The sequence below is a fragment of the Bos javanicus genome, chromosome 5 (assembly GCF_032452875.1).
Source record: "Bos javanicus breed banteng chromosome 5, ARS-OSU_banteng_1.0, whole genome shotgun sequence".
Lineage (NCBI taxonomy): Eukaryota > Metazoa > Chordata > Mammalia > Artiodactyla > Bovidae > Bos > Bos javanicus.
In genome coordinates this window covers 99,335,850-99,445,385 of record NC_083872.1, presented here as the reverse complement: position 1 = coordinate 99,445,385, position 109,536 = coordinate 99,335,850, and the positions used below count along the sequence as shown (strand labels likewise).

Sequence of the window (109,536 nt, the reverse complement as noted above, 5' to 3'; positions counted from 1 at the left end):
TTAGAAATCAGTGAACTAAAATGGACTGGAATGGGTGAATTTAACTCAGATGACCAGTGTATGTACTACTGAAGGCAAGAATCGCTCAGAAGAAATGGAGTAGCCCTCATAGTCAACAAAACAGTCCAAAATGCAGTACTTGGGTGCAATCTCAAAAATGACAGAATGATTTCTGTTTGTTTCCAGGCAAACCATTCATTATCACAGCAATCCAAGTCTATGCCCCAACCACTAATGCTGAAGAACTTGAAGTTGAATGGTTCTATGAAGACCTACAAGGCCTTCTACTAGAACTAACACCCAAAAAAGATGTCCCTTTCATCATAAGGGACTAGAATGCAAAAGTAGGAAGTCAAGAGACACCTGGAGTAACAGGCAAGTTTGGCCTTGGAGTACAAAACGAAGCAGGGCAAAGGCTAACAGAGTTCTGCCCAAAGAACACACTGGAAGAGGCAAACACCCTCTTCCAACAACACAAGAGAAGACTCTATACATGGACATCACCAGATGGTCAACACGGATATCGGATTGATTATATTCTTTGCAGTCAAAGAAGAGAAGCTCTATACAGTCAGCAAAAACAAGACTGGGAGCTGACTTAAATTGAAGAAAGTAGGGAAAACTACTAGACCATTCAGGTATGACCTAAATCGAATCTCTTACGATTATACAGTAAGAGTAAGAAATAGATTCAAGGGATTAGATCTGATAGACAGAGTGCCTGAAGAACTATAGACACAGGTTTGTGACACTGTACAGGAGGCAGTGATCAAGATCATCCCCAAGAAAAAGAAATGCAAAAAGGCAAAATGACTGTCTGAGGAGGCCTTACAAATAGCTGAGAAAAGAAGAGACGCTAAAGGCAGAGGAAAAAAGGAAAGATATACCCATTTGAATGCCGACTTCTTCCATAGCAAGAAGAGATAAGAAAGCCTTCTTCAGTGATCAATGCAAGGAAATAGAGGAAAATAATAGAACGGGAAACACTAGAGATCTCTTCAAGAAAATTAGAGATACTAAGGGAACATTTCATGCAAAGATGGGCACAATAGAGGACAGAAATGGTATGGACCTAACAGAAGCAGAAGATATTAAGAAGAGGTGGCAAGAATACACAGAAGAACTATATAAAAAAGTTCTTCATGACCCAGATAACCACAATGGTGTGATCACTCACCTAGAGCCAGACATCCTGGAATGCAAAGTCAAGTGGGCCTTAGGAAGCATCACTATGAACAAAGCTAGTGGAGGTGATGGAATTCCGGCTGAGCTACTTCAAATCCTAAAAGATGATGCTGTGAAAGTGCTGCACTCAATATGCCAGTAAATTTGGAAAACTCAGCAGTGGCCACAGGACTGGAAAAGGTCAGCTTTCATTCCAATCCCGAAGAAAAGCAATGCCAAAGAATGTTCAAACTACTGCACAATTGCACTCATCTCACACGCTAGCAAAGTAATGCTCAAAATTCTCTAAGCTAGGCTTCAACAGTACGTGAACATCTACTTCTGCTTTATTGACTACGCCAAAGCCTTTGATGGTGTGGATCACAACAAACTGTGGAAAATTCCTCAAAAGATGGGGATACCAGACCACCTTACCTGCCTTCTGAGAAATCTATATGCAGGTCAAGAAGCAATAGTTAGAACAAGACATGGAACAACAGACTGGTTCCAAATTGGGAAAGGAGTACATCAAGGCTGTATATCGTCACCCTGCTTATTTAACTTCTATGTAGAGTATATCATGCAAAATGCCAGGCTGGATAAAGCACAAACTGGAATCAAGGTTGCCGAAAGAAATATCAATAACCTTAGATATGCAGATGATGCCACCCTTAGGGCAGAAAAACAAAGAACTAAAGAGCCTTTTGATGAAAGTGTAAGAAGAGAGTGACAAAGTTGGCTTAAAATTCAACATTCAAAAACTAAGATCATGGCACCTGGTCCCACCACTTCATGGAAAATAGATGGGGAAACAGTGTAAGACTTTATTTTCTTGGGCTCCAAAATCACTGCAGATGGTGACTGCAGCCATGAAATTAAAAGATGCTTACTCCTTGGAAGAAAAGTCATGACCAACCTAGACAGCACCAGAGACATTAAAAACCAGAGACATTACTTTGCTGACAAAGGTTCCTCTAGTCAAAGCTATGGTTTTTCCAGTCGTCATGTATGGATGTGAGAGTTGCACTATAAAGTAAGTTGAGTGTGGAAGAACTGATGCTTTTGAATTGTGGTGTTGGGAGAAGACTCTTGAGAGTACCTTGGACTGCAAGAGATCCAACCAGTCCATCCTAAAGGAAATCAGTCCTGAATATTCACTGGCAGAGACCCTGATGCTGGGACAGACTGAAGGCAGGAGAAGGGGACAACAGAGGATGAGATGGTTGGATGGCATCACTGTCTCGATGGACATGAGTTTGAACTTAGCTTCCAGGAGTTGGTGATGGACAGGGAAGCCTGGTCTGCTGCAGTCCATGGGGTCACCAAGAGTTGGAGAGACTGAACTGAACTGAAGATTAAGAAAAGACTGCTTAATCCATGTGACTGGCTAAAATTGACACGGACCAGCTAAAAGCTGTTCACGAGCCAAGACCCTGAAGACAGTATAAACCCAGGGATTGAACCCAGGCCTCCCACATTGTAGGCAGATGCTTTACCATCTGAGCCACCAAGGAAGTCCGAAGAAAGAAAAGTTAAAGAGAATTCAAGTAAATTTGGCTCCTGAGCTAAATTTAGAAATTACCTGAGGGGAACCAGGAAGATTAGGGATGATTAAGGTCCCCAAATAATTGCAGAATGTAGTTACCCTGACTTCTACCTGACATGTCTGATATTCTTCCCTTTTCCTAGTATGTGATCCTCCCCTAATTTTTCTTGCATACTCTCCCAGAACTTTGTCCAAAGCATGAACACAGCACCTAATATGCATATAGCTTTACACTTAGTTTTATGTTTATGTTATCCACCAAGATATAACTCCTTGAGGGGAATGAAAACGTCTTATGCACTACTGTACCCTCAATTTTTGTTTTTACGTGTTGCCCAGCACATACTATGCATTCAAAAACACAGTCTATGCAGTTGGATTACTGTTATTACAATAACAGTTCAATATACAGTACAACTATCTAAAGAGAATTAGTTTTAAAAATGTAGAATTTGCTGCATACTTCTTGGGGAACTGGCAGTTTCACCTCCCCTCCCCCCTCCTTCCCCGCTCATAGGGCGCTCAGGAGTCTGACTCCTTTTTTCCCTGAGACCAAGAAAATATGTCCTCTCATTCCAATACTCATCTCAACTGTCGCTGTCGCCTTCTCGAAAGATTTCCGACTCTTTTTTGCAGAACTAACCACGCCCCCTTTTATAGTCTTAATGCATCCAATAGAGAACAACTGTATTTAAGCACCCGAAAGACATCATTACACTCGTTTTTCTACACGTTGGGCTTCCCGCCTTCAGAGCAGGACTCATTTGCTTTTTTCGACTTGTTGCCTTCCATACAGTGCCTGAATGAGTAAATTCATTCAGGATGAATGGGCCATCTGAAAATTACTATTTACAGGAAGATTTTAAGCGTCCAAGGGTCCACCGTGTGGTGGGGATGTTTTCAAAAAATGTCCAAGTATTAGGTTGATCAACTAGAAGGCCTTTAAGGTCCCTTCCGGTGAAATGATTCTAGAATTCTGATTACTATAGTTTGAACTTTAGGATCAAAGGCAGCATAGGCTTTTCTGAAATAATTGACGCCGATTAATTCTCTTTTATTCCCCTAAACCAATCCACGCTTCCTACATTTTTAAGCTCCTGGACCGAACCATACATTCGCGAGCCTGAGCAAGCTCACCCACCCACCCTGCCTCCTTCGCGGCCTCTCCGCCTCTCTTCTCCCCTGCTCAGCATCACTCCCAGTAGGGGCAGTCGCCGCTCCTCCGCTCACCGTCCGGCCGAAACTCAAACTCCAGAAACTCGTGTCCAAACTTGCCCTTATGCCCTACGTAGTAGCGCAGGTAGAAATCGCTGGCCATAGCCATCTTTGTCCCCGAAAAGCCCGCCGAAGGACCGGCCGACGTGACTCCCGGCGCCTGGTAGTGACGTCAGTCGCCCAAGAATGAGTACACGTCACAGCGGGCGCGCCGCTTCAGCCTCCCTCGGCCCGAGAGAAAAGCGGGTGGGAGACGGGTGCGGTGGGGCAGCGTTGCACCGACCTGAACTTTGCTTTACTAAGGTCATATTATTTTCAAAATTAGTTAGATCATATTATATTGGGAAAGCACAAGTGATAAAATATGAAAATATTTGCCATGGCCTTCGGAGTTGCTCTAAGTTGTAAATTAAAAGTCGCTCTGACTTTTGGGTCTCACGGCATCCCGTGAGTTGGGTGTGGCCTTATTCCCCAGGTTAGTGGGATGAGTCAAGATAAAAGCCCAGAATTAGAATGCAGATCTGCAGTACAGCCATTTCTCTTGCTAGACTTCTAACACAGGCCTCTCCCATTTGGACAATGATCGCTCGTTTTCAATGATGGCTCCTTTTCTGGCATCTAGAAGCCAGACGAGATAAAGTAGAATCCATTCAGACAGGGGTCTGAAAATTTGAAGAGCACATTGAAGCAAAATCTCTTGACAGTCATGATACGAAAAAATTTTTTATCAATAATAAAACTTGTTCGGTTACTGGAGTTTCGGCAATTTGATCACAGATCAAGTGGTTTAGCCCAGATTTCTTACGCTATAGAGTTATACTGGGGAAATAGCGCTCATCTGGGGTGGGTTTTGAAGGATGGGGAAAGACAAGCTGAGCTTTACGCAAAGCCTGTTTTTTTTTTTTTTTTCCTCTCTTCGAATATATTGATTACCTTTCTTTTATCGACACACAGAATAATCGTGCTTGTTGGATACCCTTTAACCTTCAGTGGGACTTGATAAAGAGAGTGGCAGTCAGAAGACTGGGATTTGTGCCCATTACTTATCTCTACCTAACTTTGTCTAAGACCCTATCTTTAAGCCGTTTTATTGGTCAACCAAATGAATAGACTACAATCAACTTTGTCAAGCTCAAAGAATTGTTGAAAGGACCAGATGAGATTATGTGAAATAAGATTTAAAATTTATGAAACATATGATGAGTTACAATGGGCATTTCCTATGTGCCAGAAATGGTTGGGCACTGGTAATAAAAATAGTCCTTTGTGCTTGTGGTCTAGAAAATGAACATGTAGATACATATTAGTCCATGAAAGCAAATGCTATAAGAAAATTTTGTTTGTTTAATGCTGGTAATATTGCAGAGGACTCAAGTCACTTTATTGGGGAAGAGGGGAAGTGGAAGAAAGGGGAAATATCAGGGAAGATTTGTGACAAGATGCTATTTGAATTGGACCTTGTTGGATAAATTCATTATATGTTTGGAGGGATGGAAAAGCAAACAGCCTGAGCAAAGGCACAGCAGTGTTAAAATGCATGACTTGGGAAAGCCAAGAAATTCGGTATCATTAGAATACAAAGTTCATGAAGTGGAATAACCAGAAAAACAGACTGAGCAGGTTTTGTGAAGTATTAGCAATTGTATAACTGTCAATATGGAAACCCATATTAACCACTATATAAATGTTAATATAGAAAAATTATTTGATTCCAATATAGGCTTCTATTTAGCAAATATACAAGAAACATAGCACCATCCCTCACCTCTTGGGTGACTGACCTCTCCAGTTTTGTCCAGACCAAGGCGTTTCCTGGGATGTGGGACTTTCAGTCTTAAAACGTGGAACTTCCCAGGCAAACTGGGATGAGTCAGTCACTGTGTTTATCACAAAAATGATCTACAGAAACTTGACCACAATATTCTATAGTATCTCTGGAAATATAGGCAGTAATCCATTTGGTCTGTTTTTTGTAGGAAGCCCCATGCAATCTTTGGATTCCCTAATGCTTTTCCTTCCAGTTGTTGGCACATGTGCCAGAGTTCATGCTTACCTAGAGACAGCTACAGATGCCAGATCTGTGACTGTGTAAACAGAGCTTATGGAATGCAGGGTGTTAAGATTTTTATTTGTAACCCTTGACTGACTTTATCTCCTAAACAGAAATCTGAGTTTAAGACTAATCCTCTCTAACTCTATCTGTTATTAAGATGAAGTGTGAAAATATACTTAATTAAATCCTTCTTATAATTAGCCGCAACAACCACCACAAAAAAAGTTGAATTGTGTATCTCTTGTATCATGATAAAAATTGGAACGTGATAAAGCATTTGTGTATTGTGGTCTTGGATGTTATACTGCAGAGTAAAAATGTTCTGAATGTCTATTGAGCACTTGAAATGTAGCTAGTGAGACTGAGGAACTGAATTTTTTTTTTATTTTTAGATCTTATTTTAGTTGTGTGAACTTAATATTAAATAGCCAGACATGTCTAGTGGCTACCTGGGACAATAAATAAGAGCCAGTTCATAGGCTTCTGCATGGGCTGGAAATAGTGAAAATATTTTTGGAACACAGAAATTTCAATTTCAGTGGCTATAGGCTTCAAACTAGAGCATACTTACTAGTATTAGTTTATGAAAATAAATGTTTGGGCTCCTGAAATTAAGTCAAATAAAGAACTGTTTCCTCCTTTGCTAATGCAATCTATCTGTGATCAGCTTCAAAAACCTATGTGAAGTAATTAAGAAATAAACATTTAATTTTCCAACTCCAGCTGAAATTAAGGCTTAATTATTTAATCAAATACACAATATACATTTATAAAATAATGATTTCCCACTAGAGTTTTTAAGTTTTTTATTTTCAGCTTCATGGTGACAAGTCAGAGGGCTATGGTCAGAGATGATTATTTCTTTTAAGTGTTAATTTAGTCTTTTAAAATGTTCCACTTTTTCCAGTGTCTAAAATTCTCTCTTCCTTTGATCTCTTGGGTCTTCTCTGTCCTCATACCTTTTTTGCCTTTTGCCCCAGTATTTAAAATTATCAAATCATTCCTACTTACAATCTCCAGAAATATGTTCTGACTTTCCTGTGATAAATACTGGAAAGGGTAGTTTTTTGTCCTCATTCCCTTATCAGTAGTTTTTGAATAGTTTTGGTTTTGTATTTATAAAAAAAAAAAAAAAAGCTTTTAAGGCTAACTCATCCCATTAAAAGGATCAAAGTAGTAAATTCAGAATATTATATGGTCTAAAACAGTACTCTAAGGTGATTGAAATGTTTTTAAATGTAAGAATGACCACAGTCTATTTCAGTCTTTATTCCATCCACCACCTTTCTCTCTTCTCTTCGGAAGTAACTTCTCTTTTTCAACCATATATGTCTTTTAGAGCACTCAGTGGTGTTATTTTAAAATAAGAGAACCATCATTGTGCAGAAACACCACAACTTCCACACCATTGTTTTTCAAACATGTTCATATATAGTGAGCACTTGAAGGTATTGCTGATTATTAAGACATGGTGATATACTCAATTCCATTATTCAAACTAATGATTTTTCATGCATATGACAGTATTATATGCTTCTAACACATAGCATAACCACTGACTCTTATATCCAAAACAAGTAAAGCCAGTCTGCTAAATTAAGCATAATGGCTTATTTTCTCAGTCTTCTGTTGTATTTAACACATATTTATTTTTTATGAGTCATGGTAGAGCAAAAGTTTAGTAACAGCTGTTGTTCAGTTGCCCCATCATGTCTGACTCTTCAAGTCCCCATGGACTCATGCCAGGTTTCCCTGTCCCTCACCATTTCTGAAGTTTGCCAAGTTCATGTCCATTGCATCGGTGATGCCATTTAGCCATCTCATCTTCTGTTGCCCTCTTTTCCTTCTGCCTTCAATCTTTCCCAGCATCAGGGTCTTTTCCAATGAGTTGGCTGGTTAAGGTTAAGATTTAGAAGATTCTATTTACTTTTTTCCATTTACCGAGCAGTCAATCCTAAAGGAAATCAGTCCTGAATAATTTGGAAGGACTGATGTTGAAGCTGAAACTCCAATACTTTGGCTACCTGATGCAAAGAACTGACTCATTTGAAAACACCCTGATGCTGGGAAAGATTGAAGGCAGGAGAAGGGGACTACAGAGGATGAGATGGTTGGATGGCATCACAGACTCAATGGACATGAGTTTGAGTAGACTGCGGGAGTTGGTGATGGACAGCGAGACCTGGCGTGCTGCAGTCCATAGGGTTGCAAAGAGTAGGACACGACTGAGCGACTGAACTGAACTGATTTACTTTTTATTTAAAATGGTGAAAAATATTATTCAAATTTAATCTAAGTGCTCAGTCATGTCCAACTCTTTGCGACCTCCGTGGACTCCAGGCTCCTCTGTCCATGGGATTCTTCAGGCACAAAATACCTAAAGTGTTGTGCACGAACATGATTTGAAAACTCTGGTTCAGATTATTCTAAGTTAAGTTACATTGTCAAGTTTCAATAGGACATGATTTCCAGGTCGGCATTCGCTCAGTTCCTAGCTATGTTAGAATTGTTTTTTAACCATAAAGGATAAATTGGAAAAGAAAGACTGGGAGATGAGGAAATCAAAACAATAAAACAAATCCTAACACGGATTCAACTTGATTAAATGGTAGACATTATAATTCTCTTTTCTATTCATTACCTTGGAAATACCTGATTTGAATGATAAGTGAAATATGCCAGAAATATAACTGTACTTTTGGGAAAAGCCTGGCCAATTGAGGGGAAAATCCAGTTTTCTTTGAATAAACAATTACTATATCCAGTTTTCCAGATCTATATGTAGAAAAACAAATCAAGTTGAAAATAGCAATCGTCTGTTTCTTTGTCTTCTATCAAAACAAACATTAACATACAATGTGAAATAAGTTAGCAAAATATTTTTAAAATAAATTTATTTCACCTTTATCTTACCCCTTTAAATTTATATTGCATTTATTTTATACCGTGTATATTTTACATCTCTATATAAATTACTATATTTTATTAGGATCAAGTGTTCAAAATATTGTTCCTAATAAAGATATGTAATAAAAAAAAATGGAGGCACCAGTTTACTACTAAATAAGTGACTTGAGTCATTCAGGTTTGTCTTTATTTTCTCCAGGGAGACTAACTTTGAGCTTTGTATGTGGTATAAAATGAACAACTATTTGCAGAATTAATATTTTGTTCCTCTTACATATTTTTAAAACTGTACTTTTCCATTGAGTCTATTTTTGTACATGGTGGGTATTTTGTGAAGTATTCTCTCCTGGATCATCTAACTTATTCCCAGAATTTTGATAGAGTTGATTTTTATTATTTCTAAATTACCCGTGATGGATGAGTATCAAGTACTACTTTGAATATTGTTGCTAAAGGCGAATTCATTATTTCCCTTGGGGAAAAAAAATACAGTGTGAAAGAGCACCGCTCCGTTTCATCGGCACCACTCCCCTCCTGCCTCACTGTGCCTCCCTGCAGTTCCTCAAACTGCTCTTTTTCTTGCCTCAGTGTTTTCATGTAAATAATCTTTCTCCTGGAAAGCTCTTCTCTTCACTGTCAGGCTTACTCACCCCCTTTCTAAGGTCTCATTTCAAATGCCACTTTTTTCAGCCAGGTTCCCTCTTTTTACTCCCTTCCATTTACCCTGTACTTTTTCTTCATAGCACTTACAACGGTTTGTAATTCACAAATACACATTCTTGTTGTTCAGTCGCCAGGTCGGGTCCGACTGTTTGCGATCCCAAGGACTGCAGCACACTGGGGCCTCCCTGACCTTCACCATCTCCACACCACACGTTATGCATACAAACATGTCTATAACGTCCCTTGCTTTCTAGACTCTAATCCAACACTGTTTCTTTTATCCAGCATCTAGCACAGTGTCTGGCACAGATGCCCTTAACACTCAATTCTTTGAAAATATTGAATAAATATTTTGTAAATTAGACATAAGGGAACAGCTGAGAACAATGACAATCCATAGGATTTCATTGTTTTGTGCTGAGCCATTCTACCTCCCTTCTCCCTATTGCTACTTAGCACATATTAAAATTCTGACTAGTCACTATAGTATTCCTACAGGTGCAAGAATTGTTATGCAGTTGGGTGACTCCATCAGGATTATGCAAACTTTTTAAACTGCCAGTCAGCTTTCCTATAGTAGCCTTGAATGTCTCTTCAAGAGTAACTGATGTATTCTTTAAAATCAGACCATGTGTTCAACTGAATTGTGATAGTCATGATACTTCTAGTATGTTGAAATAGTAGGAGGTGACTGCCATCATCCAGACACTCACACAAAAATAATGACTTCCTCATTTCAGTCATGTGGTATTTGTACTATAGGCTTCCCCGGGTGGTTCAGTGATAAAGAATTCGCCTGCTAATGCAGGAGGATGTGGGTTTGCCCCTGGGTCAAGAAGATCCCCTGGGGAAGGAACCCATTCCAGTATTCTTGCCTGGGAAATCCATTGGACAGAGGAGCCTGGGGGGCTACAGTCCATGGAGTCACAAAAGAGTCAGACGCAACTAAACAACAACAACAATTTGTACTATACCATCATCTTTAAGTATGTCCTGCCTTGCAATGTGACTGGCAGACCAAGGTTCTCTTCTTGGTCACCACAGATGTTAAATGAAAAATATATGAAGGAGGACCTAGGATAGTAAAGGGGTGGGTAAGGAAATTAATATTTATTGTCATATAGTACATGCCACATGTGGTACAAATAACACCCTTTCATTCCATTCTCACAACCCTGTGAAGTGGGTATTATCCCCTTTTTACACATGAGGAATCTTTTTTGACAATGTAGATTGTCTCTTGAATTTTCCTGTTGACATTAATTCACATTTATTTATTTTCGTCCTCCTTATTGTCAAGATTTTGGCAACTGTATAACCCAAAATGTATACTTTCACTCAATAAATATTGATTTAATGAAATAAGTTTCACAGTACATCATTGAATGATTGAAAATCAGAACCTACCATCCTTCTATCTCAGGTTACATCTTTTTCTAGCACTCCTTGAAGGCATCCTGACCTAGTGAGCACCCTTGCTGGTTTCCATATTTCCCACTTATTAAATACATACACAGTCTATTCATCATCAACCCTATTGGACTCTCTGAGCTCAGTCTCCATAGTCTCATTTGTCATTGTGCAGTCACTCAGTCATGCCCAACTCTTTGTGATCCCATGAACTGCAGCACACCAGGCTTCCCTGTCCTTCACTATCTCTCGGACTTTGCTCATTCATGGCCGTTGAGTCAGCGATACCAACCAACTATCTCATCCTCTGTCACCCCCTTCTCCTCCTGCTCTCAACCTTTCCCAGCATCAGGGTCTTTTCCAATGAGTCGGCTCTTCACATCAAGTGGGCAAAGTACTGGGGCTTCAGCTTCAGCATCAGTCTTTCCAATAAATATTCAGGGTTGATTTCCCTATTCTAACAGGGACCAGAATGCCAGCCTGATGGATGATACATAAACAATGCTCTTAATCATGGAATCACCCCTCCAGCTTCTAGTTAGAATAGTACCAACAGGATTTACCTATCTCAGAATTAGATAAAAGGGGGCTGCATTTCTCCATATAGGGTGAGCTTATACCTTAGGGTGAGCTCAGAAATCTTCCTTAATGGTTCTCCTTCATCCCTGCAAGAATGGACCAGAAGTGAAGAACTATATGACCTTCCTCTCCTTTCTCTGTGAAGGATGGACCTTGGTCTTCATCTATACTCCTGAGAAAACAGAACCTTTCATTTTCTTTTCATAAATTTCTTTATCAACTTTCTCTTCCCTCATTTGATTCCAATTTTCTGGACCTTACTATAGTCAGAGTTTGGAAACAAAGGAAACAAGCCTGTGGTAGAAGGGACCAACTTATCCATGCCATGTTGCAACAAAGATTGCAAATTTGTAAAACCTCCCTTGAATGGACACTGTCCAACCCATCTACCCTGTGTCTTCAGAATTGGGACAGCAGAAATGAACTGCACTTCTCCGTCTCAAGGGTACATGGTGAGGGCAGTCTCATCCAGCATCATTTCAGGTTTCTAGTGAAATGTGTAGGGGAAGATTCAAGATTCATGTCCCATTTCTCCTTTTAACTCCCACTAGAAAAGTCTTTGTTCTTGGAGAAACTGCTTTCAAGAGTATACGATCTCCCCAAAGTGGGTGTTGTCCCAGGACCTTCAGAAGATGCTGTAGCAGTAGGAGACACTCTCCACGCTGACACCTGCCACAGCTGCGTACAGTTCAGGTACCACCAACTCCGGTACTTGCAACACAGCCTTGTCATTTGCACTTTGAGCAGCAGTTTCAAGACACGAGTGTAGCTTTCTAAGTGAGGGGCGGCTGTCCTCACTCCAACGCCAGCAGGACTTCATGAGACCATACCTGAAAGGGGAGCAAGAGAAACTGACTTCCTTGACAAGGCAAATGTTTGAAAAACATGCTTCTTCGCTTACAAATCTTAACAAAAGAACCCTACAATTCTGTAATCTATTCATCACCCTGTCCCACACTCTTCCCAGAGAATACTATTCCTTCTCACCTTCCTAAATACTAAATCTCTTAATATCTTAATCTTTTTTATAATAAGAATGACTGATGATTTTTTTCTACTGTAACTTTTATTATGGAAAACATTGAACACACATAAGTGTAGAGAATAGTTATACTAGTCACACGAATAGTATACTAGTTAATACTAGTCAATAGTTATACTATGGGCTTCCCTAGTGGCTCAGTCAACAAAGAATCATTTTTTTTTACATGAATGCAAACTTTTTTTACATGAATGTGAATTCACATGAGTTCCTTTATTCAGCATAATACTAAAATCTTCTAATCCTATTTCATCTATTTATCACCTTATTCTTTTTCTTTTCCTTTTTTAAAAAAATTGGGATATAGTTGCTTTATGGGCTTCCCTCAGGGCACAGATGGTAAAGAATCCAATACAGGAGACCTGGATTTGATCTCTGGGTGGGGAAGATCCCCTGGAGAAGGGCATGGCTAGCCACTTCAGTATTCTTGCCTGAAGAATTCCATGGTCACAAGAGTCTGTCAGGCTACAGTCCATGGGGTCAATGTCATGTTGGTTTCTGCTGTACTACAATCAGTATGACAGAACAGTTTTGTTGTTTTTTCTATTACCAAAAACTCTTTCAGAAGTTAAGTGTTTTCATCCTACATATTATGAACTTGCATCATTCCAGACCACTGCTATAACTTACCTACTAGTATGAGCTACATTACAACAGGGGAAAATAAGAAGATATGGAATAACATGATTCATAGTAATTTCAGATACTATAATCAGATGGTTCTTTCCATTAATCCAGGTCATTTTCTCCCTTTATTATTTAGCTTCCCCAGGAAATGGCCTTAGATAATGTGTTTACCACCTTCAATCTGTCTTTGTTTCAATCCAGTTTCTAGAGAATGTGTAACACAGTCTGTTATCAAACGCTCTTTGTCAAGTCTCATTCCCGCCCAAGAACTTACAGCAGCTTCCTATTGTTCATCTTATAAAGTCGGCATCCTACCCCCAGCTTCTTACCACATAGGCCTTGCTTAGCGGGAGCCCTCTCCTCCTCCTAAGACAACATCTAGCTATGCCCCAGACATGGTTAATAACACCCAGCTTTTTCTTTGCTTATGCTCTGCCCAAGGCATTAATATCCTCTCCCTGGTTATTCTTTCCTATTGGTATAAGTAGGAATTTTCAATTCCTTCCCTTATAACCTGTGTTATATGGGAAACACACTGTGTTTCCCATACTCTTTAATGTTGTACCATTAGACTTTGTATAAGATGTTATGTTACTCTACTAATACTGATACCATTTACCAAGAACATACTTATTATAAAAGGCATGGTGTGCCTAGTCGACTATTCAGTCATGTCTGACTTTGCAACCCCACAGATTGTAGCCCACCAAGCTCCTCTGTCCATGGGATTTTCTAGGCAAGAATGCTAGAGTGGGTTGCCATTGCCTCCTCCAGGGGATCTTTTCAACCCAAGGACCCAACCTGAAGTCCTGTGTCTCCTGCATTGCAGGCAGATTCTTTACCCACTGAGCCATCAGAGAAGCCCAAAAGGCATGGAAAGGAAACTTAACATACATTATTTCATTGCAGCCTCACAATTACTTTGAGGCAGGACTATCATTTTACCTATTTTAAGTTAAGTAAACAATGTAACATATAGGACTAAGACTGAACATGTGTCTTTTTGACTATGACATGAATCTGAGCTTTTAACCAGTCTACTCATTGCTTCACACTTTCTGTTGATTTTCATGTTCTGTCAGGTATTCCTCATCCAAATATTACATGGTTCAAGATCAGGTACTTTTTCAGTTAAATGTCTCTACCTATCCCCAGTATCAAGGACAGCCATATATATACATATATATATATATATATATATATGGCCTTCAAGAAATATTTGTCAATAATTTCATTCTAGTATACCCAGCAGTATCATCACTATACTATGTGTGTATAAGTATATACAATTATTATTTTTAGCATTTTTAATATGCTTGATACAATTACTGTTTGTATTTGTGGGAAACTCAGGTGCTAGAAAGTTACTTTTTCAGTACTGAAGAATTTACAAAATAACAGCAATTTAAACAGAAACGTATATCAATATATTATCTCCTGCTTTCTTAAAAATAATTGAAGCCTTTCTTATAGTCTATCATAACCTGCTTTGTACTTTATTGTTTATGAAATTCTGCATGTAATTTTTACTTTTCTGCTTCTATGTTAGTTCACCAACTGTCCCTTTCTGCTGGCAATTTGATATCTTCCTTCTGCTGTCTAATTTCTTCTCACTGTCTTTCTTCTGATGGGCTTCCAACATGCTTAGAACCAGGAAAAAATTTTTTAAGTTAAATATCAAATAAGAACCAGTGAATAACTGTGGATTTTATGACAACTATATTAGAACTGAAGCTGGTAGTCTCTGAGACTGACATTTATATAACTAAAACAGTGCTGTACCTGCATTGGATTTCATCTGTTTTAAAAGATTCCAGAGGAACTAAGCTTTAACAATGTTAGCAAATCTAAATTTCTAATATAGCATTCAGTGGCTGCCTCCATATTGTGTATGTGTGTGTTTGTGTCGCACACATACACACACAAATGTAAAGACACATATACACATATATATGAGCAGATGTATTTTCTGCATAGGTTTGGTTTAAGGTTGTACCTTAGCACATAGAGGACAGCTGAGGATCATCTGAGCCACTTTACAAACAGCATGACTGATAAAGAGCAAAAAAGATTTTAAAAGCCACTTACATGGTGTGTGTGCAACTACTGGGTCTCTCCATGACTTGCCCTCTTTGGAGATGCTGTAGGATATTGGTAGGAGGGACTTCAGGATATGGAGGTGCCCCTGTTGGTATGGAAAGAGTGAGACGAGTAATACAACTTTAGGGTCTTCTAGAACATAAACGACTAAGCGACTTCACTTTCACTTTTCACTTTCATGCATTGGAGAAGGAAATGGCAACCCACTCCAGTGTTCTTGCCTGGAGAATCCCAGAGTCAGGGGAGCCTGGTGGGCTGCCGTCTATGGGGTTGCACAGAGTCGGACACGACTGAAGTGACTTAGCAGCAGCAGCAGCAGAATATAAACTGTAACTAACACTATTTTCCATCCACCTGGGCTAATCACCTACAAAAGTAGGAAACCTAATAGGTATAATGTAGTTGATCCCTGGTGATCAGATAAGGGTATCACTTGGAGAACTTTGGAGAAAGGAGATGTTGGGGGAAGGAGACCTGATAATTTAGGAAAATGTCAAGTCTTTAGGAATGTAACAAAATAAAGCTAAGCGAGAAATAAGATCTGCCCTCTACTTCTCAAACAAGAGAAAGTGCTGCAGTTTCTCAAATGGATTAATAAATCTAAAGACAACATTTTTATATTTATGCAAGATCAGCCTAGGGGCTTCCCAGGTGGCGCTAGTGGTAAAGAATCTGCCTTCCATTGCAGGAAACTCAAGAGATGTGGTTTCGATCTCTGGGTGGGGAAGATCCCCTGGAGAAGGAAATGGCAACTCCCTCCAACAAGAATTTGCCTGAAAAATTCCATGGACAGAGGAACCTGGCGGATAACAGTCCATGGGGTTGCAAAGAGTTGGACACGACTGAGCACCTGAGCACACACAAGATCATCCTTGGACTACTCCTTGGATTTTAAAATATGCCATGGAATTGGTAAAGCCTTGGGGGAAAGAAAGAGGAAGGAGGGAGACAGATAGGGAGGGAACTATGACTTTATAAGACTATCTCAAAAATCAAGCTTGGATTCTGAAAATGTGTCAGCTCAGTTCGATCTTCAGCAATTGTGCTGAAACCCCTTCTCACAGCAAATGCCATCTACCACACAAATAAACATCCTCGCGTATTTCTATAGGGGGTGCCACTACTTTGGGGATTTTCCTTACCTAGAGTCACCATCTCGTACAGCAGGATCCCAAAAGACCAGCTGTAAAAGAAACAAAGCTGTTTACTTCACTTTTATTTCTGCCTTTCATAAAGATGGCTCACTTAAATACCAGAGACCTTCAGTAAGAAACCCATGACAATGGCAGTGAATGGGAATCAAGGCTGATTGGTACAATAAGCAATGTAGTTATGCCATTAGAAAATATTTCTGTCCAGTCCCCTTCGAATCTAATTTCCTTGAGAGCTCGATTTATGTCTCCTTTCTTCACATTAATAGATATTTACTATTATTTGTTAAATATTATATATGAATAGATATTATACATTAATAGGTATTTACACACTAATAGATATTTATTCTTATTTGTTAAATGCTATGAGCGCTTATGCAAATGCAAACATTCACTCAAACATATAAAAATTCTCATGTATCTTTTTCATCTTTTCCATTCCTTCCTGCTGAAATTCCAGCTTTTATTCTTCAGTTCAGTTCAGTCGCTCAGTCCTGTCCGACTCTTTGCGACCCTATAAATTGCAGCACGCCAGGCCTCCCTGTCCATCACCAACTCCCGGAGCTCACTCAAACTCATGTCCATCGAGTCAGTGATGCTATCCAGCCATCTGCCTCCAATCCCTCCCAGCATCAGAGTCTTTTCCAATGAGTCAACTCTTCGCATGAAATGGCCAAAGTATTGGAGTTTCAGCTTTAGCATCAGTCCTTCCAATGAACACCCAGGGCTGATCTCCTTCAGAATGGACTGGTTGGATCTCCTTACAGTCCAAGGGACTCTCCAGAGTCTTCTCCCAACACCACAGTTCAAAAGCATCAATTCTTCTGCACTCAGCTTTCTTCACAGTCCAACTCTCACATCCATACATGACCACTGGAAAAACCATAGCCTTGATTAGATGGACCTTTGTTGGCAAAGTAATGTCTCTGCTTTTGAATATGCTGTCTAGGTTGGTCATAACTTTTCTTCCAAGGAGTAAGTGTCTTTTAATTTCATGACTGCAATCACCATCTGCAGTGATTTTGGAGCCCAAAAACATAAAGTCTGACACTGTTTCCACAGTTTCCCCATCTATTTGCCATGAAGTGATGGGACCAGATGCCATGATCTTAGTTTTCTGAATATTGAGCTTTAAACCAACTTTTTCACTCTCCTCTTTCACTTTCATCAAGAAGCTTTTTAGTTCCTCTTCACTTTCTGCCATAAGGGTGGTGTCATCTGCATATCTGAGGTTATTGATATTTTTCCCGGCAATCTTGATTCCAGCTTGTGTTTCTTCCAGCCCAGCGTTTCTCATGATGTACTCTGCATAGAAGTTAAATAAGCAGGGTGACCATATACAGCCTTGACATACTCCTTTTCCTATTTGGAACCAGTCTGTTGTTCCATGTCTTAGTTCAAGGCCAAGCAGGGTTTATCTTTTATCTACTATATCCTCAGTAGATCTAACTGCCCAAACCTAGGTAAAACATTAACAGAGCAAGTTTTGTACATAAATGGACTAAGTAGTTGCCTAAAAAATATGATTTGAGAGACATATGTTTCATTATTCTACAGCATCATTGTGAAATGAGCAGTATCTCCCAAGGAAGTTTATTACTTCCAGACCTCTGTTGAAAAGCAGATATCAGGGAAACAGCAATGAAATGAAAAATCAGTGTCTTAATTGATTCACCACATTAACTGATGTTCTAAATTTCCCCTGAAGCTCCTAACATTCATGGCTGGTAAGATATCCTGTATTATACCTACCTGCTCCTCCAAGCAGATGAGTCATATGGTTACCAAAGTCAATTGTTATTCTTTGCAATCCTGTTTATGCCAATCATACATGTAACTATAACTACGTTATCAATTAAATACTATGTAGATTGATTAAATATACATGCCAAAAGCCTTAGCTCCCTGAAAACTAGGTTGAATGCTTTCAAAACATTCTCTAAAATCAAGCCGCTAAAAAGAGAGTGTTGTCGAACTGTGTGAGTGAGACAACTGTAGAAAACTGGGGGAAATTTAACAATAAATGCCTGCAGTCAAACTTCATCACAATTGTTTTATACAAGAAATACAACATGTAACTTCATTTAGCACAGCACGTGTAGCCTCTTGGCCTTCCTCTGAAAGACTGATAAATATCCATTTATATGTTTTAAGTTAAAATAAATTGAGTATATAAATACACATATACATGGGCTTCCCTGGTGGCACAGTGATAAAGAACCTCCCCACCAATGCAGGAGAGGTAAGAGATAAGGTTTGATCCCTGGGTCAGGAGGATCCCCTGGAGGAGGTATAGGCTACCCAACTCCAGTATTCTGGAAACTTTCATGGACAGAAGAGCCTGTCAAAGTCAGATACAACTGAAGCGACTTAGCACAGCACATACATATATACATGTAAATATATATATTTTTTCTTTTTAATAGCTCCTAGTTTAAACTTTTGATTAAGTGGATCTGCCTCTTTCAGATAAAACTAGATAAAGAGATAGAACTATACCAAATCAAGTCCTCAGATATTGGTGTGAATAATCTATTCATTTTTCATTTTTTCTCTCCTAATCAAGGCTTCTAATCTGACACAGAGGGAATACTTCAGGAGGCACTAAAAAGGATTGCAGACAGCTGCCAACTATGAGCTCTGCCACATAACACACATTTTTGCTTGAGAGTCTGTCTGACTTCAAAGCAGAGACTTCATGCATAGACTTAATTGACAACAGACCCAGTCATGTTCACAGGCAGGAGGACACTGAAGTCAAGAAAGGAGGAACTCCACGGGGCAGGAACAAACCGTACATGTCTCCTTTGATGCCAGCTGGTTTCAGCAGAAGCCGTTCTGGGGCAAGCCACTTGAGGGGTACCACGCGAGTGGAGGAGATGGCCCCTCGGGAATGAACTTCATAAGCCAGGCCCAGCCCGCAGAGCTTAGCAGTGAGGTCACACTGGATTAGAACATTCCTGGCTGCCACATCGCCATGGAACAGACGCTTCTCCTGGAGAAATTCCTGTCAGAGTGATGTCAAAATGGATCAGCTCTCCGAGGTCATGGCTTGGGTCCCAGATAAAGTGAAGCAGATCCTCGAAAAGACATTTTCTACCCTGAACAAGCCGCATTAATAATGACATATCCATTCTCCCCCAAACTCCCTCCCATCCAGGCTGCCACATAACACTGAGCAGAGTTCCCTGTGCTCTACAGTAGGTCCTTGTTGGTTATCCATTTTAAATATAGCAATATGTATTTATATGGCTGAGTCCCTCTGTTGTCCACCTGAAACTATCACAACATTGTTTATCGGTTATACTGCAATACAAAATAAAAAGTTTAATATAAAAAAAAAAAAAAAACATGTCACGTCCACACAGCTACTAAGTGGCAGTGACCAGAACCAAATATTCTAATTCATAAAAAGCACAGTACTTATAATGAATCAGACATGTTTGCATTGTGTTTAAGATCAACAGTTTCCAGAAATTCATTCTTTAAAAAAATTAATAAAAACTTTATTATGTTTTTTTATGAGTTGTTTTAGGGTGAAAACAAAGTTGAGTGGAAAAGCCAGAGCACTCAGGCCTCCTGCCCCTTAGTTTCCTCTATTAACAGCTTGCACTACTGTGATACATTTGTTACAACTGATGAACCTATGTGCTCAGTTGCTCAGTTGTGACTCTGCAACCCCATGGACTGTAGCCCACCAGGCTCCTCTGTCCATGGGATTTCCCAGACAAGAATACTGGAGTGGTTTGCCATTTCCTCCTCCAGATCTTCCCGATACAGGGATCAAACCCGTGCCCCTTGCATTAGAAGTGCAGAGTCAACCACCAGACCACTAGGGAAGTCCCTATTTAGGTTAGTCTAAAATAAAGACATGATCTCATTTTCACCCCCTTCTTATTCCTCCTCTTCCACTTGTTCTTTGTTCCTTTTCAAGTATATGCAATTCCTGTCACATTCAGTATTACAGCAAGTCTCCTGCCTAACACATTCTGAGCTAGTATTTCTTGTTCTTTAGGTATAAATTATAAACATTCTTCTGGCTCTGTAGCCTTTCACCCATTCGTTTTCTCTTCCCAAATCTTCTACCAACTTATCTTTTCCTCTTTTACATCTGCTAACAGTATATATAGGGAAGTATGAGAAGGGGCCAGCAGAGGATGAGGTGACTAGATAGCATCACCAACTCAATAGACATGAATCTGAGCAAACTCTGGGAGATAGTGGAAGACAGAGGAGCCTGGCTGGCTACAGTCCATACAGCTGCAAACAGTCAGACACGACTGAGTGAACAACATGTGGGCATATAGCTCTTGGCCCTGGTGCCTTTACCTTTAAGACTGAGAAACCTTTTAAAACCCTTCTTGGGACTTCCCTGGTGGTCCAGTAGTTAAGATTCTGTGCTTCCCGGGGCACAGGTTTGATCCCTGGTCGGGGAACTAAGATCCTGCATACCTCATGGTGTGGCCAAAAAAAAAAAATTATTTTTAATAAGCAATAAAAGAAATAAAACCTTTCCTGTTTCTTCTAGAAGCCCTAAAGTGACCACTTTCTACCTAGAATTACCAATCCTGAATTATATTATCTAAATAATTTCATAAAGAGAAAATTGAAAACAATTAATCGATGCTTGAGTTTCTGCCCCCTAACTTCCACCAGATTTCATTTATAATATATACCCCATTTGAGAACATAAATATAAGAAATATGACATTAAATACCAGGCTAACAAAAAAGATCACTGCCATCTGTTGTCACTTCTCCAAGCCTTACCAAAGCCAAAAGGACCTGCTTCCCAATGTGATATATTTGTTTCTCTGTGAGGTCATAGGGAAGACCATCCATGGTCATCACATCCTAAAGAGATAAAGAAAAAGGCATTACATCAAAATGACATGAACAGATCTAAAGGGAAAAATAAGGAAAGAAATATTCTTAAATGCAGTTACTTAAGCTAGGGCAAAGACACAAAAATATAAGGACTTGGGAATTCCCTTGGCAGTCCAGTGGTTAGGAACCCACACTTTTACTGCAAAGGGCCTGGGTTCAATCACTTGTCGGGGAAGTTAGTTCCCATTAACCACATGACATGGCCAAAAACAAATAAATAAGAATTTAAAAACTAAAAAATGTACAAAAGCTAAAAGATTCAAGGAGAGATGGTATGAGAGATTCCCAGGTATGCAGAGAAGTGCCATGATTTACTGGACCAGGAAGACAATAAAGAATGTAGGTGAAGAGCAGAATGAAGGAAGAACAGAATTTGTCAGGCTAATTGGTATGTGCATAGCTAATCAACCAGGTCAAGCCTTTCTTCCTAGTCAGGCTAATTGGTATGTGCACAGCTAATTAACCAGGTCAAACCTTTCTTCCTAACACCTCTGCCCCACCACTCACCCGGCGACAGGTCCAGAGAAAGCTGAGCAGGTCTCCGTGGGCCACATCCTCCAGAACCATGTAGAGCGGCAGCCTGTCTGTGCAGCAACCTTCCAGCTGTACCAAGTTTTTGTGCTTCCCCAAGTATAGATAGAATTGGATTCGCCCTAAGAAATCCTGCACCTCTTGGAGCCCAGTTGGTTCTGTGGAGGACAGAAGAACCATGGGGAATGAGCAGTCACAGTGCCAATAAAGTGGGGAGTATGAGGCAGGAAGCAACCTCAGATGTAAATTTCAAAGCTTCAAAGGGGAATGAGCGTAGACCAAAAGTAAACAGAAAGGGGATCAATTAGATGATCTTCGATGTCACTGTTCTTTTATCAAAGGTAACATAGACCCACAGTTCTTCACAACTAGTTAGACTTTCCTCTGCCTAATAAAATTGTTCTGTTTACATTAAAATATTATCACACATGCTATTTTCTTGTTGTTACATGCTATGAGGTCCCAAAAGAATCAGACATAACACAGTGACTAATGTCTGATTCTTTTGGGACCTCATAGACTGTAGTCCACCAGCCTCCTCTGTCTATGGGATTCTGCAGGCAAGAATACTGGAATGGGTTGCCATTTCCTTCTCCAGGGGATCTTCCTGACCTAGGGATTGAACCTGTTTCTTCTGCATTGCAGATGGATTCTTTACTGCTGAGCTACATGGAAGCCCCTGACTATAACATCAGCTCAGTCGCTCAGTCATGTCCGACTCTTTGCGACCCCATGAATTGCAGCACGCCAGGCCTCCCTGTTCATCACCAACTCTCGCAGTTCACTCAGACTCATATCCATTGAGTCCGTGATGCCATCCAGCCATCTCATCCTCTGTCGTCCCCTTCTCCTATTGCCCCTAATCCCTCCCAGCATCAGGCTCTTTTCCAATGAGTCAACTCTTTGCATGAGGTAGCCAAAGTATTGGATTTCAGCTTCAACATCAGTCCTTCCAAAGAACACCTAGGACTGATCTCCTTTAGGATGGACTGGGTGGATCTCCTTGCAGTCCAAGGGACTCTCAAGAGTCTTCTCCAACACCACAGTTCAAAAGCATCAATTCTTCTGCACTCAGCTTTCTTCACAGTCCAACTCTCACATCCATACATGACCACAGGAAAAACCGTAGCCTTGACTAGATGGACCTTTGTTGGCAAAGTAATATCTCTGCTTTTCAATATGCTATCTAGGTTGGTCATAACTTTCCTTCCAAGGAGTAAGCGTCTTTTAATTTCATGGCTGCAGTCACCATCTGCAGTGATTTTGGAGCCCAAAAAAATAAAGTCTGACACTGTTTCCACTGTTTCCCCATCTATTTCCCATGAAGTGATGGGACCAGATGCCATGATCTTAGTTTTCTGAATGTTGAGCTTTAAGCCAACTTTTTCACTCTCCTCTTTCACTTTCATCAAGAGGCTTTTAGTTCCTCTTCACTTTCTGCCATAAGGGTTGTGTCATCTGCATATCTGAGGTTATTGATATTTCTCCTGACAATCTTGATTCCAGCTTGTGTTTCTTCCAGTCCAGCGTTTCTTATGATGTACTCTGCATGTAAGTTAAATAAGCATGGTGACAATATACAGCCTTGACGTACTCCTTTTCCTATTTGGAACCAGTCTGTTGTTCCATATCCAGTTCTAACTGTTGCTTCCTGACCTGCATATAGGTTTCTCAAGAGGCAGGTCAGGTGGTCTGGTATTCCCATCTCTTCAGAATTTTCCACAGTTTATTGTGATCCACACAGTCAAAGGCTTTGGCATAGTCAATAAAGCAGAAATAGATGTTCTTCTGGAACTCTCTTGATTTTTCCATGATCCAGCGGATGTTGGCAATTTGATCTCTGGTTCCTCTGCCTTTTCTAAAACCAGCTTGAACATCTGGAAGTTCACAGTTCAGGTACTGCTTAAGCCTGGCTTGGAGAATTTTGAGCATTACTTTACTAGCATGTGAAATGAGTGCAATTGTGTGGTAGTTTGAGCATTCTTTGGCATTGCCTTTCTTTGGGATTGGAATGAAAACTGACCTTTTCCAGTCCTGTGTCCACTACTGAGTTTTCCAAATTTGCTGGCATATTGAGTGCAGCACTTTCACAGCATCATCTTTCAGGATTTGAAATAGCTCAACTGGAATTCCATCACCTCCACTAGCTTTGTTCGTAGTGATGCTTTCTAAGATTCGTAGTGATGCTTTCTAAGGTTTCTACTTGACTTCACATTCCAGGATTTCTGGCTCTAGGTGAGTGATCACACCATCGTGATTATCTGGGTCATGAAGATCTTTTTTGTACAGTTCTTCTGGGTATTCTTGCCACCTCTTCTTAATATCTTCTGCTTCTGTTAGGTCCATACCATTTCTGTCCTTTATCGAGCCCATCTTTGCATGAAATGTCCCCTTGGTATCTCTAACTTTCTTGAAGAGAACTCTAGTCTTTCCCATTCTGTTGTTTTCCTCTATTTCTTTGCACTGATCGCAGAGGAAGGCTTTCTTATCTCTTCTTGCTATTCTTTGGAACTCTGCATTCAGATGCTTGTATCTTTCCTTTTCTCCTTTGCTTTTCGCTTCTCTTCTTTTCACAGCTATTTGTAAGGCCTCGCCAGACAGCCATTTTGCTTTTTTGCATTTCTTTTCCATGGGGATGGTCTTGATCCCTGTCTCCTGTACAATGTCATGAACCTCTGTCCACAGTTCATCAGGCACTCTATCTATCAGATCTAGTTTCTAAATATATTTCTCACTTCCACTGTATAATCATAAGGGATTTGATTTAGGTCATACCTGAATGGTCTAGTGGTTTTCCCCACTTTCTTCAATTTAAGTCTGAATTTGGCAATAAGAAGTTCATGATCTGAGCCACAGTCAGCTCCCAGTCTTGTTTTTGCTGACTGTATGGAGCTTCTCCATCTTTGGCTACAAAGAATATAATCAATTTGATTTTGATGTTTACCATCTGGTGATGTCCATGTGTAGAGTCTTCTCTTGTGTTGTTGGAAGAGGGTGTTTGCTATGACCAGTGCGTTCTCTTGGCAAAACTATAGTCTTTGCCCTGCTTCGTTTTGTACTCCAAGGCCAAACTTCCCAGGTGTCTCTTGACTTCCTACTTTTGCATTCCAGTCCCGTATGATGAAAGGGACATCTTTTTTGGGTGTTAGTTCTAAAAGGTCTTGTAGGTCTTCATAGAACCGTTCAACTTCAGCTTCTTCAGTGTTACTGGTTGGGGCATAGGCTTGGATTACCGTGATATTGAATGGTTTGCCTTGGAAACGAACAGAGATCATTCTGTCATTTTTGAGATTGCATCCAAGTACTGCATTTCGGACTCTTTTGTTGACCATGATAGCTACTCCATTTCTTCTAAGGGATTCCTGCCCACAGTAGTAGATATAATGGTCATCTGAGTTAAATTCACCCATTCCAGTCCATCTAGTTTATGACTATAACATAGATATTAATATTTTGTTGAAGGAATAGAAAACTAATGGTTGATATGTATATAGGTTCAAATTTCATAATTCTCATTTGATGCATAAAGAATGACTTTCCGACAGAGCTTTATAGATTTGAGAATAAGGAATCCAGGATGGTGTGCAGGTTACAAATATGTGTGACTATTACACAGATTAAGCTGAGGTGACAATCTTCTCCCAAACCTCAATATTCTAAACCAAGAAAAGATCTGTATTCTGCTGCTTTCTTAAAGAACTTTGCTTCTGTTTTGTTTACTTGTTTTCTTTTGTTTGCTGGACAAATTGTTTATTGTTCCTTCTGCTTTTAATTACATTCAATAAAAATAGCAATGATAAAAAATGTTATCACACATTAAAATATTATTATTTCTAGACCTTTTGATTATGATTCTTGGTAATCCTATCTCTGTTCCATTTTATGTATCCATCATTACTGGTCCACATCATGAGTATCAGTCAAAAAGAAAATGAAGTATCTGGAAAAGGAATCAAATAGGCAAGAAAAATGAAGAAACAACCTCAAAATCCTCATCCAAGAAATATTCAATAGGCAAAAAGTTAATTTTAACAGCCTTAATAGGCAAGGTTGAGCTAGGGAAAGACCCAAAGAAGAACTTTTCTGTTCTTGAATTTTTACTTTCTATTTCCTTCTTATTGTGGGCCAGCTGTGGTCACAACTATCTACTGATTAACATCCTAATGTCTGAAAATCCTGTTAGCATTCCCTGTTGAGGGTTCACAGTAAAAATGTTAAAAGAGGAAAAGAAGTGCAGTACTCCTCCTTTTACCTTTTAAAGTCTTGAGGACCACACTCCTGGGCTTCGCAGGGTTCCCAGTGTGTATTGTGGTGCGATAGATGGCCCCATAGCTACCACTGTGGATTTGCTCCAGAACTTCAGAGAGTTGTTCCCGGGGCACCTGCAGCTTAGCCAGGACTTGTGCAGAAGTTCGCAGAAGGCTTTCCACCGAGGTCTCCTCAAGTGGTACAAACACAGTTCCCCCAGGTCCTGCTGCTTCCTGGCTTAGGTTCCCAGATGGAGGCACGTGGGCAACACCTAAAACAAAGAGGTGACACCAACCAGCTTTTTTCTGGCCCCATGGACTCCAGGAAATCAGAACCTCAAACAAACCAGCAAGAAGTCCCTTCAGAAATTTTCTCTCTTGGGTCAATGTGAGGTACCTTCAGGTGCTTCTCAATGAACCAGCATCAACACAAACCTTGTAGAATATATGTCATAATCCCATTACTTCTAAGGCAACTTAAGATGGACCTCTGAAAACTGGTAAAGACATTTCTGTTCAGTCTTTCTCAGAATTCCAGTTCAGTATGAGTAGAGTCTAGAGACAATTCAAAAAGCTACTGAATATATCTTCAAACCACAGACACCTAAAGTGGTGGTAACTGTGAGGGGAGCTATCATTTGAGTCAATAAAGTGACTTTCAAGGGCGAAACAGAGGTATGGATAAGTACTCGACTCTAAGCTAAAGTTATTCTTCTTCCCTCAAGTTGTCCCCAAAATCAAATTATTCCATATTTCCCAGAGTCTCAATCAAGAAAGTCTTGGATTTCCCTGGCAGGCCAGTGGTTATGGGCTTCCCTCGTAGCTCAGTCGGTAGAGAATCTGCCTGCAATGCAGAGGACCTGGGTTAGATTCCTGGGTGGGGAAGATCCCCTGGTGAAGGAAATGGCAACACACTCCAGTATTCTTGCCTGGAAAATCCCATGGACAGAGGAGCTTGACGGGCTACACACAGTCCATGGAGTCGCAAAGAGTCGGACATGAGTTAGCGTGTAAACAACAACGTTGAAATCAGTGAGCCTGGAACCAAGTGAGATAATAAAAGAGTTACAGGAGATGAGGCCAGCAGAGAGGCCTCTGATCATGTTAGGCCACTGAAAGAATTTAATCTATTTTTCATTCTAAGATGACAAGCTACTGGAGGTTTCACGCAGAGAATTAACAGGGCTCACTTAGGCCTTAAAAGAATCATTCCACTGCTCTGAGGAGTACAGACAGTGAAAGGATACAGGTAGAAGCAGGGAAACTAGGTAACGGTGTATTACAATTTTCTATGAGAGGTGAGGGTGACTTGAGTCTCTTTTGAAGGTACAGTTAAACAGGATTTGCTAATAGATTGGATACAGAATGTGAGAGAAAGAGGAGGCAAGGACATCTTCAGATTTCATTTAGACTTCATTTTAGATTGAACACATAGTGAGCTGGGCTTGCCATTTATTATGACAGGGAAGACTATGAAGAGGAAATTGTGAGGGGAATTTCAGGACTTTTGTTTTACACATGCTATATATTTTAACTGTGGTGCTGGAGAAGGCTCTTGAGAGTCCCTTGGACTGCAAGGAGATCAAACCAATTAATCCTAAAGGAAACCAGTCCTGAATATTCATTGGAAGGACCGTTGCTGAAGCTGAAGCTCCAATTCTTTGGCCACATGATACGAACAGCCAACTCATTGGAAAAGACCCTGATGCTGGGAAAGATTGAATGCAAAAGGAGAAGGGGTTGACAGAGGATGAAATGGTTAGATAGCATCACCAACTTAATGGACATAAACTTGAGCAGACCTGGGGAGAGAGTAGAGGACAGGGAAGCCTGGTGTGCTGCAGTCCATGGGGTCACAGAAAGTTGGACACGACTTAGTGACTCAACAACAACAACAACAAATAAGAAAATCAGGATACAATTTAGAGAAGGAGAAGGGATCCACCACTCTAGAGATTCATATCGCTGTCAGGATTTTTTTCCCTTCTTTTTTCCTCTGAGTTTTCCATTCAAGCTGGCTCTCTTTCATCATATGCTCAGTGGTACTTCAGAATAGCATGCTATCATCTCCTACCTAGTGCTTCAAAGACTATTATGGGACTTCCCTGGTGGTCCAGTTTTTAAGAATTTGCCTACCAATGGAGGGGATATGGGTTCAATCCCTGATCCAGGAAGATTCCACATGTCACAGGGCAACTAAACCCATGCGCCACAACTTCTGAGCTTGAGTGCTCCACAGCCCATGTTCCGCAACAAGAGAAGCCACCAGAGTAAGTCCGTGTACCACGACGAAGAGTAATCCTTGCTGGCCAAAACTAGAGAAAGCCAGGAGCAGCAGTGAAGACCAGAACAACCATAAATAAATAAATTTTTTAAAATCATTAAGAAAAAAAAAAAACTATTATTAAGGCTACTCCTTTACATCAGAAATTCCAGAAGCACAAAGTAGAGGTGGAATGTATTATAGAGTAAAGTGTCATCCTTCGAAACTCATTACAAAGCCTTTGGCTTTATCCCCAGGCTTCCTCCCCAGTCCTTAGACACTCACATGGCCAAAGATTTGATGGTGCAATAGGACAAAGAAAACAGAAAGAGGTTACATGAGGCCTCTCTTGCCTTCTCTTCTTTCAGCTAACAAGAAATTCTGAAATTTCTTGTTATATAAATATACGAAATTCATATATTGAATTTCAACTCATGACATTCCTAAGAAAGGCTCACCTGTTGCTCTCAACTCCACAGGAGGGGACCCATACCATCTATCTCATCAGAGTCCTTGAGATTTGAGCTCACTGAAGGTTGGGTCTTCTTTCCTACCATCTCCATCTTTCCCAAGTCACTGCCCAGCCTGTTTGAGTCTTACCTCGAGGTCCTGGAGACTGCCGTTGGGCTCTCTGTCCTCTGATAAAAAGCCACAGGATGACACCAAGGAGGATGAGGAAGGTACCAACTAGGAGGGTTGGGATGATGATGATTTCATACTGCTGTTCCCGGATAACTAGGTAGGAGATCAAGCAAGAAGAGATTGAAGAAGCCCCCGAACCGGACTCCCCCTCCCCTGAGTCTTCAGCTCACTGTATGTGACATGATTATCTCTTCCTTCTGATCAGCTCCCTGATCTGAATCCCTATGCCCCTGTTTCTCAGCCCAGCCCTGTGCCTCCTCTCTCATTTTTCCTGCTGCGATGAAAGTGCAGTACATCTTTATCTCCCATTGCCACTCTCCCCTACCCTGCCCCCCTCCTTCAAAGAAAATGGTCCCTAACACCAATTCCTTTCTCACCACTCTCTTCATTTTATTAGAAATCAAATGATCTTTCTTCCAGAATCTCTTCAGATCTTGTGCGTGCATGCTAAGTCACTTTAGTTGTGTCTGACTCTGTGCGACCCTATGGACTGTAGCCTGCCAGGCTCCTCTGTCCATGGGATTCTCCAGGCAAGAATACTGGAGTGAGTTTGTCATGCCCTTCTCAAGGGAATCTTCCCAACCCGGGGATCAAACCTGTGTCTCTTACGTCTCCTGCTGTGGCAGGTGGATTGTTTACCTCTAGCGCCACCTGGGAAGCCTTATTCTGAAGCCCTCTTCAGATGTTAATCTCCATCAAAAATCAGAGGACGGATCTCTGTATCACCTGTACTTACTACACAGCTTGTCACTGAGACTGCATTCCAACAGCATCCGCATCACGCCCCTCTCATTTCCCATCACAACGCAGTGGTCCACTCCAGCGCTTGACCCCTTGAGGACGCACAGAGCACCACTGAAAATGATTCCCAAGGCTTGAGTTGTTTTGACAAAAATAAAATGGAGCACACACAGAACTTTAAAACACCTCTCCAGATCACTGGTTATTAAGTATCTGGCTAGCTGGAACTCTCTGAGCCACCAATTCATCTCTATCTATCTATCTGATATTCGAACGGGAAGAAATTGTTTCTTCCTGCCATTTTCATTTTATACAGCTAATCCAGCCTTGATCTGGTCTGATCCTTTCATGCCATTGTTTCTAAAATTATTTTAAAGGCTCCTCTCCTGCCCTAGACTCCTGCTCTGATGGTCAAGTTCACAAATGATATAAAATTGTGGTTCATGGGAACAGATGTGGGAAAGATTTATCTCCCTAGCAGTCCTTAAGCAGGTCTAATTTTCTTTTCTGTGTATCTCCTAATTTTTTAAACAAAACACTTAATTTCATTTTTATACAAACCTAATTCAGACCATGAACAAATAGTTGGTGGATTTCAAGAGAGATGAGTTATACACTTGCTTTCCTTCTCTGACATACCCACCCCACCCCACCCCCCACCCCCACCCCGCACTGCATTCACACTACTAATGAACAGACAGCAGCTATGAATAAAACTATTTAGTTTTGCAGCTCTCGAAGCTTCCTCTGTTCTTCATATAAAGATAGATACAGACACTCATTCTTACCAGGGTATGGGTTAAAGAAAGTGTCAGTGCTAAGCTCTCTTCATTTTTTTTTTAAACAAAAAGTAAATATATTCATGATTCAAAAATAAAACTACAAAATGGTATACCATGAAAATATTTTTTCTACCCCGTCCTTCTCCATCTATCCAGTTCCCAATTCCCCTTCAAGTAGTATATAGTTACCGGTGTCTTGTTAACCTGGCCAGAGATTCTTTTTATTGTTATACTCTACACCATCAGCATATGCTGCATTTAGTCGCTTAGTCATTTCCAACTCTTGGTGACTCCATGGATTATAGCCTGCCAGACTCCTCTGTTCAAGAAGATTCTCCGGGCAAAGAATACTGGAGTGGGTTGCCATGCCCTCCTCCAGATCTAATTCCATATTATCAGCACATATTTCCAAAAACCCAGTTCTTTCTTTCTGAAGAGAACTGGTGGTTACCACTCTTCCATATATGTAAAAACTTAATTTTGCCCTTGGTTAACATAATTCTGTGGCCAGCAAAGCCAAAGTCTTTAATTCTGATTGGTCTGAAACAAATATGGTGATTTCCCACTCTAAACAGGTGACCTAGTTCTGTAAAGATCTAATCACAAGGTAAAATTTAGAAAATCAGAATTGTAGCTTATATGATATTATACTATATTATACAGTATGACATTAGTCATCTTATGCTCCCTTCTGTTACATCACATGTTTTGCTTTATTATTGATACTGCTTGCATATGTGCTAATTCACTTCAGTTGCGTCTGACTCTGTGGCACCCTATGGACTGAAGCCCTGCAGGCTCTCTTCTGTCCATGGGATTCTCCAGGCAAGAATACTGGAGTGGGTTGCCATGCCCTCCTCCAGGGGATCTTCCCGACCCAGGGATTGAACCCACTTCTCTTACATCTCCTGCATTAGCAGGTGGGTTCTTTACCTCTAGTGCCACCTAGGAAGCCCTATTATTGATACTAATAACCACTAATATCCTATCGAGGCAGAGTGTCTCAATTCTGGAAACAAATATGCAAAGAAACCTCCCAGCCAGTTGAATCTTCTTTTCACTCTTCCTGGAGCTCCATGAGTTTGTCTGAGGGAATGAAAATTAAACAATTTCCTTACAACTCAGACGACAGACAGGTGTGTGACTGGTTGACAGAAGCCTAAGTCAACAGAGGAGTAGCTAGGAGGAACATCCCAGAGAGAAAAGGAAAGTTTGATCGTCTTATCTGTGGGTTTGCACATAGTGAGGGATCTATGAAGTTAATGAATTGTAAGATAGCAAAGTCCCTCTGATCTAGTTTGTGAGGCAAAAAGGCAAGGTGAGAGTTCCCACAATTCCACAAGACCACATGAAAGGGAAAACACTCTGTAAGAAACAGCAAGCCTTGAAAAAGGGTGGAGAGAACAAGGTCCTAAAAATAAAACGTTAGCTCAGCCAGGACAATCAAACATAATTTGAAAACGTCATTCTGATTCTTATTTTCCTTTCCACTTACTTCCTTTTCGGTGCATTATCAGAGGTAATTATTTTTATTCAGGGAGCAGCCAGTTAAACGAGTTTGACTCTGGGAAGTCAGTCCTGTGAGTACCTCTCTTACCACACACAGGAGAAAGAAAGGGGAAGGTGGCAGCTCCAGCTCGTGAGCTCTGCCCAGAAACCAAACTACACACCCACTGACACATACTTGAGCACAAAACATAAAGTCCTGTGTATGTGTCCCCACATAGAGTTGCTCAGGGTGGAAACCCCTAATGACAACACATAGCCACGCACACCTATGTCCAAAGACCCAAGTCCACGCTCATACCCTTTCACTTAGACGTCACACTTACACAGAGCATTCACCTTTGGATGCAACGTGACCTTCTATGTCATTTCCAGAGCAAGGTTCTCACAATCAGTTTTATTTGACCAGCCCTTTGTGAGCTTCCCTGGTAGCTCAGAGGTTAAAGCGTCTGCCTGCAATGTGGGAGACCTGGGTTCATTCCCTGGGTCAGGAAGATCCCCTGGAGAAGGAAATGGCAACCCACTCCAGTATTCTTGCCTGGAGAATCCCTTGGACAGAGAAGCCTGGAAGGCTATCGTTGATGGGGTCGCAAGGAGTTGGACACAACTGAGTGACTTAGTCCAGCACACACAGCACAGAATTTAAAGACACAGCTTAATAACAAGTAGCAATCCGATGAAACTGGACACTGGAGCAAGGAGATAAACCTATATTCTGTTGTTGTTTAGTCACTAAGTCATGTCCAACTCTTTGAGACCCCATGGACTATAGCCCGCCAGGCTCCTCTTTCCATGGGAATTTCCCAGGCAAGAATACAGGAGTGGTTTGCCATTGCCTTCTCCAGAGGATCATCCTCACCCAGAGATTGAACCTGCCTCTCCTTCACTGGCAGGCAGATACTTTACCACTGAGCCATCATGGAAGTCCAATAGGATATATAAAGAAAGATATATATACATATATATATATATGTATATATATTAGATCATAGGAAAGAGCACCTGCTTGGACTCCCTTCAGTGACTCTCTTCAGTTACCTTCTACTTAAAGGACTATACATTTGGTTGCAACTGGTGGAATTTCATTCTTTTTAATGGCTGAGTAATTATTTTATTGAAGATATATAAGCATGCGTTTCTGCAAATAAAGTACTCTTGTTTCACTCGAGACTTGGGTCCCCCGCGTCCTTCTTTTCATTGACTCCAGTCCCCAGGTCCCAGTCTGTAAAGACCATAACAAAATAGGAATTTGCTCACAAGGCTATGGAGGCTGATAAGTCCTACAATCTTCCACCTGCAAGTTGAAAACCAGGAAATCTGAGACCGTAATTCAACCTGAAGCTGGAGGCCAGAAAACAGGGGTTATAGCGTCGGAACTCCAGATTTTCCTTATGCCAACATCGCATGGTCTTAATCACTGAAGCTTTGTAGTATGTTTTAAAATAATTAAGTTATGGGGATTCCCTGGTGGTCCAGTAGTTAAGACTCAGCATTTCACTGCCAAGGGTCTGGATTCAATCCCTAGTCGGGGAACTAAGACCCTATAAGCTGCTCAGTGTGGCCTCCCCTCAAAAAAAATTCAAAAAAATGCAAATTATTAACTGAGTCCTACAGCTTTGTTCTCTTTTTGAAGATTGTTCTGGATACTTTCAATCCCTTGTGTTCCTTTTTAAATGAATTTTAGAATCAACCTGTTGCTGCTGCTGCTGCTAAGTCGCTTCAGTCGTGTCTGACTCTGTGTGACCCCATAGACGGCAGCCCACCAGGCTCCACCATCCCTGGGATTCTTCAGGTAAGAATACTGGAGTGGGTTGCCATTTCCTTCTCCAATGCAGGAAAGTGAAAAGTGAAAGGGAAGTCGCTCAGTCGTGTCTGACTCTCTGCAACCCCATGGACTGCAGCCCACCAGGCTCCTCCGTCCATGGGACTCTCCAGGCAAGAGTGCTGGAGTGGGGTGCCAACCTGGCCATCCCTAAAAAAAAGGCCATCTGGAATTTTGGCAAAGACTACATTGACTGTATCTATCAACTTGGGAATATTGTCGTCTTAACAATATTAAGTCTTTCTACTTCCTATGGGATGTCTTTCCATTTATTGTGTTCTTGCTTCATTCCTTTCAATGATATTTTGGAATTTTCAGTATACCAGTCTCATTTGCTATCAATAGCATTTACAGTTCCGTGGCCTTGAGAGGATAATTAGAATCTGTGTATGATTGGGAGATACCACTGAATGTTGTGTCTCTAAGAAAATCAGTTCTAGAACAGGTTGGACAATACATGCTTCCTAGAGGCTGGCCAGACATGCCATATATAAGATAATAGAAGCCCACTACTGATCTTTCTCATATCTGGATAATTACACAGACTGTAGAGCACCACTTTTTTTTTCCTGTGGCTCTCAAAGTTAGAACCCAGTGTCTTTTTTTTTTTTTTTTACTGTCCTGAGTTGGTGTAAATTTCTTAGGATGCCATGAATTGGTGGGACTAGAGAGGGTATCCAAAGAATCACAGCTCTAAATTCCTACCTAAAGGGACTTAAGACCACATTCCAATGCAGGGGGTGCAGGTTCATTCCCTGGTCAGAGAGCTAGATCCCATATGCCACAACTAAGTTTGCTTGCCACAACTAAAGGTTCCATGTGCCACAACTTGGTGACATTGGTGAAGACCTGGTGAAGCCAAATAAACAAATATTTTTAAATGAATAAATAAATTGTTTTCCAGGTGTTTGTACAGTAAGCTCTTTCCAATGATTACACTTTGGCCAGAGAAATCTATACTATACCAAATAAATGTATATAATTTTTAAAGAATGCACACCTGGCATACTCATATATCCATGAAAGCCTACAGGAAACCTTACCACATAGAGCCTACCAAAGCATTCAGATCATAAAATTCTTATATTCACTTGTAACAATAATATTTCTCTCTACATCATTTTTGTCTCCGCCATTCTCTCTGAATACTAATATATAAATTCCTTGGTGGTTCAGTGGTAAAGAATCTGCTTGCCAGTGCAAGAGATGCAGGTTTGATCCCAGGGTTGGGAAGATCCCATGAAGCAAAAAATGGCAACACATTCCAGTATTCTTGCCTGGAGAATCCCATGGACAGAGGAGCCTGGTGGGCTACAGTCCATGGGGCCACAAAGAGTGAGACACGACTTAGCGACTAAACAATATTCAATGATCACCTGACCGCTTGCCCATTCTGTGTCAAGCTAAGAAGAGGTATAGCTGGATGCCAAAACCTCCTGGGATGACCCTTCCTATGAGTCAATTCTAACTGACCTGACTATTAGAAGAATGTTCTAAATCTGTGACCAACTCTGTCTCCTTCAACTATATCTCACTATGTTAAAAGAAAAAATGTTGGCTAATGCTTCATCTCTTAATCAGACTGTAAAATCCTTAGGGATATAAAACACTCCTATATGCCTTATGCTTTCATGCCATTGCCTCTTAAATTATTTTTAAAGGCTCCCCTCCCATCCACGACTCCAGCTCCAGGGCTCTAGTAAATGTTGACAGCACCCGTCTGAACAACAGTGGTCAGTGGTTTATGGGGGAAAACTTTACCTTCCCCACAGTCGTTGAAAATGAAAGTGTTAGTTGCTCAGTCGTGTCCGACTCTTTGTGACCCCATGGACTATAGCCTGCCACCCTCCACTGTCCATGGAATTCTCCAGGCACGAATACTGTAGTAGGTTAAGCTGGTCTAGTTTTCTTTGACTGTTTCTCATTTCTTTTCTAAACAAAACATTTAATTTCATTTTTTAATATTTATTTGGCTGCTCCAGGTCTTAGTTGTGGCACTCAGGATCTTTGGTTGTGGCATGTGGGATCTAGTTCCCTGACCAGGGATCAAACCTGGACCCCCTGCACTGGAATGCTGAGTCTTAGCCACTGGACCACCAGGGAAATCCCTAACTTCACTTTTATACAAAGTAATTCAGACAATGAATAAAGAACTGGAAGACTTCAAGCTCTCTCTTCAGTGCCATGTATTGCTAAATGCAGGAATCAAGGGTCCAGTGAGGCTGTGAAACTGTTAATTCTGATAACTGTATTTGATGATTGGAAAATATGTACATAGCCTGCCTACAGTTTATACATACCTATGGTGTCAAATCTCCCAGGCAGGACTCTAATCAAAACAACATTATTGCATTTGTGGTTATCCTTCTTTGTTTTTTCTCTTTTCATTTACTTCTGACCTTCTATTAGCATATTAAAAAGTGTAGTTTGGGACTTCCCTGGGGGTCCAGTGGTTAAGAATCCACCTTCCACCATGGGGGGTGGGAAGCAGGGTAGGGAGGGAGCTGCCCTCATGGCTCAGTGATAAAGCACCTGCCTGCCAATGCAGGAGACACTGGTTTGATCCTATAGGCCTCGGAGCCACTAAGCCTGTGCGCACAACGATGGAGCCTGTCCTCTACAGCCAGGAGCTACAACTACTGAGCCCGCACACCTAAAGCCTGTGCTCTGCAACAAGAGAAGCCACCACAGTGGGAAAGAAGCCCACACACCACAACCAAGGAGTAGCCCCTACTTGCTGCAACTGGAGAAAAGCCTGCATAGCACAAAGACCCAACACAGTCAAAAATACATAAATTACCTTAATTACTTTTTTTTAAAATCTATCTTCTAACGCAGAGGACACGAATTCGATCCCTGGTCTGGGAACTAAGATCTCATATGCTGTGTGAAATGGCCAAAAAAAAAAAAATTTCCCCCCTTGAAGGGAAAAACTTTCCCTCCTCTAAAGGGAAGAATAGAGCTATGAAGGAGATACAAATAGAAAGAGAGTGAGAGTAAAATGGGAAATGAAATCCACCCCAAATGTTTGCAAGACTATAGTCTAGAGACCATAAAAGTTAATAATCACAAGTGATATTGAACTAAACATTCATATTAATTCTCCCAACGCATACATACTTAACAATCCAAGTGCAATGCATATCTGTTTTATTACATGCAGAGACAGTTTATTTTCAACAATAACACAACTCTCACTGGGGACATTTCTGTTCAGTTCGTACAGTAATGTCACAGATACAATCAGCAATTCACTCATGAATGTCCAGAAGAAACTCTTCTTACCAAAATATATGTACGAATAGAACTTTAAAAATTCAACACATGCTCCTGTACTCTGTCTGCCTACATGTTGTGAGAAATTCCTTAACAGACTGTATGACACCTGGTTCCACCTCATAAGGGGTTAAATCTGTTATGCCAGCCTCGCCCTCAAGCTTACCACCCACATTTCAACACAAGTGGTTCTGCCAAACACATTCTTTCCATACAGACAAATGACCTGTGGCCTATAGACAAGTGACCGCACTGAGTTAAGGATGTTATTAACAGCTGTGGGCTATGGGGCAGAAGATGTGTGTGCAGGCTAAGTTACTTCAGTTGTATCAGACTCTTTGTGAGCCTATGGACTATAGCCCACCCGGCTCCTCTATCCATGGGATTTCCTTGGCAAGAATACTGGAGCGGGTTGCCCTGCCCTCCTCCAGACGATCTTCCCAACCCAGAGATAGAACTCAATCTCTTTTGTCTCTTGCACTGGCAGATGAGTTCTTTACCAATAGTGCCACCTGTGAAGGCAAGGGGCAGAAGACAAAAAGATCCAAAGTGAGGAAGATAAAATATATGGAGATGACACCCTGAGATGGGGACCATCTGCCTTCTGGTTTAGTCGTTCAGCCTTCCCGTCTCTTCCGCATCACCCTCACCCCAAGCTTTCTAGCCAAAAATAATTCACTTAATAAATAGAGTGACCATATTAAGTTGAAATCAAGACAGAAGAGAACTGCTCAAATCTAGAGGATTCCAGAGTTACTTTATCTTACTGCTTACTTTAACTGAGCAGTCCTTCCTGTTTTCAGGGCCAGCATACTGATGAAGTACAAAGTGCATGTATCATGCTGGGCACTTTCACACTAGGAGGAAACTGAGGTTCAGAGAGATTAAGTTCTGAATTAGCCTGGGTTGAAAACAAAAACAGCAAGTAAGTAAACTTCCAAGAAAGGTTTCATATGTAGTTTTTTTGTTTTGTTTTGTTTTCCTTTTGGCCATCCTGCTCGCAGGATCTTAGTTCCCAGACCCTCAGCAGTGAAAGTACAGAGTCCTAGCCACTGGACCACCAGGGAATTCCCCAGGCCTCAACCCTTTACTACAAACCCAGTGTTCTTTAACCTGCTTCGTGACATGTATGTCCTTGTAACTCAAATGGACAAGACACATAGTATCACGAAGGAGTTATGTCAAAATCCAAAGCAATCACGGAAACCACAATGCTGAAACTAAACTTCAACAAATACACCATAAGTTGGAAAGAATGTGTGAGCAGAATCTGCCTCGGTGTTCTTCCCTGTTACCTAGGAGCATGTGTGCATGTCTGTCTTCAGAATGCATTTGGAAAATAAGTATAAATCAGAATTTGCTTCCTCGGTCCAAGCAATTTCCCAGGCAAGAGTACTGGAGTGGGTTGCCATTTCCTTCTCTAGGAGATCTTCCCAACCCAGGGATCAAACCCAGGTCTCTTGCATTGCAGGCAGATTCTTTGCCATCTGAGTCACCAGGGAAGCCCAAATTTGCTTCCAGTACTCACCAAATGATGGAATCCGGGATCACTTGTTTTGTTTGTTCATTTTCCTGGATCTGAGCCCAAGCCTATTTCTATCTTCCGTTTTAGGAAGAAGGACCTGAATTCAGACTTCCACTGTGAGCTCCGGAGGGGTTGGGGTAAGGAGTCAGGAAGGGGCCAGAACCCCGAGGGGACAGAGCATACAAATCATTCAAGACTTCAAGACGCCCTGCCAGGTATCAGAGAGCCTCAGGCTCCATCACTCTCCTGACGCCTGCTCCGGAGAGGACAAACGGACAGAAGAGCTCACTGAGTGGCGGCTCTCTTTAAGCCCAGAGACCTGCACAGATAACCCGCCCCTCTGCCCAGTGATATCTCCTGGTGATGAGGTGGAGAGCAGAGGAGTTACCAGCACATCATTCACCCTCCGGTTCTTCTCAGATAGGAAGGATTGTGACTCTTCTGATCTTCACCCTCCTCCTAGAGACCTGGGGCTTGAAATGCCCTTTGAACCGTAAAAAAAGAAAAAAAAAAAAAAGAGGCTCCGTCATGCTGCCTGAAAGTCCTGACCACATTCAAACAAATTCTTTTGACAGTAAGAGCGTTATCAGCTTTTCTTGCTTCCTTTAAGTCAGGACTTTTCATCTCTTTGGGAATTCCTGAAATACATGTGATAGACAGTAGAGATGAGAAGTTCTAAACTTTATCTTGGCTCCTCCTGAAACCTCGCTCCATAAGGGAAGAAATGGAACCCAAGATAGGGAGCCCTGGGACACCTAGGGAAATCAAATGGCATCAGATTTAAAATATCATTACCAACATGAACACATTTTATGTCCCTTCAAGTGTTATATAAATTCAAGAGGTTTTTATTATAATTATCATTTTACTTATGACATTCCTGATTTCATAACCCTCCATCTACTATATGCAAACCTCAAAAGTCCAAAAATAATATATCTTAAAATATATGCTGGCTATTTTCTCTTCCTGGGATTACTGTTGTTGTTCGGATGCTAAATCATGCCCTGCTCTTTGAGATCCCATGGACTATAGCCCGCCAGGTTCCTCTATCTATGGGATTCCCCAGGCAAGAACACTGGAGTGAGTTGCCTTCTCCAGGGGATCTTCCCAAGCCAGGGGTTGAACCAGCATTTTCTGCACTGCAGGCAGATTCTTTAATGCTGCACCCCAAGCACAGAATAAGGGTTACTGATAAGAAAGAAAAGCCAAGAACACACAACCACCATCTGCTCTCAGCACAGAGCTGCTTCTGACCCATCTGTGTTCACTTTTTCCTACCTGATGGACACACCAAAGAAGCCCGTACCTGCTGCTGGAGGCTTGTTTCACACGCCTGGCTTCCACCGCTATCAGTCACACTACATTTCCAAGGACCAGTCCCCACTTAGCTGTTCACCCTGCTTGGTTTTTTCTTTTAAAAAAGGGGCTTCCGGGTGTCAACTACAAATTGGCACTTACCAAGAGCACTGCCAACGACTGAACAACAAAGGCATTTGCCATCTGCCTCTATGGAGATTGAAGCCCATGCTGCTCTAAGTGTTGACCTTCAACAACCCCTGAGGGAGTTCAGGGTGGAGGGAGGCACTCTGTGCTCCAGGGAATCTGGTGTGACAGGTCTTTAGATAGTTGGATGCTTTTAGGAACAGATTTTATGATCTCAATCCTTGTATCTCCTCATATCTAGAAGTGAAGTGAAGTGAAGTGAAGTCGCTCAGTCATGTCCAACTCTTTGTGACCCCATGGACTGTAGCCTACCGGGCTCTTCCGTCCATGGGATTTTCCAGGCAAGAATACTGGAGTGGGTTGCCATTTCCTTCTCCAGGGGAACTTCCCGACCCAGGGATTGAACCCAGGTCTCCCACATTGTGGGCAGATGCTTTACCGTCTGAGCCACAAGGGAAGCCCTCATATCTAGAGAAGCACTAAATTCCTTCAGGGAGACATCAGATCCTCACAACTAACAAAAAACCTTTTGTAAAATGAGTGCTTCATGGTATTGAACTCCCCCTTCACCAAAACCTTATATATTTACTTTCTCCCACTGCCGCTTTGGAGCAGTCTCTCAGAGCTATCTGAGATGCTGCCTCCCAGGCTGCAGTCCTCATTTTGCCCCAATAAAACTTAACTCAAAGCTCTCAAGTTGTGTATCTTTTTTTTTAGTTCACATGGAACTTTAAACATCTTTTGGCAGTTTCCCCCTCCTAAGCAAGGAGATCTGTTTTGTTGTCCTGTCTTTCTAGCCCACAGCCCTCTGCAGAGAAAAAGGCAGAAAAAAATGCAGTCTGCAAAAGATTGCAGGAACACACACACACACACACACACGTACAGTTTCTCATTCTCTAATAAATGAGTCCCAGACCCAGGCAGGCACAATCAGGGAGTCAGCTCAGCTGCGTTGTAACCTAAATGCTGTGTCACACAGGGTGTGTCCTCCTAAGGACTCTAGATATAGAAGGGAATTTCAGGGAAACAATAATAAAGGCCTGGCAAGATGAAATAGGCACCTGTGGGAAAACATCACTGTCTCATTGTGCAAGGAAATCCAACCAGTCTATCCTAAAGGAAATCAGTCCTGAATATTCATTGGAAGGACTGATGCTGAAGCTGAAACTCCAATACTTCGGCCACCTGATGCAAAGAACTGACTCATTGGAAAAGACCCTGATGCTGGGAAAGATTGAAGGTGGCAGGAGAAGGGAATGACAGAGGATGAGATGCTTGGATGGGGAGCGTCAGCACTGACCCTGGTGCAATGATTACAGAGGCAGAGGTTTCAATTTCTAGTTCTGTGTTGGTAGGTGATTCACTGAGCATATCACCTGACCTTGTCATTCCTTCTCATCCTAATTTTGGGGCCAGGACACCTGCTTCTCTCCTGTGGGAAGTAAAGAATTACAGACAGCAGGAGGAAGTGAATGACACCAGAAAAGGGGCAGGCCAGCTAAGTCCACATACCTAGTCTCTCCCCCTCAACTCTCTAATTCTGAAGTCTCGCTTGCAACTGCATCTTGTGACCCACATCATGGTAGCCCCACCAGTTTTCATTCCTGTCACTACCTCTGCCTGTAATTTCCTATGGGGTAATCAGAAGAGCTTCCCCGGGTGGCTCCATGGTAAAGAATCCATCTGCTAATGCAGGAGACTTGAGTTCCATCCCTGGGTCAGGAAGATCCCCTGGAGACAGGAATGGCAACCCACTCCAGTATTCTTGCCTAAGAAATCCCATAGGTTGAGGAACCTAGTGGGCCACAGTCCGAATTGCTTGCTGATGGCATTATGTTTTCTACCTGGGAGAAAGCTAAGTTGGAACTTTTGGAAACAAAGTTAATATATCGTCTCCATCCAACTGTGGCAAGTAGAAGGAACACAGGGACCAAGGTCAGGGACGCAGGATAGATTTATCTCAATCTTCTAACGTCTTGGTTTTCTAATCTTTAATCTGAGATTATCATGAGCACTTACCTCAGAGGATTCTAGTGAGAATTAATGAGAATGTGAAAATGTTCTTCAAAGGAACAAACTGTGCCATTTGAAGAGACTAATATGGACCTAGAGACCGTCACACAAAGCCAAGTCAGAAAGAGAAAAATGCATTGTTTATTAAAGCATATATGTGGAATCTAGAAAAATAGTACAGATGAACATATCTGCAAAGCAGAAATAGAGACATGGACATAGAGAACAAACAGACACCGGGTTGGGGTCGGGGGGAAGGGCTGGGATGAAATTGGGAAATTGAGACTGACTTCTATAAACCATTATGTATAAAATATACAACTAACATTAACTTATTGTACAGCACAGGGAATTCTACTCAGTGCTCTGTGGTGACCTAAATGGGAAGACAATCCAAAAAAAGGGGGGATATATGTATACCTCTAGCTGATTCACTTGGCTGTGCAGCAGAAAATAACACATTGTAAAGCAACTATACTCCAGTAAATATTATGGCAAAAACCACCACAATACTGTAAAGTAATTCTCCTCCAATTAAAATTTAAAAAAAAAAAAAAAAAACCTGATGCTAAAAAGGCAAGTAATAAAGCTTCTAAAGTTAAAAAAAAAAAAAAAAAAGGTAATGTAATAGTTACACCTTCCTCTGTGTGTTTACTTTGTATACATAATTACTTTTGGATACATAATTACTTTTATATAATTATGTAGACATAATTACTTTTCAGACCAAAGGTTTCAACTCAGCGTTCCTAAATAACACATTCTACCTGACAGTCTCTAACTCTAATTTCTACTGCCCCATCAGGATGATCTCAAGACAGTGTGGCTTTCCTTCAAAGCAGTGGCATAAATGTGGATATATTCCATTTCCTCTAACACAGGCACCATATAATGAAAGTGCCAAATGACTTCCTTAGTATTGCTCTTTCCTTCTCCAGGGGATCTTCCCAAACCAGGGATCTTCCCAACCGAGGAATCAAACTCAGGTCTCCTACATTTAGCTTAGTCGTGTCCGACTTTTTGCAACCCCATGGTCCACAGCACACCAGGCCTCCCGGTCCATCACCAACTTCCGGAGTTTACTCAAACTCATCTCCATTGAGTCAGTGATGCCATCCAACCATCTCTTCCTCTGTCATCCCCTTCTCCTCCTGCCTTCAATCTGTCCCAGCATTGGTGTCTTCCAATGAGTCAATTTTTCACATCAGGTGGCCAAATTATTGGAGTTTCAGCTTCAGCATCAGTCCTTCCAATGAACATTCAGGATTGATTTTCTTTAGGATGGACTGTTTGGATCTCCTTGCAGTCCAAGGGACTCTCAAGAGTCTTGTTCAACATCACAGTTCAAAAGCATCAATTCTTCAGCGCTCAGTTTTCTTTATAGTCCAACTCTCACATCCATACATGACTACTGGAAAAAACATAGTTTTGACTAGACAGACCTTTCTTGGCAGGATAATGGAGGATAGTTGGAAAATAAATTCAGTGAGCAAAAAATGCAGAACCACTGTGTGTGTTCATGAATGTGGGTGTGGATGATGAAAGTCCGTAGGTGTGTATTTTATTAAACAGCAGTGAACAACTCTACTGGCTTGTTATCTTAATATAGCCTCAGTGCAGCCCCACAGTGGCCCCACCTCAGCTGTGCTTCCCGCTCTGAACTTACATGCATGAGAAAGGTGCTTTGTTTACAGATGTGTCTTTGCTTGAAGTCATTTATATCGTCCACAATAAAGACCCAAAAGGCGTACCCCTAGGCTTTGGCTACCTTTCAGTATTTTTATGACAAGTCTCAGAAGTATAGCCCAATGAATTTTGAAACCCAATATACCCATATTGTTGTTCGTTAATTGCTCAGTCATGTCTGACTCTGCAACTCCATGAACTGTAGCCCACCAGACTCCTCTGTCTGTGGGATTTCTCAGGCAGGAATACTGGAATGGGTTGCCAGTCCATACTCCAGGGGATCTTCCCAACCCAGGGATCGAACCTGCGTCTCCTGCATCGGCAGGAGTATTCTTCACTGTTGAGCCACCAGGAGAACTCCAATATACCCGTTTCTGCCATTAATGAGCTGTGTTCTCTTGAGCAATCTCATTTTTTTCATCTGTTAAACTGAGTTTATAGTATTATCTATCTCCACTAGTCACTGTAAGAATTAAATGATACTTAGAACAATACCTAGCACATAACAAATAATAGTTATTACTAATTACGCCTATAATAATTATAGAAATAAAATACTCCCATAATAATTACTACTATTATTCTTCAAATTATGATATCTACAAATGATTTCTCCTTTTGGATAAGATTTTCATCATAGGCAGTATTACTATAATGACATAATACCACAATTAGAATACTTAAATGTCTATGGATCAAGGGAATAAGAAAATTGCTTCCTGAAATTTAAATTTAATATGGGCTTCCCTGGTTTGCAGAAGGGACTTCCCTGGTGGTCCAGTGGCTGAGACTCTGCACTTCCAATGCAGGGTGTCTGGGTTCAGTCTCTATTGAGGAACTAGATCCACATGCCACAGCTAAGAGTTCACATGCTGCACCAGAGACCTGACACAGCCAAATAAATTAAAAATATCCTTACAGTAAATATTACCTAGGCTTCTACTATAATTTTCTCACCTTCCTTCTGAGAAGTACCTGGTTTTTATAAATGTTAAATTTTCAACTCTCCTGCTCTCTTTTATAAATTACTTCATGGTTTTAAGTTTATATACCATATACTCAGAATAAAAGTAAATAAAACAGATTTCAGATTTCCTTTTCTACACTCTAACCCCCCAAATTTAAAACCAGTGAGGTCTCCATCAGCAGATTAATGGATAAGAAAGCTGTAGTACAAATACACAATGGAGTATTACTCAGCCATTAAAAGAATACATTTGAATCAGTTCTAATGAGGTGGATGAAACTGGAGCCTATTATACAGAGTGAAGTAAGCCAGAAAGAAAAATGCCAATACAGCATACTAACACATATATTAGGAGAAGGCAATGGCACCCCATTCCAGTACTCTTGCCTGGAAAATCCCATGGATGGAGTAACCTGGTAGGCTGCAGTCCATGGGGTCGCTAAGAGTCAGGCATGACTGAGCGACTTCACTTTCACTTTCACTTTCATGCATTGGAGAAGGAAATGGCAACCCACTCCAGTGTTCTTGCCTGGAGAATCCCAGGGGCAGGGGAGCCTGGTGGGCTGCCGTCTATGGGGTCGCACAGAGTTGGACACGACTGAAGTGACTCAGCAGCAGTAGCAGCAGCAACGCATATATATGGAATTTAGAAAGATGGTAACGATAACCCTGTATGTGAGACAGCAAAAGAGACACAGATGTATAGAACAGTCTTTTGGACTCTGTGGGAGAGTTGGGGTGGGGTATGATTTGGGAGAATGGCATTAAAACATGTATAATATCATATAAGAAATGAATCACCAGTCCAGGTTCAATGCAGGATACAGGAACCTTGGGGCTGGTGTGCTGGGATGAACCAGAGGGATGGTATGGGGAGGGAGGTGGGATGGGGGTTCAGGATGGGGAACACATGTACACCTGTGGCGGATGCATGTTGATGTATGGCAAAACCAATACAATATTGTAAAGTAAAAATAAATAAATAAATAAAATAATAATAATTTAAAATAATAAATATAAATAAAACCAGTGAGGTCAAAGAAACTTTGTAAAAGTTTCAAAGCCCAAGATGATGCATCAATTAAGTCATTATCAAGAAATAGTCTTGGAAATGGGAGCCGAGTCCTGGGATCTGTTAAAGCTCCAAAAGTTAATTCCAACATGGAGCCAATTTCAGGAACTTTGCCTTAAACCCTCATCACCTTCCTTTCTTATTTCAGTTCAGTTCAGTCCCTCAGTCATGTCTGACTCTTTGCAACCCATTGAATTGCAGCACACCAGGCCTCCCTGATCTGCCTCTTGAGAAATTTGTATGCAGGTCAGGAAGCAACAGTTAGAACTGGACATGGAACAACAGACTGGTTCCAAATAGGAAAAGGAGTTCGTCAAGGCTGTATATTGTCATCCTGTTTATTTAACTTATATGCAAAGTACATCATGAGAAACGCTGGACTGGAAGAAACACAAACTGGAATCAAGATTGCCGGGAGAAATATCAATAACCTCAGATATGCAGATGACACCACCCTTATGGCAGAAAGTGAAGAGGAACTAAAAAGCCTCTTGATGAAAGTGAAAGTGGAGAGTGAAAAAGTTGGCTTAAAGCTTAACATTCAGAAAACGAAGATCATGGCATCTTGTCCCACCACTTCATGGGAAATAGATGGGGAAACAGTGGAAACAGTGTCAGACTTTATTTTTTGGGGCTCCAAAATCACTGCAGATGGTGACTGCAGCCATGAAATTAAAAGATGCTTACTCCTTGGAAGGCAAGTTATGACCAACCTAGATAGCATGTTCAAAAGCAGAGAGATTACTTTGCCAACAAAGGTTCGTCTAGTCAAGGCTATGGTTTTTCCTGTGGTCATGTATGGATATGAGAGTTGGACTGTGAAGAAGGCTGAGCGCCAAAGAATTGATGCTTTTGAACTGTGGTGTTGGAGAAGACTCTTGAGATTCCCTTGGACTGCAAGGAGATCCAACCAGTCCATTCTGAAGGAGATCAGCCCCGGGATTTCTTTGGAAGGAATGATGCTGAAGCTGAAACTCCAGTACTTTGGCCACCTCATGTGAAGAGTTGACTCATTGGAAAAGACTCTGATGCTGGGAGGGATTGGGGGCAGGAGAAGGGGACGACAGAGGACGAAATGGCTGGATGGCATCACTGACTTGATGGACGTGAGTCTGAGTGAACTCTGGGAGTTGGTGATGGACAGGGAGGCCTGGCATGCTGCGATTCATGGGGTCGCAAAGAGTCAGACACGACTGAGCGACTGATCTGATCTGAGGCTTCCCAGGACTGATCTCTTTTAGAATGGACTGATTGGATCTCCTTGCAGTACAAGAGACTCTCAAGAGTCTTCTCCAACATCACAGTTCAAAAGCATCAATTCTTCAGCACTCAGCTTTCTTCACAGTACAACTCTCACATCCATACATGACCACTGGAAAAACCATAGCCTTGACTAGAGGGACCTTGTTTGGCAAAGTAATGCCTCTGCTTTTGAATATGCTATCTAGGTTGGTCATAACTTTCCTTCCAAGGAGTAAGCATCTTTTAATTTCATGGCTGCAGTCACCATCTGCAGTGATTTTGGAGCCCCAAAAAATAAAGTCTGACACTGTTTCCCCATCTATTTCCCATGAAGTGATGGGACAAGATGCCATGATCTTCCTTTTCTGAATGTTGAGCTTTAAGCCAACTTTTTCATTCTCCTCTTTCACTTTCATCAAGAGGCTTTTGAGTTCCTCTTCACTTTCTGCCATAAGGGTGGTGTCATCTGCATATCTGAGGTTTTTGATATTTCTCCCGGCAATCTTGATTCCAGCTTGTGTTTCTTCCAGTTCAGCATTTCTCATGATGTACTCTGCATAGAAGTTAAATAAACAGGGTGACAATATACAGCCTTGACGTACTCCTTTTCCTATTTGGAACCAGTCTGTTGTTCCATGTCCAGTTCTAACTCTTGCTTCCTGACCTGCATATAGGTTTCTCAGGAGGCAGGTCAGGTGGTCTGGTATTCCCATCTCTTGAAGAATTTTCACAGTTTATTGTGAGCCACACAGTGAAAGGCTTTGGAATAGTCAATAAAGCAGAAATAGATGTTTTTCTGGAACTTTCTTGATTTTTCCATTATCCAGCGGATGTTGGCAATTTGATCTCTGGTTCCTCTGCCTTTTCTAAAACCAGCTTGAACATCTGGAAGTTCATGGTTCATGTACTGCTGAAGCTGGCTTGGAGAATTTTGAGCATTACTTTACTAGCTTGTGAGATGAGTGCAATTGTGTGGTAGTTTGAGCATTCTTCAGCATTGCCTTTCTTTGGGATTGGAATGAAAACTGACTTTTTCCTGTGGCCACTGCTGAGTTTTCCAAATTTGCTGGCATATTGAGTGCAGCACTTTCACAGCATCATCTTTCAGGATTTGAAATAGCTCAACTGGAATTCCATCACCTCCATTAGCTTTGTTCGTAGTGATGCTTTCTAAGGCCCACTTGACTTCAAATTCCAGGATGTCTGGCTCTAGATGAGTGATCACACCATCGTGATTATCTTGGTCATGGAGATCTTTTTTGTACAGTTCTTCTGTGTATTCTTGCCACCTCTTCTTAATATCTTCTGCTTCTGTTAGGTCCATACCATTTCTGTCCTTTATCGAGCCCATCTTTGCATGAAATATTCCCTTGGTATCTCTAATTTTCTTGAAGAGATCTCTAGTCTTTCCCATTTTGTTGTTTTCCTCTGTTTCTTTGCATTGATTATTTAATAATAATAATCAAAAACCTTTCTTATTTAATACAGAGGAAATCCACCAGGCTCTAATTTAATAATAAAGTTCTAGATTGGCTGCTATGTTTATTATCCTCTCTCTCTCTCTTGCTGTCTCTCTCTCTTTGACCAAATTTTATCACTTCCCTGTGTTTTAATTCCTAATCTATAACATCATGGATTATCATTATCCTTGTAGTATCTAATCAGAGACATTCTGATAAATGAGATAAAACATGTGAAAGGACTTTTAAAGTTTTAGAATAAAAGGATTTCAGAAACCCAAGGTAGAATTATTCTGCTCCAAACACACACACACACATATACATATACACACATGCACAGACATATACACATACATACACATATATACACACACATACATATACAAACTCATATATACACACATGTACACATGCATACATACACATACACATATATACACACATACACACATGCCCACTGCCATCTCTTTTGAAGAATCCTGGCTTCCCACAGGTAAAGCTTTTCTATAGTAAGAACTGGGAATCTGTTAAGCCCTGTCTATATATTTCAGAGAACTTCAAGACAACTCTGCTCACTGCCCCATCATTTACTAGTCATACTTTTTCTCCTTTCATATATCACTGGGGCTTCTCAGATGGCATGGTGGTGAAAATTCTGCCTGGGGCAATGCAGGGACCGTAAGAGACCATGGTTTGATCCCTAGGTCAGGAAGATCCCCTGGCATAGGAAGCTCCTTCCAGTATTTTGCCTGGAGGAGTCCATGGACAGAAGGGCCTGGTGGGCTACAGTCCTTGTAGTCGCAGAGTTGGACACAACCAAGCAGGTACTCATGCATCTTTCCCTCAAAATGGCTATGTAAACCAGTCCTTCTATTAGAATCTCTATTTGCTGTAAGTAAATTGAGATCCACAGGAAAATCAAGAAATTTAAGTGTACCTTCACAAAGATGCAGAAAGCAGTTTAAAGCAAAGTGATGCAAATATTTCTTGAAACACCTGCTACCCTCCTGGGTTGTTGATGCATCCTGGGAATAAAAATGTGGCAGTGACATGAACTTTACTTGATCTTATTTTGCTTAATCTTGATTTTTGAAATGAAAGAGCAAAAGATGGGACTTCCCTGGTGGTCCAGTGGCTAAGACTCCAAGCTCCGAATGTAGGGGGCCCAGGTTTGAGCCCACATGCCACAACTAAAAATCCTGCATGCCTCGACTATAACCTGATGCAGGCAAATAAATATATAAAAATAAATATTTTTAAAAAGAGCAAAAAAGATTAAAACAAAGACAGGACAAGAGAACAAAAATCATGAGGTTTGTGTCTACGCTCAAGAGGAAAACCCTCAGAATTTTTGCCTAACATTTATTTAACTGAACAACAAAAATACATTAAGTACTGTTCACCATCCCTTGCTCTGGTTTCCTCCATTTGAGCTTCCCAGGCGGCACTGTGGTAAAGAATCTGCCTGCAATGTGGGAGACCTGGGTTCGATCCCTGGGTCAGGAAGATCCCCTGGAGGAGGAAATGGCAACCCACTCCAGTAGTCTTGCTTGGAAAATTCCACAGACAGAGGAATTTTGTAGCGGGCTACAGTCCATGGGGTAGCAAAGAGTCAGACATGACTGAGCACACAATGTATTTTTGGACCTTTTTCCAGAACCCAGGTAAGAGGATTCAGTTTAGGCATTCCACATTATCTCCCTCCTTTCCGGATAAGCCCAGGCTCTTTCCCTGAGTGAGCATAGAGCGGAGTTCAGACAATAAACCAAGTGAAGCAATCCACTTTGGACTCCACCCTTAACTGATACAAATCAGCACAGCTTTCTTGACACTGGTTTCTGCTTCCCACCACTGCCTGGTACGTTTTATGGCATATAGTTAAAACGACAAACACTTATACATTGCTCACCACCTGTCAGGCACTGTTCTAAACACTCTACATATAGATGAAGGAACTGTGTCACAGAGAAGTTCAGTAACTTGCTCTAGATCACACAGCTAGTAAGCAGGGATTTGGAACTTCAGCCCAGGTTGTGTGGTTTTAGAATCAGGGCTTTTACATTACACGGTACACTGCTCCCCTAACAGATTCTCAAAAATAATTTTTAAAAAAATTAAAATTGCCTTTAATATTGCTTTTGTGGGTTTTTTGGGAAATAAAGTTTAGAAAGCATAAAATGCACCCTTTTAATGTGTACAATTTAGTGGTTTTTTTGTATATTCACAAAGTTGTACAACCATCACTGCTATCTAGTTTTAGACTATTTTCATCACATCCTTTAAAAAAAAACCCTGTCCTAGAGGCCTCCCTGGTGGCACAGTGGTAAAGAATCTGCCTGCCAATGCAGGAGACACCAGTTTGATTCCTGTTCCAGGAAGATCCCACGTGCCGAGGAACAACTAAGCCCACACACTACAACTATTGAGCCTGTGCTGTAGAGCCTGGGAGCCGCAACTACTGAGCCTACGCACTCTAACTACTGAAGCTGGAGCACCCTAGAGCCGATGCTCCACAAGAGAAGTCACTGCAGTTAGAAGCCCGTGCACTGCAATGAAGAGTAGCCCCCCGATTGCCACAACTAGAGAAAAGCCCGTGTAGCAATGAAGACCCAGTGCAGCCAAAAATAAATAAATAAATAGATAAAAACCTGTACCAAGAGCAGCCACTTCCCAGTGCCCACCTCCCCACCACAAGCTCCTGAGCAATCACTAATCTATCTCTCATCTTTATGGATTTGCCTATTTTGGATATCTTATATAAATTGAATCATATAATCTGTGACCTTCTGTGTTTGGCTTTAGCAAGTTTCCAAGTTTCATCCATTGTATTAATGAGGGTTCTCCGGAGAAACAACCAATAGGAGATATATATATATATATATATATATATATGGAAATTTATCCTATATATAATAGGATATATATATATATATATATATATATATATATATATATGGAAATTTATTATAGGAATTGGCTTGCAAGGCTATGGAGGCTGAGAAGCCCCACAGTCTGCCATCTGCAAGTTGGAAGGTCAGGAAATCTGGGACTATAATTCAACCTGAGGCTGGAGGCCTGAAAACAGGGATCCCAGGGTCTGAAGTCCAGATTCTCCTTATGCCTATAGTGCATGGCCTTAATCACTGCAGCTTTGTAGTACGTTTTAAAATAATTAATTCTGGGGACTTCCCTGGAGGTTCAGTGGCTAGGACTCAGTGCTTTCACTGCCAAGGGCTGAGGTTCAATCCCTGGTCAGGGAACTAAGATCCTGCAAGTTTTTATATACCTTACCTACAGAAATCACCGCTCCCCAGACAGCCAAAATTTATTTAGTTAATGTTGAAATAAAAATCAAAAGGTGCAGCACCTAATATCACTGTGAAACCATACAACTCAGAGTCCTCTCCCAGGGTTCAGTGAACTTTGTCTGAAGGATTTATCTCACACACTATCTGAATTTATATAAACCCACAACCCGTGGCCTGCTGATAGTATCAAAGCTTTACTGCTCTTCTGTTTGTAGATAATCTAAGCTCATACCTTTAAATCAGCTTGCCTCTATTTCCCAGCCCATGTTAAGTCAGTCAATTAAAAACAATTTTGATAGTAACTCAAAGGGATGGATGGGAGGGGGTTCAAGAATGAGAGGATATATGTATACTTATGGCTGATTCATGCTGTTGTATGGCAGAAACCAACAAAACATTGTAAAGCAATGATCCTCCAATTAAAAATATTTTTTTTAAAAAAAGAAAAAAATAGCAGCCCAAGATGAGATCTAGAAAGATCAAGGTAGTGGTGGTGAAGAGGAGGTGCTTTACAGATAATGATAAAATCACATTTCATTTATCTGCATTTTTTTCCAATCCTGAAAACTTGGAGTGTTCTTCAAAGTTATCTTCAGTCTTAGGAAAGAAAGCCACTTCAGGACAACCCATGACCATTTTAACAACTTCATAGTGCATGTGGAAAATAAGGTCTAAGTACAAAGGTGACTCATCTAGGGTCAGAAAATAAATCCGAGATCTGATCGGATGTGGGACTTTCTGATCATGAATCCATTATTACTCTTAATGAACATGGGTGAGGACAAGAAAAACAGGGTGAGACTTTGAGGTCATTTAGTGATAAGGGAACTATTTGGGCCTCAAGAAGGAATATAGGTTTATGTACGGCTGATTCATCTTGCTATGCAGTAGAAGCTAACACAAAACTGTGAAGCAATTCTACTGCAATAAAAATTAATTAATAAAAATAAAAGAAGGGATGCAAACATGCCAAGTTAAATTCTCAGTGTCAAAAAATCATTCTGTTTCCACACTGTAATTGAAGAAACCAGCACTGTGTCTCCTGGGCCACTTCAGACACACCCCCCTGCTAAAGAAACTCTAAAAAGAGCAACCCTGCATTCCATTTCTTATTCCATTTCTTATTCTTATGAGATGCAACATGAATTCCACAAATGAATTCTAAACATGTACAATCAGAAGAGCCTTTTGAAAGCAATTAAGCAAACCTAGCCTCCGTAACACCCACTCCAGTGTTCTTGCCTGGAGAATCCCAGGGACAGAGGAGCCTTGTGGGAGGCTGTCTATGGGGTCGCACAGAGTTGGACACGACTGAAGCGACTTAGCAGCAGCAGCAGCAGCCTCCGTAACTAGCTGATGAGGAAACAGGCGCAGGGTTCAGGTTTTTTCCAATAACTAATTAGCACTTGAGCTAAGACTAGCCTTGTGTGCCTTGAATGTCCATCTGGTCCTCTTTCATTATAATTTTCCACCCTTCAAAAGGCTGACTGGGTATTGGTTCTCTTTTTATCCAGTTTTGTACGGATGAGGATAAGGAAGATGAGCATAGTTGTTAGAATTCACCATGTGCCTACAGTTTCATAGTTTCTTCTGCCTGTCATGCCTTTGGGTTGTATATGTGTCTGAATTAACCTCAGAAAATCTACCGCATACATTTCTGAGGTTGAAGAGACTTTACATTCCAGTTGTATTTTCATTGCTGGCACTGCAGGGCTTTAAGAATGTTCCAGTGAATATTCTGCTTATTTATTCCTCCACCAAAACTCATTTTGATTCATACTAAGAGGTGAGCCCCAAAGAACACTAAAGGGGTCAGGAATTGGGACCCATGGGGAAAGACCACGGAGGTAGCAGAGCAGCTTCAAACCAGACTAGTTGGATCTGTGGTGTTTGCTTATAAATCTGATGGAAAGCAAGGCAGTCAAGACAGATTTTCAGCATTCCCTTAGCTCCCCGCCCCCTTCCTTGAACCACAAGCCTAGCCTGTCACTTCTACTCAGATAAACAAGCCCTTCCCCGCTGCTGTAGCCTTTAACTAGTCTGAGGCAGCACTGACTTTGGGCTCTGGCTGGTGGGGCATCACACAGCACTTAAGCAAGGGGCAGTGGACACTTGCTCTGTCTGGGCTAAGCCGACCCCATCCAACTTAAAAGCGACTTTGGAGAAGCGGATCCTAAGGACATAAACTCAGGGTAGTTTGGTCTACAATGGGTCTTGAAATCTGATTACTATCAGAAAAAAAAAAGAGAAATTGCTTAGGGTCATCTTCTCTAAACTCCAAATTATCATCTTTGGCAAATATTTTTCATCATTCAGGTGACAGCATAATATGAATATAACATCTATGGTGTCTCCCAGAGTTGTTCAACACAACAGCCCATGTGTACCCAACAAGACAGGCCATTTGGTTAAATCATTCAAAACTGATGCTCTGGTGAAACCTAATAATTTTGAAGTTTTCTCCAGGAAGCTAACAGACTTCAAATATGAGTATTATATATGTATTATTGAGATTTTTCTATGGCCACAGTGTATGTGGTTCAGTGTAAAGAATCCACCTACCAAGCAGGAGACATGGATTCGATCCCTGGGTCAGGAAGATTCCCTGCAGAAGGAAATGGCAATTTGCTCCAGTATTCATACCAGACCCCATGGACAGAGGAGCTTGGTGGGCTATAGTCCATGGGATCTCAGAGTTGGATACAAATGAGCAGCTAAACAACAACAATTGACCTTTGAAGCACTTTTTTTCCTCAAACTTTAGCATCCCCTACAATTTCTTAGTAGAATTCTAACATAACCCAGAATTACATACATACAATAACTGTAATTTAGATCAATGCTCTGAAAACAGCACTGTATTTCTACGTATTTTGTTAACTGACAAAATACATATTATGCATATACACACTGTTATGTGTGTGAAAATAGGGTAGTTTACTATGACTGAAGGTGTAAGATGTTAACAGCTGTATAAGAAAAAACTTAAAGCAGGATTTCTTCTCATTTATCATTCTTACCAGTAATTTAGTCCATAAAAGTATAAAACTGTAGGTATAAAACATTCAGTCACTGTCTTCAAGTTGCTATGATCACTCAGTTGCTAAGAATTGGCTTTATTGAGGGATTTCTGTAGCAATTTTGTGGCTAAGATCCCACACTTACAGTGTACGTGGGGATGGGTTTGACTCCTAGTTGGGGACTGAAGATCCCACATGTTGCATGGTATGGCCAAAAAAACACCAAACAAACCAGGAACTGCTTTTATTGAGGTGGTGAGGCCCAGAGGGTGGAGTAAAAGAACCTGAACTCACCTCCTATCACCAGGACACCAAAATTACAACTATTTACAGAGCAACTATAGATAAAAGACCTGAGAAAGAGCAGGAAAGGTTTTTGACAACTACACCTATAAGAAGGACAATGAGTAGGAGAAGCAGAGTAGGAGAAGTCAAGACCCACGCCTGCAGCTGGGTACCCCACAAACTGGAGGATAGGAACTATTACAGAAGTTCTTGCCAAGTAGTGGGGTTCCGAGTCCCACACTAGGCTCCCAAGCGTAGGGTTCCTGAACCACTGGAAAGATGAGTGAAGGTCAGTAGGGCTTCCCTGGTAGCTCAGCTGGTAAAGAATAGGCCTGCAAGGCAGGAGACCCTGGTTTGATTTCTGGGTTGGGAAGATCCACTGGAGAATGGATAGGCTACCCACTTCAGTATTCTTGGGCTTCCCTGGTATCTCAGCTGGTAAAGAATCTGCCTGTAATGCGGGAGACCTGGGTTCAGTCCCTGGGTTGGGAAGATCCCCTGGAGAAGGGAAAGGCTACCCATTCCATATTCTGGCCTGAAGAATTCCATGGACTGTATAGTCCACGGGGTCGCAAAGAGTAGGACACTAACTGAGCGACTTTTACTTCACTTTCACGGCTTTCCTGGTGGCTCAGATGGTAAAGAATCAGTCTGCAATGCAGAAGACCCAGGTTCAACTCCTGGGTTGCAAAGATCCCCTGGAGAATAGAAGGGCTACCCACTGTAATATTCTTGCCTGTAGAATTCCATGGACAGAGGAACCTGGCTGGCTACAGTCCATGGGGTCAAAAAGAGTTGGACATGACTAAGTGACTAACACACAAATGCTGTGTTAGTTTATATAAATAAACACAGAGAATTAGACAAAATGAGGTTACAGAGGAATACACTCCAAATAAAGAAACAAAATAAAACACCAGAAAAAGAACAAAACTAAATGGAGATAAGCAACATATACCCAACAGTTTAGGGTAATGATCATCAACAATAATAGGAGAACTTTAACACCCTGCTTACATCAATGGACAGATCATCTAGGCAGAGAATCAATAAGGAGGGAGTGTGCAAAAAAGGAAACCCTTCTACATGGTTGATGGGAATGTAAACTAGTACAAATACTATGGAGAATAGTATGGAGTTTCCTCAAAAAATAAAAATAGAATTACCATATGATCCAGCAATTCCCCTCCAGGGTGTTTTTCTGAAGAAAAAAATACTAATTCAAAAAGATACACACACCCCATATTAATTACAATATTGTTCATAGTAGCCAAGGTATGGAAATAGCCTAAGTGTCCATAAATAGTGTATGGAAGTGAAAGTGAAAGTTATTCAGTCGTGTCTGACCCTTTGTGACCCCATGGACTATACAGTTCATGGATTTTTCCAGGCCAGAGTACTGGAGTGGGTAGCTTTTCATTTCTCCAGGGGATCTTCCCAATCCAGGGATTGAACCCAGGTCTCCTGCATTGCAAGTGGATTCTTTACCAGCTGAGCTACAAGGAAAGCCCAAGAATACTTGAGTGGGTAGCCTATCCCTTCTCCAGTGGATCTTCTCGATCCAGGAATCAAACTGGGGTCTCTTGCATTGCAGGCGGATTCTTTACCAACTGAGCTATCAGGGAAGGCCTAAATAGGTGGATGGGTAAAGAATATGTGAGATAGATACACAGACAGACATAGAGAATGGAAAATTACTCTGTCATGAAAAGAATGAAATCTTACCATTTATGACAACATTAATGGATATAGAAGGTATGGTAGGTGAAACAAATCATACAGAGAAAGACAGAAAAATACCATATGATTTCACTTATATGTGAAATCTGAAAAAGAAAGCAAATGACTAAACCTAGCAAAACAGAAATAGACTCACAGATACAGACAAAAACAGGTAGTGGCCAAAGGGGAAGAGGGTGAGGTGATGGGTGAAACAGGTGAGACTTCCAGTTATAAAATAAACGAGTCATGTGGATGAAATATATAACATGGGGAATATAGTCAATAATATTGTAATAACCGTGTATGATAACTATACTTATTGTATTGATCCTTTTGAAATGCATAGAATTATCAAATTACTATTTTGTCCACCTGGAACTAACATATGTTGTAGGTCAATTATACTTTAATTAAAAAGAAAAAGAATTAGCTATGTTGGCAACTGGCTACCTCAATGCCAAAAAAGGTTATTAGTATAAATTAGAAAACAAATTAAGTGCAGATTAGGTGTGGCAGCCAAGAAGGCAATGGCAACCCACTCCAGTATGCGTGCCTGGAAAATCCCATGGACGGAGGAGCCTGGTGGGCTGCAGTCCATGGGGTCGATAAGGATCACACACGACTGAGCGACTTCACTTTCACTTTTCACTTTCATGCACTGGAGAAGGAAATGGCAACCCATTCCAGTGTTTTTGCCTGGAGAATCCCAGGGACTGGTGAGCCTGGTGGGCTGCCGTCTATGGGGTCGCACAGAGTCGGACACGACTGAAGAGACTTAGCAGCAGCAGCAGGTGTGGAAGGGGCAAACCTAATGCTTAAAATCTGAGATAGAACTTAGACTGATGAGGGTTAAATAAACCATGAGCATCAAGGAAACCCTTGTTCCCTGGAATCTCACTTTTTAGAAGTGACTTTCACAGCATGGTATAGCTGGAGTATACATTGCCCAGTTCACCTGGAGTTGTAGGCAGGGGAAAGTTGTGGAGAAGGCTCCCTGAGCTTAGGAGTGTAAGAGTAACTTTAGGAAATTGAGCTGAAGTCAAGGCATGGATAGGAACCCCTTCACTTTATCCCCACTTCCTTTTCCTTATCCAGAGCTGACAGTCTCTGCAGCTAAATTCTAACCTATTCTCCTCATGATCATTCTGGTTAGGAAACTCAGAGAAGTTACAAGAAATTCAAAAATAAAAGACTCATTTTTTTAATCAAAGAATCTCCCAAGATTTGCCAGTCTATCTCAACTCTTCATTTTCTAAGACAGAAAGATAATAATAACAATAAAACAATAAAGTACATTGACGTAAGTACCTTGTTCTTGGCTAACAAAAAGAGTGCCAGTACTTAAACCAGATTTCAGGTCCCTGGACTCCTTCCATTCTACACAAGACTCTTTCCACACTACACAGGTATCTGTGTCATATCTCCTTTTCCTTTGTATACACTTATTCCCTTCTACTTTTATTTTCCGCAGATGATAGGCTAATATAAAGACTGAATACCTCACCTACTTATTCAGTACTTAATCAGTTTGCCTACAGTCATCAGTTTCTTTCCAACCAGACAGTAATTTCCCTGATGGCATACTCAGCTTCTTTATGCCCTTTTATTGCATGCGTGCATGCATGCTAAGTCGCTTCAGTCGTGTCTGACTCTTTTCGACCCTATGGACTGTAGCCTGCCAGGCTTTTCTGTCCATGGGGATTCTCCAGGCAAGAATACTGGAGGGGGTTGCCATGCCCTCCTGACCCAGGGATCAGACCCACATCTCCTGTGGCTCCTGCATTGCAGGCAGATTCTTTACCACTGAGCCACCAGAGAAGCCCATGCACGTTTATTAGCACAGCCCAGAAGCAGACATAGAGCAGTAGCCTGGTGGGGAGCTAGAAGAGAAGCATGAAAGTCTTCATGAGAACAAGAATTTGGGGACTTTGGCTATTTTCCTCCTAGCTGTATCCCTAACACTTGGGAACAGGGCTTTTTCCAGGTGAATTTCAGTGTGGGTGTGTTACACATTACAGTAGTTTAATGCCTTTATCACCACAACTACCAATAGCTGTCAGTAACTAGGGGGAAGAAAGCTTGGTCTCAAATGTGTGAACCGCTCAGATGAGGAGAGGATTCATAACAGGAATCCACAAACACAGAAATAAAAGGGTAAGAAAGGAGACAAAATGGGAATGAGGCTGAGAGACTGATGAAAAGGACCAACAAATTAAGAAAAAGAGGAACTTCCCTGGTGGTCCAGTGGTTAAGAATCCACCTTCCAATGCACGGGGTGTGTGTTCAATCCCTGGTCAGGGAACTAAGCTCCCACATGCCTTGAGGCCAAAAAGTCAAAACATAAAGCAGAAGCAATATTATCACAAATTCAATAAAGACTTAAACATATGGCCCACATTTTAAAAAATCTTTAAAAAAAAAGAAAAAGGAAAGACAAAGATGGCATCAAGATGGTGGAATAGGAGGAGGTGGAGAGCACCTCCCCCCATGAACACGTCTAAAATTCATCTACATATGGAACAATTCTCACTGAAAACTAGAGACTGACAGAAACCAAGTTCCTGCACAACCAAGGCTGTAAGAAAGATGAACACTTAATCCAGTAAGAAGAGAATTAAGTGATCAGGTCAGGACTTGGGAGGAAAAGGAAGATCACACGGGTAGAGAGCCATGCTGGGGAGTGGGCAGTTCAAGCCACATATTGGGCACCCCAGTCCTGGGGTCCTCTGTTGGGGAGATGGGTCCCCTTGGCAGGTGGGAAGACCACCAGGACTCACAGGAGAGCTGTGGGGAACCTGGACTTACTCAGGAGGAGTGCACATGCACTGGCCTGCCCCCACAGGTGGAGTGGAGGTGCTGTGGCCCCAATTTTCCCGAGACAGCCTGGGCGCACGCCCCAGCTGACGCAGGGGGAATGAGCCAGCCCCCATTTACCCTGGGTCACAGCGTGACACTGGATCTGGGTGGCCATGACCAGGAAGAAAGCTCAGCTGTGGGAAACGCAGGGGTGATCTGGGTGGGGCAGAGCCTGGGTGAGGCAGCAGGAGCCATTGTCAGAGCTTATTCAACAGTACCTCAGAAGCAGCCCAGATCTTTGAGGTGGCTGACCCACCATAGCTCCTGCCTGCCCACCAAGTCATTTCAGTCATGTCCAACTCTTCGTGACCCCAGGGACTGAGCCCACCAGGTTCCTCTGTCCATGGGATTCTCCAGGCAAGAATACTGGAGTGGGTTGCTATGCCCTCCTCCAGTGGATCTTTCCAACTTAGGGATGGAGCCTGAGGCTCCTGCACTGCAGGTGGATTCTTTACCACTGAGCCACCAGGGAAGCCCCCACCCCAGCTCACTCAGCCTGCCCTGAGGTTGTGCTCCACAACAGGGATGGACAGTGATCAGCCATGAGGGACAAAGGGACTTGAACCCAAAGCTACATCTGAGCAGAGTGAGAGAAACGACTGCAGGCATTGGCACAGGTAGCCCATCAGAGACAATTCAGATCTCTGTCTGTGACTGGAATGAGTGGACAGACCCTGTGGACCCCCTTGCTTCAACACTACTCCCTGTAGGACAAGGGTCCCAGAAAAAAGAGAGGGGAAAACACACTTAGAGGAAACAGAGGGGCTTCCCTAGTGGCTCAGCGATAAAGAATCCACCTACCAATGCAGGAGACACAGGTTCAATCCCTGGTCCAGGAAGATCCCACATGTTGTGGAGCAATTAAGCCCATGTGCCACCTCTACGGAGCCTGTGATTAGAACCCAGGAGCCCCAGTGACTGAGCTCCCATGCAGCAACTACTGAAGCCCATGCTCCCTAGAGCCCTTGCTGTGTAATGAGAGAAGCACCGCAATGAGAAGCCCAAGCACCACAGCAAAGACTAGCCCTGCTCGCTGCAACCAGAGAAAAGCCAGTGGCAACAGAGAGACAGCACAGCCAAAATACATAAATAAATAACCTTTAAAAAATAAACACAAGGAAACCAAGCCAGCTTGGCCCAGCCCTCAGGAATTCTGCTTCAACAACTTGGAATTAGCCCTTATCCACAATAGAGCAGTCATGGCCACTGGGAAGAGGGGAAGTTCCTGCTCACACCAGCTTCGGCTCTTGCCCCTACATGTCCAGCCTGACCTCCTATTAAGATGGCAGCTTCCAGCACTGCTGCTAAGTCACTTCAGTCGTGTCCGACTCTGTGCGACCCCAAAGACGGCAGCCCACCAGGCTCCCCTGTCCCTGGGATTCTCCAGGCAAGAACCCTGGAGTGGGTTGCCATTTCTTTCTCCAATGCATGAGAGTGAAAAGTGAAAGTGAAGTCGCTCAGTCATGCCTGACTCTTAGAGACCCCATGGACTGTAGCCCACCAGGCTCCTCCATCCATAGGATTTTCCAGGCAAGAGTACTGGAGTGGGGTGCCATTGCCTTCTCCAAGCTTCCAGCACACCCTGAGGAAAGATGTGATTACATCCACATTAAATCCAGCTCTCCCACCAAAGGCACAGGGCACACCGAGTCTACACAGAGATGCTCCCGCCCAAGAACACCCCCTTAAGACTGCAAGAGGTAACTATTTCACCTGAATTTAGGTCAGAGAAAGTTAAACAAAACAAAACAAACAAACAAACAAAAAAAGGCAGAGGAACTGCTCTCAATTGAAACAGCAAGAAAAATATCCTGAAAAAAATATAATAAAACAGAAATAAACAATTACCAGAGAAAGAATTCAAAGCATTAGTAATAAGAACGTTAACTAAATTAGAGAAGAGAATAAATGAACACAGTGAGAATTTTAACTAGAAAATATTTCTAAAAACTCTAAAAAATGGAGAATTCAATAACAAAAAGCACACTAGAAAGAATAAATAGCAGATTAAGTGATATGGTAGAATGCATAAGTGATCTGTAAGATAGAGTAATGGAAATCACTTGATCATAAAAGCAAAACGAGAAGCAAATTTTAAAAAATAAAATCAACCTAAGAGATCTCTTGGATAAGATTAAATGCACCAATATTTTCATTAAAGGGTTTCCAGGGAGAGAAGAGAGAGGGAAGGGGATCAAAACTCATTTATAATCATTTCAAAAAGAATAAAACACCGAGGAATAAACCTGCCTAAGGAGACAAAAGAAATATACTCCAAAAACTATAAGATGCTGATGAAGAAAACTGGAGATAACACAAACAGATGAAAAGCTATATCATGTTCCTGAATTGGAAGAATCTATGTTGTTAAAATTACCATACTAACTAAGGCAATTTACAGATTCAATGCAATCTCTGCCAAAATATCAATGGCATTTTTTATAGTTGTTGTTCACCAAGTCATGTCCAACTCTTTGTGACCCCATGGACTGCAGCACACCAGGCCTCCTTGTCCCTCACCATCTCCTGGAGTTTGCCCAGGTTCATGTCCATTAATCGGTGATGCCATCAAACCATTTTTCATAGAAGTAGAACAAATAGTTAAGAAATTGTTATAGAAACACAAAAGAGCCAAATAACCAATCTTGAGAAAGAAGAGACGTGGAGAAATCACTCTCCCTGACTTTAGACTAGACAACAAATCTATAGTAATCAAAATAGTATGGTATCATTGACTCAGTGGACATGAACTTGGGCAAACTTTGGGAGATAGTGAGGGACAAGGAGGCCTGGCCTGCTGCAGTCCATGGGGGTCAGAAAGAATCAGACACTGAACAACAACAACAACAACATAAAGTGACTGAATAACAATAACAACATAAAGCAGTGAGATCAGAACATTTCTTTACACAAGAAATTCAAAGTGGTTTAAAGACCAAAATGTAAGACCTGAAATCATAAAATTTCTAAAAGAAAACATAGGTAGAACACTCTTTGACACAAATTATAAAGATATTCTCTTGGATCATTCTCCTAAGACAAAAGAAATAAAAGCAAAAAAAGAAAAAGAAATAAAGAAATAAAAGCAAAAAGCCCAAATGGAATCTAATTGAACTTAGAGGCTTTTGCACAGCAAAGGAAGCACCAAAAAACAAAAAGACAATGTATGGAATGGAAGAAAATGTCTAAAAATGATACAACTAACAAAGGCTTAATATCCAAAATATACAAACAGTTCACACAATTCAATATTAAAAAATAACCCAATCAAAAAATGGTCAGAAGACCTACATAGACATTTTCCCAAAGACATACAGATTGCTAAGAGGCACATGAAAAGATGCCCAACAACACTAATCAGCAGGACAATGCAAATCAAAATCACTGTCACCTCACACCTGTCAGAATGGCTGTAAATAACAAATGTTGGAAAGGAGGTAGAAAAAAGGGAACTCTTGTACACTCTTGGTGGAAACAAAAATTGGTGTAGCTGCTATGGAAACAATATGGATGTTCCTCAAAAAACTAAACACAGAACGACCCTCTTGTTGTTTAGTCACTGAGTCGTGTCTGACTATCTTGTGACTCCATGGACTGCAGCCCGCCAGGCTCCTCTGTCCATGGGATTTCCCAGGCAAGAATACTGAAGTGGATTTTCATTTCTTTCTCCAGGGGATCTTCCCAATCCAGGGATCAAACCTGCCTCTCCATTTGCAGGTGGATTCTTTACCACTGAGCAAACTGGCAAGCCCAAACCCACCATAATACCCAGCAAGTCCACTCCTGGGTGTCTATCTGGAAACACAAAAACACTAATTTGAAAAGATTCATGTGACCCAATGTTCAAGGCAACATTATATATGATATACAAAGTATATTGCAATAGAAGCAACCCAAGTGGCAATCAACAGATAAGTGGATAAAAAAAGACATGGTATAAATATATATATATATATATATATATATATATATATATATATATATAGCTGAGTAATTTTACTCAGCATTACTCAGCCATAAAAAAGAATGAAATTCTGCTATTTGCAGCAACATAGATGAACCTAGAGAATATTATGCATAGTGAAATAAGTCAGACAAAGACAAATACTGTATTCACACTTACTTGTGGAATATAAAAAATAAAGCAAATGAATGTACATAGCAAAACAAAACAGACCCACAGATATGAAAACAAACTAGTAGTTACTGGTGGGGAAAGAGAAGGGAGAAAGGGCAAGACAGGAGTAGAGGATTAAGAGACACAAACTACTCAATATAAAATAGATAAGCATATTGTACAGCACAGGGAATTATAGCCATTATTTTGTACTAACTTTTAATGGAGTGAATGAAACCTATAATAATACTATAAAAAATCAATCACTATGCTGCACATCTGATACTAATATAGTATTTTAAATCAACTACACTTCAATACAAAGAAAAAGAGAAAACAAGAAGAAAACTGAAATTCCGGTAAACAAAGAATAGCATATCACACTACAATTTTTAAGCGTGATTACAGATATTATCTCACTTAAATATCACAACAACTACAAGAGATAATTACCATTCTTAATTATGCTTAGCAGATGAGAAGCTGAGCTGAGCCCAAAGGCGGACTGAACGACCTTACTGTCCTGTGACAAGTAATTCCTGTACTAGACTGTTTCTATCTCCCTTCTCACGATGGCCTCCTCTCCAGGAATACACAGAGACCCCTCATCCCTTCGCTTTCTGGCTGCCTCTCTCCTTGCCCAAATGGCTGAAAATTGCCAAAATTCTGTCTTAAAAAAAGACAGAAGCCCAAACTCGCAAGATGCCTGTTCGGAAGAAATACAGATTCATTCACCTGGTGATTGCTGTTTGTTCACATAAATACAGACAGCCACCCACAGCCATCCCCCTTTCGGCCGCATCACTACCATCCTCCTCTCATCCTTCATACCCCCAAACCATTTCCAGTACCTTGTCCCTCCTCCGGTTCCTCCTCCGGTCACTCTGTATTTCAGATGAAACTGGCTCAGCCAGGGAAGGGGGAAAAAAAAAAAAAAACTCGTTTTGCGTAGGGCAAGTTGTGCCGGCCTCAAGGAAATGCTTTTCAGTCCCTCCTTCCCACTGTGGGGCGTGGCCGCGGGCAAAGGATGGAGTTTGGGCGGGCTCCCCACAAAAGGAAAAGTCTGCGGGCACTGAGGTTTCCGGGCCTCACCACACCGGAACCAGAAGGAAACCTCTGCCGAAATTGTAAAAGCTGGACTTGTTGCTGATCAACTTATTCATTTCCTTCTCAAGCGATTGCTAGACAGTCAGGTATAAGAGACCTGCCTGTCCAGGTGATAATGCAATCACGATGAGGCGCAACAGCGCCACCTTCTGTGCAACTCAGTAACAGTTGCCTTCTTTGGTGCTCAAAATGGCCAGGATTTGACCTTGGGCACAGGGACAATCGCAACCCCAAACCTTTACTGAGTGCCCCAGTTAATACTGACCATGAGGCAATAGGTAGGGAATAATTGAACATAAAAATCTCCGGAGTAAGTAATCAATCATTCACAAATGCTTTTAAAATAATCTATGTGCTGGGTTTTCCCCTAGGGATACAGTAATGAGCCACCTACTTTGGTTACTGGCCCACAAGGAATTTACATAGAAGACCCTGAAGAAAACACTCGGCTGGGAGAACTCCAAACTTGATACTAGCACCGAATACACGTTCTACTCAAGAAATATAGGCCACATAGTGTATAGATCGAAGAAGGCAATGGCACCCCACTCCAGTACTCTTGCCTGGAAAATCCCATGGGCGGAGCAGCCGGGTAGGCTGCAGTCCATGGGGTCGCTAAGAGTCGGACACGACTGAGCGACTTCACTTTCACTTTTCACTTTCATGCATTGGAGAAGGAAATGGCAACCCACTCCAGTGTTCTTGCCTGGAGAATCCCAGGGACGGGGGAGCCTGGTGGGCTGCCGTCTTTGGGGTCGCACAGAGTCGGACACGACTGAAGTGACTTAGCAGTAGCAGCAGTAGTGTATAGATGGCTTGCTTGCTCAGCATTGTTAGCAAACCAAGGAGAAATTGGGCATCCTTAGAACAGAAAGAATTTGGGTACCATGTGATGTCGAGCATTTGAAGACTGGGGCACTTCAGTTCTCTGGAGTCTTTGCTATTGATAGTTTTATTTCCTTCAGAGCTCTTTTAAAATAGGAAGAACTGTACTGCATGCCACTGAATTGTACATTTAAGAATGGTTGGTGGTTAATTTATGTTATGTGAATTTTACCTCAATTTAAAAAAATGAAAGAATGAAGGCTCATCAGTCAAATTTTCTGCCCATCCTTTACGTCATAACTGATGAATAAAAGCCAAATAAACAAATCTGAGCTTTGTATTATGGTTTCTTCTACTCTGCTTCCCCATGGACCCTGATTTCCTCAAAGTAGAGACTGTGGCATACTCATTTTTGTAATTCCTGCAACACCTGAGTATCTTGCTGAATACCCATTCTGATACACAGAATTCTGTTTAAAATCTTCTTTTTGTAAAGGAGTCACCATAGTCACAAAAGTTATAACCTTTAAGACCTAGAAAAAAATTTAAATATATATAGACAGGACAAGTTCAGTTCAGTTCAGTTCAGTCACTCAGTCATGTCTGACTCTTTGCGACCCCATGAATCGCAGCACACCAGGCCTCCCTGTCAATCACCAACTCCCGGAGTTTACTCAGACTCACGTCCATCGAGTCAGTGATGCCATCCAGCCATCTCATCCTGTCGTCCCCTTCTCCTCCTGCCCCCAATCCCTCCCAGCATCAGAGACTTTTCCAATGAGTCAACTCTTCACATGAGGTGGTTAAAGTACTGGAGTTTCAGCTTTATCATCATTCCTTCCAAAGAAATCCCAGGACTGATCTCCTTCAGAATGGACTGATTGGATCTCCCTGCAGACCAAGGGACTCTCAAGAGTTTTCTCCAACACCACAGTTCAAAAGCATCAATTCTTCCGTGCTCAGCTTTCTTCACAGTCCAACTCTCACATCCATACATGACCACAGGAAAAACCATAGCCTTGACTAGACGAACCTTTGTTGGCAAAGTAATATCTCTGCTTTTCAATATGTTATCTAGGTTGGTCATAACTTTCCTTCCAAGGAGTAAGCGTCTTTTAATTTCATGGCTGCAGTCACCATCTGCAGTGATTTTGGAGCCCCCAAAAATCAAGTCTAACACTGTTTCCACTGTTTCCCCATCTATTTCCCATGAAGTGATGGGACCAGGTGCCATGATCTTTGTTTTCTGAATGTTGAGCTTTAAGCCAACTTTTTCACTCTCCTCTTTCACTTTCATCAGGAGGCTTTTTAGTTCCTCTTCACTTTCTGCCATAAGGGTGGTATCATCTGCATATCTGAGGTTATTGATATTTCTCCCGGCAATCTTGATTCCAGCTTGTGCTTCTTCCAGCCCAGAGTTTCTCATGATGTACTCTGCATAGAAGTTAAATAAGCAGGGTGACAATATACAGCCTTGACGTACTCCTTTTCCTATTTGGAACCAGTTCCATGTCCAGTTCTAACTGTTGATTCCTCACCTGCATATAGGTTTCTCAAAAGGCAGGTCAGGTGATCTGGTATTTCCATCTCTTTCAGAATCTTCCACAGTTTCCTGTGATCCACACAGTCAAAGGCTTTGGCATAGTCAATAAAGCAGAAATAGATGTTTTTCTGGAACTCTCTTGCTTTTTCCATGATCCAGTGGATGTTGGCAATTTGATCTCTGGTTCCTCTGCCTTTTCTAAAACCACCTTGAACATCTGGAAGTTCACGGTTCACGTATTGCTGAAGCCTGGCTTGGAGAATTTTGAGCATTACTTTACTAGTATGTGAGATGAGTACCATTGTGCGGTAGTTTGAGCATTCTTTGGCATTGCCTTTCTTTTGGGATTGGAATGAAAACTGACCTTTTCTAGTCCTGTGGCCACTGCTGAGTTTTCCCAATTTGGTGGCATATTGAGTGCAGCACTTTCACAGCATCATCTTTCAGGATTTGGAATAGCTCAACTGGAATTCCATCACCTCAACTAGCTTTGTTCATAGTCATGCTTTCTAAGGCCCACTTGACTTCACATTCCAGGATGTCTGGCTCTAGGTCAGTGATCACACCATCGTGATTATCTTGGTCATGAAGATCTTTTTTGTACAGTTCTTCTGTGTATTCTTGCCACCTCTTCTTAATATCTTCTGCTTCTGTTAGGTCCATACCATTTCTGTCCTTTATCGAGCCCATCTTTGCATGAAATACTCCCTTGGTATCTCTAATTTTCTTAAAGAGATCTCTAGTCTTTCCCATTCTGTTGTTTTCCTCTATATCTTTGCATTGATTGCTGAGGAAGGCTTTCTTATCTTTCCTCGCTATTCTTTGGAACTCTGCATTCAGATGCTTATATCTTTCCTTTTCTCTTTTGCTTTTTGCTTCTCTTCTTTTCATAGCTATTTGTAAGGCCTCCTCAGACAGCCATTTTGCTTTTTTGCATTTTTTTTCCATGGGGATGGTCTTGACCCCTGTCTCCTGTACAATGTCAAGAACCTCCGTCCAGAACAAAGGGGGATTCAAAAATGTATACTCTAATCTTAATGAACAATTCAATAAATGGTGAGTTTTTAAATTTTCTGAGATAGAGAAAACTCTGGAAATCATGCTCAGACATGGAAACACCAACATACATACTAAATAGAAAATCCTCATTAAACAAAAGATATAAGCAGGAGGTATACATGTGTGATTGGCTCCACTCATTTACATGTGAATAAGGTGACTGGATCATTCTTATTTTGCTCTTCTCTCCAAGTGTCCATTTTCTTATAATTTCCATTATTACCTCTGTCTCACAGTTCTGGCCCTCTTACTCATTTTCAGCAATCTTCAGTTCATCCATCCTTACCAGATGGCTATTTATACCTCACCATTAATTCAGTCAGCATTTTAAAATACATTTATTTATTTATTTTTGGCTGCACTGGGTCTTTGTTGCTGCATGCAGACTTTCTCTAGTTGTGGTGAGCGGGGGCCACTCTTTTGTTGGGGTGTTGGGCTTCTCATGGCAGTGGCTTGTCCTGTGGCAAAGCACAGACTCTAGGCATGCAGGCCTCAGTAGCCGTGGCCCACTGACTCTGTTGCTCTGAGGCACGTGGGATCGTCCCAGACCAGGGACTGAACAGTCCCCTGCTCTGGCAGGCAGATTCTTATCCACTATACCACCAGGGAAATTCCAATCAGCATTTACTGAATGCCCATTTTCTGCTCTGCCAGCGTTTATTGAGTGTTAAGTATTGAACAGGCTTCCCTGGTAGCTCAGCTGGTAAAGAATCTCCCTGCAATGAAGGAGACCTCAGTTCGATTCCTGGGTCAGCAAGATCTGCTGGAGAAGGATAGGTCTACCCACTCCAGTATTCTTGGGCTTCCCTGGTGGCTCAGCTGGCAAAGAATCCACCTGTAATGCAGGAGACTTGGGTTTGACTTGAAGTTAAATTCTATCTTAATGGATAAAAATGTAGTCATATTGAAGAAAAGAAGGACGTGCACTCATCTTCTCCTGAGAGAACTCCAAAGTTGCAACTCGCTGCTGAGCAAGCATCGACAGGAAAATGTTGGATCCCACTAAAAAGAGATACCCCATGTCCAAGGATAAAGGAGATGCACACCAAGAGGGTAGAAGGGATGAAATCACATTTAGAATCAAACCCCATACCTACCAAAGATGCTCAGGGGGCTCAAACAAAATCTTGTGCACACCAGGACCCAGGGATCCCACAGAGACTGAGCCAGACCTGCCTTTGAGTGTTTGTCTCAATCTGCCTTTGTGTGTTTGTCCCTGCGGAGACATGGGTCAGCAGTGGCCTGCTGTGGAGACAGGGGCTCTGGCTGCAGCAGACTTGGGTCATACAGTGTGTGGCATCAGCCCTCTTAGAGGAGGTCACCATTAGCTCCAACATAGAGCCACCGAGCAGATGACCCACAAACTGCAGAACAATTATACCAAATAAGTTCTCACACTGTTGAGAAAATTCTAGGACCAACAACAGATTTCCCAACCTGGGGATCTGGCAAAGGGGCTGAGAACCCCCAGGGAATATGATTTTGGAGGCCAGTGGTATTTGATTACAGAACTTCCACAGGACTGGGGACACAGACTCTTGGAGGGCATAAACAAAACCTTGTGCACACCAGGAGCCAGGAGAAAAGAACAGTGTCTACACAAGAGACTGAGCCAGACTTGCCTGTGAGTGTACAGGAGTCTCTGGCACAGGTGTGAGTCAACAGTGACCTGCTGCAGGGTCAGAGGCACTGAATACGATAGTGCGTGGAAAGTTCTTTTGAAGAAGGTCACCATTATCTTCATTACCGCTACCATAGTTTGGCCTCAGGCCAAACAACAGAGGGGGAACATAGCCCGTCCCATCAAGAGAAAATAATATTAAATATTTACTGAACATGACCCTGCTCTTCAGAACAAGACCCAGTTTCCCCCAAAGTTAGTCTTCCCATCAGGAAGCTTCCATAAGTCTCTTATCCTTCTCCATCAGAGGGCAGACAGAATGAAAACCACAATCACAGAAAACTAATCAAACTGATCACATGGACCAAAGCCTTGTCTATCTCAGTGAAACTATGAGCTATGCCATGTAGGGCCACCCAAGACGAATGGGTCATGATGGAGAGTTCTGACAAAACATGGTCCACTGGAGAAAGGAATGGAAAACCACTTCAGTATTCTTGCCCTGAGAACCCCATGAACAGTATAAAAAGGCAAAAAGTTATGACACCGAAAGATGAATTCCCCAGGTCAGTAGGTGCCCAATATGCTAATGGACAAGAGTGGAGAAATAACTCCAGAAAGAATGAAGAGACAAAGCCAAAGAGACAACAATGCACAGTTGTGGATGTGACTGGTGATGGAAATAAAGTTTGATGCTGTACAGAACAACATTGCATAGGAACCTGGAATGTTAGGTCCACAAATCATGGTAAATTGAAAGTGGTCAAACAGGAGATGGCAAGAGTGAACATTGACATTTTAGAAATCACTGAACTAAAATGGACTGGAATGGATTTAATTCCGATGACCATTGTATGTACTACTGTAGGCAAGAATTGCTTAGAGGAAATGAAGTACCTCTCATCGTCAACAAAATAGTCCAAAATGCAGTACCTGGGTACAATCTCAAAAATGACAGAATTATTTCTGTTCATTTCCAAGACAAACTATTCAATATCACAGTAATCCAAGTCTATGCCCCAAACACTAATGCTGAAGAAGCTGAAGTTGAACGATTCTGTGAAGTACCTAGAAGACTTTTTAGAACTAACACCAAAAAAAGATGTCCTTTTCAGCATAGGGGACTGGAATGCAAAAGTAGAAAGTCAAGATATACCTAGAGTAACAGGTAAGTTTGGCCTTGGAGTACAGAATGAAGCAGGGCAAAGACTAACAGTTTTACCAAGAGAATGTCATAGCAAACACCCTCTTCCAACAACACAAGAGACGACTCTACACATGGACATCACCAGATGGTCAATACTGAAATCAGATTGCTTATATTCCTTGCAGTCGAAGATGGAGAAGCTCTATGCAGTCAGCAAAAACAACACCGAGAGCTGCCTGTGGCTCTGATCATGAACTCCTTATTGCTAAATTCAGACTTAAATTGAAGAAAGTAGGGAAAATCACTAGACTACTCAGTTCAGTTCAGTTCAGTTCAGTCGCTCAGTCGTGTCCGATTTTTTGCGACCCCATGAATTGCAGCACGCCAGGCCTCCCTGTCCATCACCAACTCCTGGAGTTCACTCAAACTCACATCCATCAAGTCGGTGATGCCATCCAGCCATCTCATCCTCTGTCATCCCCTTCTCCTCCTGCTCCCAATCCCTCCCAGCATCAGAGTCTTTTCCAATGAGTCAACTCTTTGCATGAGATGGCCAAATACTGGAGTTTCAGCTTTAGCATCATTCCTTTCAAAGAACATCCAGGACTCATCTCCTTTAGGATGGACTGGTTGGATCTCCTTGCAGTCCAAGGGACTCTCAAGAGTCTTCTCCAACACCACAGCTCAAAAGCATCAATTCTTCAGTGCTCAGCTTTCTTCACAGTCCAACTCCCCAACTACTCAGGTATGACCTAAATCAAATCACTTATGATTATACAATGGAAGTGAGAAATAAATTCAAGGGATTAGATCTGATAGACAGAGTGCCTTGAAGATCTATGGATGGAGGTTTGTGACATTTGTGACAGGAGGCAGTGATCAAGACCATCCCCAATAAAAAGAAATGCAAAAAGGCAAAATGGTTGTCTGAGGACGCCTTACAAGGAGCTGAGAAAAGAAGAGAAGCAACAGGCAAAGGAGAAAAGAAAAGAAATACCCATCTGAATGCAGAGTTCCAAAGAATAGCAAGGAGAGATAAGAAGGCCTTCCTCAGTGCTCAATGCAAAGAAATTGAGGAAAATAATAGAACGAGAAAGATTAGAGATCTCTTCAAGAAAATTATTGATACCAAGGGAACATTTCATGCAAAGATGGGCACAATAAAGGACAGAAATGGTATGGACCTAACAGAAGCAGAAGATAGAAGAGGTGGCAAGAATATACAGAAGAACTATACAAAAAAGATCTGCATGACCCAGATAACCATGACGGTGTGATCACTCACCTAGAACTAGACATCCTGGAATGTGAAGTCCAGTGGGCCTTAAGAAGCATCACTACGAACAAAGTGGAAGTAATGGAATTCCAGTTGAGCTATTTCAAATCCTAAAAGATGATGCTGTGAAAGTGCTGCAATCAATATGCCAGCAAATTTGGAAAATTCAGCAGTGGCCACAGGACTGGAAAAGGTCAGTTTTCATTCCAACCCCAAAGAAAGGCAATGCCAAAGAACGTTCAAACTACTTCACAATTGCACTCATCTCACACGCTAGCAAGGTAATGCTCAAAATTCTCCAAGCCAGGCTTCAGCAGTATGTGAACTGAGGACTTCCAGATGTTCAAGCTGGATTTAGAAAAGGCAGAGGAATCGGAGATCAAATTGCCAACATCCACTGGATCATGGAAAAAGCAAGAGAGTTCCAGAAAAACATCTACTTCTGCTTTATTGACTACACCAAAGCCTTTGACTGTGTGGATCACATCAAACTGTGGAAAATTCTTCAAGAGATGGGAATACCAGGCCACCTTACCTGCCTCCTGAGTAATCTGTATGCAGATCAAGAAGCAACAGTTATAACCAGACATGGAAAAACAGACTGGTTCCAAACTGGAAAAGGAGTACGTCACGACTGTATATTCCCACTCTACTTATTTAGCTTGTGTGCAAAGTACATCATGTGAAATGTGGGGCTGGATGAACCATAAGCTGGAATCAGGATTGCTGGGAGAAATATCAATAACCTCAGATATGCACATAATACCACCCTTATGGCAGAAAGTGAAGAGGAACTAAAGAGCGTCTTGATGAAAGTGAAAGAGGAGAGTGAAAAAGCTGGCTTAAAACTCAGTATTCAAAATACCAAGATCATTGCATCTGGTCCTATCACTTCATGGCAAATAGATGGGGAAACAATGAAAACAGTGACAGACTTTATTTTCTTGGGCTCCAGAATCACTGAAGATGGTGATTGCAGCCATAAAATTGAGACGCTTGCTCCTTAGAAGAAAAGCTGTGACCAATCTAGACAGCTTATTAACAAACAGAGACATTACTTTGCTGACAAAGATCTGTCTAGTCAAACCTATAGTTTTTCCAGTAGTCATATATGGATGTGAGAGTTGGACCATAAAGAAAGCTGAGGGCTGAAGAATTGATGCTTTTGAACAGTGGTGTTGGAAAAGACTCTTGAAAGTCCCTTCAACTTCAAGGAGATCCAACCAGTCAATCCTAAAGGAAATCAGTCCTGAATATTCATTGGAAAGACTGATGCTGAAGTTGAAGCTCCAATACTTTGGCCACTTGACGTGAATAACTGATTCATTGGAGAAGATCCTGATGCTGGGCAAGACTGAAGGCAGGAACAAAAGGGGACGACCAAGGATGAGGTGGTTGTATGGCATCATTGACTCAATCTACATGCGTTTGAGCAAGCTCCGGGAATTGGTGATGGACAGGGAAGCCTGGCATGCTGCAGTCCATGGGGTTGCAAAGAGTCAGACACTACTGAATGGCTGAACTGAACTGAAGTATTGAACAATGGGAAGTCACACTGAAATATACACCAGGGGCTTCTTCATTCTTCAGTTTAGTCCATACACATCTCTACAAGATCCTCTAAATTCCTATAACAGCACTCATGCACATGTTATTTAGTGTATTCTGTCTGATTCTATGACTGAGAAATTCCAGTTGGAAGACTGGTGGGATGGACCTCCTGAAATCTATTTACATGAGACAGGGAGAAAGCCCTAGAAAATTATAAGGAAAGAGAGCAAGAAGGCTTTATCCAATGAAAATAGATCGATATTCAGTCCTGTGTCTGTGTCCTTTGGCCAAGACCTCATAACTTAGCCAAAGCAAAGACAACTGTGAATACGACTGTAGAGAGTCATTTTACAAAACAGGAAAGAAAAAAAAAAAAAAGTAAAAATGCTCTCATAGACCTTGGGTCTATCTCTAGACATTGCTAGACATTGCTCCAAACACTGCTTTAGAGCTGTTTCAGGGAAAGTTAACAGAAAAGTGAGGCAAACGGTTTCTTCCAACTTTATCTGAAAACAATCCATCTTCACCATAGGAGGGCAGCAGGGGACAGTATACAGTCTCACAGGCCCTGAGGCTTATGGAGAAAATTTGCATGGCACGTGGAAGCAGAACAATGTCGATGGAAGCTATAAACAGAGTTGGCAAGAGACTCGCTGTGGCGATGCTTCACACCTAAGTGAAGTGTCTTGGGGATTGGAAGAAGGGCTTCCCTAGTAGTTCAGTTGGTAAAGGATCCACCTGCAATGCAGAAGACCTGAGTTCAATTCCTGGATCAAGAAGATCCCCTGGAGGGGGAAATGGCAACCCACTCCTGTATCCTTGCCTGGAAAATTCCATGGACAGAGGAGCCTGGCAGGCTATATAGTCCATGGGGTCACAGAGAGTCAGATGCGAGTAATACACACAGGCATTGAAAGAACGGCGGGTGCACGCTCAGTTGCTGTCATGTCCAACTCCTTGTGACCCCATGGACTGTAGCCCACCAGGCTTCTCTGTCCATGGGACTTTCCAGGCAAAAACACTCGAATGGGTTGCCGTTTCATCCTCCAGGGGATCTTCCCGACCCAGGGATCAAATCTGCATCCCCTATACCGGCAGACAGATTCTTTACCACTGAGCCACCTGGGAAGCCCTGAAAGAACAGTAGATGTTGCCAATCAAAAACTGTCACTCACCATCTGGCTCTACAAGGATGAAGCCCCTGACCACAGCAGTCCGCTGACCTTCCACACACCTGAAAGGAGTCCAGGGTGGAGACCAGGAATGAGGCTCTCCATGCTCTGGAAAAAACTAGCAAACAGGACTCACATAGATATTTTCAAATGATTTTATGAGCCCAGTTTCTTGCATCTTCTGTTATCTAGAGAAGCGCTAAAATCATTGAGACATTTGCTGCTCGTGATTAGCAGCAACCCTCTGCCAAATTTGTGCTTGATTGCGTGGAACCCCCGCCCCTTCACTAGTATCTTATTTGTACTGACCTTCCTTTCTAATTCTTCGGAACAGTGAAGACTGCAGCCCAGGAGACAGCTCCTTCTACTGGCTGGCTGATAGCAGGACAAGTTGAAACTAGGTATTAAGGACAGCAGACCCACAGCCCAGGAAGAGATGTTATTCCTTTAAGAAGCCACTGGGAAGGGCTTCCCTTGTGGCTCAGCTGGTAAAAAAGCCACTGGGAGGAAAACTGTCCAGGGGAGCCACCCACCCAAACTCGTCCTTAAGAAGAAAATGTGTTATAGTAAGCCACTGAAATGTAAGATGGTGTGTTACAGTGGCTAGAATTAACTACCCTGAGGAATGCAGACATGTTAATACCATTTTTCATCTCAGGCTTCCACATCATTACATGTTTCCACGCCATACCCTTCTTAAAGGAATACTGCCCACACTACAGGAACAGGGGGAGAGCTCATGTCACCCACGTGGGTTTCAGTTCCCTTAGAGGTTCCCATCCCCCATCCCGAAAATCAGGATGATTCTGGATCTAGCTTATCAGCTAAAATGAAATGCTTTCACCCTGAGGAAATCACAAAGGTGATAAAGTCTTTACCACTTCCTCTGGCAAGATCACCTGGTTTTCAGAGACTTCTATCAGCACCTGCTTCCTTTCTAGACTTTTCCTACTAAGTAACACATTGATGCCTATATATACATATATATTATGTATTATATATATATATATATATATATATATATGACGCTTGTATAAAATGATTTTATATATATAAACTCATTCCTGTAGAGTTAAGAGATATTTTCCTCTTTTCAACCACAACCAAGTACTACTCTGGGATTTAGTGTGTTAATTCTAAGATTGGTAGCTCAGATGGTAAAGCATCTGCCTACAATGCAGGAGACGTGGGTTTGATCCCTGGGGCGGGAAGATCCCCTGGAGAAGGAAATGGCAGCCCACTCCAGTATTCTTGCCTGGAGAATCCTGTAGACAGAAGAACCTGGTGGGCTACAGTCCATGGGGTCACAGAGTCAGACAAGACTGAGCGACTAACACACAAAGTTAAGAGATGTTTTCCTCTTCAACCACAACCGAGTACTACTCTGGGATTTAATGTGTGAAATTCTAAGATTCAGAGAACGTAATTACTTCAAAATCTCTAAGTATAAGTCTTTATAAATACATCTCTTCACTCCCCTAAGGGCAAAAGTACTTTTGAAAACTGCATCTGTGCAATAAGCCCGGGAACCTCAATGATGTGGATGCAGTTCATTCGTGATGTGAAGAAACCTGGCATCACTCGGCACAGAGTGGGTACTCAAATACTTTGAGTTGGGTAGGCTACTTTCCCAGTAGGTGCTGTTTCAAACCGGCAAAACGCTGGAGCTTCAAGTTAATAACAATCATAGCTAATTTGTTAATTGCGGTATGACAGCCTCTGATTTAGTATCTCTAGCTGTGCTTCCACCCAGGCACTACGTTAACTCTTGGCAAAGAAATTCAACTCCCTGATTTTGTGCTGTAAAACAATGTAGGCCCATCCTTATATCACATCCAGTTTTTCTTGTCTTCTGTACCTCCAACCAGTGTCTTTTAGGGTTGTAGTTATACACACTACTGAAGTTTAGACTTTTTCCTCCAATTCTTTGCATTTCTTGTTACTTTTTTTTTTTTTTTTCTCTAGAAAGCGATAACCCTGATGGATGGTGTTTGGAGGTAAGGGTGTTAAAATGATAAAGTATTTATAACTGCAGTTTTTAGGAACCTTCAGTACCCAATAACAGAAGACTTCACTAACACACAAACTCAGTGGGTCTTTTGTGGGTGTGTGCCTGTAGAACAGTGCATGACTCAAACCTGGACTCAGGAGGTACCTGATTTAAGGAATAAATCATTTGATAGGTACAGCGGATCTGAGACGTGACTACATAGAGTTGACACAGACTGCAGTGCTGCAGTGTTTCTCCACTTGGGGGCGCCATCTACTCCCTGGGGGAAGAAATTTGTCTTGTGGCTGCAAAGAGGCCCCCTTCCTCTTTTTCAAAAGACACAGGTAGACAACTAGGACACAGCAGTTGGTGTGGAAAGCCGTCACAGTTAGAAATTCAAAGATGTTAGGACTACTAACCTCTTCAATAATTTAAAGGAAGTTGTTAACTGAAATGTCATCAACCACCTCACAAGGATGACTCAGGAGCCGAGAGCACCAAACATGCCTAGAGCGGAGCTCACACGTGAGCCTGTTCATTCCCCAAAGAATCCCATTTCCTCTGCTCTCAGCTCAGGCCCCTACATTTATTAAATAGCACAAATCCACCTGTACACTTGGCTTTGAGCTTACTATTCAGTGAATGAAGTAAGGAAAAAAGACAAAAACATGTGCTCAGATAGAAAAACATACTCCAGTTATACATCTTTCCTTTCAAGGGTAAAAATTTTATTTTTGCGGAACTTGGTACTGCACATTTTCGAAGAGAGTTACATAAGAAAGCAAAATGTTACCCTCCCCTTATCCTAGAAATAAATAAGAAGGGAATAAAATTTCTTTTTTAAATCATGACACTTGGAAGTTTAGCACCAGCATCCAAAATGAACAGAAAAGGAAAAAAAAAGCATTTACTATATATTTCAGATTTCTTTGGTTGGGAGGGGTCTCCCCATGTGGTATTAATAATTCTTCTTTCAATTCATATTACCAAAACAGTAAAAACCAGGAAAAAAATATAAACCTAGTGGTTGCTGAAACTGGGGAGGTCGCTCTCTCGTTAATGTGCAGGCATTCCCAGGATCTCAGCTGCTGGACAAAACGGCTGACGTTTTCCTCGTGCAGTTCTCTGTTTTGTAAGGAAGTGTAGTAAACATTCTAATGTCCACATCTTGGTTATTAATCTTCCACTTTATTGCTTGGACGTTTCTTTGGTGTTCGTAAGGTCGTGGTCTGCTTTTTGCTTTATTTTTTGAATGGTCATTAAGTCACCTGGAAAACGTTCACACCAGATTTATTAAAGAGTGACAAGATGACCAAGGGTTAAAGAATAAAAAGGCAAAACTTACCTGTTTTTTATGTAGTTCAAATAGTTTTAAGATTTTAGAATTAACTTATAGAAACCTTAAAATAACCCAGAACTTGAAATGTTTTAGAAGGACTGCATCCTTTTTATTAGTAAAATTTTAATCATAAGTTTAGATTTTAATGCAAGTAAAACTGTAACATTATGAAACTATAATAATTACAATCCAATAGGTTAGAATTTTGCTACAAGTCTGAATGGAATTCAGTATACAACAGTCTTGGGTTGGGTAATGTCAATGAAATTCCTCATAACAATGCAGTTTCATTTAAGACATTTTCATATAATGTAAATTTCTTTAGTTCTGTTTATGCTAAAATTTTTTTAAATTAAAAAAAATAATTTTCAAAAGCTCAAAATAAAATCTTACATGTGTACCTTTTAGAGATTTGTAAGCTGAAACATGAATTTAATGGAAACTTTCTAATAAAACATTTTTATAAACAAGAACACTCAGCGCATAATGGTAAAAATTCTGTAGAATTATAAAAAAAAGTTATCATTATGAAGCCTTTTCAAATAAATGATACTATAACATTGATAATTCTTCATAATCATTTTAGTGGTTATACAGTATCTCCTAATATGGATATATCTCAATATTTAACCACTTCTCCAATACTAGATTATAATAGAAACTTTCCTCCTATATTTTGGATTATTTCCTTAGGAACAATACCTAGAAATAATGTTACTAAAAGGTTATGGCCAAATGATTAATATATAATCCTGTGAGTTATTTCAAGCAACTCTGAATACGGAATTTATTTCTGTGATAAATTGCCCATGCTACCCAGAGATAAAACAGAATATCTTCAGCATAGCACTTGTCTACCTTGTGAAAGGCTAATTTAAATCCAAACCTCTGCATATAAAAGCAGATGGCATTTAAAATGTAGAAACTTAAAATGATCTTAAAATTTTATGAAATATTAATTTTTTGAAAAAACAACACTACTACTATAAGCTTAAAACCCTTTTAACTAAAAGCTACTTCCTTATTTATTTCATGAAAAGGGCAACAACCAAGAAATACTAAAAAATCAAATTCTCAGGACTTATTAGATGAAAAGCCCAGAATGAAACCAACTATGGCTTATATAGTCTTTTAAGACTTGCTGAATCAGTCTTTCCAGTATATTTCTACCTATACAATTTCCAAGATTTTTAGCAAGAATACAGAAAAAAAAGCAGGAAGCAATAATGAAGAAAAACAAGCTAACTTTATGGAGAGGTTATTCTTCACCACACCTTGCTTCGGTAGTTCATACGTGTGATATCACTACGTCTGTCTTTGTAATACCCAGACCAGTCAATATCCCTATTTTACCCGCAGCAAACAGAACTGTAGCAGAGGATAAATAAACTGCTCAAGAGTATTCAAGCGAATGACGAGTAGATCCTGCACTGGACATGTAAACCCAAGGGCTCTCAAGCACAACACATAAATAACGCTGGCTATCAAAGGGAAATGGGAAGGAAAAAATAACTCCTGTTTGTTCCACAGATCACAGTCCTCTGTTATTAAAAGGAAGCCTTGTCAGGCGCATTGGGCTTCCCTGGTGGCTCAGTGGTAAAGAATCCACCTGTCAAGCAGGAGATGCAGGTTCGATCCAGGGGTTGGGAAGATCCCCTGGAGAACAAAATGGCAACCCACTCCAGTTTCTTGCCTGGGAAACTGCAGAGACAGAAGAGCCCGGCAGGCTAGTCCAAAGAGTCTGAAGCCACAAAGCAAGCACGCAGGCACTTTAAAATTATCAAACTGGCCACTAGGTGTCACAAAAGTAAAACTTTCAAAAAATCTTTCGCCGGTGTAAATAGTTGACAACTGTCTATCTAGAAAAATGACTGACACTCATTAACTCTGTCTGCATGTTTATGTCTCCAAAACCAAGCAAAATAAGATCAGCTTCAGAGATATTTCACCACCGAAACAACTCTTTCTCAGAATCCTGATGGAGATAAGAAGCTGGCCCAGATGAACTGCAGGATTAGTTTAGACTGCTCTGTGCTACTGCTGAGAAATCAGCGCTGTTTAAAGAGAACATCAGTTCCGCGTGGGCCGCCTACCTGCGGATGGTGAAGGTGCCTGGGGAGCTGGCTGTTACTCTGCACTGCTCTGCTCGGGAGCTGGAGCAGGGTTCTCAGATGGTGCTTCACCTGCCTTGGTCTGAAACACACGATAAAACCACAAACCAGAAATGAACCAATTTCTGCAGCAGTGGAGAGTCCAAGACTGAAAGGTCTCACAAGTAGGGATCTTCCTGCCTGCGGAGGTAAACCACTGTGCAAAATCTTAAACACTCTTGAAGTTGGAGTCAAAAATTAGAACCACCGAAGAATGGCCTCCAAACGGCAACTAAACACCATCATTCTTCACAGTTGAGAGTCATAAAAAATATACAGTCACTTTCAACACATGCTGAAAGGCAGGTTCCTCTCTATAAATGCTGTCCTTTGTTTGGAGAGCTCTAACCATTCTGACTAGAGTGTTAATTGGTTGAATGCAAATATTTGGTTTGCGATATGGGCAAGGCATTCTCTCTCTCACCCTGTGTATATACATACCTTCATGAAAATGTTATTATATATACAGATGCATATATGATACATATTTTTGGCCTCAGTTTTCAGACTATGAAACCACTCTTAGAAAGGAATACTAAAGGCTGACATGCTCCAGGATGGTCTGGCAGCATCTCCTCTGACTAGCTGGCCTCACCTCTTTGCCATCCTGTGAAGGAGCGTTAGGGGGACGGGGGCGACGCCGATAGTTATAGGGGCGCTGGTATCCACGGCGAGCAGGTGGCTGGTTTGGACCATTGGCCGCTTGTTGATTCTCCTTATCTTCAGCCTCTCCGACAGCTGGGGCAGGTCGTGGGCGAGGAGGGCCCCTGGAGCAGAGAAAAGAGAACATGTGCAATTGGAAAGGGCCGTCAAGAACAGTAGGTTTTGTCTTTAAAGGTTTAAAAAGTCAAGGGATCAAGACTTACTCCTAGAATTATGCAAGGCTAGAGTGAAAAAGTTGGGCTAAAGCTCAACATTCAGAAAACTAAGATCATGGCATCTGGTCCCATCACTTCATGGGAAATAGATGGGGAAACAGTGGAAACAGTGTTAGACTTGATTTTTGGGGGGGCTCCAAAATCACTGCAGATGGTGACTGTAGCTATGAAATTAAAAGACGCTTACTCCTTGGAAGGAAAGTTGTGACCAACCTAGATAGCATATTAAAAAGCAGAGAGATTACTTTGCCAACAAAGGTCCGTCTAGTCAAGGCTATGGTTTTTCCAATGGTCATGTATGGATGTGACAGTTGGACTGTAAAGAAAGCTGAGCACCAAAGAATTGATGCTTTTGAACTATGGTGTTGGAGAAGACTCTTGAGAGTCCCTTGGACTGTAAGGAGATCCAACCAGCCCATCCTAAAGGAGATCAGTCATGGGTGTTTGTTGGAAGGACTGATGCTAAAGCTGAAACTCCAATACTTTTGGCCACCTCATGCAAAGAGTTGACTCATTGGAAAAGATCCTGATGCTGGGAAGGACTGGAGGCAGGAGGAGAAGGGGACGAAAGAGGATGAGATGGTTAGATGGCATCACCGACTCGATGGACATGAGTTTGAGTGAACTCCGGGAGTTGTTGATGGACAGGGAGGCCTGGCATGCTGCGATTCTTGGGGTCACAAAGAGTCCAACACGACTGAGCAAGTGAACTGAACTGAACTGAATGTGGCAAATGGAACAAAAGGATAATGAGATTAAAAAAATTCAATCATTTTCCTCCTTTATCTGAACACTATTTGCAGTGAACAAACACCTACAGAACATAGGCTCTGGTCCTACCAGGCACTGTGGGTGCAAAAATTAAGAGAAGTGCCTGGTATCCGCCCTCTGTGGACAGCCTGCCTTGAAGACGGGGAGACTAAGGGGATTTGACACAGCAAGGAAACTAACATTAGTCGTTGTGTGCCAAGGCTTGTGCTCTATGCTTTCATGTTAATTATCTCATTTAATTTCAAGGCTAATTCTGTGAGTTTAAGATTTAGAGTGAGAAAACCAAGAGGCTTAAAGGTGAGTATTTGGTTGAACCACATAGGATTGCTGCTTTTATAGGTCAAAAAGGAAGAATATAACCTTCCCAAGGTCACACACAGCTAGAGATTGACAAAATTGGGATCCGCAGGATCTTTTCCCTGTTTTCCTTAAGACATTTTTACGAAGCTTTTATTTCCAAAGTCATTAGTAGTCAATCATTAGAATGACACCATCTAAAATTACAAGGAATCTTGTGAGAAAAAAGAATGTAGAATGCTGCCAATCAGGAGAGCTCAAGTAATATCCTTACTCTCCTGTCAATAATCCCATTTTGCCAAACTTCAAGGGGGTATGGACGTCATTCGTGAATGAAGCTCTTCAATGACAGGGCAAAGGAATAGGAAGCTTACAATATAAAAAGCTTATACTGAATCTTGGGGAGTCTAGCCAATTCGGTTTTCACAAGGGATAAAGCAGAAATAAAACAACATTCCTTTCACTACTCTTAAAATCCTTGGTAGTAGTAATAATCAATTTATCGAGGGCTTACTATATATCAGGCAACATTCTGATTATCTTAAATGCCTTAGAGTACATCTAACCTTACTGACAACTGTGGAATATTCCTTATTGTCCATTTTATAAATCTGGTGACTCCGTCTAAGAGGAGTCCTGAAACTTATGAGAAGGAGATACAGCTACAGATGAGCTGCTAGTCGTAGGGTGGGAATTTAAACACAGACAACTGGATCTGTGGTTAGCTGATTCAACCCCTGCATTAGACTGCTTCATTATCAGAACATTCAGTATGGCAAGTCCCCTATGAGCTGCAAACTTTCAAAGATGCGAATGTGCTTGCCCCCCATCTCCTACTGCTGACGGTCCTTAAGTTCCACCATCTCCCACCTCCTCTCCCTCCTCCAGTCAGTAACTCTTCTTGCCTGGTCACTGGTCACTTCTTGCCAGCCCCTGTATGCCAGCTGTTGTACTGACTGGACTACTGTACTTTCAAGGTACTGTACTATAAGATTAAAAATGTTTTTTGTTTGTTTTTTAATTAATTTTTTTGTTGAAGGATAATTGCTTTACAGAATTTTGTTGTTTTCTGTCAAACCTCAACATGAATCACCCATAGGTATACATATATCCCCTCCCTTTTGAACCTCCCTCCCGTCTCCCTCCCCATCCCACCCTTCTAGGTTGATAAAGAACCCCTGTTTGAGTTTCCTGAGCCATACAGCTAATTCCTGTTGGCTATCTATTTTACATATGGTAATGTAAGTTTCCAGGTCACTCTTTTCATACATCTCACCCTCTTCTCCTCTCTTCCCATGTCCATATGTCTGTTTCTCCACTGCTGCCCTATAAATAAATTGTTTTTTATGTACACGTTATTTGCATGAAAACTATTATAAACCTGTTATAGTATAGTACTGTCTAGCCGATTGTATTAGGTGGGTACCTAGGCTAACTTTTTAGACTTATGAATGAAGCATGCTGGACTTACAAGCATGCTCTTGGAACAGAACTCATTGGCATGTAGGGGACATACTGTATCACAAATATGTGCTGGCAGCCAATTCTTCCTCCATTTGTAGAGCTACCACTGAATAACATATCAGTTAATTTATGTTGCTCTCATCTCATTAAATATAATGAAATAAAAATTAAGTATGAATTTACATCATGTGAAAGTTATCTGAAACAAAGAATGCTTTGGTAAAGGGATAACTAGAAATTTCAGTTGTTAGGGAACAGGGGAAATGTCACATAGCCATCTAAAAATACGTATATCGCAGAGCCCCACCAAACCTTGGACATATGGTCAAAGCAGTCACATCTTCTCATTACATATGGTCAAAGCAGTCACATCTTCTCATCACATAATAAATCCAAAACTAACAGAGCTGCAACAACCCCAACCACCCTACCATCACTGGCAAGTTCTTCAGTTGGTCATTAGTCAGCAGGCAACGTCACCTACCTCCGGTACCTTGCGCGGTAAGTCGGATTCCGATGGACTGGTCCCTGAAGTTGCGCTCCTTCTGGGACCCCATCCTTCATCTCACCAATCTCACCGGCCTGGAGGGAGGCAAGGAGAGCTGAAGTGAGTGTCAGAATGCAGGATATGAGAGACACAGCACAAAGTTGCATTGAAAAAAATTTTTAAAGGAAAAAATAAAAGGCTTCATTTCAAAGCTGGGGACTCTCCTATCAGTGAACCATGTACTGATTAAATGTGTGTGAATGATAGGAAAGAAAGACAGACTCAGTCCCACTAGACAGTCTTTTCCTGATCCCAGTGCAACTAAGTTTATTTTACAACATTAAACATGTTAAAATGTCCCATTTGTCTCCTGAAAGAAAACCTTTATTGCAAAAGGAAATGAAATGCTATACTATAATAAAGCAATGAGAATCTTCAGTGGGTCTGAGAATTTCAAACTCAGACCCACTCATTCTACAAACGGGGTACCCCTTTGATACAGTAATGGTTTCTACATTCAAACATCACCCCACGCCTCTTAACCACACCTTTACCTCTGATTCCTTCTTTTTACAATTTTTTCCTTTTATCTGTTGGCATATTTATTGAAGTATAACAATAAATAATAAAAAATACTTCCTTGAGAAATTTATTTGAAGCTGGGGGATTTAATTTATTATAGAACTTCCAGGGAAAGAAAGAACAAAAAACTAACAAACAAACCAACCCACCCAAAATCTCTGAATTTCTTCATAATACAGACACATCTCAATCTACTTTTTCCTACTCAAAAGTAATATCCCTTCCTTCTCCATATTTCACTAAGAAAAGAGAACCAATCAAAAAAGAATCTCTATATTCTTTCACCATCAAATCTACCACCCTACACCTACATTTGCTTTTTCTTCTCTCACTCAACTGATTAAGTGGTCCATGCCCACAGACAAAGCAAACCCTCTCTCTGGCCCTAGGAGGGCACTTGAACTCTCAGTCCTCCTCTCCTCCATCAGCCCCATCCAGGCATATAAACATGCTGAAATAACATCCATCTTTTCCAACTGTGTTCTTTAAATTATCACAAAACAAGAGGGCGGTTGAAAGTATAGACCTGAAACCTCAGACTCCATTAGATTTTGTCAGTTGTCCCAATAATGTCATTTACAATAAAAAGACTCACTTAGAACCATGCCCTGAATTTAGTTGTCTCTTTAACTGGAACAGTTCTCCAATCTTTACTTGGCTTTCATGATCTTGACACTTTCAAATTATACAAGTCAGTTATTTTGCAAAATACTCCTCATTTGGGGTTGTTTAGGGTCTCCACATGATTGAACTTACACATCCTTGGAAGGGAAGCCACAACAGTGCTCTGGATTTTTCTCACTGCATCCTGTTGGCCGGCATATGGTGTCAATTCCTACTTAATTCCTACTGTTACTGACAGTGTTCACTCTGAGAAGAACGCTGGGGGAAGTTTACGCTTTTCCCCTGTGCAATGTATGAGGATTTTGTGAAAAAAGTACTTTCAAAAGCCAGTAAATGTTTCATTCTTCATCAAATTCAATATATTGGTTTACATCTGTAAACTTTTATATTTGTTAATGTCTTATATAGAAAACTCCTGGTTTTCTACTTTATTCAATGAGCTGTAGTCTGTAACTATCATTACTGGCCAATGGGAGCCCTGTCCAGCTGGCTTGTGTCCTCTGGATGTGACTCCAGCATTCTTTGAGCACTTCCTTGTTTTCTGGCACAACAAGATGTTCTAGGCTCATATTGTACTTTCTCTGGCCTGGCTCTGAAATTGGCTGGTTCTCCAAAAGGGCTTCTATTTTTTATTGGAGAATGGTATTCACAAATGAAAAACTGGGGGCCAGACATCCTCAGTGCCTATTAAGGTGTCACTGATTTCAGGCCATTTCAGTAGGCAGAAATAATACACAAACACAAATACATACCACACTTACATACACCGTAAGTTACATGAGTGTGATGTGTGTATATGTATGGCATAGTTGATCTGCCCACCAAATGAATTTAGGTTGTTGGTGAAGGAAGGGAGGCCAGGAGAGAATTCAATGTAAAAACATAATCAAATCAAACAAAAACCTTGCCCTGACCCTACATCTTCCACCAGCCATGGCCCCATTTCTCTGAGCTCCTCTACAACATACATACAGAGGTGGAAGATCCCCTCTGCCAGCACAGACACCTCCTCAAAGGGGACTATAATACCTCCTCTTTGCTCTTTCTTGAATTCAGAGACTTTTGTCCTCACATACCACTAACCTCCAAGTTACCAAACCTAACCTAGCCTCAGTCTCCCTTTCTCCCTTCCTCAATAGCACTTAACACAGCACTTCCTTCCAGGACATTCTCTCCCCATCTGCTCCTTCCCATTGTCCTCTACCAGACTCCCTATCTCCCTAATCCTTAACCGCTTAATCCGAAACTCAGTCCTTGGCTCAGTTTTCTACCTATACTCATTTTATCAGTCCCTCTCTCCCTGGCCCAGGCCTTCACCTATGTTTTGATGTCTCCACAGGCGCACCTATAGTCTCGTCTACTCTCCAGGCTCCCTTCGGCCTTTGTATTGTACTTGCCATTCCCTCCACCCTTCGTGCCTTTCCTGGTGTGTGAATGCCTTGTTCCCTTACCTCTTTTAGGTCACTTTTGAAACATCCCCAAAGACTCTGTCTCCCACCTCATCTAAAATGACACCTTCTTAACTCAAGCCACTCTCTACCTCTTGCCTCTTTTATTTTTCTGCCAAGTTGACTTCTCTCCCCTTGGAGGTGATATTTAATGTGTCCAGAAGATCTCCAAATGCCTTCTGTCTCTCTGCCCAAACCTGGTCTTCCTTCGCAAGGTATCCTTTACTCCTAACACCACACGCTCACTCCATCACCAGACGCTGTCACTTCCTAAACGTGACCACCCCTCACACCTCCACTGACAGCACTCTTAACTCCTGCCCTGACTGCCCCTCCACAGGGCAAATGAGGGAGCTGGTCTCCCTAACTCTGCTGCTGCCTCCTGTGGTCCAGCCTCCTTAAACTGTCTGGTGATTTCTCAAATACGTTTCCTCCCCTGTTTAGACCCCTCAACTAGTTTTTCATCACACTGAGGATAGGTCAACAATTCTTATTATGGTCTATAGTAGGCATGCCTAATCTGCCCCGATGCTACCTTAATCTAACCTCTTACCCCTCTATTCACCCATAACATCCCAACCACAAGAGCCTCCCTTACTTCTCTGAACAAGCAAAGCTGCTGCTTCTTCAGGAACTTCGATTCAAACACACACACGCAGAAACAGAAAGGAGCGTGTATAAAGGATGAATGTTTACTAGAATGACAGAACAGGAGGAGACTGCACAGACCGAGTTTAAACCAAAGTCTACCACCCATGTAACCTTAGGTAAAAGCTGCTGATTTCTTAAACTACTCAAATCCCTTCACTTGCAACAACAACAACAAAAATATGGACACCACTGCCAATTTCATAAAGCTGTAGGGAAAACTAAGAACTAATTTCAAACATCTGTCTCTTAGTGGAGGCCAAACAATGCTGCTCCTTTTCCTCTGTCATATAATTCTCTTCTCAGAGATGACACACAGTTGATATCAGCTCAGTAACCACCGTGACTTATTTGCCAAATATCGAGAATTACTATCTTTGAAAAAGGGAAGTCATTTGGACACGGCTATATCATGCTATATGACATCCTCAGTACACAGTTCAGTTCAGTTCAGTCGCTCAGTTGTGTCGGACTCTCTGTAACCCCATGAACTGCAGCACGCCAGGCCTCCCTGTCCATCACCAACTCCGAGAGTTCACCCAAACTCATGTCTATTGAGTCAGTGATGCCATCCAGCCATCTCATCCTCTGTCGTCCCCTTCTCCTCCTGCCCCCAATCCCTCCTAGCATCAGAGTCTTTTCCAATGAGTCAGCTCTTCGCATCAGGTGGCCAAAGTATTGGAGTTTCAGCTTCAGCATCAGTCCTTCCAAGACAACTAAAATGCAGTTACCGGAATATGCACACATTTTCAAAATTAGTTTTCAGCCTGCTTTTCTGCGAGGCACACAAGAATCCCTTTGCTCTGAACCTCCTATTCCTAAGGTGAAATATACTTTTCTTTCAACCAATATTGAAGATACTCTTCATATTCTCAAAATAATATGCTACATATATATATGCTAAACATAAGGATTATTTTAGGAAGGCACTACTGACTCCCTAAAAATAAATGTGTCGTAGTCTCCCGGACTCTTCCTGTCCTCATTTCCTAGAGGCCCAGGGTGCTGCCCTAAAGAAACCTACTATGCCTCATGTACCCAATCTCTCCATATACGTAAGGCTACTTGCTATTTTTAGCACATTTGTCAGGGACAGCTGTTAAAGAGTAGAAGGGGAAAAAAAAAAAAACCAAGAAGCAATGTAGGAAGAACACAGTCATGCATGATAGGATAGGAAAAGGGCAGCAAAGAACAGACTGAACACAATGTTCAGTCAAAACACTCAGTGGACAAACAAAAACCAAGGACACTAAGAGGAAGAGGGTGTAAGCTAGTGGTACCAAAAATGAGGTCCTCTCCCAAGATTTCCAAGTTTCCTGGGAACTGCAAAGTTGGTGAAAGGCTTATTAACTACAGGTCAAGTTCACAATAGTTGTATCAGTATTTTGCAGTAAAAAAAGAAAAAAAGAGATAGTCATCTCCACTTTCATATGAGGTTTTCTTAATCATCAACATTATCTCATCTAAATTAAGAACTTTATAGACACCCTCCATCCTGAGCTGTCACACACTACAGTCTTTATCTTGGATTTTATCATCACAGCCCCAAGGTGGAGGCAACTATCCCCATTTAACGGATGGACAAGTTAATCTCACAAGCTCACAGTAAGTAGGAGAGATAAGACTCAAGCCCAGGCCTGACTGACTTCAGAGTTCAGCTCTCAGACACCCTCACCTGTCCCTACTTTATGTCTTTCATTTTTTCTATAAACGTGAGACTGTACCTTGTCCACCAGGGTCCCTGGGTATAGGCAAGGCTCAAGGCTCATGTGGTCGTGCTTTGAGAAATGAGACTACAAGGACCGGAGTCGGAAAGCAGACTAGTCTGCTTGGATTAAGTAGCGTCAGCATCGGGAAGCCAAAAGCAAGGTTTGATTTCCGGCCGCTGGTATCGGAAGAGGAGGAGGAAGAGGAGGCAGAGGAAGGACGGAGGGGTGAGGACTGCCGGAGAGAAGTCCCAGGTGCCGGTTTACCTGCATTCTGCTGGGATGGGGGAAGACCCGGGAGCGGCGGTCAAAGGTCTGTCCCACGTGGTAAGGCGGGAAGCGCCGCCGGTACTGGGGGCGGAACTGGGGGCGGCGCGGCTGACTCCGGGCCGCAGAGAACTGCCCGGCAGCGGCGGGGGCCTCCAGTCCTTCACTGCTGCCGCTCCCTTCCTCCTCCTCCTCCCCAGCGTACTAGCGAAGCAAAGAAACAGAGGTTCAGAGGAGGTGTCGGCAGGGAGAGAAGCAAAGAATACCATTTAGACTGAGTATCAACGAAAGAAAAAAAAAATTCTCCCCCAAAGGAACGATCCCTTCTAGTATATAGACAAAAATGCATATACCCCAGATCATCAGGTGATGACCTGAGATAAGCTACATTAAGATTAAAGCAGATCCATGCAGATAAAATACCAAGCAGAAAAGCAAGTGCAATTAATCGCTAAAGAATTTAGTTCGCATCTAGTTAGAACTGGTCAGTATCAGTTGACTAACCACCCAAAAAACATTTACACAGTTTAGAATATTTGGCTCCACCAAATGTGTCTCCCCAACACTGGCCATCCACTGGGGAAAAGTAAAGAAAAATATATTTTGTATATTTAGTGGTTGGTCCTAAGTGGTTTGCTTCCTTGACTGGTTGGGTTCTGAAAGTGTGGAAGGGGGTCTCTGAAATCCTTCCTACGGGGTCATCAAGATCAAACTAGTCTCATAAGGCTGGCAGGATGCTGTCTTTTTCCATCTCATTCTCTCCTGAGTTGGGGGCAGGAGAGGGGTTGGATGTGTTACAGAAGCTACAGTGACACATGGTCCCTCACAGCCCCAGGGCAGAAGGAGCTGTAAGAATCCAGCTGTCTTTTATTAAACCGACATCAGTGATTGGTAAAAACCTAAAGCGACACCACTCTTTTCACTCAATTAAAAAATAGCTTTCATTTAAAAAAAAAAGTTATTTGTATTTACAAGTAATAGCTTATTTTAAAATAAATTAAATCTTTTAAATTCTGCTTTACTTTCTAATACAATAAATATTAATAGATATAAACATACATAAAAACTCTGGGATCCCATAATGAAGCATATAAATGGGTCCAAAAACCAGAAGGTTTGAGAACCACTGACTTATGGCATATCTCTCTTTATTTGTTTAGCAATAAAGTTTTAATTGCACTTTAATACATAGTAGCAAGTAATAAATACAGTTTCTGAATATAATAAACTTTGTTAACACAAGGAACTATTGAATCATTTTATCTTTTTCCTGTATTTAAACTACCATTTCACATACTAACATTTTATATCAAAAAAATATAAGCAAACAGCTAAACATCCCTTAAAGAATTTTTTATTTCAAATCTTAAAGGGGGATTGCAATGCCAAAGGTAGTCTTAAGTAAAGTAACTATAGTTTTTAAAAAATGAACAAATTTAGAATGAAGAAAATTAAATGACTGATGTTGGGGGTGAGAGTATTTAAAATTTAGAACTCTCCAGAAAACCAAGCCCACATGAGCAACGAAATTCTCAGAGGAAAAGCTTCAAGTATAGCCTCAACTAGTATAATTTCAGAAAATCCAAGTAACTCTATACTTTATAAAATCTGTATCAGATACAATCTCCAATGATTTAAAGGCATATTAGCATAGAAAATGTTCCTCCAAATAGTGTGACTGAATAAACTGTAACTTTTCTCTTTAGGTTTCTCTGTATCTGAGTTTTCAAATCTTTCATTAAGATTAGTTTTACAAAATAAGAACAATGGCACCACCATTGCCAAACACACTCAGGAAGCTGTCAGGACCTAAAAGACATCACAACAGAAAACCTTCATTTATGTTTATTTTCAGAATTTGGATAATTTTGCTTCTAAACATCACATACATGACTTCAGAATTTCGAGCTGAGGAGAAACGTCTTTGAAGGAAAATTTTTCACTCAAGGCTTTTTACCACTTGTACTTCTGAGTTAAGCTAGAAATCAAAACAATTACCACCAGTGTTCCAAGAATCTGGTGAACATGAAAGAGTTAACACCATGTAGTAAACGCTCTGGTAGCCTGTTCCGACTGTCTCGGACACAGTTTATTATTAAAAATCAAACAGGATAAGCAAAACATGGGTAAGAGAAATACAGGAAGAAAAACAAGATCCAATATGGAATCTGATAAAAAGCAATTTGGGCTGCATGTTTAAGACGACACAATGAAGAGAGGAAACATTTAGGTAAGCAGAAAAATACTATTCTATCAAAGTGTAGAGATATAAACCATTCTCAATCTGCAAATACTTCATTCTGGTGAGATTATTTTCAAAAGTTTTCCCTGGATGATGCACATAGCCACAATCCTGTGTTCACAAAGCATCTTGAGTTTTATTCCAGGGTACCAATCCCTGGTACTAATTCTAGAAACATCAAAAATGACTCATATCTAAGAGGTTCCTCATGACCACAAGTTGGATGCCTCGAGAATACTTTAAACTGAGCCTCCTAAGAAAGCTCCAGCCAGACTTGGTTGTAAACTCTTTCACTTAGATTGGTACCAATCTACGGGACTAAAAATCCAGACTTAATTATTGCTTAACTTTGAAATAATGGGAAATGCTATCTTAAATAAAGCAGCTACATAATTGAGGCAAATCACTTAATATTTCTATGGCTAGCATTGTCCATCACTTACTCCAGAGCTGTTCCTCACTCTTCCTTGCCAAGGAAAGGCTGACTTTCTTAGAAAGAAACAGGGTCAGTGCCAAGGGATGAACACCAGATGTAAGCCAATCACAGAAATCCCAGGCCCCTTCCCCCTACCCCACCAAGTGGATGTCACATGGTTCAGTTCTGGCCCATAAAGGAGCCAAAAGAAGAGAAAACCTTTTTGACAACCTTGGCATGGCCCAAGTTAAGCCTTCTTGTTACAAGATAATTAAATGGCTGTTACTTGCAGCCAAATACAAACAAACTGATACAACTGCTGAATGGCAAAAATGTCCCATAAGCCCAGTGGGGATGAATTCTGAACACAAAAGATTTCCCATACAAAAAAAATCACTGTGTTTCCAGGAGAAGATACAGCTTTTATGTGCTCCAAATATACACACTTAATTTTAGATGTGCACATTTCTTGGGTCACTGATGATGAAAGAGACAACGTACGTTGCGGGGCGGTCCACGGCGCCGGCCGTAGTAGCCGCGTCTGTAGCGGCGCCGGTCAGCAGCATATCGGCTCCCTTCCACTGGAACGCCATCCGGGCCGGTCACGTTGGCTGCTTCTGCACCCTGAGAAAGGAAGAAACCAAAGACGGCCTTCGAGTCAGAAAGAAGCCAAAGACCAAAAGCACCGCCTTAGACAGCCAGAGGGTTTAAGGCTGGCAGGAGGTACTAGAAGTTCCTACGGGTGACCTCGTTTTAATAAGGTGAGCAAGATGCTTGATGTCCTGATTTAAATGTATACAGCATGACACCTGACACTGACACAACACTGTTTATCAACTAGGCTGCAATATAAAATAAAAAGTTAAAAAAAAATAGATGTATATACAGCTCACATGCTTCCACAACCTCTGCTCTCTTGATTCAAGAGCAATAGGTATATATATTTATCTTTAGGTAACATAAAACTGGTAAATATAAAGCAACTGGAGCAAAGGAATGCTAGACCAGGACGAATATTCTTCACTGGAAATAACTGAGATAACGTTCTCTTCCTAGAAAATACTGAAACCTGTTATTCTGTGAGGTACCAAGAGAATCCACTCGTGGGCTCACATGGTCCGTCCATCACTGAGCTAGTGAGAGAGAAATTCCTCCCAGCATGGCAGTGGCTGGAATGAAGGGCTGTTGACTCAGCTCCTGCTTTCACATACAGTGTCCACAAAAGTAGTCCCTTTTTAAATCTTATTGTCGAAACAGACATAGCCTGCAGATTCTCTGTGGACAAGTGAATAAAGTAATGCTTCAGAAATAGAAAAAGTTCGGGCAAAGGAGATTCAAAAGAGTGAAACCCCACTCTATGTCCATTTGTATAACCTCACATGCTGAAAATACACAGAGGTAAAATTAACCTGGCTAGACAAAATTTTAATAGTTGGATGGGACATTAGGGATTGTTACATGTCTGCATTTGCTGGTAGGTAACTTGGAACTCTGAAAGATCTGCAAGATACTCTGGGATCACATTGGTAAAGATCACTTAAATTTTTATATGAGATGAAATAAAGTGTTTCTCTTTTAAAACAGGAAAGTTTGAGAGTTGCTAAGAATAAGAACTATAGAATGAATGGTGTGTATATCAGACGAGCAATCATCTGGGAGTCAACTAGTCAGCTTACAATTAATAAATAAAGCATAAAAGACATTACTAATATTAGAATTAAACATTATCACAGCATTAAAAACCTGTCGATGCACATCAAAATGATCCTTTTAGCTTCCTGGGTTAGTCTTCATGTGAAGATAGCGGTTATACAGTCTGTCAAGATGCCTCTGGCTTTTCAAAACCCAAGCCAAAGAGAAAACATAATGATTATATTTGATTTTATTCTTAAAACAAAAGTATCTTTCACCCCAAAACAGCTTTTATCAATTTTTAATACTATAAAACTACCTTAATTCTTAAAATTTTATTTATGTATTTATTTTTGGCTGCCTTGGATCTTCATCACTGTGCATGAGCTTTCTCTAGTTGCAGCAAGCAGCGGCTAAGCTCTAGTTGTACACGGGCTTCTTACTGCTGTGGCTTCTCTTGCTGCAGGGCATGGGCTCTAGGAGGGTGTGCAGCTTCAGTAGTTTCGGCTCCAGGGCTCTAGAGCACAGGCTCAATAGCTGTGGTGCACAGGTTCAGTTTCTCTGCGGCATATGTGATCTTCCCAGATCAGAGATTGAACCCATGTCTCCTGCACTGGCAGGTGGATTCTTTAGCACCAAGCCACCAGGAAAGCCCTGTTTTAATTTTAAATTTCACTTAAAAATACATTTGGTACCAAAATAAGATTTGTCATTTTAAATCTTCAGAAATTAGCTTTTCCTTCCATGATTAAATAGTGTTCATCATTTATTAAAATGGAAATTAAAATACCCTTTTATACTGCATCAAACAATGCATATGATAGTCAATAATCAGAAACACTTTTACTTAAAGAATTGCTTCTTTCTGTCATAGTAAAAATCCAAAGTACTGTTAACTCATAAAGGACAGAGAGACCATTTACTAAGCAAGAAAATATTGCCAGCACCCTGGATACCCAACCACAATCTCCTCTCACCTTCTCTCCTTCAACCACATCAAACTCTACGGTTTCTCCATCTCCTACACTGCGCAGGTATTTCCGTGGGTTATTTTTCTTGATGGCAGTCTGTCAAGATTAAAAAAAAAAATTCCGAATGAAGTATAGGTCAAAGTTGGCCACAGAGTTCATCCCTTTCAAGTTTACTGGCTCTACTGAAGAAATCGTTGATCTAACGTTGTTGTTTAGTCACTAAATCGTGTCCGACTCTTTGCAATCTCATGAACTGCAGCGCACAACACTCCTCTGTCCATGGTGTTTCCCAGGAAAGAATACTGGAGTGGGTAGTGGTTTCCTCCTCTAGGCACCTTCCTGACCCAGGGATGGAACCTGTGTCTCCTGCATGGGCAGGCGGGTTCTTTACCACTATTCTATTCTATTCTCCCAACTACCCTGCATCTCCAAAACAAGAACAATGAAACAAAAAAAACACTATACAACTATGTTCCACATACTTTCTTGATTTCATGTTATCCTTCAAAATTCATCTTGGTAGGTGGGTTAAATAGAAAGTGCAGTTATACTGATGAACTAATCGTGATACTGGATAGAACTAATCGTGATACTGGATAGATGCGTGTCCTCACACTATGAAGTGTCTTGGGTCAGACTCTTTTTCCATCATTGTGGTGGCTGCGGGATGGGGGACGCCTCCATAAAATCTTACACATGCACATAAACACAGAAATATGGGGATAGAGATTTCAGTGGACAAGAGAAACCTCTAACCTCAAAAGAAATTTTAAAAATCCAAGGGGGGATAAATACTTCTGACAATATATGAAAATACCTCAAGAACAAAACATTGCTGACAACCTTCTCTTCACTTTACAGATGAGGAAACCAACTGGAGGCTGATAAGGGATTTATCTGAGTTTATAAAAATACAGCCTGGGGGAAGGAGGCAGGTGGGTGGGGGAAGTGTATACCCCTGTACTATAACTGTGTGATATTTATTCAAATTTTTCTCATCACATCATTCACATGTCAGCTCATCCCTACACGCTCCCTGATAAATAACATTGAAAGGTTAATGACATTATCCTGCAGTGAACATGGGCACCTAAATACCTGCTTATGAACAGGCTTCTCTTTTTCAGTCAATGGAGGGAAGAAAATAATTCCTGCAATGAATTCCATTTTGTTGGCTGGTATCTCTAAACAGTTAAAGGGGCTCTGGGTTTCTGTGGAACTAGGTCAGCCTTATTTTATAAAGCGATTAGGCATGTGTAATCTAGCCCTTCCCTTACTCTGAGTAGGAGGGAGGGAAAAAAAAAAAAGAATGAGCCAGTAGCGCAGAGACCTCACCCACAGAGGAAAAAGGCAGTTCAGGACAGGATATACACGCAGGCCGCCTGAACATTCAGCCAGTCCAAAAACAGCCCCTCCCTACCGGCTCGTTCCCTTTTTCCTGTTAAACTGGGCAAGCCTCAGCACACCGAGGTGACTCACCGCCCAGCCTCACGGGGGGCTGGAATCAGGTCACACACTCACAGGCCAGTGAGGCTGGCCGCTGGCACAGAAACTTGTGAGGTCCCTTTACGCCATCAGTCACCAGAAGGCAGAGTTCTTACCCCCAAAATCTCTATTACCCGCTAGGTGTTATAAGCAGCACTCCCTTCTAGTCTGTTCTGACTTTAAAAGTCACTGTGTCTGAACAAAGTAATCCACTCCAGTTACCCAGGCACAACTGGAATATAACTGATAGAAACCACAACAGGATTGCTCCTTCTGAGATAGCACTCTCTCCAGTCACCAAACTCTACCCCATGGTGCAGAGGATCCTAAACAGCAGGAAAACACAGAAAACCAGATGCTTGACAGAGCCCTGGAGGTGAACGTGCTGGTATTGGTACCTGTCTCTGTACTTCTCTGTTGTGATGCACTAAGAACCACACATATATGAGACAATTCACTGAAAACCAACCATACGAAAAGAAAACTAAGTGCACGTAATGCTTTTAATCTCTTTTGCCAAGAACGTCCAGGATACAGAATAATATCCTAGGTCAATAATGTATGTGAGACAATTCACTGAAAACTAACCATACAAAAAGAAAAAACTAAGTGCACGTAATGCTTTTAATCTCTTTTGCCAAGAACGTCCAGGATACAGAATAATATCCTAGGTCAATAATGTAGAAAAAGACTGAGCTTCCTATACAGAGAAGTCCATGTTTTCCGTATTTTACACTTTTTCTACATCTCCTTGACTACAGGGGACTACAGGCCTATTTGATCTGGACATGTGCTAAGCAGGACAGAGGAGGGGACTAGCCTGGGAGCTGGAGTCTCCGTATGTCTTGGATCTTGCTTGTGCTCAGTCACTAAGTCGTGTTCAACTCTTCTGTACCCCACGGACCGTAGCCCACCAGGTTCCTCTGCTCATGGGATTTCCCAGGCAAGAATATTGAAGTGGGTTGCCATTTCCTTCTCCAACAGATTGTCCCCACCCAGGGATTGAACCCGAGTCTCTTGCATTGGCAGGTGGATTCTTTACCCCTGAGCCTCCCGGAAAGCCCCCATGTCTTGGATACACACACTCCAGCCATCTGCTTCGCTGTGCTATTTACCCAAGTTCAAGTTGCTCTGATGGAGGGGGATTTAACCAGTACCCATCCAGGCGAAGGTAAGGTGGGGCCCAGCCAAACACAAGGAGGAAACACAGTCAGGAGCACAGGCTGCTAAGATGGAAATAGAAGTACTTTAGCTGAAGACTTGAAGGCTCTAAAAATTAGCACGTGGTCTGATTATTACTTCATTAAGCTCAAAAAATAAAACTGTCTGAAAACAGTTAATGTGATGGATGAGAAGAGCTTAAGTGCTAATCTTAAAATGTGGAACTGGGCCCTCTTGCCAAAATAAAACCCCAGAAGGAGTTTCGAGCAGAACAGCAACGTGCAGGGCTTCACTTTGGGAAAGGGATAATAATAGCATATTACAGACTCCCCTCTCCTCAGAGAGCAAACATCACAGTTATTGTCCCTCTTACCTGATGTACAAATACATCTTCTTTGGTGTCATTTCTGTTGGAAGACAAAAAGCTCACAGTTAGAAGAACTAGGTAAGTGGGAAAACTTAAAACAGTTTAGAGCCTAGGACTTGAAAACACAACATAGATGTCTGTCTGGCCTCGAAACTCAGATGCCTCAAGTCAGTCCTCCTTAAAAACTTCTAAACCCAAAAGGGACCCACCTTACTCCTCCACATGACAATGGTGCCTGGCTTCATGCACACAGAGTCAACCTACCAAAACACCCGTTTCCTCTCATCTCTCTCTAAATCACATGGTGTGTAACCAGAGCCCGAGGTTTCCCTCCCAGCAAAAGCAAAGCAAGACAGTTAAAAGGACAGGGCACAGCTGTGAACTAGGCTCCCCTTACACTGAAACCTAAAACAACCCCCCCTCCACCACCACCCTACCCTAAACCCCCACCCCACCCCCACTGCCCACCAAAACATACAAGGAAGAAATTAGAGGAATTTTTTCTTAAGAAGGCGGGGTCCTAGCTAGGAGGGCTAGAGAAAATGATGGTATCATATAAAAACCTCAGAACACCCTCACCATTTGCAGCTGTGTTCTCATTCCTATATGGTTAGAAGTTACCATGGTTTAAAGAAAACACTGTGGTTTCTACACAGAACTTGGACCAGACCTGGGTTACAGATCCAGCTCAATTACTCACTAGTTGTGTGACCTGAGGAAAGTTGCTTAACCAGTCTAGGATTCCACTGCTCCATCTGTGAAATTGTGGATACCCACTCAATTATCTTAAGGCCCTTCCCCTTTCTCTGTTGTCCCCACTGCCACGGCTTTTTCTTTTAATGACTAGATTATATAAAATAAGTTATTTATCCATGTTTTAGAAATGCATTGCAATTAATGTTTAATGATCAGCAGTTTAGAAATGAGAGTATTTACATGACTCGGAAATCTGAAAACTTACATGAGCCATTAATAAAGTATGGGAAAAGACACCAACAGCAGGTGCCATAGCATGAGGACATATTTAAATAAAACATGCAGAGATACACACACATACCGATTTATAAATCCATATCCATTTCTGACGTTGAACCATTTGACAGTGCCAAGGACTTTGGTGGCTAAAATAGGATTAAGCAGATAAATTAGTATCTGACCTACAAAGAGATAAAGCTCATACCACTAAGGTCTTGATAGCATTATTTAAAGCCTAAATATACCTGAGGAAACCATTAAAAGCTTAACTTTAGAGTTTATCTAGAGAAGAAAATGGAGGAAGTGAAGTTGTCACAGGTTGTCACAGGGAACTACTCTTCAGAAGACTAAACCTTTCTTCCTTGGGAAATGTCTCAGTGAAACCCTGAGATAAGGTATTGTCGTAAGTCTATTTGATTCTGCAGTGATTAAAATTGAGAAACACTGTTTAAGGGGAGAAAAATGAAAACACGCTCTTCAAAGTTTTACAGCAGAAAAGTGTTCTAAGTGCTGAATGCAGCTCTTGATGAAAGTGACTATAGACACATGAGCAAGGTGAGCCCTGAGACCTGACACATCGCTTTCACACTTTGAAACAGTCGGCAAACTCCACATAGTGAAAGAGTAGCTCCTTGTTAATAGCTGATCTACAGGGACCTGAAGAAACTTGTCTTGATGCCAGATGGGGGCCCATCAGAGGAGTCCAGAGTAATAATAGAAGTGAGGCGGGCTCAGGCCAGTTCTGTTCTTACCACCCCGAGACATGATGCAACAGGCCTTTTCAAACCTGCGATGAATTTGGGATTCTGTTTCATTGTTTATCCTGCTCTCTTCATTTGGTGGGAATCAAACCAAACTGATTTTGGTTTCTCCTATAAACCAAACTCTTATCAGCATTTTCTTATAACCCTCCCAATGTGATTGCTGACTCTACTTGCCCTTGTGACAGGAGCATTTCTGTACAATGTAAGATCTTAACAGAACTCAGGAGAAGAAATCTAAACCAGTAGTATGGTCATGGAACTTGTACTTCACAGATTTATGTTTATGTTAGCCATTTATGATTTTAGATGACTCCTCTGAATCAACTGTGAATACCAAATCCAGTACTTCTATGAAATGCCCAGGTCTAAATTCAGGAAAAGCATAAAGCAATTATCAAAACTCAGTGAGACAAGAAATGTGGCAATAGAGTATCTTTAAAAAAGAAAAAAGCTTAGGAGAGAATAAAAGTAACAACTAACCATGAGATACAACATTTTTAATTTCCAAGGAAAAATAATAAAGATCCAGCTTTTAAATTCAAGAAGAAAACAGTAATTAGGGCTTACTTTGCTGTGGGCAGGGTTAGTTCTGAGTTTTGCTAAATGTATATGCTTGGGGAAGTAGTTTATTTAGCTCTCTTTGTAAAAAGAAAACACAAACAAAAAACTCTTTCTGCCTTCAAAGTCATTTGGCCCACCATTTACTGAGCAATCTCCAGTTCTTATGCCAACTAAGATCTTTCTCCAATAAAGAGATCTTTCTCCAATAAAGAGACTAAATTATTAATACCTTCAGTTTTAGGGCATTTTAATTAGAGCAACAGGGCAAAGAGGAAAAAAAATATTTTAGATCTAAATGTACACAGAAGACTGGTTTTGATCAATCATATGCTTTTAAATCTCACATTATTTCAAATTATATGCTTTTTGTCTCATTTGACCCAAAATTAATGAACTAGAAAAACATTAGGAAAATATAAAGGTAGGAACTCTTTTTGGTTCATTTTCATATAGTTAATGTCTACAGGCACTGTCAAAGGCATAATTGTGATTAGAAAAGCAACACTAATAAAGAGAAAGATGAAAGTGATTTTCAAGGATAACTTCAATCCAGGTGGAAGGTTATTTTTATTCCCACTTTAGTTTTTTAAAAATTTCCTAATTTCACCAATGTTTCCAGTGACCTCACAAGGCCAAACACAGTCATCCATTCTTCTTGGTTTAAGCCCATAAACTCACTTCACATACACAGAGCTGGATGGGGAAAGGAGGAAGACCAACAAGCTTCCATGAGGTTCATTAAGAGTGAAGTTTTCCTTCAGTCATGTCAACTACTTCCCCTGGCCTGTGGCTGGCTATACGCTGAAGTTTAGAACCATTTCTAAGAACCAGAATGTGAGAATCCCAAACCAGAATTCCATTTCAGTCAGCACTGCACCTGGCACATTGTAGGCACCATGTGTCCATTTGGCTAAGGACAGGAGATGGCAGAACATACTGGACAGAGAGTGTTGAAATGTCAGGCAGAAGGCTGTCCTTGTTGTTGCGATTTGGGAGTGACAGTGAAAAGACCCAAGACCTACAACCTCACCACCAGGGATGTGCTGGGACTGTCAGAGCAGTTGGTGGCTGAGTAATTTATCTAGTTCCTTCATCTTTAAAGATATCTACTGCAGTTTAAAATTCAGTTTAGATTCAAGAAAGATACAGGGATCCAGTGAAAAACTGAGAAATTTCCTTTATAAGAAGATAAATTAAGAACATATCCTAACACTGCTTCAGATAAACCAAGGTTGTCTCTCGACATTTGGCATGGGAAGTGTTCCAAGAAACACTTGTTGAAAACAATATCACAGTACAACCCGGACTAGACTGGAGCAACTTTTAGCCTAGAGAAATGAAGGCTATTTTGTTTCTTAACCTGCACATGTTACATTTAGCAGCTCGTTTGACAGTAACTGAGTAAAATCTAAAAAAAAAAAAAAAAAAAATGAACACAGGCCTCTCAAGGCAGGAAAAATGGGATCCTATTAAACTTTCTTCACATGATTCCTCCAAGTTTCTGCCTATAAAATTTTCTTCCTAGAAACTTGGGCAGGCAAGGCTCACAGAAACCAAACATGCCCCATGCAAAATACTGAAAATTTCTCAGAAGCATCTTACACCATCTCTTAACTTTCCCTGGTTTAAAAAAAAAAAAAGAGAGAGAGAGAGAGAATGAGATATACAGCACACACCCTTTAGAGACCTTATTCCCCACCCACTGCCTAGGCCTCACACAGGGCGTTAACGTTACTGAATGAGAGGACACTGAGATCCGTGACAAAACCAACAATGACTACAGACATCCTTTGTAACGTTCTGCCCCCGGGACCTGAACATCTCCTCTTCCGATTCCCCTTCCTAAGTTACAAGTCCCCAAGATAACGAGGCTGCGAACTAACGTCATCCCCTCACTTCCGACCAAGTTTTTTCAGCTGCTGCACCAAGCGCTTTCCCACAATCCGGGAAGACAAGAGTGATTGGTAAACACCAAGTAGTTCTTGCAGCAGCGGGCAGAGCGAGGGAGGAGGACGCGGGACCAAGACCCAAGTTTCCCCGGAGAGGGATTGCAACACCCCTCCGCCAGCATGTGGCCGACAGAAGCCTGGCCGCGTTCCCGCGCCCCCGTGAGAAGGGCGTCTGGGACGGACACCTGAGCCTTCCCAGCAAGAAGCCTTTCCACCACCATCAACTCCCCCACCCCTGCCCTGTCTCCTCCGAGCGCCTTCCTCTTCCCTCCAAGGAAATGCTCTCCTCGCCCAGATCCTAAGCGAGGACTCCAAAGTTCCCGTGCCACGTGGGTGCCTGTCCCATCCCTACATCCACTTCCATCCCACCCTGGATCCTCTCTCCCGACTGCTGCTTCTTTCCCCTCCGCACCCGGGGATGCGTCGCCACGGGACTGAGCGACAGCGCCCTCCTAGGGTACCCCCAGTTAAGACCCCCAACTTGCGAACCCAGGGGCGCTCCGGCGGCCGGGAGCGCCGCGCCCTGGTCCGGCAGCTCCTGCGGGATGGGCGGCCGCCCGTCCCGGGGTGGGGGAGAACCCCACGTCCCCGGGGACCTCGCTCCAACCCGCCCAGACAGGCGGCTGGAGTTGCCCACACGTGCTCGGCGGCCCCGGCCCCAGCCCGGAGCGGCACCCCCATCCTCCCCGCCTGACTCACCGAGAACTTTCTTCTCCGCGTCCTCGCTGCCCACGGCGGCCAAAGAGGCGGGGGCCGCGGTGCCCGGGGCCGCGTCCCCACCGGGGTTGCCCGAGACCAGGGCGGCCGGGGCAGGGGCCGGGGGAGCGCCGCCGCCCGCCGGGCTCTTGGGCGCAGGATCCTGAGGGGCCGCCTCCGCCGGAGCCTGCGGGAGGGCGGCGGCGGTGGTGATGGGGGCGCTGCTGCTGGGAGCGGCGGCGGCGGTGCTGGTGGTGCTGGTGGCCTCGCCCGCCTCGCTCATGCCGCCTCCTCCGCTGTCCCTCGGGCACCTCGGTGGCGGTTGGTCGGCGGTTGGCGCGGCTGGAGGGCGCGGCGGCCGGGGGCTCGCTCTCCCGGAGGCCGGGCTGGGTGGGGGTGTCTCGCGGCGGGAGGCGGCTCGCGCTCTTGGGCTGCGCGCTCGCTCCGGGGCTCCGCGCTCGGTCTTACTGCCCCAAAAATGGCCCCGCACGAGTTCTTCTAGGCGGCGCGCGGGCCCGGGGAGGGGAAGGGGTGGGGAGGGTTGGCTCCGGAGTTGGGGCATCGACTTCATTAGCATTTAAAGGCGCCCGCTGCCCTTTTTCCCACCTCCTCGCCACTCGGACCGGGATGGGGAGCAGGGAAGGAAAGCAAGGGTGCGCCGGGGCTTGGCCGGCTGCTCCGGAGTTTTCCGCGCAGCGCGCGCTGCCGCCCCGCTTGGTTGGAGCAGGGGCCGCAGGGCTCCCCTGCCTCTCCACGTCTTCCAGGAGGGGCACACTGGGGCATCCAGGAGACGCGGCGCTTCTCTCTCCCCAAATGCACGCTTTTAAGTCTTTTCTAGTGAAACCGTTCAGCATTTCTGAAGCACCATAAACTGTTTCTGATACAGCAATGAAGAACTGGAATAATACCGTCTTCAGGCTATTTGGCTACTTCTTCCTGAAAGAGAAGTTATGGATGACTTGTCTATGAGCCTCAGGTGAGGAAATTGAAGTCCAGCCCTCGGCGAATTCATGTAAACGTCAGTTTACAGCAATGTAAGGTCTTACCTGGTGGCTCAGGCGGTAAAGAATCTACCAGCAGTGCGGGAGACCTGGGTTCTCTCCCTGGGTTGGGAAGATAACTCTGGAGGAGGGCATGGTAACCTACTCCAGTATTCTTGCCTGGAGAATCCCCATGGACAGAGGAGCCTGGTCTCAAAGAGTCGGACACGACTGAGAGACTAAGCACACACAGGGCAACACACAGCGAGCTGTTAATATGCATAGAATAATAAACTTGGAGGAAGAAGACTAAATTCACACCCCACTTTCTGCTCGAATTCCCTCTGCCAGCCAGTGAAAACTTAAGCAGTCGAGCCCTCTTAGCCTCGAGGGCTAAGAGGAGGGTCACAGAGAAGCAGATCACTCAATAAACGGTATTTTCAGTTTAAGGAGTCCACCTGATTTTAAGAGAATGGAACTGGATTATGCGAAACACAGGCCAAAGGGCCTCTACTCAAGAACCGTGGGAATACAGGGCTGTTAGGTGTTCTTTGCCTCCAGGGTCTAGACAGCCCTAGGTATACACTCGAGTGCTGCCCTTAATTAATGGAGTCAACTTGGACTAGACATTCAATGTTCCAGAGTCAATTTCCTCCTTTACGAGGGTTTCTCCAAGGTACCCTGGAAAGTAGATGGGATTATCATATGTAACTCCAGTGTCTGGTCCAACAAAATCTCCTTTTCGTTCTCCATTCTCCTAAACTATTTCCCTTCCCCCTTCCCCTGGGAATTGTGTATCATGTGGCTACATAAGGAGGGTAGCAACCAAGTGTAATTCCTTATTGCAATTTCCACTGGTTAGCAGAGTACCTAGCAGCGAAGTAGAACACAGGAAATGTTTACTAAATGAAAACAAAAGACCACACTTTCCAAACTCAGTTGCTTATCAGCACATTCATTGTCAATAATTATAAAACTATCCTGCCTTATTACTTTCTTACTCCATCCATGAAAAAACATAAAAAGCTAAACTTGACAGGGAAAAAAAGCAAAATATGGAATATTTGACTTTTCGATGTAACTCACCTGTATTTTTAAAATTATAAAGATGTAAATTCTAGATTCATATTTTAGTTGGACTACAATATGGACTATACAGTGATGTTATCTATATGCAGGTGTGTTTAAAAAATTTCTGATCCAATTCTAAGTGTGATTAAATTATTTCTTAATTTTAAAGAGTGAGTCTTAATTACAATTAGATAATATGTATGATTTTATTCTGGTGAGGACTGGCCATTGACTTTTTTAACAAGACGATTATAACTGGTATGCAGAACTGAATTGCAAGGGGGGGAATGATCTAATAGCCAAATCCTTAAAATATTTTATATATATATATATATATATATATATATATTTATGTATACATATATATCTACCCTTGGAAAATAATTCATAACTAACAGGTGTGGTCTCCAACCTCTGGAAGACCCTAAAATAATTACAGATGCATCCTGGGATTTCCTAGAATTTTGTGCTGGAATGGCTCCCAAAACTACTCATCATTTTCATCCAAAAAAAGCAGTGAGCAGCTGGGAGTTCTTGGTACTGTGCTAAATAAATCTAGAGAGAATTAATTAGAGCAAATATGATCTGTGTTGTTTTAATAATCATAACAAGAGAGCAACTTTGATGTAGACGCACACGGAGTCTTCCATTTCTTCATTTACTCATGAACTCATGCGCTTGCTCATTAGCACATAATTACTGAACTGCACACTATGTGTCAAAGTGCTACACTATGAGTATCTGATGTTGATCAATATGAAGCTTACACTGTGTTTTTTTTCATGTGAGATCATTTTTTTTCACTGTCATTTACACTGAAAGAAAACATCATGTCTGAAATTTGAGATTAAGTGGAACAATGAAAAAGAATCATAATCTATTTGTTTGACAGCAATCATTTTTAAGCTATGACTGGTTTGGTCATGAAGACAAAAGGCACTCTGTTTTAGTATGAAAGGAGTTAGCACGTCCACAACTGCTGGAAGGGCTGTGGGAGAGAAAGTCGGAGGGTTCCATGGCAGATCTCAAGACTCCAGCCCCACCAATGCGGTGCTTCTCAAAAGGTTTCCTGAGACCACCAGAGTCACAGGATCTCTGGGAGGCCCCCAACCTCTCTGGACTAGAGCCAGGTTTCATGAGACTTAAAGTTTACATGATTTAGAGAGCTATCTCTGAGACTAAATAAACGAAAGTATGAACACAAAATTGCCAGCCACTTCCAGAGTCTTAGAAAGAGCCCATGCAAGAAAAGAGCCCTGAAGTTTAAACTTCATTAGCTTCATCATGAGTCCACCTGCACCAGTAATCTTAGTCGGCAAAGGAGATGCTGGGATTCCTCAAGATGTTTAAGCGGCTTTGAACCTCCACCTGCCCATAAGTCTTTCTGTAACTGACTGGGAAAAAAAAAAAAAAAAAGATATCTTATTCTTCCCTCTAAATATTAAATGAGTGCCTCTCATGGACAGTTTCCAGAGATTCTGGGAAATGTAGTCCTGCCTTTCAGGGGGCTTGAGGATGATGGTGAGTTGACAGGAGACCACCCAGCACATCACCCTAAGGAAGACAGTGCAGTTAATTGACTAAAGAGATGAAGGAGAGTTTAAACCTCTTCTTGGGCTCTAAAATCACGGCGGATGGTGACTGCAGCCATGAAATCAGAAGACATTTGCTTCTTGGCCGGAAAGTTATGACAAATCTAGACAATGTTGAAAAGCAGAGACTTTATTCTGCTGACAAAGGTCCACATAGTCAAGCAATGGTCTTCTCCAGTTGTCACATAAGAGCTAGACCATAAAGAAGGCTGACTGCTTAAGAATTGATGCCTTTGAGTTGTGGTGCTGGAGAAGACTCCTAAGAGTCCCTTGGACAGCAAGGAGATTAAATCGGTCAATCTTAAGGGAAATCAACCCTGAATACTCGTTGGAAGGACTGATGCTGAAGCTGAAACTCCAGTATTTTGGTCATCTGATGTGAACAACTGACTCATCGGAAAAGTCTGTGATGCTGGGAAAGATTGAGGGCAAAAAGAGAAGAGGGTGTCAGAGGATGGGATGACTGGATGGCATCACTGAAACAACCGACATGAACTTGGACAAGCTTTGGGAGATGGTGAGGAACAGAGAGGCCTGGCTTGCTGCAGTCCATGGGATTGCAGAGTTGGACATGACTAGGTGATTGAACAACAACAACAAACCCTTCAAGAGACTAAAGCTTAGATATGGAAGCATTGCTATATGAGCATATCTAAAACTGGAAAGTGTGAAGTATTAATCAATCAACACCCATTGATTAATAAATCAACACAGAATTTGACATAAAAATGTAGAGGACACTTTGCTGTGAAAGTGAAATTATTACACGTGAAATTATCACATTGTTAATTAACTATACTCCAATATAAAATAAAAAGTTAAAAATGGTTTTTAGAAGTAGAGGAATAAGAGAGCAAATGTTTTCATTTTCTCAAGCAATGTTCATGGGAATTGGTGCCCTGATTATAAGTCTGTCATCCACCAATAATGCATTCAATGCATGTATTGATTAGTCGCATTAGGTGCCAAGGATACCATGCAAATTAAAACCATATTGGCCCTGTAGTCAAGGAGCTTATGGTCTGGACCAGTACTGTCCAACTGAAATATAATTTGAGCCCCAAATTTGAGCCACATATGTAATTTGAAGATTTCTGGCAGCCACAACACATAAAAACAAACAGATGAAATTAATTTTAATACATTTCACTTAACCCAATATATCCAAAATCATATTATTGTTCCAATATTTAATCCACATAATGATATATTTTCTTTTTATCTTGTGGTACTATCTTCAAACTCTGGTGTGTATTTTAAACTTACAGCATGTCTCAATTTGTACTTGGCACATCTAAAGTGTTCAACATGGCTAGTGGCTGCTCTATTGCCTCTAGAAGAGTTACACAAGTCCTCTAGACAGCTAGAAGTTTAGCCTGCTAATTCTCCAGCAGCCCATCATGGAAAATGTCCTGGTCCTACAGCATCAGTCTGTGGTAAGCCATTAAGATGCTGCTACCTATAACACTCACTTGAGCTTCCTTATGATGTATCCCAAAGGACTTACATGAAGCATAATTCTGCATGGTAGTCATAAGTTCTGAAGTGTGTAAATAACATTATAGTATCCATTCCATGTCACCACGCCTCTACAAAATACACTCTTCTTCTTTAACTTTAATGTATATGGGTATAACAAAGTAAAGATATATTGTGGGCTTTCTTAATTTTCTTTACAAGAACTAAGAGTAGATGTGAGAATGATAGTGGCTTAACTCTCTCCTAGGGCTTCCATGGTGGCCCAGACGGTAAAGCATCTGCCTGCAATGCGGGAGACCCGGGTTTGATTCCTGGGTCGGGAAGATCCCCTGGAGAAGGAAATGGCAATCCACTCCAGCACTCTTGCCTGGAAAATCCCATGGACGGAGGAGCCTGATAGGCTACAGTCCATGGGGTCACAAAGAGTCGGACATGACTGAGCGACTTCACTTCACTTAACTCTCTCCTATGGGAAACTGGATTTAGGATTTGGGAAGTGTTGCACTTCTAGATCTAAGATTATTAAGAGGGGAGAAGCAATTCCTGATAACTTTAAATAAAAAGCAGGTTTTAAAACATCTGATTAGTTTAGCATCTCTTGATTTTGTATAAATTTCCAGTTTCTAAAAGACTTCATTGTGTTGGTTTTGTTTCCATTGTTTTTTTCTACACTATTTAGCTGTTCCTAGTGTTTCTCTAAAGACTAGCAAACTGGTATACTTTTGGTTGAAGAACTTGAAAAGATCATCTGATAGAAATAAGAACTGCAGAGAAATCTTACCAGTTACCGAACTCCATCCATTTTACAAGTGAGACTCAGAGAGATTAACCAGCTTTCTCAAACTCATTTAATGGCAAAGCTAGAACCCAAACCTGAGTCTCCTTATACTCCATCCAGTGCTCTTTCTACAGCATATATAATTCTGGTTGAAAAAAATCCCCTGGTCTGGTAAGAGTAAAGGTATTTCAACTCTCCTCTTTGATTAAGTACACAGTGATTAGAATCTGGCAAAATGTAAGAAAAATGCAGAGAAACCTGTAACCACTCCAATCTCACCTCAGCAACAGAAAACTGAGCAGGGCTCTCTGGACACTGGAAGATGTTCATGTCTTCTCACTTAGGACTCCTGGATAGGAAACCAAGCAGCTGTGTGCAATTTTATTTTCTAGTATTTTGGAACTAACTCTCTGAAACGATTAATACAACATATTCTCCTTTTCCTTAAAAAGTTTCCTTTTGTCTTTTTCTGCATACTACTTCTCTCTCTCTTTTTTCCTGTTTTAATCTTTCTCTGTTTATTTTCATCTTTTCATTACTTCCCTTTATGTCCTCACTTGTTCAAGAATTAAATCTCATGGGATATCTAG

General features: G+C 41.7%; 3 protein-coding genes across 7 annotated transcripts in view; all 3 read right to left on the bottom strand.

Moving 5' to 3' along the window:
• MAGOHB (mago homolog B, exon junction complex subunit) overlaps positions 1 to 4,109 on the bottom strand; it is a 10,502-nt gene extending 6,393 nt beyond the window's left edge. Inside the window, exon 1 of the mRNA XM_061417855.1 lies at positions 3,941 to 4,109. Within this exon, the coding sequence (XP_061273839.1) occupies positions 3,941 to 4,034 (94 nt within the window). The 5' untranslated portion in view covers positions 4,035 to 4,109. The remainder of the gene's footprint in view (positions 1 to 3,940) is intronic.
• A 6,522-nt stretch (positions 4,110 to 10,631) lies between these two features.
• STYK1 (serine/threonine/tyrosine kinase 1) lies at positions 10,632 to 65,006 on the bottom strand. 3 transcript variants are annotated; one of them, XM_061417853.1, is made up of 10 exons: positions 64,728 to 65,006; positions 29,767 to 29,863; positions 28,989 to 29,123; positions 26,131 to 26,397; positions 21,855 to 22,036; positions 21,231 to 21,314; positions 19,259 to 19,467; positions 16,449 to 16,489; positions 15,295 to 15,391; positions 10,632 to 12,367 (listed from the first exon to the last, which is right to left on the bottom strand). In XM_061417853.1, the coding sequence occupies exons 2-10, from the start codon at positions 29,828 to 29,830 to the stop codon at positions 12,163 to 12,165; spliced, it is 1,284 nt and encodes a 427-aa protein (XP_061273837.1). In that variant the 5' UTR covers positions 29,831 to 29,863; positions 64,728 to 65,006; the 3' UTR covers positions 10,632 to 12,162. The 3 variants fall into 3 exon arrangements, with proteins under 3 accessions (XP_061273837.1, XP_061273838.1, XP_061273836.1); XM_061417854.1 differs by lacking the exon at positions 64,728 to 65,006 and adding an exon at positions 38,686 to 45,743; XM_061417852.1 differs by lacking the exon at positions 64,728 to 65,006 and having other exon boundaries at positions 29,767 to 30,407.
• A 12,867-nt stretch (positions 65,007 to 77,873) lies between these two features.
• On the bottom strand, positions 77,874 to 103,623 carry YBX3 (Y-box binding protein 3). 3 transcript variants are annotated; one of them, XM_061417849.1, is made up of 10 exons: positions 103,050 to 103,623; positions 99,159 to 99,222; positions 98,108 to 98,141; positions 95,095 to 95,184; positions 92,987 to 93,109; positions 89,829 to 90,032; positions 84,551 to 84,648; positions 81,252 to 81,423; positions 80,600 to 80,699; positions 77,874 to 78,435 (listed from the first exon to the last, which is right to left on the bottom strand). In XM_061417849.1, the coding sequence occupies exons 1-9, from the start codon at positions 103,621 to 103,623 to the stop codon at positions 80,634 to 80,636; spliced, it is 1,425 nt and encodes a 474-aa protein (XP_061273833.1). In that variant the 3' UTR covers positions 77,874 to 78,435; positions 80,600 to 80,633. The 3 variants fall into 3 exon arrangements, with proteins under 3 accessions (XP_061273833.1, XP_061273834.1, XP_061273835.1); XM_061417850.1 differs by lacking the exon at positions 80,600 to 80,699; XM_061417851.1 differs by lacking the exon at positions 89,829 to 90,032.
• Between the last annotated feature and the right edge of the window lie 5,913 nt (positions 103,624 to 109,536).

Coding starts and splice junctions, on each gene's coding strand:
- YBX3 (XM_061417849.1), bottom strand. CDS start 103,623: ATGCTAATGAAGTCGATGCCCCAACTCCGGAGCCAACCCTCCCCACCC. Junction 93,110..95,094: donor ATGTGGTTGAAGGAGAGAAG/GTGAGAGGAGAT, acceptor TTCCTTTCTCAG/GGTGCAGAAGCAGCCAACGT. Junction 84,649..89,828: donor CCCATCCCAGCAGAATGCAG/GTAAACCGGCAC, acceptor GCCTCCCTCCAG/GCCGGTGAGATTGGTGAGAT.
- STYK1 (XM_061417852.1), bottom strand. CDS start 30,019: ATGAATTGGTGGCTCAGAGAGTTCCAGCTAGCCAGATACTTAATAACC. Junction 26,398..28,988: donor GCAGTCTCCAGGACCTCGAG/GTAAGACTCAAA, acceptor TCTTTGTTTTAG/GTGTTGCCCACGTGCCTCCA. Junction 15,392..16,448: donor GTACGAGATGGTGACTCTAG/GTAAGGAAAATC, acceptor CCATACCAACAG/GGGCACCTCCATATCCTGAA.